The sequence below is a fragment of the Theropithecus gelada genome, chromosome 4, assembly GCF_003255815.1.
Source record: "Theropithecus gelada isolate Dixy chromosome 4, Tgel_1.0, whole genome shotgun sequence".
Taxonomy (NCBI): Eukaryota; Metazoa; Chordata; class Mammalia; order Primates; family Cercopithecidae; genus Theropithecus; species Theropithecus gelada.
In genome coordinates, this window is record NC_037671.1 from 52,202,021 (window position 1) to 52,326,047 (window position 124,027).

Genomic DNA, 124,027 nt, shown 5'->3' on the forward strand with positions numbered 1-124,027 from the left:
CCCGCCTCGGCCTCCCAAAGTGCTGGGATTACAGGTGTGAGCCACTACGCCCTGCCCATTTTGTGCTCCTTGATGAGAAGCAATGTGTGATCTTGTGATACATCATTGCTAGGGGAAATTGTTATAAAATATATTATTGAAGCAATTGGTAAAATCTGAATATGAGTTTCATATTAGATAACTATTGCATCATTTTTAAATTTCTTGAATTTTATACGTGTACTACGACTATGTAACATGTCTGTTCTACGGAGATATATGCTGAAATATTTACAGGCGAAGGGTCAGAAGGTCTGCAAGGCACTTTTCAAATGGTTCAGTCAAAAACTAAATATATACCTACATAACATATGTGTGTATTTTGTATGTATACATTGTACCTATATTAAAAGAAAGTGAAAGAAAAAGCATATATAGCAGAGTTAACAATTAGTGAACACAAGAGGGGTATTTAGAAATTCTTGTTTTTTTTTTCAAAATAAAAAGGAAATATGTGATGTCACATCAGAAAGCACTACAGATAATTATTCATTCTGAATGCCATCTTTGTTATTCGTTTCCATTTTTAAAACATTCAAAACTCAAATACACTTTTATTATTATTATTATTATTATCATCATTATTATTTGAGATGTAGTCTCACTCTGTTGCCCAGGCTGGGGTGCAGTGGCACGATCTCGACTCATTGCAACCTCTGCCTCCCGAGCTCAAGAGATTCTTATGCCTCAGCCTCCTGAGTAGCTGGAGTCACAGGCGTGTGCCACCACACCTAGCTAATTTTTTTTTTTTTTCTTGGTAGAGACGAGGTTTCACCGTGTTGGCAAGGCTGGTCTCGAACTCCTGACCTCAGGAGATTCCTCTGCCTCTGCCTACTAAAGCACTGGGATTACAGGTGTGAACCACCGTACCTGGCCTCAGATAGGCTTCATTTTTAATAATGAACAATCATATCCTAAACAATTATCTAACTCAGTATTTTTGTATACTAAAACTCTTAGCCCATTTGGCTTATATAAATATCACAGACCATTTAAAATTTGCAAAGACATTGGAAAAGATGAAAAAAAAACTGGAGGAAGATATTTTGTAAACTATGACATAACATTTTTTTGAGAGGATAACAAAAGATAAAAGTTATGGATGGTGAAATGATGTTTAGAGTGCTAACTCCTCAAGTTAATAACATTAAAGTTTAAATTATAAAGTAGCAGTTTAAATATATTATTGAGAAATATATAATTAAATCATGGAATAAATAGCAAAGACTAAGTAATGGAATTGGGAAGTGAAGAATGGTGAAATAAGGGTCGCTATATTTCATTAAAAATCTAAAGTACTCTTTGATATTTTAGAGCCAGTATATCTATCACTTGGACAATAATCAAGGTAAAACTAAGTCCAATAATTACAAAAATTTAAACACAAAGAAATATTAAAAACAACTGAGGAATTACTATGTACAGAGCCTAGTATAAGTAGATGTACATATATTGTGTCATTAAAAACTCAAAACAATCTGAGTATTTATTTTCTTCTTGTATTCTTCACATAGTACTTATGAGAAAAGAGAACCACAAGGATTCAAAAACTTACCAAGATCACACAATAGGACTGAAATAAGAATACAAAATCATGTTTGTTAAATTTCCAAACCAGTTCTTTTAACAAGTACAAAATGCTACTTAACCCACCTCATTTGTTTGACGTATATTTACTTCACATACATTTATATATTTACTTGACATATATTTATTCATTTATTTGACATATATTTACTCGACTACTATGTTCTAGACATGGAGTTAAGCACAGGACACACACACACACACATATGTCATATATATATATAAGAGTACTTTGATATACATATGTATCAAAGAGTACTTTAGAAATATATACATACGTACATATATACATATGTGTGTGTGTAGAGAGAGGTGTGTGTGTGTGTGTGTATGTGCTCAAGCTCAATTAATGGGAGAGCCAAATGAATTATTGCATTGTTCTTATGACTATGATATGTACTAAATAAAAATGAAAGAATCACATCTCCAAACCTCGATCTCTTTTCTAGTTGAACCCTTTGCCCACTAGCACAGACAATTCCCCAAAAAGAGGCATGATATACCACAGGACTCTCTCTTCTTGAAGCCCATGAATGTTTTATCAGAGATGTGGGAACATGATTGCATTGTGGCAGAACATGCGAGATGGGAGCTAATGAATCAATTCATTCCTCTTTTATTTGAAGCATAATCTTGAGTCACAGTTCGGATGACTGCTTATGATTGGTCCTATGAGATGCAGAGCTATATTTCTCAAGGATCTACCGCAAGGAGTTTAGAAATAATATATTTTTAGTAACGTGGAGAGGAAGAAAAGTCAGTAAAGGGGTCAACAAAGTCACATTCAGTGTCAGGAAGAGATCCAGGAGATAGTAGCATCAAAAAGGAAGTAAATGAAAGTTAAAGAATTGGATAATTCATCTGGCTAAAAATTTAAAAATGCTCTATTATTTTCAGAAAGACAGATATGATGAGGATTAGATGAAGACACACAATAAAGGGATAGTTTTTAGAAAACTGTAATAACTTAAATGGTTTCATAGGATGAGGGCAATAAATCAAAGGAGAGAGAAGAGAAGTAATTGTTGAAGCGTCAGAAGAGAATATTGGCTTTGCTATAGTTGGTAGGTTAGCCTTTGGGAGAAGTCTCACTGTTTGAGACAGCCAAGAAAGGCAGTATAAAGAGGGCAAAGATAGAACGCAGTAGCCCTGAAGCATAGTTAGAATAGCTCATGGTTGGTAGACTTTTATATTTTCTCGCAAAGTGGTGAAAGAACAGTGGTGGGAGTAGGAGGGCTTTGAGATTCTGAGAAGTGTAGTGAAGGTATGGGGGTCCCATTTTGGGTAGTGAGAAGGGAAGTTGAACAGAGAACATTTGAATAATGGCTGTGAGGTGATCAGGGTCCAAGCGTCTTCTGCAGCAACGTGCAGCAACAAGGAGTAGAAGACAGGAAGTTGAATCAACTCAAGGTTACAGATTTTCAGAGTTCGTTGGACAAGGGTATTGAAAATACTGGTAAGAAAGTGGTTGAAATTTATCGCCAGTGGTTATAGGGCTGCACTGAAAATGAATTGTGTATTTGTGCTATATCTTCTCCTTGACAGAAGAGGCAATCTATGTGTATTATAAATGCAGATATAATCAACCTTGTTTGACATGATGCCTAAAAGTTAGATGTAATCATGGAATACAGATGATACTATGATAGTCAAAACTAAACCAAGTAAGTATTGGCCATGGCCCCTTTCCTAAAATATGAACTACTTTTGAAACAAGATATAATATGAATCATACAAAATTGTCTTTACTATTTAAAAATAGGTTTTTGTATAATTTTACATATGTAAATGTGTAAAATTTTTTGCATTTTTTGATTATAGTGAGAGAAAATGTATGCACGTGTGCATATGCTTGTGTGCATACACATCCATGTTCAGACACCATAATTATGATCTGAAGATCTGTTATAACTTATGCATGGGTCACAGGTTCTAGCCTGCTGGATTGGGGAATGATGAGTGTTGCTGCTGCGAGCCTTTCCTGTGACACAAGACGGAGCTCTGGTTACATCTCTGCCAGACCTACTGTAACAGAAGCAAAAGCAGTTTCTCATTCACAATGGTTCACAGCTGGAATCTTGTTTCTAGTGTCAGCCTGCTCCTCTAGACTCTAATTTCTTGAGATTGGACTAGAAAGCTGTCTGTTCTGTTTTATAGTCTGTTTAATCAGTTGCTGTTTTGAACATAAGAACAATCTTCTGTTATTGGAAAGAATGATTTGTCCTTTGGTAATTTGTTTTGAATTCAGTTTTCCTTCAATTTAAAAATAAAAATAAAAAAGAAGTATTATAAATAATTTGTATTATTTGTATGATAGAAAAAAATAGTTCATTTTAATCTTTTTTAAATAACAAAAACAATTTCATTAGAATGTCTTTATCTAAAACTCACTTTATTAAGAAACAGGAGAAAATTATAGGGTTGAAATGTATCAGTTTTTTAAAATATGAAGATTATAAAAACCTGTTGTTGCCTGTTTTTCTAACCGATATCTTCCTTTTAGTAAAAAAACTTAGACGTTAAGAGATTTTATTTTAAGAACAATAGTAAAAATAACATTCACCACTTAGTCACAAAATAAATCCAAATAACTTTTTATAATTTATTCCTATATATTTCATGTATCAAATAATTTCTGCTTTGCATTTAATACATCAAGGGTGTTAAAAAAGTGATTTGTTATACACACACACACATACACACATGTATACATATGAAATTTCTATCATAGTCTTAGATATCAGAAAAATTTTTTAAAGCACTGTATGATTTGACTTTTTTTTCAGAAACATAAAATCATACCAAAGCGAGAATTGCTAACTTCGTTTCAGCTCTGGTTTCTAGTCTCAAGTCTTGTACCAGCTACATGACTTGAAGATACTACTTGAAATGTTCAGTTACTTCATCTGAAGAATTGATGTGCCATTTTAACCTAAAATACAGGAGCTCAATATTTTTCTACAAAAAGGACAATTGCTATCTATAAATTCAACATTCTTTTCTCAGTTATCATATTAACGGTACTTTAAAAATATGATACATGGCCGGACATGGTGGCTCACGCCTGTAATCCCAGCACTTTGGGAAGTTGAGGTGCGAGGCAGGCGAATCACAAGGTCAAGAAATCGAGGCCATCCTGGCCAACATGGTGAAACCCCATCTGTACTAAAAATACAAAAATTAGCTGGGTGTGGTGGCATGCACCTGTAGTCCTAGCTACTTGGGAAGTTGAGGCAGGAGAATCACTTGAACTTGGGAGGTGGAGGTTGCAGTAAGCCGAGATCATGCATTGCGCCACTGTACTCCAGCCTGTTGACAGAGCGAGACTCTCAAAAAAAAAAAAAAAAAAGTGATATGTTTAATCTTTCTTGAAATTCCCTTCCATAGCTGCTGACTGTATAAACAGTTCCTCTTTGCAAATGAACTTCATTAGAACCCATAACTGTGATCCTCTGGTCCACTTTCCCTTTACTAACTCCTCTTCTTTCCCTTGCGCTGCTTCTGAGTGTCTCCGTGACATTACCCTTGGCACAATTGGATTCACCATGTCATCCTCTTCTATATCTTCATTACCTCTTAATGGATGGCTTTCAAATTTTATTTCCATCTATGGCCTCTTGCCTGATATACATTTCCTGTTACAATACTATTCGAAGACTTTCTAATATGAAAGTATATAAAATTGAATAATTTATCCAAAGATGATATCATCTTATTCCCTCCAAAGGAGGCTCTTCTTTAGATCCTCAACAGTTCTGTACTTAGTCTCATCACTTATTCAAGCTCTTTCCAGTGCTGGAAAACCTGGAGTTAACTTTAATTTTTCCTTTTTTTTCCACGTCTTTTTTTAGCTGTACTCTAAATCATGATGTTTTCGTTTCAGGAACAGGGTTTCATTGTATCACCCAGACTGGAGTGCAGTGATTTGATCATAGCTCACTGTAACCTCAAACTCCTGGGTTTGAGCAATCCTCCTGCCTCAGTCTCCCAAGTTCCTAGGACTCCTGGCACATGTCACCACACCCAGCTAATTTTTTTTTTCTTTTTTTTGTAGAGACATGACATCACTATGTTGCCCAGGTTAGTCTTAAACGCCTGGTCTCAAAGGATTCTCCTGCGTTGGCCTCCCAAAGTGTTGGGATTACAGGCATGAGCCACCACGCCTGACAGTAGTTTTCTTTACAACACCCCAGAAAGTTGGAAAAGTAGATTTGGACTTGAGAAAAATGACTAATGGTCCACGACAGGGGAAGAGAGCAAAGAGAAAGAACTGAGTGCTGAACACATGGCACTCTAAAGCTCACAAACACCCTTGGAAGAGGTCAAGTGGCCATGGGACATAATAAAGAAGAATAAAAAGGAAACATAAATATTTGGGGTCATGCAATGTCATGGTAGTTCAGAAAAAAGAAACAGAGCAATATTGGGAATTTTCAGATCAATCTACCAAGATTATATAGGAAGACTGCAGAAGAGCGTAGCTGCAGTGATCAAGTGTGTAGTTAGGAAGAGAATGAAGGGGATGATTATACTTTGTTTTCTTGATGTAAGTTACAATAATAAGTTTTCTAATGTTATATCATCTTTATATTTCTAGTTTTACTGGATAAGTGTTGCTTTTTCAACTACCTAGTGTCTGAAACTCTTTACAATATTTGACTCTCTTACTCTTTTCTGCAAGTTTGTATAAAATGGTATTTGCTTGACATTTTCACAGAACTTAACGGTATTTTACGTTGCCTGAGGTGGAGGTAGGCTGAATAATTTACTGAGATTTGTTGAGGCTTCTTTAAACAAAATAGACAAATATCTTTGCTCAAGGAACTTACATACTAGGGGAAGGAGCCAGCCAATAAATAATAAATAGAATAAACAATAAATTATACAGTATGCTTGAAGACTGAGGGACATTGGTGGTACTGTGGGTAGCAGATTACCACATTAAATAAGCTGGCCAGTATAGGCCTAACTGAGAAGCAGAAATTTGAGCAATGATCTGAGGAAATGAGGGTGTTAGCCAAACATCTGTCTGAGAGAGGAGCTATCCAGCCAGAATGAACAGTTAGGAAAAAATATACTAATACAAATTGTGTTGGAGTGGTTCAAGGATTAGCAAGAAGTCTGCATAGTTGGAAAAGGTAGCAAAGAGGAGAGCAGTGGGAGATTGTGTGGTGGGAGGCTGTATTGTGGAAGGCCTTGGAGGCCATTATAAGAAGTAGGCTTTTATTTGTAATGTGATCTAGAACTTCAAAGAAGGTTTTAGACAAAGAACTGATAAGGAAATCTTGTTTAGAAAAAAGTTTTTCCAAGTATAACATGTACACAGAAATATGCACAAATCAAGGGTTGACCTCAATGAACTATCATGAGTTGAACATACCCATATTGGGTCATGTCCCATGACACCAAGGTAAGGAACTGGATGTTAACAACCAATCTAGGAGACTCCTTATACCCCTTTCCAGTTATTACTTGCCTTATATTTTCTGTCAGACAACTGAATCTTGCTATAACTGAAGTTGTTAAGTAGGATGCATGAGTTCTGTATTTCATGGAATTCCTTAGTTACTTTATAACTACATCTAGTTCAAGCCATGAGGAGCAGCAAAACCACTTGTTTTTCTATCCACAGATTTCCTACACAGTCTTACCCAGTAATGTTGATTTATGGCAAACTCTAAGACCTACAACTTACACTATTCATACAATACTATTCTATTCTTTGGGCAATATTAACTTATTTTCTACACGCAGAATTGACTTTCTAAATTATATTTAGGGCAATTCGCTCTAGTTCAATTATTCCCAAATGCTAGGCTACTTTTTCATTCTTATAACATACTTGCAAAATTTCATGCTATATCCCTAATAAGCTTGGAAAATTGAGTTACATCCTCTCCTTAGTTTCTAGATATTAGAGTTGAGACATATAACTCCACAATAATAATACTGCAGAAAATGTGAGTGTTATAGCAGACATGACTTGCTGCCATTCTTCTAGGTCCTTTGGATATTTTTTTGAAAATGTAACTTTTTGCTATAATCAGTTTCTCAATATTTAAAAATCAATAATTCTCCTTTGTGAACTTCTCAGGGGAAAACACTGTTTGTGTTATTTTATTTTTATTTTACCTTAGTACTTTGAAATTGGTAGATAGCTCATTATTGGTTCACTAGTCTTGAAGGAATTAATGTCTAAAGGAGAAAATTCAGATACGTGTATACATTTGATCTCAGTTGCAGTATCAGATGTAGAAAATGACTTTTTTCTACTTTGGCTTTTAGTAAAGAGGTCTTGGATTTTAGAATGATAAATCTTTGTAAGATTAAATATAGCAGCCTTTTAGACGTGCCTACTATAGGGAAGGTGCTTGGCACATAATAAGGTGAATAACAATAAGGTGAATAATAGAGTCCACGGCCTCAAGTAATTTAGAGACTACCTCACTGGGGCAAAACAATTTTAACTTTAAAAATGTGTGAATAAAATCCCTTAGTGATTATTTTGAAAGTCTTTGATTATTTGGAAGACTGAGTAGTTCAATTACCAAAAAATAAAACCTACTTATTTTTACATGCATAGACAATACCCCATTTGCAATAATACATGTAAATCCCCAGACATTCATAAAAACACACATCTCAAAATCTTCAGATTAAAACGCATATGTCAGGGTTGTTCTGGAATTGTGTTTTGGACTGGCATTCTTAGAATTATTTATTTTAGAATTGAAAGAACTATTCACGTCACTTGACTTAACTCTTTGTTTCCCACATGGTAAAACAGAGCCAAATGGTTAAATGGCTTGCCACTTGCATATGGTTACCCATATGGTTTGAGAGAGAATTCCTTAAAGCTCTCGTTCTGATTTGATCAAGATTCTCCCTACTCTTTCTATTCTGCTTCATTTCCCTCTGTAGCAATGTGGAAAACACACAAAAATCACCTTGGAAGAAGTTTAAAGCTTTTGCCATTCTTTCTTTTGCAAATACACGAGATTATACAATTAGCTTTTGAACTTTTCTACTTTCCTTGTTTTTCCTTCTGTGACGCCTTGCACTAGTTGAGTTTTATTTATTTTTCCTGAGATTATACTTCAATATGATTCAGTTTTAGTATAACCTTGAAGCTAAGACTAGTTTGCTTCTTCAGAGAGCTAAGCAAATATGATTCTGGTAGGCATGAGAATAATACACAAGGAAAAGGACAAAGATAACTTCTCTAGAGATTGAGTCTTAAATTATCCTGATATAGAAATTCAAAAATATGTTAAGACTACTTTAAAGTCACTGAAAAATCTATGGTCTTATGTGTACTGGAGTACAATGTAGTGTATAAACACAGTTTAACTCTATTCAAAGACAGTTAAGACTTTGATATAGATTGGGGACGACTCCCCAAAACACACTCATTCCAGTTATTTACCAAGTTCAGCCAATGCAAGTTAAGTTTCCCTGCAGCTTTCCCTGAAGTAAGTGAGTTACACATACAAAGCCCATCTGATACACAGCAGCCATCACTTCCTTCTGTATTGAGCAATATTGATAGCTATCAAAAATTCCAGCAAGCCAGAAAGGAAGAGATAGAGTAGAAAGTGATAAAGGAAAAAAGCTAAAATTGGATAGAAGAAAGATACTTGAGTAATATGACCTGGGTTAACAAATCATTAGCATTAAATAAATCACATCAGTGGAGAGGAAAAACACTTTGAACCTCTTAGAGTGATTTAATTTCCAGGTAGTCGCAGGTGGCAAGAACCTGAGTTAAGCTTTACGCAATATCCAGAATAATAGGATAGTATGAAACATGCAAAGTTCCCAAATATGCCAAACTGTGACACTGCAATACTACATATATATATACACACATATATATATGCATATATTTGATTTCAAGAAAATCAGTCACAGAATATGGATGAGCAGAATTTATGTCTGAAACAGATGTTTTAAGAAAAGATACTATTAGTTTGCTTTAGCTCTGTGCTTTGTAGTGTATAGAAGAAAAATGAGAAAATGTTAGTTTTGCTACTCTGGTGAAATTAAGGTAGGTAGTTGTCCCTAGAAACAGATACGCTTTTGATTGTTATAATTAGGTTAGATTGCATGGGTGAAGAAAAAAAATTCCAAACAAGAGGGATGTTTTGTTACTAGTCAAACACCACTTGGAATCTCGCATTTGGCTCTAGGAAAGAAAATGAAACACTGATAATCCTGGAGATATTTCTTTTTTTTTTTTTTTTTTTTTGAGACGGAGTCTCGCTCTGTCGCCCAGGCTGGAGTGCAGGGGCCGGATTTCAGCTCACTGCAAGCTCCGCCTCCCGGGTTCCCGCCATTCTCCTGCCTCAGCCTCCCGAGTAGCTGGGACTACAGGCGCCCGCCACCGCGCCCGGCTAGTTTTTTGTATTTTTAGTAGAGACGGGGTTTCACCGTGTTAGCCAGGATGGTCTCGATCTTCTGACCTCGTGATCCGCCCCTCTCGGCCTCCCAAAGTGCTGGGATTACAGGCGTGAGCCACCGCGCCCGGCCAATCCTGGAGATATTTCTATATGGCAGTGCCAGAATGGAATGAGAATGTAAAACCATATCATGTGGGAAAGAAAATGGGAATGTTTAGCAAAAGAAACATAAAATATAACGAGAGAATAGAAAGATGTCTTCAGAAAGTTGAAGGTTGGATGTGGGAAATGGAATTAAACTAGTTAAATATAACCTCAAAGTGTAGAACCAGGATATGAAAGTAACAGGGAGAGTGATTGCTGCTGAACATGAAGAAGATGATCCACAAATAAGCTATGTAAAACTGGAATTAGTTGCTCTGGGAAGCTGTAAATTTACTTTTACTGTGGTTATTCAAGAGCAAGTTGGATAACTACTTGGTGGGAATATGTTAGAAAGAATTCAAGCATCAAATGGGGATAAGGACTAAAAAAGAAGTACAATATCTTTTAATCTTAAATGCTATCTCGAAAATGCATGAGCATGAGAGCTGGACCATTAACTCCCTACAAAGAATTGTTTGTTCCTGATTAGTCTATTTATATGCCACAGTCCAAATAACATAAAAGATGCATTTTGTACAGCCATTGAACTATGCGTAGAGGAACACCTGAATCTCTGAAATAAATTATGTGGTTACTTTTAGAGTCATTAATTATGAACAAACTTAAATATTGTTTGGCTATTCTTTTTAAACTTTGTATGTGTGTGTGTGTGTGTGTGTGTGTGTGTGTGTTTGAAACAGCTGATCTACAATGATTTCTTGAGTGTTTAATCAACGGCACATTTTACTGTGTATTATGTGTTTTCAAAGGTTTATAGGCATGTTTTCTTAACCCAGTGGGTTTATGGTACCCTTTAGCCCTTTTTTTTCTTGTCATTTCTCTTTCCTCTCTCTATTGCTTTACTCCAAACATCTAGGCACAGATTTCAGTACAAGTTTTACCACTTACTAGTTGGAGGATCTTGGTCAAATTACTAATCTCATCAAGATTTAGCTTCCATATTTGAAAGTTAACAGTAGAACCAACTGCATAGTGAGGACTAAGTGAGATTATGGACATAGCTATTGGCATATAGTAAGTGTTCATCCAATATTAGTTATTTTGTTAGTTCTCAAACTCACTCTCATTTCTACACTTAGAGTCTCTGATTAAATCCTTTCTATTGTAGGTTTATTGAAACCCCTGACAGATCACTACTCTCTACCACATTGCCATTATCCATCTTGTTCTGCAGTTGTCCTACTTTTATTGAGAAAAGATGGGCTTTCCACTTCAGTTTGAACCTCTACATCCTTGCCCTCACTGTCACTTCTTACTCTTACACAGGGAGATGGAAGAAGCTGTTCTATAATCTTATAGAGTTTTAGGTGTGGTAAACACTTGGGTCTGGTAAAGGCTTTATCCAGGCAACCTACTTATTTTGGAGATGAGGAGCCTGGATAAAGGCTCTTATTTTGGCATACAGACAGGGTTTGACCTCTTTACTATGATGATATAACAATTACTTAATAGGAGCAAGATAATAGCATAATAGAGTGCTCTTTCTGCTGTACAGTATCACATGCCTCTAGCTCAAACAGTTACCAGTGAGATAGAGTATGTACAGTTACAGTATGTACAGAAAAATGGAAAAAGCCAGAATTTGACCTATAGTCCTCAGTGGAGTATAGGACAATGGCTTGGGTTAAAAAAAAAATCAAGGAAGAAGCTAATATATTTTGGGTGCCTATTATGTTCCAAACACTGAAATAATTTCTTTATATACATGTACCAGGCTATTTAGTCTTCAGTAACAAAATAAAAATGTATAAAAACTATTATCTTTATTTCCCAATTGAGGAAATTGAGACTCAGAGAGATTTTATTATTTGGTAAAAATTATGCAGCTAATAAATAGTAGTGCTACAATTTTAATTCATGTTTCTATGACTGTGAATCTCTACTGTTTTACTGTTTTTATGTAGATACTCACCCTTTCCAATCTTGGCCTCTGTATAATTCTCGTTGCCTCAAGCATCTAAGACCACTTCTCCTAGGAAAGTTCAAAATGTTTAGGGTCACATTGCTATTGGGAGAAGAGCTGGTTATAGAAATTGCCTATATGGACTACTGCCTGTAGTCATTCCTGAATGTTGGGATGTCTGATTTCAACAACTCATCACCAATATGCTTATTCCTGAGATTATTCCACAAGAAATTGGATCTTACTTGGAGAGATGGTGGTAAAATCTCAAAATCCCAAGAATATAGAGAAGCAATCAAAATCGGAGTGTGAGAGAGTAAGGGAACTCTTTCTATAAATATCAATAATTGTTTGGATATCAGACTTTTCATTAGAAAGTTTGAATAATAAAAAACACTGGTGCAATATATTCATATTCAAGCTATATGTTACTTATGCTTAGTGCAACATTGTTTTGTAATAGAAAAATTTATAAATCATTAACCTGCTCTCAGAGAAAAAAAATTCTGGTTTGTAGCAGTCTTTAATTTCCGTGGTGTAAATACTCCTAACACAGCTAATTTCAAGCTATCAACATGAATTTGCTGATCACAAAGTTGAAAGAGATATGAACATATGTTTTTCTGTGAGTCAAGTACAAGTTATCTATGCATACACATATAGGTATACATACAAAAAGAACACCTGGAAGAATACTCTTAAAAATATTTATAGTGGTTTGCTCTAGAGTCGAGTGGGTTTAAGATATGCCTAATGAAAAATAACTTTTCCGTTTTATTTTTTATATTTTTGTGTCTTAAAAAACTTTTTTGCAGTATGACATATACATGAAAAAGTACACATATAATAAAAGAGTAGTTCTGTTTTTACAAACTGTACACACCTAAATAACTACCCACATCTAGAAATACAACATTATCATACCCACTCTTATCTCTGTCAGTCATTATTCCTCAACCCCCCAGGAACAACTATTATTCTGATTTCCAAAAGCACACATCAGCTTTGCTTGATTTTTGTAATTTACAAAAATGGTACAGCATATATATTATGGTAACCACCTCACCCAAATATTCAATGATAATATTAATTTTAATTAATAATAATGATTAAATTATTCATTATTGATAATGATATAATGAACCTTTTTATATATCATTCATTCCATTGTGTCAGACTTGTTTCATGCAATATTTTTGTGAGATTTGTTAATAAATATATCAATAAATACTATATAAATATATTGTATAGACAATATAAACAGTAAACAATGTTGTTGGGTAGTTGAAAATCATTTATTCTCATAGCTATATAGAATTTCATTGTATGCCTATAATTCAATTTATTATTATTCCACTGTTGGTGCTCAAAATATTCCATTAATGCAGACTAACTAGTAGTACTTATTGCAATTAATCTTCTCCCTTTTTCCCCACCACTGCACTAACCTGCCTACCTCCACATAGCTCCTGGGCTCCTCAGAGTCTCTGGAATAAAGAATATTTATCTCACATCCTCTGGCAAGAACCAGGTGTTAGCTCTTCAGAGACATTATATAAGAGATTTTTAAATCCTGGGTGCAGAGAATTGATAGAATTCAAGGAATGCCAGTACTTGAATGGAAGGAAAATGCAATCTTAGAAAATATAGATGCCACCTATTTTCTAAGAAGTATTAAATAGGGACATTCTATAATAACTAGATGAAGATGCAATTTTGACTTTGGGCAATTGAAGGACTAGTATACTATAATCCTTGTGGTTATACATTTGTATGTAAGTTATATATATAGGAGCTTTATATTCAGGCTTAAGTAAGAATTCAGCCGCGCCACCGGAGAGGAATGGCTTGGCGATTTCAATTGGCCAATCAGCCTCATGGACTGGTTGTTTTTAATACTTTAGTGAAAAGAGAGTTCAAGTAGCTGTGGAAACGTATTGATTATAGACTAATATTCACCTATGTTACCTGGGGCCTAAATTAACACTTCTTAAAGCCAACACACAAGAAAGGGTTTAGGTGAGAGTGAGAGTGAGAGCAAGAGAACAAAATATTTAAATTAATTCCCTCCAGGACAGATGATAACTTTAGTTCCTTGAGGGCTCAAGAAAGCCTGTAGCAGGAGATGGCTATACTTGGTGTTCAGCATTCTTAGAGAGCATAAACAGCAAAGATATAAATAGAAACAGTGACAGTCTGCCTTGTGAGAAGGATAAGAGAATATTGGTTGCATGTGTAAATCTGACACTCCCAAAATCTCCACATATCTCCATGGAGTCTTGGATGTGGCCATTGAGGTTCTACTCTAAAGCAAATTCGGGACCTGAGCCAGTGGCATTTAGCAATGGTAATATTAATGTTAATATGCTCACAAATATACCCATAATCTGGTAAAGTTCTAATTATTTTTATTGGATCTTCACCTCACCTTTAATGAAAAGTAAATGGATGAAAGAGGAAATTCTAAAGAGGAAGGGTTGCAATTCCTGGAATACCAATAAGAATGCATGGGATGGGACGGGTGTGGTGGCTCACACCTATAATCCCAGCACTTTGAGAGGCTGAAGCCGGAGAATCATCTGAAGTCAGGAGTTTGAGACCAGCCTGGTCAACATGAGGAAACCCTGTCTCTAATAAAAATACAAAAATTAGCCGGACATTGTGGCACACACCTGTAATCCTAGCTACTCGGGAGACTGAGGCAGGAGAATCACTTGAATCTGGGAGGCAGAGATTGCAGTAAGCCAAGATCGTGTCACTGTACTCCAGCCTGTGCAACAGAGGAAGATTCTTTTTTTTTTTTTTTTTTTTTAAAGAATGCACATGACACTTGAGTCATCAGCATTTTTCTCGACTTTTGTCAGGAGAGGAAATTCCAATGGCTCTCTGTGGACTTAGCCACAATCTAGGAGTGATAGTGAGTATAAGAAGACTGGCAAATATAGTTTATTTCTATTTGACCCATACTGGTAAGATTAAGAACCTACAGCAGCGTCATATAATTTCCTTATAAAGATATTCTGAAGTGATAGTCTACAAATGATATATTTTCTGTCAAAAGAGATGAAATTTGTTGGCTGAGAAAGGAATATGTTCTAGAGATGTTATTTTTTCCTCTACAACTCTCCTACTCAATCTAAATATAGGAAGGGTGATATCTCTCAACTATATCCATAGTAGACTTTGCAGAGGTAATTTTTCAAAATTTGATCTAAATATATAGCTTGATATACTTATTAGGAGTATTCCAACTAAATAATCATTATAAAGTGAATATATATGTGTATATAATGTATCTTTTATTTGGATTATGGCCTTATAATGCATATTGTAGTGGCTCTATTAATTTATTCAATAACTACTTACTAGTCAAATATGGAAGAACAGTGAAATCACTCAAACACAATTTCTATATTTCTATTTTAAATTTTAATCTTGTTCCAGAGAAAAACTCATAAGGAGACAATTCAGAAAAAGTGCATGCATGTATGTGTGTGAAAATGTCTGTCCATGTGGCTAGGGTAGCACGTAGAAAGTAGTATATTTCAAAGTAAATATACAAGTATAAATGTTCACTGAGGTTTTGTATAATAAAATTCCAGTTAATCAAGATTCCTTTAAGATCCCCATAAATATCAACTTTTTAACCACTAAGTGTTTTGTTTTAATATTTCTCTTGTCAGTGTACTATTTTGGATGTCTAAATTAGAAATTTTAATTTCAGCATGTAAAACAGAATGAGGAATAAGTTTCCATAACTAGAAAGAGTGTAACACAACCATTGCTGCATCATGAAAATATTTTTAAGTGGTTTATAGGTATCATGATATATTATGGATATTATTTAACCCAAAGATAAAAAAGTAGGAAAGGCTTTATAGAGGACAACAGTCATGCGTTTTGAAGAATGAGCAATTTTATAGTCCAAAAATAAAGAAAGTTACTGAAATATAACTCAGTAAGCAAAGTCTTGGAGTTATGAGTGTCACTGGATGTGGAAAGTTGACAAGAGGATTAGGAAGAATAGAACATGGTGAGAATGGCTGACTCAATATTCTATAAGCATGAGGAATCAGCATGTTTAAAAATTAGGGTGATTTTACAAATCTTCTTTTCTAAATGTTATTCTGGTGAAGGTGTGAAATTACAATACACAGTAATTTACTGGAGTAAGAAGTGAATAACAGGCTATGACAAGAGACTATTAAAACTAATCCCTGACAGCCAAGCAGGGAGAACAAATGACTTGTATTCAGAAGCACTAGCCATGTGGCACTAGAGGGAATAAGGAGTCCAGACAATTCACCTCCCCATTAAGAGCATGTGGATCTCCGTGGTCCAAATATCATGACAATTTCATCTGGATTTAAAAATCAGTGACTAAGTTTGGCATGAGGGAGAGAAATATTTGTTGGAAAATTCCAGGTCATGAAACAACAACTCAGCAGTAATTTTAGGAAATAAGTGAGGACTGGTAGTTAATAGTCAAGATAATTTAAAAATAGCAAAAAGGAAGCTTAAGGCTGAAATACAGCCATGGCAGAAATTATGGGACAAAAATAGAATGAGGCTATGATAAGGGAGGCTCCCATTTTGACTTCCTTTTTTTTCCCCTTCAGTATACATTTCCCATATACTTAGCATGATCCTTCATTACCTTGGCTCACCTAAACTTCCATCTTTAGCTTCTTCCTGTACCACCTTTATTTTCCTTTCCAACCATACTAAACTTTCTCTATTATACATAATATGCCTTTGCTCTTTTCTTCCTTAGGGCTTTTACATATTTACTTGCTCCATTTACTGGTAACATCTCAAAATTACCCCCCACCCCCGAACCTTCCCTACTCCCCTACTACATACACATATTCTACGTATCTTTTCCTTATTCCTCACATCCTAATTTAAATGTCATTTTCACAATACAGTTTTCCATGAACACTTCACCTCAAGGAAAGGTTAAAACCTGAATTTATGTGATTTTAACACTGATCATAATAAATACACGTTTAATGGTTGCAGACTTCTTGAAACCTGTAGCCTCTTCCATTCAGCATTGGATTGCCACTTAGTGCCTAGCACAGACACTGACATGTGGTGATGGATTTGGTTCTTATTGACATTTTCTAAAACTTGAGTAGGGACTTGCCTGAAAGGCAGACATTATTCTACGCATTTTTCATGAATATGGGGCAGGCAGAGGGAACAGTGGGAGCTTGATCAATGCAGTGTCAGCAAGAATGGAAAGAGCATTTTTCAATAACTATTTCGGAACTGGAATAAATATACTTATAGAAGAGAATGAGAGAGCATTCCTGTCCTTTAGGTGGGATGTGATGCCCGCAATGCTCACAGGCAATATAGGAGAAATCAGTTTATGAGAGGTGAGAAGAGAGAAAAGAATTATTCTGGTAGTGTTCAGTTTAAAGAATCTACAGAATTTTCGTAAGAGATATCCAACAACCATAGTTGCATCTTGTGTTAAAAAAAGAAAATGAAGGTTAGAGCTACAGATTTTGGATTCATTTCATTTGATTTAATTAGTGGTACTAGATATAATTACTTAAGAAAATATTTGGAAAAAGTCAATTAACCATGTACTCCTGGGAACCGCAGATGTGTTTATGATTCTATTATGAAACACCAGACCTACACAGTTAATTGTGTTTGAAAATAAAATGGGTAGGAAATAAGTAGTAATTTGTTTTTGAAACTATATTTTTTATTTGGTGATTAATAATTGTACATATTCATAGGGTTCATAGTAATGTTTCAATACGTATAATGTAGTCATCAGATCAAAGTAATTAGCATATCCATCATCTAAAACATTTATTATTTCTTTGTGTCGAGAATGTACTTCTAGCTATTTGAAACTACATAATACATTATTGTTAACTATAGTCATCCTACAGTGGTGTAGAACACTAAAGCTTTTTTCTCCTATCTGTAATGATTTTTATCATTATCACTGCATTTGCCAAAAGATTTAACCCTGTAGAAGCATTATAAATTTAAATATTTATTTATATAAACACAGTTACTGTAGTAATTTATTATTTTGACTTGCTGCTTTTTCTTCCTTCTCCAAGAAGCAGCAGATAGATTATGACTTGTGAACCACCTTGTACCTTATGGCTAAAGTTGTGTGGCCTTGACCTTTGCAACTAAGTTATCCTGGCCTTCTTATACAATCCATAAACCTTTTTTACTATGTTAAATTTTCTAATGCTTCTAGGTCATCTGAGCAAATTGTACTAGTACTAGCTTACCTCCTTACTCAGAGCATAGACAAGAAACAAAGTAGAAACTAAAAGGTTGAATTATCCCAAGATGATTTTTTTTTTTTTTTTTTTGCCTTAGGAAATCTTCCTTGAGATTTTTCAGTCGTATCCATATTTGAAGATTTTACTCATTTTCATATTTCTAGGGGTGAATTGGTTTATTATTATTACCAGGTGACCTCTGCACACATATACACTATGCATATTTGAAACATTAAACACTTATAGTATTATTGATATAATTATGATAATGATTATTATTTTAACATTATTAACACACTAGACACTGCATATAAATTGTACTTGGATCATTTCATTTGACCTTCATATTAAACATGGCAAATATGCAGTAAGTGCTATTTCTGTTTTATAGATGAGGACACTGAGGTTTGGAGAGCTTGCGATTTTGTTCAAATTCCATAGCTAAGAATATAGTGAAACGAGGATTAAAACCCAGGCAATCAAATTTTAAAGCATAAAGAATTAATATGAATCTTTTCTCGCCTTATCTACTCCAACAGAAATCTCTTACCCCAGAGAAACTTTTAGCTTCTTAGTCACTACTTTCTACTACTTTTAGAAACACAATGAAAGTACTGATTCCTCAATCAATGCCTAAGTCATCAACGCATATGCACAGGGGCAGTGCACGTTCACTAGTGGTGTTATTTTGTTCATTGTAATACTGAGTATGTACATGAGCCAGGATCAGAAAAATGCTAAACTTTTTCTTCTGCCTTTCACAGTAAGCTTGTTCACTTCCAGATGTGGTTGTAGTATGTAGGTAGAAAAAGACATGCCAGGAGACAGGACAGTAATATTCGTGTCTTGATTATGATGAAGGTGAACCCCAAAACTGGGGCTTATCCCGGAGGGGTTCTTGACTTTGCTCAGTAAAGCATTTAAGAACAAGCAGACAGTGAAAGAAAACAAGTTTATTAGAACAACAGTGTACAGCAAAATGGTTGCTCCACAGACAGAGCAGGGCTTTCCCATAGGCAAAGTGGCCCAGAGTAGCACTTGTGGTTTGCTAGGTAGCTATATATATACCCATTCTTAATTACTTGCTAAGTAAGTGGTGAGTTATTCATGAACTTCTTGGAAAAGATGTAAGGCACTCCTGGAACCACGTAAGGTAACTGCCAGATTGTTGCCATGGCAACATATGTAAACTGTCATGGCGCTGATGGTAGTATCTTACAGCGTGCAAATGAAAATAAACTGTGAGAGTAATTAGAGGACATTTTTGTTGCCATTTTGGTTCTAGCTGGTTTTGGCCAGTTACTTCGTTGCATCCTATTTTGATCAGCGGGGTTAGACCTGGTTGTAACTGGTCTAAAAAACAAGTCCTGTGGATCGCCTATCTCAGTTAGACACCAAAGTCTGTTTATATCCTTGCTAAGGAAGCAACTGTATTCCTTGCAGATAGAAACGGGCTGCACAAGACAGTTGAATCATTGTTAGTGACTTTGGACCTGGGTATTGATCTGGCTTTTGGGTTTGGTGTAAATGTTAAATTTATATTTTCTTCCATTCTTCTTCCCTCTCACAGTATGTCCATTCTCTCTTTTATTCATTTATTTATTCCATACATTTTTACTGAAAAATTATTTTAGAAGAGACACTGGCTATCGAGAATACCGTAATAAATAAGAAGCTGAGTTTTCACATTTATGAAGCTTATAGCCTAATGTGTCACACAAATATAAAATTCTTAAATAGGCAACTACAGTTTTGAGCTATAGTGATGTTATAGAATAATTAGGTGGATTACTTGGAGTGGGGAGAAAGATATATAAAGTTTTCTCATAGGTGATGGTTTCTAAGATATGACTTGAAAGACTAGTTAGCCAGTTAAGGAAAGATGAAGGATGCTCTAGGAAAAGAGAATTGCATGTGTAAAAGGTTGGAGAGAAGTGAAAAGTTGTAGCTATAAAACAAATTGGGTATAATTGAACTATCACGTGTAAGGTGAAGAGTAGATTTTTCAGACTGGTTAAAAGGCCTGCATTACATCCTGAGGACAATAGAAAACTTGTGAAAGATTTCAAGGAAGATTTTAGAGCTTCTTTTATATCCTGTTAATTCTAAAATTGGCCAAGCCTTCATAAAAATCAAATACTCGGTGATTTCACCTTCATCCTTGGAAACTTGAAAGTACTGATAAGGTTAACTAGAAGAATAAGCTCTTTTCTCTCCCATTCTATAAAGAGGGGCATCTACTTATTTATACTGAATAAGTTAAAACTGAAAAGTGGAAACATAATGTAATGTGAACTTCTCTTGGAGTTGTACTAGTGTTTGTGTTACTCAAAATCTAAAGTATGATTTGAGAATAAAACATTTGCTAAAATATCTCAAATCTGGCCTTCTGATCTTCTTAAATCAGGTACTTATCCCTGTACCTGGATCATTGCAATAGCCTTCCAGCAACTTCTCCCTGTGTCCACATCAGCTAAGCATTCTCCATCCCATGTTGTGGCCCCTGATTGATTTATTTGCCTATATGCTGGTTTTCTTCATTACCCTGTGGACAATAGGAAGTGAATTAAATCTCCTTTTCCACCTTTTGCATTAGATAAGAGGCTTATATATTCACTATTTAATATAAATTATTTTCAGACTTAAGAACAACTAACATTGAGCTGCTGGAGTTAATTTAATCCCCAAAATTACCAAGAAGGATGACCCAGTTGTATTTTTTCTTCATGTCCCAGCTCTGAGAGCTGGAGTCCACGAAAGTCTTTAATGCTTGCCAGGATTTCCCTCCTACTTCTTTTCTGCCTCTCCTGTACAAAAGATCTAAGAAGAAAACATCCACAATAAGATTCTTTATGACTCAAGGTGTTGTCAGATAGAAAATACCCCCCTGGTCAGGGGGACACCAAAATACCTAGGTGGAAATGAAAGTCAAACCTCCTTCTTTGTTCTCAGAGCCTATGAATTGAGGCTCTGGTCATATATATTTCTGAACCTTGAGAAAGTCTTTGATTCATCACTGCCTCAGTTCTCAAGTGGAGAATTTTGCAACATGCTCTTAATTTCTCTGGTAGTTGCCAGCATTTCAATTTCTCATTTTTATAAAATTGCCTGTAACTTTAGCATGAGAAAAATTTAAAGCTTATTTTTAAATTTAGAAAGTAGAAGCTATCCAGTTATTTTATTTTTTTTCTTTTTAACTTGGCTAGCAGAAAGTTTAATATTACATTGTGAAGTTCCATTGCAGTTTTACATCTTTAAATGAAAGTTGAAATGTAATTAAATGGAAACTGGGAGACATGAAAAGTGAAGGTAATTTGAGTTTATATGCTTACTAACTAGTTAAAAATAAGAAATTATTTAATTGGTATTTATGTTAAAGAAGGACTTAGTTAACTTCTGGCTCCTCCTGTCTCTAAATGTGGCAAATATTTTGCGTTTATTTTGGTCTTCTCATCTGCTAAAAATAGTAGTTTTTGATCTATAAGGTTTCTGTTTTCTCAAATTGTGGCTTGTCAGCCTGGTCATTTGGTAATTTAATAAATTGACAAATTGACAAGGCCAATGTATCTTACCCTATTTCATTTATTTATCTTATGACCTTACTGGTGGCCTATTTAATGAGTTTTTTTCTGGGTGATAAAAGGGCAATTTTATTATTTTTTCTCTTTTATTTTTTCTTTAGAATAATTGACATTGAATGCTGATCAACACGGTACAGCCAAAGACAGCAAAAGGATCTTTGTGACTTTCTGAGAGAGAAGCGACTAAATTCTAATACCTTCTAATTTGAGACTAAAATTTATTGAAACCTGTCAAAGTTTCTGCTAGCAATAGACAAAACAAGATACCCAGAAAATAAAATGTCGATTGAGATAGAGAGAAATGGGACCATTTGACTTAAGTGGAAGGTCACCACCACTTATATAACTTTTGTCACAACTGGCATTGATAATATTCTTTAGTAGCTGTCATTGGGTTCTGTAGATAATCTATTAATCAGATATCAGTAATAAACATTTCACAGTAAAGTGGCCAGTTTCTCAGTTAAGTGATGGGTTTTTTCAGCCTCATGGTAATGTGCTTGAGTTCTGACTTCAGAACTAGAATAGAGTCAGCTTGGCTGACTACTTCAATAAGACTGATAGTGTTGATAAACTTTAGTGAAAATGACTTATTTTATAATACAGATTAAGAAAACAACATTTTAGATTCTCATGTGCCCGAATGACTCTTATTGAGAGAGAACTAGTTTATGGACATTTTCTAAAACTATCTATGCCAATGGCACCCAATTTGTTTGCTAAGATCCAGCAGGGAGCTGACTGGAAGTGATTGGTGAGTGCAAATGCACAAAAACATTACCCATAGAGTAAATGAATAAAAACTTGTGTATATCTATCTACCTACTTACATACCTGGCATATCTATATGCACACACATGTGTATTTATGTTCACATGTAGATTATTTTTCTGGTCATTCTCTAGTTCCTTAAACTTTTTAGATCCTACAATTGCAATTACTCTTCTATGGAAGAACCATGACATTTTGTGTAAAAGTGGTCTTTTTTTTTTTTTTTCTTGTCTTCAACTTGTATTTTAAGTTCCAGAGTACATGTGCAGGAGGTGCAGTTTTATTACATAGGTAAATATGTGCTATGGTGGTTTGCTGCACAAATCAACCCATCATCCAGGTATTAAGCCTAGCATCCATTAGCTATTCTTCCTGATACTATCGCTCCCTCCAGCTTCCAAGAGGCCTCGGTGTGTGTTGTTCCCCGACATGTGTCCATGTGTTCTCATCATTCAGTTCCCACTTATAAGGGAGAATATGCAGTTGGGTTTTCTGTTTCTGTATTAGTTTGCTGAGGATAAGTCTTCCACATCCATTCATGTCACTGCAAAGAACATGATCTCATTCTTTTTATAGCTGCATAGTATTCCATGGTGTGTATGTACCACATTTTCTTTATCCAGTCTATCATCAATGGTCATTTGGGTTGATTCCATGTGTTTGCCATTGTAAATAGTGCTGCAATGAACATATGTGTGCATGTATCTTTATAATAGAATGATTTATATTCCTTTGGGTATATACCCAGTAATGAGACTGCTGGGTCAAATGGTGTTTCTTTTTCTAGATCTTTGAGGAATCAGCACACTGTCTTCCACAAGGGTTGAACTCACACTCCCACCAACAGTGTAAAAGTGTTCCTTTTTCTCTGCAATCTCACCAGCATCCGTTGTTTCTTGACTGTAAAAGTGGTCTTTATTCTAAAAGATTTAGAAATTAATGCTGTAGGCTACAGAGTGAGTTTTTGCTTCTATGGATTATAAACTCAGTTAAAAAATTGATTTGAAAGCTAATTATACAAGCTTGAGGAGTTACATCCTTTCTATTTTCTTATAAAATTCTCAGTTGCTATAATTAATCTGGAAAGTTTTGTGTGTAATAAAAAGTGATAAAAGAGAAAAGGAATGAAACTGTAAGCATCTATTACTTGACCGTCAGATCAATCTAATTAGAAGATTATCTCAGCAGTTTATTAACCTGTGCTAGTCGTCAAATGTGGACATTTAGGCAATCAAACCACCCCTGGTTGCCTATTTCCTGTTTCTTAAGTCTGTTCTTTAGTTTCACATGCGGCCTCTGTTTTCAACTCAGTATTTACTTCACCCTTTTCCTCAAGCTCCCTGTGATGATTTCGAAGTAAGGGAGTGTTCAGATTTGTGTTCATCGTAAGATAGAGCTTAAGTTATCAATGTGTATAATTTGTTGTTTAGACTTGTGTTCATTGTAAGATAGAGATTATCAATCAGTATGATTTATTAAATAGCTGTATGACCTCACAAACTTGCTAAACATGATTTAACAAATCAGGTTAATCTAATAAACATTTACACAGTGTTTGCTGTCAAAACTAGAACTCTGGAAATTTGGTCCCAGGATCTGTGTCCTGAAGTTATCTTACATGTCTCATGGACATTGCATTACCTCATAGACATTTTGTGATCATCAAAAACATTTCTGTATCTCAAAGTGTGTTTTGAAGCTTTACGTTAGTCTTAGTTATAAAGATGATATTACTATCAGTAAAGTTCCTAATGATTTTTGTGATTTAATTATTTTTGTACTAATCATACTGAATTCTGCATTTCCTATTCAGTAGACACTAGTTATGAGACATCTCCATTTTTCATCAAACCTCTACAGTTTCCTGTTTCAGTTGCAATACACGTATACCTTACTTTCATCTATGGCCTATGTTTTAAAATTTCTTGTTCAAGAGAACAAATACAAAAAAAAAAAAAAAACCATGAAGGACTGAACTGATGCTATGGCTTCCTGCTTGCAGTGAATCAGATCTCTTGATCCATGACCTAATGAAAGTACTATTTGTTCCTTCTCTTTGAACTCTCTAAACTCCTATTAGTTTGGATGCCTTTGATTTGAGGACTCTTGATAATAATTATGTGTGCCATTTAGCCTTCTTTGTGTCATTTAGCTTTTTTTCTGCTAATTAGTAGAAAATTGTTATTCAAAATGATGAAATGTTTCCACAGAGCTGCTTTATATACTGCATGTCTCCCACTACTCTCTGACCCCTAGGAGAAAACATAGCTCTTCAAATGATGCTATATAATGAAGAAAACATCACAGACTGGACAGTGGTTGGTAATTTAGTTTTATTTATTACTAATCCTTGCACTCACTGTGCTTTACTTTTCAGGGATGCTGATTTTTATTTCAAACTTCTACATATAACAGATGGCATTTAGTTTTGTGCAGAAATCAATTGGTTTTGCAAAATCACGGCACTCATGTCTACATTTGCCTCTAATGATAAAGCAACTATAGGTGTCTTTCATGGCACATTTCACTGTTAAAAGGGGGAAAAAAAGCACGTAAACCATTGAGTCATTATAAATGCCTTAAGGTCCTACCTTGGGATAAATCAGTTGTCGATGTGAAAAGAAGTCTATCACTTGCATTCTGGGGCAGGGATTTGGGAAGTCATTTGTTTTGCTATTTTTCTAGTGATGATTGTTTTGTGACACTTTTTGTTTCATTCTCAGTTTCCTCTCCAAATTCTGGCTTTATCCACTAGTTGTTAAAGCTTAGTTTTCCGTGAGAATTTCTAAATAAAAATTGTTAAGTTCCAAGTAGTTCTGCAATGAACACCACATAGTTCTATGGCTACTTACCTACTACCCACCTAACATGATTTTTTTAAATGACAATTTTATTGAGGTATAGTTGCTATAAAAAGAACTGCACATATTTAATGTGTACATATTGATGAATTTGGGCATATACAAATATCTATGATCCCATCACCTCCCAAAGGCTTTTTTCTCCAATTAAAAAAAAAATTAATCATTTAAACATTTTTAGTTTTAGGATTTAAAGTGGGAAGATTCGTTAATGTTCCTTAAATTGCTATCTTGCTTGAATATTTTGTATAAATCTCTTTTATTAGAAGAGTGAAAAAAACCTAGCAGATACTGGGATAAGAGAGGTTCTTTGAATAGTCACAAAGATTTGAGCCTAGGCAGGAAACTGGTTTGCTGGGAGGATGAGTGTTGTTATGAATGACAAGCCTTAAGTTCAAAGAGAAAGAAGTAACATCTCTTAGCATCTCCTTATGTTTCCTTGCTTCAGAGTCTTCTCCTTTATAAAGTCCTCAGTATTGCATCATCATAGCATATACCAACTGATGAACTAATCCACATCTGGCCATAAGACTTAATGTTTCATCTCTTCAAGAAACATTTAAATTTTTAGAAAGGTCACATAAGGAGGAAGATGCCCAAAGTAATAGCATTAAATGTAATGGTAAATTATCAAATATCAGTGATGAAGGTATGTCAACAGCGCTCTTTCCCTAGGTTCTCAACATATAGGATCCAACTGAGACGGAGTCAAAGGTACTGATAATCCAGTTCACGCCATCTGCTTTCAGTGAAGTTATGTTAGCATACAGTCTTACTATTATTTGAGTAACTAGACATTTTAGGAAAAAATTGAACATATGATTTTGAATTTTTTGCCAAATATTTTAGGTAATGAGATATGCTTTTTCACTATTTAAATTAATGATAGATATCTCCTTATTTGTATTATCTAGAGAGATGCTATTTATTGCCTTTGATGCCAGAGGGAAAAAGCATTATCTTGCCAACTTAAAAATGCATCCTCAGATTACACTGTCCTACATGAGGGGTGTGATGCGTGTATGTTGACTTAATTGGAATTTACAAATAATAGAAGATGACAGCTGTCAAGCACTAGTATTAAAAAAAGAATAGCATTATTTAAGTGGGAATTGTAAATTAGCATTTTTCCACTAGTGACAAAACAACAAATAGCTTCTCTCTAGATAATAGCTATGTATAACATAAAAATATATATTTATGCACAAGAAGGAATCACAAATTTTTCAATTTTTAGATGAATCTATGCACATACATTCACATTGTCTCTTGGGTTTATAATGAAACTGAAAATGTCATGAAAATTTTCACCTTTTCTCCCAAAGCAAGTGACATGAGGCACACATGTAAATCATGATAACATAACTGGAGCTAATTTTATTATCCAATTGTGGTTGCACTAAATAACAGTCTTCTTTATTTTAAGATCACCCCTGTATGGCTTTAGTAAAACCAACCCTGATTGTAATTCCATTAGTCTTGATTTTAGAATGATGTAATAAAATAACAACCCTCATAATTGTCATCTGACATATTTTATTTGAATTATGAAGCAATTCAAATGATTTGTGTCTTTTATCCAAAATACTTAGACGTTTGAGTTTACTCACAGCCAGACTTATTGTTAGAGCTAGACTTCTTTGGTCTCATCTGTGCTGCTAAGGAATGAAGTTGGACTTCAAAGAGGAAACTATTGAAGTTCTAGACCACTCATAAATCAGAACGCCCTAGAGTTATGATTTTTTTGTTTTATTTTCTTAAGGTGAGTGGAATTATTTTCTTGGGTATGTGTAAAATGATTGTTTACAGGGTCTTTACACACATAAGAAAAATACTTTTCCTATCTCAAGTACCTTGAAATGTGTTAAAACAGCTCTTTCAATGATCTCCATCAAGATACTTTCCTTGGCTATTGATTCAATCTAATAGTAGAGTAGTGTGTACAATGAAAGTTTATAAATGAGGGTACACAATTTAAGTATGTGAAATCCAACATGGTAAATATTATCTCCCCTGTTTACTGCAATAGTTCTCAAAAAAGAGTTTCTCGATGAGATTTCTAGAAGTTACTTGCTTTTTAAGGTGTTTCAATACAATGTAAAAGTAATTATAATACTATTTAAGAAGAATCTGATAGGTATTATACTTTATGTTAGGCACTTTGTGTATTTAAATGTCATTAATCTTCATAATGCTACAAGGTAGACTTAATTACTATATTTACTTCACAATGAGGAAATTGATTACTAAATTTACTTCACAAATGAAGAATGAGTTTAAATAATCTGATAGATTTATATAGCCAATCCAATACACAGCAAAAGCCAAATCTGAACCCAGGTATCAATAATTCCAAAGTTTATATTCATTTAATTATCTGGTTAGTATTAATTGTTATGTAATTGGACCTGAGGTAATACAACCACTAAAGTTCTCAATTCTTAATCAGTTGAAAACACCATTTTGTGTTTTTCTCAAAGTAAACCATGTGACATAATATAACCAAACCCATCAGTAGGTTACTGAAAACCAACTATTACTCTACTGCACAGTGCCCATCATGTCTCAAGGATCTAGATGGTTGTACTTTAATATTCTATCTAAGTAGTCAGTCTGGACAACCAGCCTGTAGTCATTTAATCAAGGCTTTTAAATTGTCTCCTACAATAATATGACTCGCCAGGAGCTTTATTTAGTAAGATCACAGTCCTTTATTTGTGATTTACCCTTGGGACGACAACCAACCACTTTCTTAACAATCTGGTCACTCTTTTGTCTCCAGTTGACATTGACCAAGATGCAACTCTCCAGAAAGATGTTTTACCCTCTCAATTAGTATTTACATTTTACCGTGTGGCAATGGGGCCAGAAAGAAAAATAAAACAAAGACAAAGACAGGAATCTTCATGATTGAAGACAGCTGAATCAGCAGCTCTGCAATGTTTGCATAAGAGAAAGGTGGAGAGTGTATCTTTTTATACTTCTCTCCATGCAGTTGTATGAATTTAGTCACTGGGGTTTATCAAAAATTAACACTCCTGTTTAGCAGTGTCTGGGGCATAAGTGCTGGACATTCCTTTTCTTTTATCTTGGGATAAAAAGGGATATGATATCCATAGCATATAATTATCTTTTCAATAACTAGTTGTCTAGGAAGTGCATGCCACTGAGAATCTCCTATTGGAGGTCTGAAGAGTAGAAGCATGAGAATTTAATCTTTGCTTTTGCTTCAGTTTTTCTCTATTTAATATAGTTATGCATAATGCATAAACTAGTGAATTTAAAAAGCAATATACTCATGCCCATAATCCCAGCACTCTGGGAGGCTGAGATGGGCAGATCACAAGGTCAGGAGATCGATACCATCCTAGCTAACACGGTGAAACCCCGTCTCTACTAAAAAATACAAAAAAATTAGCCGGGCAGGGTGACGGGCGCCTGTAGTCCCAGCTACTTGGGAGACTGAGGCAGGAGAATGGCAAGAACCCGGGAGGCGGAGCTTGCAGTGAGCTGAGACTGCACCACTACACTCCAGTCTGGGTGTCAGGGCGAGACTCTGACTCAAAAAAAAAAAAGAAGTAGTAATATAAATTCTTGTCTCCTAATTTGTGACTTTAGTTACTAGAACATATTTCTCCCCCGATCTGTTGTTATTGCGAAAACCTCCCTCATCATTACTGAAATAAATAATTCTTTGTTGTCTCTTACATGCAATGTAGATATTAGGGACACTGAGGTATAAGATAATTTCACAATAAGCACACAAACACACATTCACACACATATACAGGCAGATAAAAATTCTATGTTTCCAAAATGCTAAATGATGACACACGCAATAAGTAGTAAGTCATTTTAATAAAAAAATTGATTATTTGGATGTTCTTTAAGAAGATATTTTAGCTATAGTTATTTAAAAAAGAGTATGTTTAGCAAGAGATCCAAGTCATATTTTGTTACTTCCAGGTCTTAAAAAAGAATACCCAAGCAAAGCAAAGCAAAATATGAATGGAAGTACTTAGGAGTAGTGGTTGCCATGGCCCACTAAAGAGAAGTCAAAATAAAATGCCCTATTCACAGACATTAAATGTCTCTGATTTTGATGGTTTTTAAATTAAAGATAAATTTAATAAAGCTCATTAAATTTAGTTGACAAATCAAGCAACTTGGAACATTGCAAATTATTCAATGGCTGTTTATGTAAGACACTGTTGAATTCCAAGCACCAGTCTCTGGAACAGGTTTGCAAAGGTGGAATTTGGTCCTCAGAACTATTTATATACCTAAACGTGAAAATTATCTAATGCAGAAAAATATATGCATACACATATATACACATATTTATATAAAATATATTGAAAAATATATAGAGAAACATTTTATGATCTTCTCACAGAAAAGTCCTTTTTAAGCAAGAAAAATGCTTTAGAAGCCATATAACAGATAACAATTTAACTATGTACAAATATATAATTTTTTATGATCCCCAAACAAGCAGTTTGAATAAAACATTTGCAACATATAACAGCCAAGAGTAGACATAAAAATATACATAAAGACTGTGTAAAATTATTTACAGATATAAATAATCCTAAAGAAAGTTAAATGATGGTTATAAAAATTAAATCACAGGAGAGAAAATACAAAAATACAATAAACTTATCAAAAATATTTAACATTCTGGGAATGACAAAGATATAAATAAATTTCCCTATGATTTTTTTTTTTATAATTACATGTTGCCTTTTTTCAATTATAGAGCAATGATGAGTTGTAGACCCATTGTGGGAAACAGGTAGTATAGCCTAGCAGTGTATAAACATTAAAAATCCACATATACTTTGACCCAGCAGTTTTACATATTCTCATTTTTTCTGCAGATAGTTTGCATAAAACTGCATACAAAGATGTATGTACAGGGATTAGGTATCCTGGATCCTGCTCCACACCGTGTTTCCTGACTACCTCTGTATTTTGGAGTGCTTTTGTAGAATTTTTTCAAAGTTCTCATCTGCTGCCTTGTACTTGTCTGGGCTGGGAGGGCTATGGAGTGAAGAATCCCAGTTTCTGACTGGACCTGAGTAGGTGCTGATGTGGTTTCTTTCTTTTAGGCAATCTTCTGACCCTCTAGCCTTCCACACAATGCCTACTGTTAACCAGATGTCTCGGGAAGTTCTGGGATTCATGCTTAAAGGGACCCTAGACCAAGGCCCCCGGTTGGGCAAAAGGTAAGATGGGTAGATCATGCTTCCTGGTTGCCACAGAATTTCTTGTGCAAGATAATGAAAGATAAGGCTGCCAAAATGGTACTGACAATCTGATATTGGGCAATTTTCACCTAAATCTGACAGAGAGAGAGTTCAGAGCTTAGAGCTACTTATGGTTCACTGACTTGAGCTGCATGTTTGGTACCATGGAATGGGGACTTCTAGCACATCTGTATTTCCATAGCATTGTCAACTCCAGCCTACAACACTCGAGAGAACCACATTCCTTCTCCACCTGCTGGTACTTAGGCTCTATGAAGAACTGTCACATGCAGTGACTGGACTGTAAACAAGTATGTAATATACCCTTTCTCCACTCATTCTATTCCACTCCCTACCTTCCTCCATTTGTCAAGGGGTCCTAAGGATGAGTGAACTTATCTTCTGGGAATTTTCCAGATTCTTGCTCCTCATTTTGAAATGCTAATGGAGCCTTTAGATTAGTCATTGTCTTCTCTTGCCTTTAATGGATGTAGTGATTTTATACTATCTTTGGTTGGATGACAGTCTTTGAATGAGACTACTCTTCTTGCTCAAACTGTAGGCTCCTCTTCTGCCCTTGCATCTTGTAGTAGCGCATAGATGGGAGAATAGTTCAACTAAAATAGATCACATTCTAGGAAGGTGGTGATTAATACCTGAGAGTTCAATAAGTGATTGGATGTGTTGTTCCACCTTTATGCTGTAAAATTCCTAGCCATAAATTTGACATGAGCAGAAACAAATTATTATTCACATTTTCCTTCATATTCTGGATAAGACTTATATTTGTGGTCATCACCAACAACTCACAGTAACAATCGAGAAAATTATTAAAACCTTCCTTCACAGGCAGCACGATGGTGCAGCATCAGTAGTAATGACAAAATCAGCAATAAAGAAAATGGCTAAAACTGCAGAGGCAAAATATATATTATTTCAATAAAACCAGGTTCTGAAGAACCATGATCTTATGAGTAATAAAAGCATTCCCGACTTTTTAAAATAGTGACAAGACCTGAAATTTTTGAGGATCAGGCATTTGGCAATAAAAGACATAAAGAAATGTTTCCAGGCTCTATGAAAAATCTTAACATGCACTGACTGAACAACAAACTAATATGTAATATACCCCTTCCATACTCATTCTAAATCTTTGCTGACACATAATGATTCCTCACATGGACCCCAAAATTTTGTGTTGCATTTTAAATTAAATTATGTGTGTAAACAGGCATTCTGTAAAAAAAAAAAAAAAAAATTGTGATGGTGTACACCCAAAAATAAATTCTGCTAGAATGCTATTTCTGCACTTAAGATGTTTTTTCTTAAAATTAGATACCAAGATTTACCATACAGGAAACAAGTATTTCCAAAAACAAAAATCAAATTATGCATTATTACCTATAAAATTTTTCCTCTTCTATTCTACTGCTAACAGGCATATATTTTTGGCTAAATGAATCTCAGATAAACACCAATTCAAAACCTTTTCCAACCCTTTTAATCCATAAACCAAATTCCAAACCAATTCCAACCAAATCCAAAACCAATGCCAACCCTTTTGATCCATAAAAGTCATTTTCTAGTTTCTCATATTCATGACCTCAAAATGAAATACGCTGGTATGCTAGAAACGAAATTTCTAGCTTGCTTTTTCACCCAATTAATAATCTAAGAAAAGCAATGAAGATTTTTTATTTTTACTGTTTTGAAGCTAGGAGAAACGACTATTTAGTAATGTTCTCTCTAATTTTCCTGACTTCTCTTTCAAAATATTCATCTATACATAATAATTATATATGTATGCATATATCACAGACACCCATACACACACACAAACACATATATATGCATATATATAAAATTTGCAGCTAGCTCTGTTTCCCTTTGGTGGATTCCTTCTTTTTAGTATACCTTTTTTATTTCTCTGGAATGATGGAGATACAATGAAGGACTAGCAGAGGAGAATGGCCCAAGGGTGCATTTTCTTTTCCAGACTCTACCACAGCTGTTTTATTGTTTTGTCGCTCTTTGTTTCTCAGTTACCTTAATGTAAAGTAACGGCTTTGTAACTCAGTCATGTTTTGCTAGGTGTGTTGTAAATAATTTAACCTTGCTTAAAGAGAGATCTTGTCTTTACTGTCTACTTCTGAGAGATAATTTCTAAACTCTTAAGATGTCATGCCTGATAAAGCGTCTCTGTGTGCCTGAGCATCTAGGGTCATACCGGATACTCAAACAATGTGATCTAGGGTGGGGACTTCAGGTCATGAAGTACCAATTCAAATTCCTGGACACTGAAGTGGGCTGACTAGGGTGATATCTCATATGTATTGCCACACATTGCTGGGAAAAGTAGCATTGTCCCTGACTGCCCTGGGAAAGGACAACTGGAAGCTCTACTCTTGAAACTTCCTGGAGCTCTGCCTTATGTGTCTCTTCTATTTACCGATTTTAAGTATATTTTTTACTATAATAAACCATAATCATGTGTATAATAACTTTCATTTAATTCATTTCACCCTTCTAGTGAATTATCAAAACTGAGGGTGGTCTTAGAGAGCCCTGGACTTGCAATTTGGGATCAGATGTGAAGTTGGTTTTAGAGACTGCCCCCTAAATTTGCACCAGGAGTGAGAAATGCACCTTCTTCTACTCATCCTTCAGAGCACAGCTTAAACTTCACTTTATCAGAAAATTATTTTCTGACTCCAAGGGCACTTTTTTTTTCCATTTAATAGTGTATCAGTTCTTAGTATGCACTGACTGAACAGTAGACAAACGTCATTCTTATGTTGAAGTCCTGCTTCTCAATGTGATTGCACTTGGAGACAGGATGTTTAAAAAGGTAATCAAAGTTAAGTGAGCTTGTAAGTGTGGGGCTCTAATCCAATAGGATCGTGTCCATATAAGAAGAGAAAGAGACACTGGGGATGCACATCTCAGATGTCCATGTGAGGGCAAAGCAAGAAGAAAAGCCTTGCAAGTCAAGGAGAAAGGTTTCAGGAGAAGTTAAGCCTGCCAACATCTTGATCTCAAACTTTCAGATGCCAGAACTGAGACAAATAAACTTCTGTTTTTTAAGCTATCTAATCTGTGGTATTTTGTTATGGCAGCTCTTACGGGCTAATACTGTTTCTTCACATCATATTTTCTCATCATGCCAGCAAATTCACCTAAATGTTATTTAGTACAATTAAAATTCAATAATTAATTGCATGATTCTATCACTTCCTGGCCTTTTGGCTGAGATCAAGTGTAATTCATTGCATGATTCTTAATTTGATGTATTTTCATTCCCTCCTCATTCACACTCACTTGAGCATCTTCCTGATGATATCAGTGATCTTGCTTGCTACTCAATCGCCAACATTTTGTATAGTGAAACAGAGTAGATACTTAATAATGTTTGAATGAGTGAATGAGTAAAAAATGAATCAATAAAAGATTGAATAGCTAATAAAATTACTGTAGGTGAATATTTACAGCATAACTACCATTTGAGAGACCTCTCCAGTTACCTATCCCCTAATATCAATATAACTTTATTTATGCTCTGAGCCTAAAGATTCATCGATCAGTGACTTGACTTCTAGATCTGACAATGAACAAATCTCATCTCAGCCTAAATCATGACTGCAACCACAAATGAACTTGGTTGGAGCAAACCACAAAAACATACTGTTCTCGCATAAATTCCCCGTCACTAATTTCATGGGAGCAGGAGCCTGATTCTTAGTGCTGCCTGGCAATCCTATCACATTTCCTGGTTCCATCACTCTTTCACTCTGTTAGTGAATTATTTCATGCCCTCTCCTCAATTCTGACATCAACACAACCTTTTCCCATTTTTTAAAATCTTAAGTGATGACCTTTATACTTCACTAAAAAAATTGGGGCAATAAGTAGGGACCTTTATCAATTTTCACGACAGTTGCTATTCCTCTATTTCACAGGCAGGAATTACCTCAGTTCTCTCCAATACTACTCTGAGTGAATTCTCTATGCTGTTGTGATCCTAGCTAATGACGACATCTCCACTTTTGCTTTAGATGCATCCTTCTTATCTACTCAATGATGTCACTCTAGCAACTCTCCTTTTCTCTTTCATCATCAATTTTCTTTGCCAATAATTTTTTTCATTGCTTAAAAGTGTTTTAAAATTTTCAAGGATAAATATTGAAATAACAATATCTTGACCTCATCTGACCTTTAATTACTGAACCATTTGCTTTGTTCCATTTACTGACAAACTCTTTAAAATAATGTTCTACATTTTCTCACCAATTTCCATCTTCTAATTCTCTCTTGAACCAGGTTTTTTGCTTCTTCTCCACTTTTGAAATTGCTTTAATCATGATCTTCAAAGATTTTCACATGCTAAATTCATTGACCATTTATTTGTCTTTATATTCCTTGGCTTATGGCAATAGTTGACACATGCTCTTAAGTCGGTTTATATCACACTTACCTGGTTGTCTCCTAATATATTGGCCATTTCTCATTAGTCTCTCATACTAATTCTTCAACTCAGTTGTCTTTAGATTTTGAAATACCCCAAGGCTTAATCCTAGAAACTTTACCAATACTCATTCCTGAGAAAATCTCATTATCTCATTCTATCTGATGATTTCAAATGTCATTTAAAAGTTGATGATTCCATTTTTAAAAAGCTCTAGCCTGACCTTTCTCTCGAATTTTATACAAATATCCAACTTACTGTTTGACCTTTCCAATTAAATATTTGACTTCATGTGGCCAAATTGAGCTCTTGACAGAGAGGCATATCCTTGCCAAACTTGTACCTCTCACAGTTTTCAATCCCATTTCTTGGCAACTCTGTTTTATAACTACTCAAACAAAAATTTTAGCGTCATTCATAGTCTGCAAGGATGTAAGTCACATCCTCATTGTTTGTCGCCAGCAATTCTTTTGGCTCTACCTTCAAAATGTATCAAGAATGTGATTACTTCTCACATACCCACTCTTGCCATTATGAAGAGGAAAGTCTTCTAGGAGTGTCAGAATAATAGAAATTAAGAGGAGGAAAGATATTTTAATGAGTATTATTACATATTACACATAAGAACCACTTTAAATAGTTTAGAAATATATGAATTAAGATTGAAATTGCCATTTGTAGGACTGAATAACGTAGACTACAGCTTTATTTGTATTTCCATATTGTATTCATTGTTATTTATGAATGGGCAAACTGAAAGCTAGTTTAATAATTTGTCTAAGATTACATGAGTGAACAATAGGTACTCTAGAATTAAAATTAGAAATGGCTTCTTCCAGGATTTTCAGAGTTTTCCAGATCAGCTTTCAAATTAAATTAAAAACCATAACAACTTGAATGAAATCATGCCTGCTTAATAGGAAGTAAGTAGGAATGTCTAGGATGTTTTACTATTTTTCAACATTTATTGATTAACACCTACTATATTATAAGTCTGACCTAGGTTTGAGATGAGACAACTATGTTGTTGCCACAATCTTCTTAGAATTCCATTCCTCAAAGTTTTATTGTAAATTTTTAATTATTTCTTTACTTATCATTATATTCAATTTCTTAAACTCAATTCTCATCCCTGGAGTGCTTTACACATTTGTGTCTTCTCTTCTCAAATCTTGGAATCTGATTCTTATATCTGGCTCCTGAGAGACACTGACACAGACATTAGCTATCTTCTTGTCTCTAACTTGTGCATTCTACTAACTTAAACTTGTTTTTTGAAAAACAGCAGTGTCACCTTTTCAGCAAAAGACCTCTAGTGAATGCCTTAAACCTCAAATAGTACCAAACCCTATATATAGTGTTTTTTGCTATATATTTATACTTACGATAAACTAAAAATAAAATAGAAAAATTATAACAATATACTGTAATAAAAGTTGGTGAATGGAGTCTCTGGCTCTTACTCTCAAAATATCTTATTGTACTCTACTCACCTTTCTTTTTGTGATGATGAGAGAAGACACGATGCCTACATGATGAGATGAAGTCACCTGAATGACACAGTCATTGGGACATAGCCTTCCACTACTATTGGACTGTATATTCTGGAATCGGTGTAACCGTCCCTTACTTGCAGTAAATGGCTTGGCACAATTAGTTTGAGGGGATCCTTTGCTGAAGTCTTCTTTAAGGTCAGTGCTTTGTGGCACAAGACACTGCCATCCATTGAAACACATTTTCTGTTCATGTCTTCTACCCACAAATGTAATGCCTTTTCTGTTTTAACTAAGTACTTATTATGCACTATGGCCATAACTTTTGCAGTTTGAGGTATGACAGTCAAATTAGCATAAATTTATTTTTCTTTCTCACAATTACACGGATAGATTTGTTCTTACCATGGGTTTTAGCAAGCTCAGCATATGTTTTTTTCCTTTATTAAGTCAGGAATTTTTACATTTTCACTTAAAGCACTTTACAGCTTCTCTTTGACATATCTGAATTGCCATCTTGAGTTTTGCAGCCTTATTGAATAAAATAAATGTTATTTCAATACAAGCACTGCTATACTGTGATAGCTGTTCTGATAACTGAGATGGGTACAAAGTGACTAACAGGTGGGTAGCACAGACAGCATGGATACACTGGACAAAAGGATAATTCATGTCTCAGGAAGGATGAAGCAAGAAGGTGCAAGATTTTATCACGCTACTCAGAACAGCAAAATATTGAAAACTTAAGAGTGGTTTATTTCTAGAATTTTCCAATTAATATTTTCAGACTGTGGTTGACTGCAGGTAATTAAAACTGTGGAAACTGAAATCACACATAAAAGGGGGCCACTGTACAAATCACTCACATCCCCAGTGGGTATTTGATCTTTGTCCTAGTGAAACCAACCCAGTAGTCTCATAGACTGTTCTTTTGGATAAACATAAAAATTGACCTTTCTGATCTTAAAACTTGAAGCTTACATTTGTTTTATCTGAGTTCCTTCCTCAGGAAAGGACCTTCTCAAAAAAAGTATCAAAGAACTGAAACTCACCAGATCACCATAGCCTGACAATGAGATGCCTGACCCCTCATTCATCATGACTTCTTGGGTACCTCTCCCTGGTTACTGTTTTTTTACACATTGTTACATTTCTTCCTTGCTGTATAAACCCCTAGTTTTAGTCCACCAGGGAGATGGATTTGAGACTAAGCTCCCAACTCCTCTGCTGCAGTCCCTGATTAAAGCCTTCTTCCTTGGCTGTATTTATTGTCTCAGTGATTGGCTTTCTGTGCAGTGAGCAATAGGATATAGACCCTACCAATGGTGTTTCACTATCACTAGTATAGGATTCCTGTTTTGATCATTAATTTTAGTTAATATGGTAGACATTCCCACTAGGTTCACAAAATTTCTGATTAAAAATAGTAAAAAAAACAACAAAAGCAAAACAATAATCCTGAACCACTAGTTAGTTTTTAAAAACAAATATTTGGTTACCTGGTAAAATTTGACACATGGTGAATTTAACCTTTGTTTTTAGATAGAAAACTAATTCTAATCTTCATATTTTTCATCGTGTTTTAATATTAGACAAACTACTGGTACTGTCTAATACTTTTATTAAGGTTTAAATACAGACCTTAATGCATTTTCCTATTCCATCCAGAGCTAAGAAAGAAAATGCTAATAAGCTCAGGCAATGTTTTGTGAGTCTAAATTCTTTATTCAAAGTTCACATTGTATTTAAACCCACTTCTTAATGAATCAGTGCTTAATGGATCAATGTTTAGATTGTATTTAAACTCAATTCTTAATGAATCAAAACCGGATTTATTATCCCTTTCTGAATGAGATTCTTGCGAGGTGATAGAGGAAGGGCTAGTGAGTTTATCCGTATTTTCCTGAACTTATACTTTTAGCTGTTGCTTAGGCTTTTTGTGTCTTGACTCCAATAACCTGATGGTGATATTTAGACAACTGATAAGTCCATTGATTTTCATGAATCAAGTTTCTAATGAGATCTTGGCTAAATTGGGAAGCATTCAATGGTATATGTTTTTGTGGCCCAAGACAGATTAAAACTGAACCTAAATTAGAGAAAACATAGTTCCAGATATGCTTATGTTAAAACTGTTAATTCAGAAAAATAAGAGAATTTCTATCTCATTCCATTGTATATGAAATTAACACCCACAAAGGAGGATAGCACTATTGGCTTATATATTTAATTATTTATTTCAGAAGTCCTAATTATATTCCCATACCTCTCTGCCCTGATGCCCATGTAACTTCTTTGTTCAGAGGTATGTCTTCCTTTTCAAAACATACCATCTTCTTCATACAACCTCTCAATGCAGCAAATTTTTCTTGCTGAGGAACATATGTCTATTTGCTTTTCACTCTCAAGACAGTCTCTTTTACAACGACCGTAACATTTGGTGCAACGATCAGCATCCACCAAGGTACATGTTGCTACGGTAAAAGAAGAGTAACAGAAATTACTAATCTTTTATTTAAGCATATATTACTTCTGATTTCATAGAGTATGATATGTACATTGTACCAAGTTTAGAAGATACCAAAAAAAATACACAAAAACTATCTTATACCCCCATGTATATGCAAAATTAAAACTTGTTTTAAAATTAATATATGATTTAAAACTTCGTGACATATATTATTCTTCTCAAAAAGATTCAAGATACTTTTAGAGCTACATGACAATGTATATAATCTTTCAGCTGTTTTTGGACAATCATATAATATCTAAATTTTTGTTGTTGTTGCTTGTTTGTTTGTTTTGAGACGGAGTCTCGCTGTCTCCCAGGCTGGAGTGCAGTAGCGCGATCTCGGCTCACTGCAAGCTCCACCTCCCAGGTTCACGCCATTCTCCTGCCTCACCGAGTAGCTGGGACTACAGGCCCCCGCCAGCACGCCCGGATAATTTTTTGTATTTTTGGTAGAAACTGGGTTTCACTGTGTTAGCCAGGATGGTCTCGATCTCCTGACCTCGTGATCCACTTGCCTTGGCCTCCCAAAGTGCTGGGATTACCGGCGTGAGCCACCGCGCCTGGCCAATATCTAAAGTTTTTAATATTTTAGGATTATGATAAACAATGTGGGTTACATATTTTAATACTTACATGACATATCCTTATGATAGTTGTAAAAAAGTTTAATTTTAGGGTTTTAGTACTGCCACAAAAATATATGCAATTTTTGCCCCATTGCAATTTTGATTTTTATGTCCTTATTTATGTTGAATACTTTTCCTTCTTTTTATAAAATTTTTTACATACTTTGTTGATCATATAATTGGAATTTTTAAAAATACATTCACAAAAATTTAAAAAATATATTGTGGATAGTAACTTTTATCTGTCATATTTGTCACCAGTTGGTCTTCCTTAGTTGTTATTTTCTGTATTGTTAGTTATGGATTTTAAACAATAACACTTTCATTACAAGATACATAAATATTCAATTTAAAAATGTAAACAATTTTGCATTTTTATATGCAGTAATGTACAAAAATCATCTATTTTAATGTGTTATTTTACTTTCAAAATAAGAAATTCTTGCATAGAATTTTTCATCATAGTATATTATTTATTATAGTATTTTTTTTCTTCATATCAACTGTACTTGTCAGATATGTAGCTAACTTCCTTTCTTTTAAACGATTAAATAATTGTTCCACACTATTTATTAAAATATTTTCTCCATCTCTTTAAATGATTTTCACTATATGCTTAATGTTGTTATATGCTAAATTCTCACAAACTAAATCTCTTTCAGCTATCAATGGCATTTTATGAATATAGCTACGGATTTTTGAAACAGGAACAGCTTAGATTACAAAAATGTATAATAGAAAAAGCATGTGCTTTATTATATTTTATTTCTTTATGTATAAACTTTAAAAATAAAATAAAACAAACTTGCAGAAGAGTACCTAAACATAAATGCTCAGCTAGGAGTGTTATTAAACACTAGGGACCTATGTAAACATTACCCAAGTTAAGAAATAGAATGTTTCTGGTACACTTGTGCCCCCTTACAATTACTATTCCTTTCACTCTTTCATTTCAAAAAAAAAAAAAAAGTCTTGATTTATATTTTGTTTAAGTCTGCTCATGTTAAAGCTTTATGTGAACGCAACAGCACAGCACATATATTTTTACATCTCATTCATTCACAATTTTGTTTTTGGAGATTTGTTCTTATTTTGCATAACTGTAATTCTTCCATTTTCATTATCATATAGTGGACTGTTATATGCATATACTAAAATTTAGCCTTATCTGCTTATGAATATTCAGGTTGTTTCCAGTTTTTGAATACTTTTGTACTTGACTCTTGGGGCATATGCTCAGGCATTTTTGTTGGGCATATCCCTAAGGGTGAAATGCAATGGCAATGTGTCTGCATAGCTTCAACATTAATAGATAACGCCAACCCTATTTTCAAATCATTGGTGCTAACTTAAACTTCCAGCAGCATTGCATAATACTTTCAGACATCTAAAACCCAAGAAATGATTGATATTTTTAATTTAGTAATTATGATGTGAATGTAATGACACCTCATATATCTTAACCCATTTTATATTTCATAATAAAATACCCATTTTTCTGATTACCAAAAAAGGGCAACATATTTTCTTATGTTTACTGACCTAATAAATATCTGTTGTTTAGAAAGTGATCCATCTTTGGTTTTCTATTGGGCTGTCTTTTTTATATTGTTTTATGTATGTTATTTATATATTCTAGTTGTGTTCCTTTTGTATGCTAAATGTATTGCACAATATTTTTCTCTATATAGAGCTTGCTTTTTTTTTACTTGATGTTTTTTGATTTACAAAAGTTTCCGAATTTTAATGTAGTCAATATTATTTTTTCTACTGATTAAGAAATACTACTACTTGTATGTCAAAATTGTTAATAAATTCTTTTACGTTAACTTGTATGGTTTATTGTTTTGCCTTTTTCCATGCTTGCATCTCAGGTTATTTGGAATGAGATTTTGCATGTGGTAAGAGGCAATAGTCAAATTTCATTTTTTCTTCGTATGACTATGCAATGAAACCAGTCCTATTTATTGAAAAGCTTATTTATTACATTGTTCTGTAGTGCCATCTTTATCTGTTTCTGGGTTCTCTATTCTACATTGATGTATTCAAAAATTTATATGTATTAGGTAATTTTTGAAAAAATTACATCATAATGAATCTGAACAGCAACAAAAAGAAATAGAAAACCTAAATGTTTCTAAACTCAATAAGGGAATAGAATCTATAATAATTAAGCTTCTATAGAGAAAATACCCAGGCCAGATAGGTTCACTGTTGAATTTTAAACATTTAAAGAAGAAATAACACCAATTATACACAAACTTTTCCAGATAATAGAAAATAAAATGATGTTTCTAACTTATTTTATGAGATCAAAAATACCTGGTATTAAAACTGATCAGGACATTACAAGAACGAAAATTAAAGGTGAACCTTACTCATTAACACAGATGCAAAAATTTCTGGTGCATAATATCCTCACATGATCATTTTGATATCAGTAGCATATATACTAATATATCTAATAAAGTTTAGTTCTGCCTTCACTTTTTCATTACAGTTTTATCAAAGCTTTATTAATTTTGTTAGTCTTTTCAAAAACCAAAATGTAGCCTTTTTTATTTTCTCTAGTTTCTGTCTTCTACTTATTATATTTAATTATGTCTCATTACATGCTTATAACTGTCATTTTAATTTGATTTTCTTTTTTTAACTTCATCAGTTAAAATTTTACATTTTAGTTTTCTTTTTATATATATAGATATAATTATATTAATTTCCTTGTAAACCCTACTATGAACTTTATCTCATTTTTATTACCATTCAGTTCAAAATATTTTCTAGTATCCATTTGATCATCTTATAGATTCTGTTATTGATATTCCAAGAAATATACACTGCTGTTCTCAGTTCATTCAGTTTCTCTAGGGTCTAATTGATTTTAAGCCTTCACTTCTGGGACTTATAAATAAATTTAATGTATTATAGTTTTCTTAAGAATTTAAATACCTAGAAGAAAACGCAGCCCAAAAAAGTTGAAAGAGCTTATCTTCATTATCTCATTTTTTCTGCGTATCAATTTGGAAAATGAGGTAGGTAAAATACACCAGTGTAATGACATTATCAATGAGAAAACCAAGATTTGATATAATCAAGACACTTCTTTAATTGATAAGATTGCATTAAAAATCTGCATTCTGAAATTAATAATTTATTATTTCTATTTCTAATGAGAAGTTTTACACAAATATAACAGAGACATCTATCTTACCTGGTAGAATGAAGGTCACATAACACAGAAAATAGAGATAGTAAAAGATCCTCATTCTGTAGAAAGAAGCTGTTGAAAGATTTGGTAACAGAATGCAGAGACTAGAGAACTTTCCAAAAACCCAAAAGACATTTACTATTTATAGTTTTCTAGTGGAAGAGAAACTCTCATTATCCAGAAATTATTTTAATTTTGTGTGCCTGTCTCTGCTCCAATGACTATGGCTGTGGGCAGAATTACCCAAATTGAAAACACTTGAAAATAATGGAGCTTTTGGGAGGCATCCCTCTGTGAATGATAGCTGTAAACACGGCATCTTCATATCATTGCTAATTAATTAATGATCAACACAAAGGGGCATCCATGGAATAAACTTAAGGTAAATATTTATTTACTACTTCAGAAATAAAACAACAGAACATTGTCCATTAATCTACTGATTACTTTTCAAAATTTACTGTAGTCACTAATCTGGTGTGTCAATTTATCAATATGCCTGCATATCAAAAATTTTTAATTATATCATGTTATCCCATTAATTTTGCCCAAATTCTTCATTTACAAGACCCAAATATTAAGCCTCACGTTTGTCACTAATTTCTGTTACATTTTTTTCAGACATAACTTACATATTCACGAAACTCTTGTTTTCTTTGTAAAGCTCAGTAATTCTCCACCTTTTTTAACATTTAAATATTTTATTACATGCACATAATGAATAATGAGAAGAGACTTTGTAATGAATAGCAATAACTTCCTGCCCACTAGGCCTTCTAGTGATTACTAACATAAGAACAAGGATGTAGTTTATATCTTATCTTGGCTTACCAACCAAAGTACATCTCTTGGTTTCTGCTAAGAAAACTACAAATTTAGATTGTTTGCACTCTTTTCTAGGCTATCTTTATCAAATATTTTGAAGTTATGTTAATTTTTTAAAAATGTTATAGGTTATCTTCAACAAAACACTTACATTTTTCCTATCAACTGTAGTTACAATATTAAGCCTTACTCATTTAAAATGAAAATATTTGCCTTCTTGCCCGTTACTCCAGCAATTCTCTCCATTTTTCACATCCCATTCATTTGTTGCACATTTCCTTTTATGTTGTGTAAGATAATATGTGTACTCTGTGTATAATTAGAATAAAAACATATGCTTTATTTTTAGACTGTAATACAATAAGCATTACCAAGTATTTTGCCTTTTTCTATGTGCCAATTATCACAACACATAGGTTAATCAAAGAGAAATGCTCTTGGTTTCAAAGTCAAATTGACATCATTATTAACATTATTACTATCAATAATTTATATTTTTCTTATCTTCTTTCTGCTATCTTTCTCTTAAGTGTTTTTGTGTTTTTCTTTTAATTGTTTCATATTTATTTAAGTCATTATTGAAAAGAATTTCTTCCTGCAATGTTCTTGGTGCATATGGACAAAATATAAATAATAGGCACTCCCTATCTTCAAGTTTATCTCAGTAGCATAGGTGATTCCTGAGACTGCTGCATTCTAAGATTTTCTAAACCTGCGCTCCTGAGTTTAATTTACTGTGATCTGGATCTCGTGTATTTTTGTTGTTGTTGTTCTTGTTTTTCTCCCTCCAGAATTGTTTTCAGAAAAGATTTTTTTAAAATTAGAATTTCATTTCCTTTCTAAAAAATATTTTTATTCTGCCCTCACATTTAGTTATTTGGATGTTAAATCTAGGTTCAAAATCATGTTCCTTCAGAACTTGGAAGCTGTTACTCCACTAACATCCGGCATCCAGTCTTCCTGATAAAAACCCTAATGCTGGGATAGCTCCTTTTAAATGTTTTTATTTTTTTCTCTTTTGACGTCATTAGGACATTGGTTTTCTGATTCAATCTCCCAAACTTTATGATTCACACATTTCTTGGTGTAAATTTCCTATGAATAAGTTATCTTTCTGGTATTGATGAGCTTATATCTTTCCCTGGATCTGGGAAATTTTCTTCTCTTTCTCTATTTTTTTTTTTTACTGATAAGTTCTTCCCTCCTTATTTGTTTGTTTATTTTCTCTCTTTTGGGGATTGTTTTTAAGTCAAACATTTAGCTATTCCTCTATAATTTTCTCTCTGACTTTTATGTCTATTTGTTATTTTTTGATTTTAAATAAATCTTTTACTTTTATATTTAGCTTTTGCAATTTTTAGGCAAACTTTTTTTTCATTTGCTAAAAAAGGAATATAAGTGCCCTTTTCTGTTCTCTGATCATTATTATGTCATAGAATAATAGTCCTGTATTATAGATGTAAAGGTTTCTTGAATACCTCTGTAAATACATTTTAGAGAGGTTTAGTTTGTTTGTTTTGTTTTACATTATATTCTTTTCCTTGATCTGTTTTCTCAGAGTCTAGCATTCTGTTTGCCATTGTGATCTTAGACATTCATGCTGCTGATTTTACTTATATGTTGGATGAATAACTGAATACATTGTAGGATTTCCTTGATTGTCATGCATATCTTTTCCTCTCTGCAATGGAATTCTCATGGTAAAGTCTATGAATGTGGGCTGAATGGGCTTCCTTACTACAAGTAGAATGCCTTAGGACTCCCTATATCTTGAAGAAGAAACCTTGCTATTTTTCCAGAGGCAGAAGTTTCTATACCAGAAATCTTAGCTCTCTCCACAAGATTTTAATTATTCAATTAGATTGTGATTTTATTTAAACAAAACTAAAAACCTCATGAGGGAAGAATTGTGGAGATTCTGTAATTTTTCTCGAATAAAGAAAGGCTCCTTGGATTTTTTGCAAGTCTAGTTAATTTGCAGAGCTCTTTATAAAGTGGATTTCGGCAATTTTGTGACAATCTTTTTCTTACTTTTATGGAGAAGCAGATTTTCTAAATTTTTTGCTCCATTTTTCCAGAAGTCCTACCCATAATTTATTGCTTATTGCTACTTAACAAAAATTTCTGTAGTTTGAAAGTTAAGCTGTGTTCTGGTTTATATTCCTGTGCAATAAACCACTCTAAAACTTGTTGGCTTAAAGTAGAAGAAAAACACAACATTTTATTATGCTCATGAATTGTGTGTGACAAAAAATAACATAGGATATAATGGGGTATGGGGCTACTTATTTTCTTTATGTCTGAAAACTCACCTGAGAAAACACAGCCTAGGAGTGATTTCATATTGGCTAACTCCTTCTTATCCTCCTTTGTGGGTTCCAGTTCTTCACATAGAATTATTTAAATCCTATTCGTTGGGATTTCAGACTTTACCACCTCAGTCTGTTGTCTTTCATTGGGTGATTTTATCTCATTGCTTTAGTTAATGGCTCGACAAATCTATATTGGAAGCACATTTTTGTTTCTTGAGCTTTACACACGAATATAGCAGAAAAGTATAAACTTAATATGTCATAAATGTTCCTTTCCAAGATTGCTCCTCTGACTATATTTTCTAATGAGTAATCACATTGTTAGGCCAATATTTCAAATAAGAAAACTGCAAGTTATCAGTTTCTCTTAAACCTAAAATTCACTGAAACTCTTTGATTTCTTCTAAGTCAGATCTCTGTCCTAAATTTTTATACCATCCAAACTGTTGTTACAGGTTTAAGTAAGAAATACATTCGGTGGATACTTTAATTTCTGAATGTCAAGTTTTACTGATGCTTTATAATTCATAAGAAAGTTTATGTTAAAGTCATTTTAATATTATAAAAGAAATTAATATGGAATGTGGAAACTTGGAAACCCATTGAATTCATTGAAGACAAGGACAAAAACAGAAGCATTAAGTACTGAAGTAGAAGATGAAAGAAGTTAAATAAAATTCTTAAGGACCAAGAGAGAAGACCCTTGGATTGGTAGCCTATGTTTAAGATTGATTATAATAGTCAGCTCTGGATGTTAGAATTAGAAGTGACTTTTCTGTTATCTTTGAACATTTCTGTATTGTTCTAAATTTTCAAATTATTTAAAAATTTTAAAAACTCTTAAGATGTTTTTAATTTGCTTTTATCCTGATCATGAAATTATAAGTATATATGTAAAACAATATAATATTATAAAGAGTAAATAAATCAGTCATGAACCCATCTCTCCAACATAACTACTCTTACGGTTTAGTGTTTTTCCTCCCGCTGTTTTTCCTTTTTGATGTATTTTTACATGGGTAAGGTGTTAACATATTTCATTTTACTCCCTTTTCAGTTTGGTTAGCTCATTATTAAAATTATTTTTATCAATTTTCTGTTATTATGTGATTAGCATCTATATAACTCTGTGTCCAAGAAACAAACACATTTATATGGAAACTATGAGAAGGTACATAAACCATAATTTATGTTTAGTATCTCAAACATCATATGGAAATAAATGTTTCTGTACCAGGCAAATAAATAGGTCAGAGATGAAGAGAAAAAGGATCAAAAGTCCTCTGTCACGTGGGTGGAGATAAACTTCTGCCAATTTAGTGAAGAAGATGCTACCACTCTTTTTTTCTTTATTTCTCTTGTACTAAGTCAACACTGAACTCTCCAGACATGATATAATTGCGTAATCTAGAATGCCAGAGATCAATCACTTAAATATAGATTGATAGCAAAAATTAATTTGTATTAATAATATTATTATGATGTAGTGTTATACAGTATTTTATAATTGTAATTTATTTTCGGTAGAGTTTAGTAGTGATTTTGTTAATGATTGGCTTTTGGTAGTCCCGTACCACACAGCAGGGCTTAACATCACAGTAATAATGTACATATTCCCAGGTGTTACATTCCGACTTGCAGGCACCACGAACAAGTTGACATTCTCTTTTTCTCTCTGCAACTTCTCTTGTTTTTTTCTGTGGAACTAAGAAAAAGTAGCTATGAACATAAGTCCAGATTTAATATCCTTAGATTTAATATCCTTAGATAATATCCTTAGAATAAAGTAAACTCTTTAAAATGTAGAGTTAAACCATTTTGTTCCTGAAATCATGCCCAAGCAACTCTATTAAATTTTTCCCTCTATCAGCTGGTATAATATACTTATTTATGCAACAGTATTGCTTTTGTCACCACCTTTTAAATTATCATTTTGTAACTAGAACATTTTTATTTTTATTTATTTATTTATTTTTATTTTTATTGTTTTTTGAGACGGAGTCTTTGCTCTGTCGCCCAGACTGGAGTGCAGTGGCACGAACTCGGCTCACTACAAGCTCCGCCTCCTGGGTTTACGCCATTCTCCTGCCTCAGCCTCCCGAGTAGCTGGGACTACAGGCGCCCGCCACCTCGCCCGGCTAGTTTTTGTACTTTTAGTAGAGACGGGGTTTCACCGTGTTAGCCAGAATGGTCTCGATCTGCTGACCTCGTGATCCGCCCGTCTCGGCCTCCCAAAGTGCTGGGATTACAGGCGTGAGCCACTGCGCCTGGCTAGAACATTTTTAAATATCTAATTTTTGTATGCTTCCTCAAGAGTAAAGAGAAAAAGACATGGAAGAAATAGTCTACATGTTTTGTTTTCTAAATAATCATCCACCTCTAACCCCTTTTCTCTCTACCCCTACCAATCATTAGGTTGGCTGTAAAAAGCTTAATTTTGACAGTAGCTACAATATCACTTGGTAAAATTGATTTTGAAACAGAAGGCAGTAGGAAGTATCTAAAAAATTATAGTGTCGTCACACAAAATAACAAAATAAATAAATTTAATTCTACATCTCAGGGAAATTTTTTTTTATTATTTTCTCAACTACCAGTTCTATTCATTTCTTCCTCCATGAAAAAATAAATTGCCTTATAAGGAGGTCATATGAAATCTCCTAAGAATAATGTATTTGTTTCTATTATTTTCAGAGTAAAGTATTTATAAGAACATTTTGCCCTTTGTATCTTTTCTATAGTAACAAATATTACCTGATGGACCAGAAGACACAGTGAAGACAAAGGTCAGAAAAATACAAAGCATCTTCATTGTTGATGCAGTTACACTTGAGAGAAGTTGGGACAGAGCTCAAAATGTCTCTGAGTTGAGCTAGTCTTTGGTAAAAGAAAGGTGGGCTCTTGTTTTTATAGCCTTCTTGGCATGATTACAATTCTGATTAATGCTGCCTTTCCTGATTGAGTGCATATTCATGTAAGTATTGTGAAATAGCAAACAAGTGTAGTAGAGAGTTTAGTGCTGTTACAACCTGGGTGAGCCAAACATGAATTCATTTCATTTTTGTAACAAGGGGGTTAAAGTATTCTTGGTCAGTAAATAATTAAAAGCACATAATCAATATCATTTACATTTTCAACTACATGCTTTTTTTGAGTATTTATTATGTACCAGGGGCTGTTAGTACTTTATATGGATTAATTCTCATGACAAATTCTATAACATTGGAACATCTTAATTTCCAATTGAGAAAACTGTGACGCAGATTATCTAATGGCTCACAAATTATATATGTAGTCATTGGTGGAACAGAGATTGATTATCAGGTTATATGATGACAGAGCTCTTTCTCTCAGCCTCCACCCTCCTCATTCTCTCAACTGTGTGACGGGTTTCCATCATGTGTATTCTCTGTACACATGGCCTGAACCATATACTGTTTCTGGGACTCAATTTTTCGACAAATAGAAAATAAATATTTCTGTATCACTGTTTTAATACTGTTATATTAGCAATTATCATAGTTGCACTATAAAAGTAATCAGTATCATTATTTACATGCCATGTAATGATGACTCAGTCATGAGATTACCTTATTAATAGTAGACAGCAGTGTGTTAAGAATCTAAAGAACACTAGATTTAGATAGGGAAAACCAATCTGGGGGTCTGGTTCTCAGTTTACCATCTGTATATTTGGAATAAATATTCATCTATCTAAGCCTTAAGATTCTCTTCTTCATGGCCAGATTGGTAGGACCAATCATATTCCGAGTTTTCATAGCAAGGATAAGTAGAAAACATGTAAAAAAATAATTAATAAGTAACTGATAGATGAATTTAAACAATTTGGTCCACTTTCATAAATCTAGAGCTGGGTTTTTAAATTCAAAAAGATGTATCCTTACAACTTAATGACATTATATTATCATTAGATGAGATCATAATTTATATTTATATTTATACTTAATTTATATTCTAACTCCCTCTGTCATTGAGGGAAACAAACTAGAAATATATTCTGTAATCTGAGTTTAAAAAGCAGCAGTCCGGTCCTCTTGTCTTTTGTGTACTTCATTCCTCACTCAAAAGGTACCTATGTATTTATAGGCAGACCACGAAAAATCTATTTTCTCAATATTTTCTCCCTATAAAATGCTAAAAAGAACATTTTGAACTGTTGGAGATTTAATAAGACTAATTGAATATAAGCAGAGAAAGATAGCAATGGCAAATTTTAAAAAGCAGGCAGTATCATAGTGACAGCGTGCATAAGAAAATGACCTTGGACAATAGGGCCCATTTTTGCTTGAGTGCTACCATATCCAATTTATCTGTATAAAATAAGCCACTTCCATCGAGCTGGCCCATCAGCTAAACTCATACATTGCATATTTTCCCCTATCTGTTTAAATGTGAAGGTGTGTCAAATTATGTCTGAATCACACTGAACAAAGGTAAGGGTCTCACTTCTCCCAGGAAGATACATAAGGAGAATCAAACAAGATGCACAGAAAGCAAGTTAATTGAGTTGTTTATTGATTATAATGGGCATCTTATGGTATAATTGGGAAGAAATCCAGATTCTAGATTTCTATTTACAAAATCATTTTTATTTGTTTCTTTTTGTTTTTTAGGGAGAAAGAGACAAAAACAGAGAAAATTGGGTGAGAATGAGATTGAGGTTATGGGCAAAAATAAAGAAAGTTGGGTGAGAATGAGATCAGTGTTGTGATTAAGGGAGAAAAGAGGAGGTACAGAGAAAATTTTTAAGAATAGAGAATCGACCTGAAGTGTGTGAACTAAATAGTAAGGTGGATGGCCCCCATATTTCTACTTAATTGAATCAGAATTTAGGAGTTTGAGATTTTTTTAAAGTTTTATATTTCTTCTTACGATGTTAATCATAGGCAGTAATTGTATAGTTTAGAACTACAGATAAGGATTTTTGGAGAGGTAAGTTCTTTGTAAAAGAGAGGGTGGTTAGGTTTTACGGATGTTCGGCTGAAAAACGCCTATGAGGGGAACTTTTCCAGGCCAAGAGGTGGATGTTGGGAATACAAGCAAAGGGTACGATGCTGAGAAGAGAGATTGATCAGAAGAATGTACCAAATGCAATGCTATTCTCTTACAAGAGTTGCCAATCAAAATTTTGATACTTTCTTTAAGTCTTCTGCATAAAGTATTGGTTTGTCAGTCAGTCACTGGGTCTCAGCTTTCACATTTTAGGAATAACAGCCTAAAACAACATGTGGTCTCTTTGCAGAGTAAAACCATAATGCCGTTCCCATTCTTTGCTCTTCACTACCAGTCACTGCATTATTCCAACTCCTCCCCACCCCCAAACACAAAACACAGTATATTTCAATGAACAGAGGGCCACAAAACTTTAAAACTAAAGTAAAATAATGTGTTACGTGACTAACTCTATATAACAGTGATATTGATTGGCAATTTGATAAGTTTTCAAATCTGAAAGAATCATACAACATTTATTATACAGATGAAGCTAATAAGAATTACTAAGAAAACACAAGATGGCATAGGCAGATGCCAGAGGCTGGATCGTCTGCCACAACTTTTACTTCCTTCCACTCCAAAAGCTCTTATGTAAGCTCCAGTGCAGAGGGTTCATATATTCAGAATCCCTGAGTCTGAAAGACTAAGCTTCTGTCATGCCTGATTCTGCTGCTAACAACTATTAAATGCTTGTTGCCTGCAGGTACTAGTTTATATAATTTACGTATGCTAATATGTTTAAACTCATGGGAGTCCTAAGACATAAGTATAATGTTTAGCCCCATTTTCACATACAAAGAAACTGACACAAAGAGATTAAGTTATTTATCCAAAGTCAATCAGCTTACTGGTAAGTGGTGAAACTGGAATTAAACACATTACATTTTCAGAGCCCACATGCTTAACCATTATTACTACATACCTGAATCACTTGGGATAGTTGTCATAGAGTTCCAAGGAAACTTATATAATAATGGAAATATGTGGATTCCAAGACAAAAGGAATATTGTAATTTATTTGTCCTCTCCATTCATTTTTAATTTTCAATTATTATGAATACATAACATTTGTACATATTTATGGTGTACATGTGCTGCCTTTATACAAACATACCATGTGTGATGATCAAATCAGGGTAACTGGGGTATCCATCACCTCAACCATTGATCTTTTTTTGTGTGTCAGTAACATTCCAATTCTACTCTTTTCATTGTTTTTAAATATATGATAAATTTTGTTAACTATAGTAAGTCTATTGTGCTACCAAACACTAGTTGTTATTCCTTCTGTGTAACTGCATTTTTGTACTTATTAGTCATTCCCTTTATTCCCTACCTCTTTACTGTCCTTTCCAGCATCCGGTCTAACTTTTCCTAAGTTCTCACATATGAGTGAGGATGTGCAATGTTTTTATTTCCGTGGCTTATTCCACTTAACATAATGTCCTCTAGTTCCATCCTTGTTGATGCAAATAACAAAATTTTATTCTTTTTTCATGGCCGAGTGGTATTCTATTGCCTCACCTTTTATTTTTACAGCTGAGGGACACTACTGAAAGCAGAAAGTTTGAAGAGAAACCACTGGTGGGAGTTACTGTTTTTACGACAATTTAGAACAACCTTGGAGAACAGTAGCCCCTCACCTTCCCTTTTATCCCAATAAGTGTTTTCTAATCTGGATTGAGTCTTCCCTGACACTCCAAGTAATGGAAAGAACTATTGCATGTTCTGTATTCTCACTTAGGACAAGTAAAAACAATTTCTCATGTGGAACTCTAGCCTGACTGGTTGTTCTTTCTCTATATTAAGCCATAAATGGTCATTGAAGGCAATAACATAAACCTTGAATTTCACCAGCTTTAACAATAACCACTGTAATGTATGATCTGGTGAAAAAAAAATCGTTCAGTGAGCTTATGTGTTTCATCCTGATTTTGATGAATAAATTTTACAGCTTATCAAATGCATTTTTTGTATTATGTTATTAAACCTGAATCATTTTTTAAAAGAAGTCACACATGACAGCTTTGATCATGAGTGATTTTCCCACAGTCATACAACACAGTTATTGCAGAATCAAATTTGGCTGCCTTATCAATAATAATAACAATAAAAGCTTAGTACAGTGGATATGTTTCAGTTATGTCATTTCAGTAATTATCTATTCCAATGTGAAAGAAGATGTCTGTCTCCCATGATTCCAAAAATATCCTGAAGCTCAGGGCTTTAAATTTGCAGTGTTAGTGAAGGGTGGGTGGTAAGAAAGAGGAAGGAAGGGTAAAGACATGAAGTTTTAAGTGTACAGATTAATATAAGGTGAGAAAGATAATATAAAAGAAAACTATAGCAAAGTAGGCAAAGCCTGTTGTAGTTTTAGTTATTTATACAGTGATTTCAAAAATACTTATTTGAAATTGTCTTCAGTAACCACTGCTTAGTAGAAATTTAAACAATGCTGTCTAATAAAAATGTACTTCATATGTTATTACTTATTACCTCTTCTTAATGTCTGCATTTGTTAGGCTATCACTGAAGTTGGTAATTTAGGAAAGATGGCATTCTGTAACTGTTACAACATGATTATATTTTGGTATCATGTACTCAGTAAATAATATCAAACTAAGGAAATTAATGTCATTGTAGATTTAAATTTAAATTTTAAAAATAGAATGTTGATTATTCTGGTGCACATTATTATAATAACAATTGCTATTTGCCTCCTCTTCCTACTTCTTAGCTTTATAGATCATAGATTCACAATAGTAATTAGATATTTATTTAACATGTTTTACATATGATCTACTTTTGTGTGTCAATTCAAATTTTACCCAGATGAAGACTAATTTGCTCATAGAATCCGTGTTATTTAAATCTCACTCAACTGCAATCTTTCCTTTCCTTCAGAGGGGATAAACCTGCACCTGTACCTCTGAACTTAAAACAAAAGTTTTTTTAACAAAGAAAGTGACATTTTAGAGAAAATGGATTTCATAAAATTTAATTCAGTTTCTAATCCTAACGAATCAGAGACTAATTCATAAGGAGCTGTTATCTATTCTTTTCTCTTTTTGGGGGTGTATAGAAGTTAATGAGGGGGAACTTATGCTCAGCTGTCCAAAATATTAAAAAGTAATTGTAACTTACTACTTTAAATATGTTTTGTATAAGGGAGAATGATAAGATAAATATCCTAAAAGAGCATATAAACTGTAGCCACAGGACATAACCACCTTTTCTCTTTTTGTATTTTTTATTTAGCATAAGGCTTGGTTCTTGCTAGATTCCCAATAGGGAATAATGAATATTTAATTAGCATTAACTAAATATTGGTTATTGCTTTAACATTCTACAACTATTATCTTAGACATAATAGCAACCTTATGATTCAGGTACTAGTTTTACTGTCATCATTTTGCAGTGGTGTGATTGAAACTTAGAGGCGGCCGGGCACATTGGCTCAAGACTGTAATCCCAACATTTTTGGAGGCTGAGAGAGGTTGCGGTGTGCCCAGATCATGCCACTGTACTCCATCCTGGGTGACAGAGGGAGACTCCGTCTCAAAAAAGAAAGAAAGAAACCTAGAGGCATTCATTTAATTACTTGGTCAAAGTCACTGTACTAGTAATGACCATTGCTGACATTAGACTCCAAAGCAGTCTGATTCTTGAATCCATGTTCTTATCAAACACACTATAATCAGTGAATTTGTGCATGAATACATTTCTGGAGGGCAATAATGAAGCTTCTCTAATGTCTTTATAGACCTGTTTATAGCAAAGCTTACAGCTATTTAAACTTTGGTAAATGGTAGATGACTGATGGAAACTAAAAATAAAAGATGAATTCATGCTGGAAATAGCAGAGAGATTAATTAAATCAGTGGTTCTCTGAACTTGACAATTTTTAAAATCACTTGGAATGATTAAAAAAATACACACCCTGAGCAACACCCCTGAATGGTATCATTATATTATTTGGGAGGGGTGGTCTAGAAAACTACATTTTAAAATATATGCCACCACGTCCATCATTCTGATATTTACCCAAGTCTAACAGCACAGATTTAGTCACACTCTATTTTTGTTGGGCATAAATTCATCTACATCATTTCTTCCACTTAAGTCTCTTCACTTCCCTTCTAATTAAGTGATGCCTGGAATGCAGACTGTGGCATTTTCTTCATCCCACCAAGCTCCAGAGAACGTGAATATGCATGTGATTGTGGACAGACCACCTGAGTACGTAAAAAAAGTAAAAGTGTCCTTTTTACTCCTCTCTGGCTGTGTGCATTGGGCAAGGTACATACCCTTTCTAAGCATTAGCTTTCTTGGGGGTACTGGGAATAAAATTAGTCAGCTAGAAGAGATGAAGAGTAAATTTTGTAAGGTAAGTAGTTGGTACCTAAACTAATGCTTCTTCCCTTTAAATTCTTACCCTCTACATTTGACTGTACTAATAGCTCCAGGAGCCTTAAGCCAGAGTTCTATCAGAAACTTTCTTCCTTTGATATTTTCTTATGCTTTGTGAGTCAGAAAACTACTTATGAAAGAAATTACGCATGTGTGTGTATACAATAGTGTATACTATATTTACAGTTGGAAAAAAAGCAAAAAAAAAAAAAGAGTAGGAATAAAACAACTAAAATAGTTAAAAATATCTGAAAATGTTTGTCTATATTGTCTACAGTCCTTACAGAAATATGTCCCTTGCTGATGCCACATGTGAAGCATAATTTTTCTTCACTTCTCCATAATATGAGGACCTTACATTGTTAAAAATGACCACAAGCCATATGACATCTGAGAAAACAGCATCTAATATGAGCTCCTATAAGTAAGAATTTACTTTTAAGAGCTAAAACTAAAGAACAAAGCCTTCGATTGCATGCATGCTTGCATCACTTTGAAAGTGGTCCACAGACTCTCATAAATGAAGGAACAAGATTTATAAAGTATTTCCAGGGACCCTTTAATACAATTCTCTACTTATGAGCATCTACACCCTTGATAAGTCACCTTCATCTGGTACCTTTTGATTAAATGAACTGTTTAGACTATAGAATGAGCCTTTTCTTTGACATTAGAAAGGTTCAGGTTTGAATTTCAGGCATGTTTTTATCACCCAAGTGATCTTTTTAAAGTCCCATTTCTCGTCTATAAAATGGTGATTGTAACATCAAACTTACTGAATTGTATTGCATATTAAATAAGATTATGCATGAACCTGATAAAAAAGCAGTCATTGATAATTAAAAAAAAATACTAAGTTCTTACTCTATGTAGGCACAACTTGACACTCTAGAATACAGCAGTAAGCGAGAAAGACACGGTCATAGCCGTTGTAGGGTTTACCACAAGTGACATGAGTCACACAATAATCAAGTAAATTAGTTATTTCAGATATTAATTACTCTGCACAAAATTCAACAGTGTGTTAGGAACGAGAGTGATTATCAAGAAAGGCATTACCATAAGTGATCAAAGATAATTTCTACCATCCTAAGAAGAAGGTGTCCAGCAAAGAGTGTCTCCATGCAGAGAGATCAAGCTAAATGTTTCTGAAAGCATAATGTGTGTGAAGAAGAAAAATCAGGCCAGTGAGATAATGTTTAGTGAGCAAAGGGGCAAGGGGTAGGGGTGAGGTCAGGGAATGAATCCCACAGGGCATTTCACTCCATGACGAAGTGATGGATTTTATAAGTTTGGTGGATGCCATTTGAGTGTTACAAATTCTGGAACCATCAGGAGGGGAGTAGAAGTAGAGTCAGGCAGGGAGGTGATTTTGAAGACTCCTGCAGGGTTCTATGAGGGAAAAGATGGTAGCTCGGATAGGTTGTTTATCTGAGCTGATTATCCATTTCTCCCTTTGCTCTTAACTGTCCCCATGGGTTTGCTAAGTTCTCCTCACTGTGAAGCTGTCCAAACTTTTGTCTCTCACATCTGACCACAATTGAGAAGTGCCTGTTTCAATGTTCTGACCTATTATCTGATCATTAATCATTGATACGTATCTGGTGTTTCCTCCCATTTTCCAGTCGGCCTTGAGTTGAACTCTCTGTGCCTTCTAATGGAACAATTCTATAATAGGATATGCTGAGCTATGTGGGAGTTTAAAGCTACGGGTTTTTCTTTTATCTCACAATAAATGTGCACTTTAAGGTACATTTGCATCCCCCAACTATGTTACCGTCTTATACAGAGGAAGAAACAGAAACTCTGGTGGCGAATATTTCTGGTTAGCTGAGAGATGAGTAAATACTAAACAGAAAAATGATGAGAATAAACACTTGAGGAAAAAGACAGAGAGGAGAGAGAAGAAAAGAGAGGAAAAGATAAGGAGGAAAGAAGAGAGAAAGATTGATTAGTGAAAGGATGCAATTTTGATGTCACTAAAATAGTGTTTCCTGAACTGTGGTGTGCACATAAATCACCTGGGTTCTTGTTAAAATGCAGATTCCAGTTCAATAAGCCTTGGGCAGGGCAAGGATAACCTTTTTTTATTTTTTTATTTTTTATTTTTTTTTAACAAGCAACCTTGTAGTAGAAATGCTCCTGGTCTGTGAAGCACACTTTATGTAGTGAGTATGTAGTGAGGCCCTAGAGCACATCATTTAAGCAGGTACTTACACTATCACAGTTGTGCTATTGGTCTTCTCACCAGTACGTATACAGAGAAGAAACCCCCAGAATGTGGTGACTAGAACATGTTAGAAGTGCATTGTTGCACTTTCATTCATCTTCAATGTATGTTTTTGTTATGGTGGAAGTTGGGATGAAAGCAGAAATATAAGCATGCATTTTGGTTATGCAGTTTTTTAAAAAGTGAAATTCTGCAGTTAGTTTCACTTTCAATCAGTGAAGTGAGTAGCAGTTCAGAGAAAAAAAAAATCAATTAGGGAAGGATGCAGCTCTCTTAGGCTATTCCCTCCCATAAGATACAAATTAAAATGTTTAACAAGAATATGTGTTAGAAAAGAGTTACAGCCAGTATAAATAAAACTGAATGATTTAAATTTAGGTTCAGATTTCAGTTTAGAGTTAAAAATATAAAAAATAAAGAATTACTATTTTACCCATAAACTTAAGGCTACCAGTCACCCCTTACGACCCCTTTCAACCTTGATGTTCTCAGTCACAAGTTTGGTAATGTTCTGCTGAATTAATCATTAACTTTTTGTCAGTACTATTTTACCAGCCCTATGTTTACTTGGATCATACATAATAATCTGGAAATTACTTCAAGAATATCCTTCTATAGTTTTCAAGAAAAATTCTGATAAATATGTTACACTTATTTGAAGAAATGTGTACCAAAAAGATGGAAAACATTAGAAATACCAATTTCCTGGTAGGTTGGTGGACTTTCTTAAAACAGGAAACTGTGAGATTGTATATATAAAACTCTTTAGAGTTTGAATGAGTTATTTCTTTATAATTATAGTTGATTCACTAAATCTTAGAAGCTAATTGAATCTATCACTTATCGAGGAGGAGTATAGCTGAAAAAATTTCACTAGCATGGCTTAAACAAATTAGAGAACCTGTATGCCATCATTCAAGTCTTGGTATTTTTCAAGACTGTTAAGTTTCATAGTGATTTCATGGCAGTTCACCCTGAAACTCTAGTTTTTATGCAGACAACTTTATTAACTGTTTTTAAAGTATCTCCCCAGCTTTCATAGTTATTTGTAGAAATATAATAAAACAATGTGGGTGAAATTTATTGAACAATTTGTCTTTCACCCATGGACATTCTACTTTTGGACACCCAGCCCACAGGTCTCCCACGTCCCCTGCAGAGTCTGCTGTGGCTTTTGTGTTCTGCTTGATGGCCATTTTATTCTCTTTTGAAGTGGCTAGTAGGTCATCGCCACCTTGTGACTTCACTCACAACTTTGTGGTTTGCTCATGGCTCTGAGGTTCACTGCTATTTTAATGATTTTGCACTTGTTACCTCATAATAGGGATCACTTCTGCTCCATGCTTCTGTTGCTGTCATTGCTTCTCCAGCTGAAGTCTATGCCCCTCTCTCCTGAACAATTTGATGACTCATTTTTCATGGTCTCCAGATGGCATATCCAACATATACTCTTCTTTTTATACACATCCTTAGTGTGACAGCTATAATCTTTCATGTCACTATCCCAAGCAATGTTTCCTTCCAATCGTCAGTCTTGCATGGAACTACATGACTGTGGCTCTATGGCTCTTGCAGGGGTTGATTGTACGTTCTCTCCTTCCCTTCTTACTCGTATCACTCTACCTTCATTTTCTTCTTTTGTCTAATATGTAGAGCTGTCTCATTCTAGAGAGAATTCTATATAATTTTAACTATTTTAAAAATTAATTCTATTTAAAACTTGTGTGTATTCGTAGCAGTAAGAGCTCTAACTTAGCTCTCTCTGCCATATTATTAGATTTGAAAATCTCTGAAGTTTTTTTTTTTTTTTTTGAGCTATAATTTTGCCCAGTGAAATAAAGTCTCAAGCATGGTGTTGGAAGGAAACTTAAAATCTATCTATCTATCTATCTATCTATCTATCTATCTATCTATCTATCTATCTATCTATCTATCTATCTATCTCATATATCTAAAACAATACTAAAAGAGAAAAGAAAGAAGATCTCAATTTTCCTACTGCCTACTACATCAACAGGAAGCCCAAGCAATAAAATCAATATTCTTTCCTGAGTCTGTTTTTTTCTTGATAACTGAGTCATCCTTTCCATAATTTGCAAATAAAATTTGAAAGTTTATATGCTTTGCCCTTTGAACTAGTGTATTTCACCTCTTGAGCATATGATGCATTCTGTTGATTGAGCATATTGTAGGTGGCAATTGAATATAGCATCTGATATGTGTAGCCTATCTGCCAACACACACACACACACACACACACACACACACACACACACACACAGAAAGAGAAATAAATCATCAAAAATATTTCTCTGTTCTGTTTAAAATTATCATTTGCAAGTAAGAGAAAACCACTCAATATAGCTCAGAAAAAAAAAAAAGATTTTATTTCAGGGTTAAAAACAAGTCCGATGCAAATTCAGCAAGCAGATTTTGCAAATTCAGCAAGCAGACCTGGGGAAGTGGGAGCTGGAATGGTGTGCATGTGAATCATCTCAGTTGCTTTCTTTTCCTGTCTGCTCTTTCTTCCGCTGGCTCATCTGTTCCATTATCATCAGTCTCACAACTAATTCCCTTACATCCTTAGTGCACATGTAGCACCATCACTTCATCCCATCATCACATCATTGAACATGATTGACATCAACTTTCAACTCATGTTCAACACTGATTGCCGTATCCCCTTTTCCTTTGAAATACAAAGTAGACAGATCACACATCTTTAATCAAATAAAATATACAGAAGTGCATTAAGTAAATAAAAATTATTTCTGGTCACAAATAGGTGAATACAATCAGAATGAACATAAATATTGCCATTCACATATACTAAGTAATTGTGCCAGGCATGTTTTATAAATTTGGAAATTAGCTGTTGCTACTTCCATTTTACTTACAGGGAACCAAAACATAGACAAGTTAAGTGACTTGCTCAAGATTACATGATTCATAAGAATAGGTCCCAACTAGCCCACAGGCCGTCAGACTTCACGCAGTGTGACATCAATGCCCATATTCCAAACACTGCCTCTCTCTCTGTAGCAATACAGCTAAAGCAAGACAATGTTAATCAAAAAGTGAACACTTACAGGTGAAATTGTAGAGAAAAAAAGCCATATGAGACAAAGACTAACATGCCTGGCAGATAATTTATGGGTGAAAACGATTTCCTAAGGAAAAATATATGCATGTTTATGTAAATGCTAGACCTACCTGGTAGCAGTAAATTTATTTTGGAAATGAAATCATTAGGACATCATTTTCATTTTATTTAGCATTTAATCCCCTTCTAACTTCAGCTCTTCTTACTCTACTCTCACTGAGAAAACGTTTGTAACTTGGCTTCCCATGCAATTCACCTACAAGGAAAATGTATATATTGTAAGCAACACAAATGATTAATATGTCCAAGAATATAACTTACTATAGATATGAAATTGGCACCCTGAATTAAATAATTTAGGCTCAAATTGTCAATGAGTTTCCTAAATCTGATACATGTTATGATACTGAGAAGATAGACTTTTTGGCAAAGCAGAAATTGAGTTGGAATTACATAAGATAACAATTGCTTTTTAAGAATGCTATGGGATAAATGTGCAGACTTTCATGACAATAGCTCTAGCTTAGCAACCAAAGGAAAAGCATTACTAAAGTATTTAGTGTGGGCCTGCATATTACCTTTGTGGCAATGAAGCACTTTTATTACTGTGCAGCCTCTCAGAGCAAAGAAAGAGGAAAAGTGAAGATAAAAATACAGAGAGGTTCAAAAATTCACACTTGCCAAATTATGACCTGAATCTAGGCAGTCTTGTATATTTATAGCGGGGTGTGTGTGTGTGTGTGTGTGTGTGTGTGTGTGTGTGTGTATCTTATGAGGGAAAGGATAGAAACGTCTGCTTTCTATCATCTTAAACCCTTATTAAGACAATGGGAATGTTATTATTTTGTCTGCAATAATTTGTGTGGGGGGATTGTGGTGATGCTGGTATTACAACATTTAGAGCACCTAATTTACTCTCTTCTTTACCTTGTTGCTCTTCTTATGGTGGGCATGTGAAATTAGTTTAATTTGGCCTAAGGCAGCTCCATATGTTGAGTCCCTACATAGTGAACTGCAATATAACTTTGTACGTAAGCCAAACAAAAGCAACCTTGAGTATAACAAATAGCTGATTTTTCAGCCAATCACAACCAGGCAAGTTTCAGCCAAGTCATCACACTATGCCCAAATAAGGCAGATGCCTTATCACACTATGCCCAAATAGGTAATTTCTCCACTTCGATTTTTTTTGTCTGGCCTCTAAAACTCAATACTCACATTGTTTGGTTGGAGCTCTCTACAACTCCAGTGGTTCAGGGTGCTGCCCAATTCATGAACTATTATGTCCTTAAATAAATTCTACTATATTTAATTTGACTAAAGTTTTTATTTTTAATGGTTTAGTATCAAAAGAGGGATTCAAAGAAGACCTCTGGTGACCCCAGGAGCACTGAGTGACCAACAAAGGTGATTGCCAGCATCGATTGTGCCTATTGTTCTCTTGGAGCAACTAGAGGTTGTCAATGAGTTCCCTGTAAGATTTGAACTCTACAAATTTGTGTTTTGAATTACTGAAGTTTATTTGAGCAATTATTTTAATGGACTGGGTCCAAGATTGGATTGGACCTGATAACTAGCTGAAATGGATCCAGTTGGAGGCCTCAGATAGGTAACTGAAAATAAGTTTCTTTAAATCTAAGTTTAGGATACCAGGAATCTGGGACTTTATTTTCTAGGGTAACAGCTAAGACAAAAATTTATGGACCCAGAACCTGTGTGGTGTCATAAAAATGGATTAACACCTTACTAAGGACAACTTGGGATAACAGTGTCCACAGTGTGTAACTTTTAGAAAAAATTATTCATTTGTAAGGCACATTAGAAAAAAATCTAAAATGTCAAAAAAGCAATGAGATACATTCTCTAATTGATATTCAAAGGTATCAAACATATTTAAAAAATCAAAGTTTGACTCTTTAAGAATATAGGTTTTTTTTTGTTTGTTTCTCGTTTGTTTGTTTGTTTTTGTTTTTGTTTTTGAGATGGAGTCTTAGTCCGTCACCCAGGCTGGAGTGCAGTGGCACGATCTACAAGCTCTGCCTCCCAGGTTCAAGCGATTCTCCAGCCTCAGCCCCCACCAGAGTAGCAGGGACTGCAAGCGCCCACTACAATGCCCGGCTAATTTTTGTATTTTTAGTGCAGACACGGTTTCACCATTTTGGCCAAGCTGGTCCCAAACTCCTCACCTTGTGATCCGCCCACCTTGGCCTCCAAAAGTGCTGGGATTACAGGCGTGAGCCACTGCACCCGCCCAAGAATATACATTTTTAAAATCTTAAAAATATTTTCCACAAATAGTAGTCAAAAGCTTTAACCATCAGGGTAAGTAATCTTGCTTCATTGGCATGGCCAGAAAAAAAATTCAATTCTAGATATTCTTTAATGCATTAGTGAGCTTTGTCTTATTATGCTTGTCACATGGCTAAAACATTTAAATAAAATCTATAGGATCTGTTTTGAGTTTATATGTTTACATATGTCTGTATTATGTGTATGTGGTATTTCCCTATATTCCTCATGGTACTGCAAAAATTAAATTCTAAAAATGTTTATTTAATTGGCTTAAAAAAAGAAACACTTATGTAAAATATTTTTTACACACTTAGAAAGATAGAAAGTAACCTATAATGTTTTTCAGGTTCATGTGATCTAGCATACATTTCGGTAAATAAAAGCTAGTAAAAGTGTGCCAGCTAGATTAAAACAGGAATGTCTTCAGAGTTGTTGGTGTTAAATAAAATACACATGTACAGTTTTCTAGGTTTATTAGTAAAATCATTTTATATTACCTCTACATTTTAAATTTGTCTGTAAGAAAAAATAACTCCAACTGATGGCAAGCTAGCTGTTTAATATTTCACCATCCCGAGGATTCTAAGTATAATTGCTAAAAACAAGTGAACTAAATAGATGCATGTAAGATAAAATTCTTATCTGAAAGATGTCCTTCTTATACCAGAAGGTTTTAATATTCTTATTATGAAGAATGGAAAGTCAAGGCTGAGGGAAGTCTGCGTAAATAAAAATTTAATTCTCACTTCTTGCCGAAAAACCTAAGAGGATACAGATAAAATTTTTCCTCCTATACAGTTTCTTATTACAGATAAATTCAAGATAGGTGGGACTATTAGTAAACATAGTTTGTGCCACACTGAAAAATTATATTACAAATAAGCACATGCTCCTAGAAGTTACAGTTCATAGATTTGAAAGTCTACTCTGTAGATGCTAGTGTGACATATAGTTTACAATTGCTTGCTTCCTAGTGTTTGCTAGAAATTAAGGTCATTAAAGACTAAGAATTCTAATGAATATGTGTAAATAATGTTGTTAGAAATGAAAAGGGAAACAACTTTATATGCAAGTATATGAAAAAGACAAGATGTGCTTTTGGCAAGCAAAGCTATAAGGTATGGAAAAGTGTTTGGTTGTGTTAAGGAAAAAAAAAAGTAGTGTTTATCATGAAGTACAACTGGTTGTTCCAGTGAAAAAGAGAAAGTGTGAGACTAAACTGTATAGACATAAGCAAGTTGCAGAAAATTTGTAGCACAGGAATTTTGGAAAATAAATTTTATATGTGAACAAGCTAAGATTAGAACTATTAGTAAGCCTTTTCTAAAATTGAGCATTAATATCAAAAGCACACTAATATAAAAATAGAATTTGATTCTCTCCATGAAAAAAACACAGTTTTATTGAAATATTGGTCTGCTTTTAATATAAAATTGTAGCAGGTTGTATTTTTTACCTTTTTAGGTAATTGGCCCAGAAAAAAAATTCAATATTTATCAAGATGATCTGCTATACTTCATGTTATCTTTTTTTCTTTTTCTTTTACTTTAAGTTCCAGGATACATATGCAGAATGTGTAGGTTTGTTACATAGGTATACATGTGCCATAGTGGTTTGCTGCACCTATCAACCCGTCATCTAGGTTTTAAGCCCCGCATGCATTAGGTATTTGTCCTAATGCTATCCCTCCCCTTGCCCCCTGTCCCCCAACAGACCCTGGTGTGTGATGTTCCCCTCCCTGTGTCCATGTGTTCTCATTGTTCAACTCCCACTTATAAGTGAGAACATGCAATGTTTGTTTTTCTGTTCCTGTGTCAGTTTGCTGAGAATGATGGTTTCCAGCTTTATCCATGTCCCTACAAAGGCCATTAACTCATTCTTTCTTATGGCTGCAACTTCATGTTGTCTTTTTCAGGCTTTTGATTAATTAAGAAGACTGAGTCTTGTCTATTAAAAGATCTATTATTTTTCTACAACTGTGTAAATTTTCATATTTGCCTTTGAAGTCTTTAACTCTTACTCTCGTTAACTGAATGATTATTTTTCAGAGTAAACTGTGATTCTATTTTAACCAAGTCCTTTAAATCTTTTGACATTTTTGACTTTCCAAAATCAAATACTTAGTTAACATCTTTGACCTTGAAATAACTTTGGGAGGTTCCAGTAGGCCACTGGAATACCACAAAAGTTTCTTCTGTCTTTCAGAGAGTTGATAAACTAATTAGGCTTATTTAGCACGTTAAATTGAATGGAAAGCATTGTGAAATAATAATTGATACTGAACCTATATTGAGTTAAATTGTATAGATATGTTATTAATATGTATTTCATAAACTGTATGAAATTCTTAGAAATCTGAAAGTTCTGGTATAATGCTATCAGTGACAATTGTAATTATTATCTTAGATCATTGTATGTTACAGAAACAACAGAATTTCCTTGTCAATTGTGTTTTAGCAAACTCTCATCAGATTTTTAACCATGGAAATTTTAAATATTGTCATTCACAGAGAGCTAATTATTTTACTCTGGTACTTTCTCGAAAGTTTTTGCAAGTAACTATAAACCTAAAAGTGTTTCATCTCTGAGAAGATTCTATAAAAGTCTCTAACAAGTATATATTTCTGATAACCTTACTTTCTGATAATTGGACTAGGTAAGAATTTCCAGAACTTTAATGAAAAAATGAATTCATTTATAAAACTGTCAACTCAACTTCAAGCAAAACAAGAATTCATTAAATACCAAGAACATGCTTTGCCACGGTTTTATGCCAAGCAAGCTGGTACTGAAATTGTTAAGATATGCAAGTTAAATAAACTCTGTAAGATTAACCTAAGTTAATTTACTTATGATAAGCTATTCAATAAACAGTATTTTGCACTTGAATTGGAGAACAAACCTGTCATTTCAAAGAAAGTAAATTCAGTGTTAAGCATGGACTCATGGAGAATCTGGATGGCTGCCTGGTCCTTCTCAAGTTCTTTAACATCATTAAAATTTTTGCAGACTCTGACTCATTATGGAAGAGATAAAATTATTCAAATTATTAAAACAATTGGTAAAGTTACTGTTTAAAATGACTAAAATGATTTACAACCAATGTTTGGTTTGTCAAACTCGTAATTCTGGTAAGACAATAAAAACATCAAGTGGTATGTTTCTGGCACATGATGGATTATTTGGACACTTACAGATGTATTTCATTCTATCTCCACTTTCAGTGCTGGTTTTCTGGTTATGTAGAAGCTTTCCCATACAGAAAGACTGATGCTATAACAGTAGATAAAGGTCATTAGAAAATATGTTGATAGTTAACATTTCTTGCTGTAGTTGGATAAATATGTTTGATATGATAGAAACTCAACTGTAAGAAAGGAACAAACAAGATACTTGCTTAAAACAAATAGACTCCTCTTCTGACTCATATTTTTTGACATATTTTAATTGATTTGGTTCATGAGAGCTCCTATGAAGAAGTGCACTTTAACCTCTTGATATTTTCTTCCTGATAGCCATCGTAACAGTCTCCCTGACAAGTCATATTCTCTCACAAGTCATAAGTGCTAACATGCAGCCATCTGTTGTGTGTCAAATGGTCTCACTGCAGTTAAAATAAGAAAAACATAAGGAGAACATAAAGAATCATTCAACTACCCCAATGTCATTAATTGTGAATTTCATACTGAGAACAAACAAGTCCATTCTGATGGTGACAGAGAGTGGTGCCAATGCCCAAACTTTTGGTTATTCTCCCCAAAGTGAGAGGCTGATAAAAGGGGAGAATTGTCATTGAAATTTAGCCTGAGGCTGCCTCTGTACCTTAAGTCCCTACATAGTGAACTGAAACCTACCTCAGTATATAAACAAACCAAAAGTAAGATTAAGATTATTAAAAAAAAGTCAGATTATAGCCAATCACAACCAGCCAGGCTGCAGTCAATCACAGGCATCTGACTCATCACACCATGCCCAAATAAGGCAGATGCCTAGTTGTAGCCAGTCAGGTGATTTCTCTACTTTGCTTGGGTTTCAGTCTATACAAGCTTGCTGCTCACACTGCTGGCCAGAGCTTTCTGTGCCTCTACTTGTTCAGGGTGCTACCTGATTCATGAATTCTTTTTTGCTCAAATGAACTCTGCTAAATTTAATTTCTCTATTATTTTTCTTTTAACAGGTTCAAATCTCTGAGCTAGATAACATAGAAGTAAGCTCGTAGAGTTTTTCCTTAGAAGGGATTTAAAAAATGGAATTGAAATTCTGGAAAGGTGAAACTGGAGATACAGTGAAATGATCAGAGATTGCTAAAGGTTTGTGGGGGACAGGGACAAAGGCTAAGCACAAGAGACTTTAGGGCTGTGAAAGTATTCTGCATGATACTTTAATGGTAGATACGTGTCATTAAACATTTGTCCAAATCCAAAGAATGCACAGCACCAAAACTGCACTCTAATATAAACTATAAACTTTGGTTGATAATGATGTGCCAATATAGGTTCATCAATTTCAACAAATATACCTTTCTGTCAGGAGATTTTGATGGTAAGGAGCTTATGCCTACATGGGGGAAAGGTGTATATGGGAACACTCTGTATTTTCCAATCAAGTTTGCTGTGAATATAAAACTGCTCTGAAAATAACATATATATTTAAAAAATGAAATAGGAAATAAATATTCCTTGAAATAATTTATAGTCGCAGATAAAAAGTGTTTTATTTCAGCTTTTTTATTTTAAAAAATGAGAAAACTAAAGCCCAGAGAAGTTAAAAAAATTCCAATTTACCATTATTAAATTATTAACAATAGAGAGATGAAGCAAGATGGCAGAATAAAAGGCTCCATCTATTGCTCCCCCAGCAAATATACCAATTTAACAACTATCTAACCATTAAAAAATAACACCATTAAAACCAAAAATCGACTGAGCACTTATAGTACCTAGTTTAAACTTTATATTGCTTGAAGAGGCACCAAAGAAATTAAAAAACAGTCTTGAATTGCCATCACCACACCTCCCCACACCTAGCAGTGGCATCATGGTGTGGAGAGCAACTCTGGGCACTGCAGGAGGGAGAACACAGCAATTGTGAGGCATTGAGCTCAGTGCTATCTTGTTAGAGCAGGTAGGAAAACCAGCCCAAACTCAGCTGATGACCACCCATGGAGGGAGCATTTCAACCAGCCCTAGCCAGGGAGGAATTGCTGATCCCAGCAGTCAGAACTTGAGTTCCCAGAAACCTTAAGACCAAGGGCTACAGTGCTACGTGCCTCCAAATGAAATGCAAAGGCACTGTAGGCTATATAGACTGCAAATCTTGGGTGAGTCCTAGTGCTGAACTAGAACCTGAAACAGTGGACTAGGCGGTGAAGGTGGGGTGTGTAACGTACTGAGACACCAGCTAGGGCAGCTAAGGAAGGGTTGGCATTACCCCTTTCTTAACCTCAGGCTACACAGCGCATGGCTCCAAAAGAGACCCTTTCCTTCTGCTTGAGGATAGGAGAGTAAAGAATGGGGAGGACTTTCTCTTGCATCTTGGATACCAGCCTAGACAGAGCAAGACAGGGCACCAATCAGAGTCATAAAGTCCCAATTCTAGGCTCTTGTTCCCAGAAGACATTTCTAAACATACCCTGGGCCAGAAGAGAATTTGCTGCCTTGAAGGAAAAGACCCAGTCATGACAGCATTAATCAACTGCTAACTGAAGAGCCCTTGGGCCCTGAGTAATCAGCAGTGATACCCAGGTTCTACATCAAGGGCCTTGCATGAGCCTCTGAGACTTGCTGGCTTCAGGTGAGACTCAGCTTATTACTATCTGTGGTGGCTATGGGGCAAAACTCCTGCTTGAGAAAAGCAGAGGGAAAAGTAAAGGAGACTTTGTCTTGCACCTTAGGTACTAGCATGCCCACAGTGGGGTAGAACAATAAGCAGGCTCTTAGAGTCCCTGATTCCCAGACTTGACTCTTGAATAGGATTTCTAATCCTGGCCTGGGCTAGAGGGGAACCCATTGCCCTGAAGTCCCAGACCAGGTAGCATTCCCAATGAGCTGACTTAAGAGCCCTTGGGCCTTAAGGGCACATCAGCGATAGTCTGGCAGTACTCCTTATGGCCTGGGTTGGCAGTGGCTATGAAGTGAGGCTCCTTTGCCTTTGAAAGGGGAAGGAAGAGTGAGAAGAACAGTATAGTGTGGTTTGAGTGTTGGCTAAGCTGCAGTACAGTAGAACATCATATCAAATTCTAAGGTTTTAAACTCTAGTCCTTTACTCCTGGATGACGCCTTTGGACACGTTAGGGCCTGGGGAAACTTGCCACCCTGAAGCGAAGGACATAGGCCTGGGTGGCTTCATCACTGGCTGATTTTAGAGCCACAGGGCCTTGAGCAAACATAAGCAGTAGCCAGGGAGTGGTTATGGCAGGCCTTGGGCTACACCTAGTGCTGTACCTACTTTAGGTCTGACCCAGCACAGTCACAGTGGTGGGTGGTGGGCACAGAGGTCCTTGTGTCACTCCATTCACAGCTTTAGGTAGCTTAGAACAGATGCAGAGACTCTGTTTTTTGTTTGTTTGTTTTTGTTTGTTTGTTTGTTTTTGAGATGGAGTCTCACTCTGTCGCCCAAGCTGGAGTGCAATGGCACGATCTCAGCTCACTGCAACCTCTGGCCCTCAGGATCAAGTGATTCTCCTGCTTCAGCCTCCCAAGTAGATGGGATTACAGCCACTATGCCCGGCTGATTTTTGTATTTTTAGTAGAGATGGGCCTTCACCATGTTGGTCAGGCTGGTCTAGAACTCCTGACCTCAGGTGATCCATTTACCTCGGCCTCCCAAAGTGCTTGTATTACAGGCGTGAGCCACCATGCCTGACCGAGGCTGGTGTTTTTTTTGGGAGAAAGTAAAACAAGAGTGTAAGAGTCTCTGCTTGATAATCCAGAGAATTCTCAATGATCTTGTCCAAGACCATCAAGGCGGTATCTCTATGAGTCTACAAAAACCACAGCATTACTGGGCTTGGAGTGACCCCTAAAAAAAAAAATCTTAAATCACAACACCCAAGTCCTTTCAAATATCTGGACAGCCTTTCCAGGAAGGATGGGTACAAATAAGACCAGACAGTGAAGGCTACAATAAATACCTAAGTCTTCCATACTCAGATAATGAAGAATAAGTGCTACCATCAACACCATCCAGGAAAACATGACCTCACCAATTGAACTAAATAAGGCACCAGGGACCATTTTTAGAGAAACAGAGATATGTGACCTTTCAGATAGAGCATTCAAAATAGCTGTGTTGACGAAACAAATAAATTCAAGATAACACAGAGAAGGAATTCAGAATTCTATTAGATAAATTTAACAAAGAGACTGAAATAATTGAAAAGTATCAGGCAGAAATTCTGGAGGTGAAAAAATGCAATTGGCATACTGAAGAATACAACAGAGTCCTTTAATAGAAGAATTAATCAAGCAGAAGAAAAAAAAATCAGTGAGCTTGAAGACAGGCTATTTGAAAATACAGTGTCAGAGGAGACAAAAAAAAAAAAAAAAAAAAGATAAAAAATTTAGGCCAGGCGCAGCGGCTCACGCCTGTAATCCCAGCACTTTGGGAGGCGGAGGCGGGCTGATCACCTGAGGTCAGGAATTTAAGACCAGCCTGACCAACATGGACAAACTCTCTCTTTAGTAAAAATACAAAATTGGCCAAGCGTGGTGGCACATGCCTATCATCCCAGCTACTAGGGAGGCTGAAGCAGGAGAATCACTTGAACCTGGGAGGCAGAGGTTGCGGTGAGCGGAGATCGTGCCATTGCACTCCAGCCTGGGCAACAAGAGTGAAACTCCGTCTCAAAAAAAAAAAGAAAAAAAGAAAAAAAAGAAACAGAAAAGAAAGATAAAAAACAATGAAGCACATGCCTACAGTATTTAGAAGATAGAGTAAAAAGTTAAATCTAAGAGTTATTTGCCTTACAAAGGAAGCAGCAAAATAGATAGGGGTAGAAAGTTTATCCAAAGGGATAACAGAGAACTTCCCAAACCTAGAGAAAGGTGTCAATATCCAAGCAGAAGAATGTAACAGAACAATAAGCAGATTTAACCAAAAGAAGACTGCCCCAAACTACTTAAAAATCAAACTCCCAAAGATCAAGGATAAAGGATTTTAAAAGCAGCAAGAGAAAACAAACAAAAAACATACAACAGAGTGTCAATACATCTTGTAGCAAACTTTGCAGTTGAAACCTTACAGGTCAAGAGAGAGTGGCATGGTATATTTAAAGTGCTTAAGGAAAAAAATGTTTATTCTATAATAGTATATCTGGCAACAATATCTTTCAAACATGAAGGAGAATTAAAGTCTTTCCCAGATAAACAAAACTGTGAGATTTCATAAACACCAGACTTGTCATACAAGAAACGCTAAAGAGAACACTTCATCAGAAAGAAAAAGATATTAATGAGCAATAAGTAATCGCCTGAAGGTATAAAACTCACAGGTAACAGTAAATACACAGAAAAACACAGAATATTATAACACTGTAACTGTTGTGTTTAAGCTCTTCAACCTAAGTAGAAAGACTAAATGATGAACCAATCAAAAAGAATAACTCCAATTGTACTTTTTAAGACACAGACAGTAAAATAAGACATAAATAGAAACAGCAAACAGTTAAAAAGCAGGGGACAGAGTTTTTATTAGTTTTTGTTTTTTGGCTTGTCTGTTTATGCAAACACTATTGTTATCAGGTTAAAATAATGGGTTATAAGATAATATTTGCAAGCCTCATGCTAATCTCAAGTCGAAAAACATACAATGGAAGCACAAAAAAATTAAAATCAGGAACTTAATCATGTCACTAGAGAAAATCACCTTCTCTGAAGGAAGATAGGAAGGAAAGAAAAGGACAAGAAGACCACAAAACTATCAGAAAACAATATTACAGGAGTAAATCCTTACTTGTCAATGACATTGAATATAAGTGAAATAAACTCTCCAATCCGAAGACATAGACTGGATAGAATGGAAGAAAACACGCGATCCATTAATCTCCTGCTTACAAGAAACACTCATCAGCTATAAATACACATTTAGACTAAAAATAAAGGAATGGAAAAATATATTCCATGACAATGGAAGCCAAACAAGAATGGGAGTAGCTATACTTATACGAGACAGAGTAGATTTCAAGAAAAAAACTGTAAGAAGAGACAATCAAGGTCACTATACAATAATAATAGTGTCAATTCTGCAAGGGAGCATAACAATTTTAAATACCTGTGCACCCCAAACTGGAGCACCTAGATATATAAAGAAAATGTTATTAGAGCTAAAGAGAGAGACAGGTCTCGATACAATAATAGCTGGAGACTTCAACACTTCACTTCCAGCATTGGACAGATCATCCCAGATAGAAAATCAACAAAGAAACATCAGACTCAATCTGCGCTATAGACCAAGTGGTTATAATAGATATTAACAGAACATTTTATCCAGTGGAGGCAGAATACACTTTCTTTTCATAAGCACATGAATCATTCTCAAGGATAGACTACATATTAGGTCACAAAACAAGTCTTAAAAATCAAAATACTATCAAGCATTTTCTCTGACCACAGTAGAATAAAACAAGAAATTAAGAACGGGAATTTTAGAAACCATAAAAATACATGGAAATTAAATGATATACTCCTGAATTACCAGTGGGTCAATGAAAAAATTAAGGAGAAAATCGAAAAATGTCTTGAGACAAATGAACCCCCATTTCCTGGGTTCAAGTGATTCTCCTATCTCAGTCTCCTGTGTAGTTGGGATTATAGGCGCACGCCATGTCACCCTGCTAATTTTGTATTTTTAGTGGAGACGGGGTTTCACCATGTTGGCCAGGCTGGTCTCGAACTCCTGACCTCAGGTGATCTGGCCACCTCGGCCTCCCAAAGTACTGGGATTACAGGCATGAGCCACTGCGCCTGGCCAAGGGTTCAACTTTTAACATTTTTGTTGTCAGAGAGCAAGAATTCTAAGACAATGTTGTCCCCTAATTAAATCCTGAAGCTAGAATAAGAAGATAAATTTCCCAAAGGAAGAAGTATACCATGGACATGGCACTAGATAACTTTTTATACGTATAGTGGGCAATTAAATTTGTGTCTAACTCTAGTAAAAAGGAATCTTTCTCTTCATTTTTCATGTAAGGGAACAGAAGCAAAAATGATACTCATTCACCTTCCCATATGTGAGAAACTTTCCTTTTGCAGGAAAAGGGAAAGTTTAACTTTTATGTAAAATATGCAGCTTGCCCATTGCATTACGTTACATAATTTCCTATCCATTCCTTTATTTTCATATTATTTGTTTGTAGGCAGAGAGAACCAGAATGTAGATTAAGTCAAAGGAGAAGTCCTTAATTGTTAGAGGTGCAATGGAAATATAAAGAATATATTTATATTCTTAAATATAAAGAATAATTCTAGCTTCAGAGTTCCATCTCTGTACTGTATTTTCATTTTGTATCTTTCTGTTCTCTCAGTTAAATGGATACTTGCATAATAAATACATCTGAGAAATGAAAGTACCATGGGAAATGACTGAGGTCAGTGGCTTCAGGCAAATTTTACAATGGAAGGAATGCATAAAATTAGGGACTGTTTTTAATTTATTTTTATATCTTGCAAAGGATTCAACACTTAGTTTGGGGTATCTTAAATGACAGGCATGAAGGAAGCTTTAATACAGGAATCATGACTTCAAAATCTAAGGTTAAATAAAATGCCAAAATGCCTGTGATTCCCTTGCTGCAAACTTCACTGAGCTCCTTTACTCAGTGTTGCAGAATTTTTCATCAAAAAAGAAATATTCTAAATTGAAAATCTCTAAATGAGTAAATTGTTTTTTTTTTCCATAGGATGTAGTAAATTTAGCAATTGAGATGAAAAATGATAGAAATGTCATTCAATCTCATTTCATGATTTTATGAACTAAACTTCTTAAACTACTTAGAAGTTGTCCAAGCACTTCTATGAGGGGACGTATGTTTCTTATTGCTTTTTTAAATTACTAACTGTAGGCCCAAGGCCTTCACATTACTTGTGAGCTCTCAGGCTGCATGAGGCAACACGATGTAAGGAAAGTATATTTGAGTTTCAGCAGTCGTTCCCATATATCAGCATATATCAGAAACACTTGAAGGATTTATTAAAACACAGAGTGCTGTGTCCTACCTGTACAGTTTCTTATTCCATATATCTGGGGTGAAGTCTGAGACTGTACATTTTTAAGTTCTCAGGGGATGCTGATGTTGCTGGTCAATGGATAATAATTTGGGAACCACTAAGTGAATGTGTTCCTGTCCTAACCAAGGCTCAGAAATTTTTTAACATTAGAAAATTTCATTACATTTTCTGAGCCTAAGGTTCCTCATTTGTAAAAGAAGTTTACACAATGCTACTAAGGTTTGTTTTTAACATTCTCTAAATCTATTGTTTAAGGTATTTGAGCTAGTGTATTTATTTTCATTACAAATAAGATAATGCCTAGGTGATACATTTGGTTAAAGTGCAAAACGTAGATAAATTCAATTTGTGTATTTAAAATTTAGTGTTATTTTATGTGGTGAGGTTCTTTAAAAGACAAAAAGGATTGTGTAATTTTCCTCAATATGCCAAAACTTTGTTTTAGATAACTCAGATTCAAAAAAGAAAAATATCGATGATATATTACTTTACAAAAGTGGAAATGGAAATGGAAAATGAATGAATGTATTTTATGTTTAATTTGTAATTAATTATTTAAGTTATTTTTTGAAAGAGTGAACAAGTTTTCCATTACAAAGCAAGCCATTGTACAAAGGGCATGTACTCTAGGTCAACAGATATGTGTTGCAAAATAAGTCATGCCATTTCTTAACTATGAATGAGTAATATTAGGAGTCAAAAACTGTATGGAACAATGAAATTAAAAGATAAAAATACAAAATATTAACTTTATTTATCAACAAAAGCTCCATCAAGTGCAAGCCACTTTTGTAAGCACTGATACTAGCCATTTAGTCCATCCCTAAAGAACTAAGAATTCTGGGAAATTAACCATATCAAAGCAGTCTTTTTCATATTGTTGACTGAAGAAAAATGAGTGCCTTTAAGGATTTTCTACGATTTGGAAACAAACAAACCCCCCAAAAGGGGAAGGATGAAAATCAGTACAATAGGTGGATCCCTACTCATTCCTCATTAAAACTCTCTAAATTGCTCTTGCTTAATGAGAGGAATGAGCAGGAGCATTGTCATGGTGCAGAAGAACTCTCTGGTGAAGTTTTCCCAGGCATTTTTCTTTGGCTAAGTTTCTCAAAACACTCATATAATAAGCATGTTATTGTCATTGATTCTCCAGAAAGGCAATAACCAAAATGCCTTGAGCACCCCAAGGAACTGTTGCCATGACCTTTGCTTCTGACCAGTTCACTTTTGCATTGACTAGGCCATTTCCACCTCTGGGCAGTCATTTCTTTGCTTGTACTGGTAAAACAGGTAAAAATAACCTCATGCTATAACTTGTCAAAAAATTTACTGGAATCTTGATCCTACTTTCTTAAAATTTCTATTGAAAATTCTGCTCTTGACTGCAGCTGCTCTGATGAAACATCTTTTTTGTTGTTTTTTTTTTGTTTTTGTTTGGAGACAGAGTCTCACTCTGTCACCCAGGCTGGAGTGCAGAGGTGCAATGTCGACTCACTGCAACCTCTGTCTCCCAGGTTCAAGTAATTCTTGTGCCTCGGCCTTCCAAGTAGCTGAGATTATATGTGCGAGCCATCACACCCAGCTAATTTTTGTATTTTCAGTAGAGACAGGATATTGCCATGTTGGCCTGACTGGTCTCAAATTTCTAGCCTCAAGTGATCCATCTGCCTCAGCCTCCCAAAGTGCTGGGATGACAGGCATGAGCCACCCCGCCTGGCTGGATGCAACAGCTTTGACACAAATTGAGAGGAAAGTTCACTCAACAGTAATCTTTTAGTCAGAATTGTGTATATTAAAACAATTGAGATGTTTATGGTGTTGACTACTATTTGTGCTATTAATCATTGGTCCTCTTCAATAAGGGCACAGACATAATACATTTTTTTCCTTGTAAATTAATGTGGATAGTCTCTTACTGAAGATTTCATCCTTAACTTTGTCTCATCCCTTCTTATAACCACTGATTTATCCATTTGTAAACTGCTGATTTCTTTGGGATATTGTCCCCATAAACTTTCATAAAGCATTAATGATTTCACCTAAAAGTGTACAAATAATTAAAACATAGTAAAACAGATCAATAGAAACAAATAACAGGAGGCGTAAATAGAAAACCAGTTGCTAGAATAATAGATATTTTAAAAATGTCAAAAATCACTTTAAATGTTCATGGTCTAAACTCCCAACTACATGCTACCTGTAAGAAATAAATACTAGATACCAAAATAAAAATAGAATATAAGCAAAATGATGGAAAAAGTCATACTATACTAACAGTAATCAAAAGAAAGTTAGAAAAACCTGGACATAATGGCATGCTCCTGTAGTCCCAGCTACTTTGGAGGCTGAAGCAAGACAATCATTTGAGACCAGGAGTTTGAGGCCAACCTGGGCAATATAGCGAGACCCTGTCTCTAAAAAAAGAAAATAAATAGAGAAAAACAGCTTTAAAGTTAGAATCTCTATGTTAATGTGAGACAAAGTATATTTTCAAGCAAAGAATATCACTGGGAATAAAAAAAGTCATTTCATAATGACAAAGAAGTCAATTCATTAACAAGAAATAAAAGTCCAAGACACTTATGTATCTTATCACAGAGACTCAAAATACATGAAGCAAATAATAATAGAACTAAAGAGAGAAATAAAAAATTTCAGTTATAATTAGTGATTTCAATATAGCATTATCAATAATTAATGAAACGCATAGCAGTTTTACCTTAAAAACCCTCAACAAGTTAACCTACGTTGAATTTTGAAATAGTCCCAACCAATAGAGGCAGAATACATTCACAAGAGAACAGAAAATATTTACCTAGATAAACCATATTTTTGACAATAAAATATGTCTTAATAAATTTAAAAAACTGTCAGTATGTTCTCTGATAATAATGGAATTCAATAAATATCAAGAAAAGAAATATTTAAAATGTGCATACCTGGGTGGAAAAATTCAAATACTTGAAAGCTAAATGGTGCATTGATAAATAACTCATGAGTCAATAAAGATGAAAAGGAAATTAGAAAACATTTGAAAATGAATAAAAATGAAATACAGCATATAAAAATGTGTAATGCAGCTAAACAGTACTTGGAGAAAATTATACACCATTAAATGCCTTAATTAGAAAAAAAAGTCATAAATGAATGTCAGCTTCCATTTCAAGAAATTAGTGAAAGAAAAGCAAATAAAAACCAAATTTAGCAGAAGAAAGGAAATTATACATAACATGGGTGAAATCAATAAAACAAAATCAAAATAGAGAAAAATAAATAAAACAGAGTCATTAAGAAGATTAACAAATCCAATAAACCTCTATCCAGAATAGTCAGGCACAAAAGAGAAAACTATTCCAAATTCTCGATATTAAGAATATAAGAGGCTTCATCATTACAGATTCTACAAATAGTGAAAAAATAATGAGAAATATTATGAATATCTTTATAATAAATTTAAATATTTAAAAGAAACGGACTTATTTTTTGAAAAAAATATAAACTACCGAAGCTCATTCAAAACAAAAAAACAAAAAACAACAACAAAAAAAACAGGTAAACTCCAACAACCCAAAGTCTATTAAATAAATTAAATTTGAAGTTAAAACCTTCTCATAAATAGAACTCCAGGTGGTGTCAATAAGAAGTTCTACCAAATGTTTAATATGAAAATATTAGTATATCATAACCAAGTGGAGTTTGTCAGGAATACAGATTTGTCTACTATTTGAAAATCATTCAATATATTTTACCACATTAACTGAATAAAATATATATATATAAAGTAATCTTGATAGATGCATGAAAAAAAGTTTTGAAAAAATCTAAAGCTGTTCCTGACAAAGTCGCTCAGGAAATATAAAATAGAAAACATTTCCTTAACCTGATAATCAGCATTTATAATAAAACAACAGTTAAACATCCTACTCAATGGCTAAAAAATGGAATGCATTCTTCCTAAGATGAGGAACCAGGTAAGGATGTCCTCTTTCATCACTCCTATTCAACATAGTACTGAAGATTTTTACTCAGGGTAATAAACACAAAAAAATGCATAAAATATATCCAGATTGAAACAGAAAAAGTAATATTGTTTTCATTTGCACATTACATGATCAAATATGTAGCAAATCCCATGATGTTTATGAGAAAGTTACTAAAACAAATAATTGAATTTAGCAAGGTTGTAGGAAACAAGATTAGTGTTCAAAAAATGCATCTCTACTTGTTAGAAATAATCAGAAATATCTTGAAAAGAACAGCATTACAGTAGCACTAAAATATAAAATAGGGACAAATATAATAAATGATGACTTGTACACTGAAAAGTATAGAACATTGCTGAGAGAAATTTTAAAAGACCTAAATAAATGGGAAATTACACCAGCTTCATGGATTGAAAGTCTCATCTTCCTTAAGATATTAATTCTCTACAAATTGATTTATAGAATCAATACAAATCCCAATAAAAATCCCTACAAAATATTTGGAGAAATTGACCAGATGATTATTACATTTATAGGAAAATATAGAGGACCAAGATAGTTACAGCAACTTTGAAAAAGAAAAAAGTTGAAAGATTTACATTATCTGCTTAGGATTTATTGTAAGCCTTTCATAATCAAGATAGTGTGTCATTGACACAAATATAGAAAAATAGACGAATAAGTCTCTATATACATGCTCAATTTACTTTTGGCAAAAGTGCTAGGGCAATTCAAGGGAGAATGAAGGTCTTCAACAAATGGTAGTGAAACTATTGGATATATACTTTAGATCTCACATGATGCACAAAACTGATTCAAAAATTGCAATAGTTCTAAATGTAAAACCTACAATTATATAAAATGTCTAGAAGAAAACATAGAAAAAGAATTCATAACCTTGGCTTAGGCAGACATTTAAATACTAAAAGCTGAACTCATGAAAGAAAAATAAAAGAATATTTGTACTTCTTCAAAATGAAGTACTTTTGTTCTCTATTGATTGTTATGAGAATGAAAAGTAGATTACAGATGAGGAGAAAATATTTAAAATTATATTCTTTATAAAAGGTTTATTTAGAATACATAAAATTTTACACACCCAATAATAAAAATAACAATCCAATATAATAATGTGCAAGAAATTTAAACAGGCACTTGACAAAAGATATGTGGTAGCAAATAAACACATAAAAATGCTCAATATAATTATTCATTTGGTGCTACCAAATTAAAACAACAATCATATACCACTACATACCTATATACTATTAAATTATCTAAGCAAAATAATGTTTTCTGGGTTCAAATATCACATCAAAAGACTCTGAGATTATTGCTATAGTTGTTCCATTTTAATAATGTTTAAATATTTACATAAAAGAGGATGGATATGGAAGAATTAAAGATTTTCAGGCTGCTGACAAAAAACCAGACCTACATTTTTTTACACCCATGATGATAAAGTAGTGAATGTTTCCTTTATTTTCTCTCCTTACCTAAATTTGTATTTTCCAATTTATCCTCACGTAACTCAGTCCTTTCCCTTTTAACACTTTGTCAATATTTCCAACAGAGAACAGTATAGTCTGTTAATGAATACATAAGGATGCAGATAGCTGTTGGGGGGAATGTAAATTAGCACAGGCATTATGGAAAACAGCATGGAAGTTTCATAAAAAACAAAACTAGATCCACCATATATTTCAGCACTTTCATTACTTGGCATATATCCAAAGGAAATAAAATCAATATAGTCAAGATATAGAATCAACCTAGTGTCCATCACGGATCAATGAATAAAGAAAATGTGGCATATATACAAAAATGGAACAATATTCATCCTTAAAACAGAATAAAATTCTTTCATTTGCTGCAACATGAATGCACTAGGGGGACATTATGTTAAATGAAATAAGGCAGACACAGAAAGGCAAGCACCACATGACTTCACTCATATGCGAAATCTAGAAAAGTTAATTTCATAGAAGTCGAGAGTAGAATAGTTGTTTACCAGAGACTGGGAAGGAGAGTAGGAAGAGGAGAATCAGAAGAGGTTGGTCAATGACTACAAAGTTATACAGAAGGAATAAATTTTGGTCTTATGTAACTCAGTAGGGCAAATATAGCAAATAGCAATGTAGTGTTATATATCAAGATAGCTAGAAAATAATATTGTGACTGTTGTCACCACAAATAAATGATAAATGTTTAAAGTGATGGATATAGTAATTACCCCAATTTGAACATTATTCTATGCACACATGCACTGAAAAATCACATTGTACACCATAAAAAAGTACAATTTTATGTGTTGTGAATAAATAAAGATAAATAAATAAAACTCCAGTCTATCACTTGGCACAGATAACAGATGAACACACTTCTTTTGCATATACTGGGTTTCGTCTAATGATAACTGAAGAGATGGAGTATATGAAAATAGAACAAAATAGTAAATTGTAGCACAGCTTAAACTTTAAATATTAAATCTCTTTATTCATACTACAACTCAGTTCCAGAAGGCAGTGTAATCAATCCCACATGGAACGTTCTCCCAGAGAAAAATTGAATAATGCACAATTTATTCAAATCACTGTCTATTTCAAGATACTCTATTTTAACATAATATATGACCATTCCTCCTAAAAATGCCTTTCTTAATTCTAACCTTATTTCAAATACAGCTCTTTGAAAACCTACTTTTCTTTTTTTCTATGTTATATGCTTAAATATGAATAGTCTTCAAACTGAGGTCTTTGATACATTATTATTTATGTATGCATCCATCTATCCATTCACTCATTAAATAAAAATATATCAAGTATTTACTCTCGGTTAAACGTTGTGCCAGGCTCTAGAGATATCTAATAAGCCAAACATACATTGTAGTCCCTACCCTGAAAGACCATCTCTTCTCTGAAATCTTTCCTGACCATTCTAAGAAAAGTGATAATAATCTTCATTGTCTCCTCACAGCATTTATATGTATAACTCATCTGTATTTACAACATTCTACCATAAAGTGTATTTCTCCAAAGGTACTGTTAGTTCTGATTGATGTCAGAACCACACTGGGGATCATATTTCCTATATAAACCTTTCAAGCCGACAATCCCAATTTTTGTTCTTTTATTCATCCAAGTGAAAATTTCACTGGACAAAAGCAAACAGTCAAGCAAGACTTTATGACTGTTGCAATAGAGGAGACAGACTGAACTTTACTGAAATAAAAGGCAGGCAGGTTTTTCAGGGCTAGGGTCAGCTAGTGGAAAAGTAGCAGAAGACATTGAGAAGAGATTAATCAATGGGCTACATTGAACACATTGAGTTATTTCTGAATTCTCAAATGCTTTTCTCTGTGATTAGGCCATCTAATTGGTAATTAAAGTTAGTGCCCTTTGAAGTTAGACTCAGCCTCCCACAGAGACTGGGAGATAGTAGTGTTATAGCCTTCAATGTGTACATGTCAAAATAATGGCACCCAGGTCTTTGAGAAAGAAATTTCTGTGCTTGTAAAACTGGCAAGAGGCTGGGAGAAGTTCTACATGTATTTCAAAGGTAGGGAAAAAATTTACAATAGATAGTTTTCTAAAGTAAAAGCAATTAAGAAAAGTGAGGTCAGAGAATCTACAGTCAGGAAGAAACCTGTTTAAAATTTAGTGAAAGCTGAAGGAGCATTAGGTTGTCTTGGTCATATCCTTCAGTGGAGCATTATATCAATCTTGGAGGCTGCTAAAAATTAGGACTGTGTTGTCAATACAACACGACAATATCCTGTCCAAAGAATGTGTTAGGCTTTAAGAAAAGTGGTTATTAGAACACGTCCTTTCGAACAGTTAAAATTCCAGAGAAAGGGAGGGAGAACAGAAACGCTGTTACTATTTTTGTGGAAATTTCCATACACAAATTATAAACATGTAAGATAAAAATAAACTTTTATTTCTGAATTTCGAACTTGAATTTTTGTATTTCAGAATATTAGAAGCTGAGAAAGAACCACTGAGGAAGTAGACAAAAAGACACATATGGTTGAGTTAATTTTTATTAATTTAGACCAAAGAACACCAATTGATGAAATATAATATGCAGGAAGAGTTCTAATTGCTTTATCTAAAAGTATCTTTTAACATTTTTTTCTTTTGTACGTATCCTTTCCAAAGAAAGGGTCATGTGACTTGGCATCTTTCTTCTACTGTTTGAGTATATTTTGTCAGTAATGTCAAGGAGGTGCTAACAGTTTGGCCCAAGTTCGGTAAAAAATTAAAGAACCATAAACATCAAAAATTTCAAAGGTTAAAAGCATTTCTAGGCAATGGTTAGCAAACTCTTCAGTGCATTTTAGTAAATTGAAGAATAGGCTAAACATAGATTATTGGGACTCATCCCCAGAGTTTTTGACTCGATGAATCTGAGCCCTACCACGTGCATTTCTACCAAGTTCTCAGGTAATGCTAAGACTGCTGCTTCATGAATTACACTTTGCTCTTTGACTGACTCTATCTACATAGGGGTTAGCAAACATTTTCTCTAAAGGGCAATTGTTTCAGGTTTGCTGCCCAAGATGAAAAACTGAAAATAGACACATAGACCAATGGAACAGAATAGAGAATCAGAAATAAACTCAAATATTTACAGACAACTGATCTTCGACAAAGTAAACAAAAACATAAAGTGGGGAAAGCACACTCTTTTCAACAAATGGTGCTGGGATAATTGGCTAGCCTCATGTAGGAGAATGAAACTGGACTCTCATCTCTTACCTTATACAAAAATCAACTAAAGATGGATGAAAGACTTAAACCTAGGACCTGAAATTATAAAAATTCTAGAAGATGGCCAGGCGCAGTGGCTCACGCCTGTAATCCCAGCACTTTGGGAGGGTAGACCATCTGAGGTCAGGAGTTCGAGACCAACTGGCCAACATGGTGAAACCCCATCTCTACTAAAAATACAAAAATTAGTCAGGCATGGTGGCATGCACCTGTAATCCCAGCTACTCAAGAGGTTTAGGCAGGAGAATTTCTTGAACCCAGGAGGCGGAGGTTGCAGTATGCTGAGATCACAATACTGCACTCCAGCCTGAAAGACAGGGCAAGACTCTGTCTCAAAAAAAAAAAAAAAAAAAAAAAATCTAGAAGATAACATTGGAAAAATCCTTCTAGATATTTGCTTAGGCAAGGATTTCATTACCAAGAACCCAAAAGCAAATGCAACAAAAACAAAGGTAATTAGCTGGGACCTAATTATACCAAAGAGCTTTTGCACAGCAAAAGGAACCTTCAGCAGAGTAAAGAGAAAATCTTCACAATCTATACATCTGACAAAGAACTAATATCCAGAATCTACAACTAACTCAAACACATTGTTAAGAAAAAAGCAATCACATCAAAAACTGGGCTAAGGACATGAACAGACAATTCTCAAAAGAAGATAAACAAATGGCCAACAAACATTTGGAAAAATGCTCAACATCACTAATTATCAGGGGAATGCAAATCAAAGCCACAATGTGATACCACCTTACTCTTGCAAAAATGGCCATAATCAAAAAATCAAAAAACAGTAGATGTAGGTGTGGATGTAGTGAACAGGGAACACTTCTACACTGCTGGTGGGAATGTAAACTAATATAACCACTGTGGAAAACAGTGTAGAGATTTCCTTAAAGAACTAAAAGTAGAACTACCATTTGATTCAGCAATCCCACTACTGGGTATCTACCCCAAGGAAAAGAGGTCATTATTCGAAAAAGATACTTGCACATGCATGTTTATAGCAGCAAAATTCACAATTGCAAAATTGTGGAACCAACCCAGATGCCCATCAATCAACGAGTGGATAAAGAAACTATGGTGTGTGTGTATATATATATATGTCTGTGTGTGTGTATATATATATATACACATATACATATATATAACCATAGTTTCATATATGTGCATATATATTTATATATACACACATACATATATATCTATATATATATACATATACATATGATGGAATACTATGCAGCCATAAAAAGGAATTAATTAACAGCATTTGCAGTGACCTGGATGAGACTGGAGAATATTACTCTAAGTGAAGTAACTCAGGAATGGAAAACCAAACTCCTGTGTTCTCACTGATATGTGGGAGCTAAGTTATGAAGAAGTAAAGGCATAAGAATGGTACAATGGACTTTGGTGATTTGGGGGAAGAATGGGAAGGGAGCAAGGGATAAAATACAACAAATATGGTGCAGTGTATACTGCTCGGGTGAAGGGTGCACCAAAATCTCACAAATCACCACTAAAGAACTTACTCATATAACCAAATACCACCTGTACCCCAATAACTTACGGAAAAATAAAAAAAGTTTAAAAAAATTAAAAAAAGAAAAACTGAGGATATTATTTAGAGACTTAAATAAATGAGAGAAAACAAATTTCCATAAATTTTCAATTGACAAAAAACAATATATTTTAATAATGATGGTGCACATTATCTTTTTGAATACAGATCAACTAATGAGAATTCTTATTCAACATTTTGATTGAGGTTCATCAAGCAAAGATTGATGATAAGATGATGTTTGTCTTATCCAATCAGTTATAAATGTTAATCTGTAAATACAATTCTTAATTCACAGGAGCTATGAAAGAAGGGCCAAATTCTGTCCATGAGCTATAGTTTTTTTTGATGCCTGCTACATAGAGTCAAGATAAATATAAGAAGATGCATAGAAAATCTAATCCAATTCTTTCATGTTACAGGTTAAAAAATGAGATCCCAAGTGATGAAATAACTTGCCTATTTTTTTAACCACAAATCTTTAACTTGATATAAAAGAATAAAAATGAAAAAAATGACATTTTAAGAGATAATACAAATGAAAATAAAATAAAATGAAAGATAATAAAATGAAAAAAGGAAAGATTTAGGCAAAGGTCAGGAAATTGAATCAATTTTAAATCACATTTTTGCTGATAAAAAAAAAGAGAATTCAGGAACAGCTGGAAAAGGAAAATCAATACAACTTTGGGCAACATTTATTTAACAGTTATCTGTTGAGTGTATGCCATGTGCCAGGGATTTTTCAAGGAGCTGGTGGTATATCAGGGAACACATGAGAAAGTATGAGTCATCAATTCCAGCAAAAATTGAAATAAAAAATACTTCAACACTTCTATTTATTTTCAGATAATCAGTACTTGGGCATTAATTCAGGATATCTGGCAACATAATTGATTTGATGACATATTTCTTAGGTAAAGAAATCTCAGCCAGGAGCCGGGAACACTCTTGCAATCCCAGCACTTTGGGAGGCCAAGGCGGGCAGATCACGAGGTCAAGAGATCGAGACCATCTTGGCCGATATGGTGAAACCCCATCTCTACTAAAAACACAAAAATTAGCTAGGCATGGTGGCAGGTACCTGTAGTCCCAAATACCTGGGAGGCTGAGGCAAGAGAATTGCTTGAGCCCAGGAGGTAGAGGTTGCAGTGAACCGAGATTGCACCATTGTACTCCAGCCTGGGTGACAGAGCAAGACTCCATCTCAAAAATAAAAAAATAAAAGTAAAAATAAAAATAAAAAAAAGAAAGAAGAAAAAAAGAAATCTCACTAAAAGATAGCTCTTATGTAAGCTTGTAAGCTATTAGCTATTACATTCTATATTCAGGTTCCCTTATAGTTGGAAGGGTAGTACAAGTTGTACTCAAAGAAAGGTCAATGGATGTGATACTCTGGTAGTACCCAGAAGAGAATAATAAGGTAGTATTTTTCTTAATGGGAATTAGTTCACTGACAATAGGCTAAAGATAAGGAAAACGTAAACAGTCCTTACTCTAGCTACACACTATTACCATAGATAAGTTTTTGGTGCTGAAAACTATATTCAAATATTTTCTCCAACACTTTACAGTGTCAACAAGATTAGAATCTAAATAACTGTAACTAAATAATAGTGATGTAATTAATGCAATGATCTTTTAATACCTAGAGCATTATCATTATTTTGTCAAGAAATAAACCAGTGATTCCTTCTCTAATTCAGCAATACAAATATCCCTGCATAAAAGTTTCTACTACCTGGTGAAATTCTGATCTTAAAAGAGAACATTTTATATATATATATATATGTTTTTTTGTTGTTGCCTTTTTTTTTTTTTTTTTGAGACGGAGTCTCCCTCTGCCAGGGAGGCTGGGGTGCAGTGGAGCGATCTTGGCTCACTGAAACTCCGCCTCTCGGGTTCATGCCATTCTCCTGCCTCAGTCCCCTGAGTAGCTGGGACTACAGGCACCTGCCACCACTCCCGGATATATTTTGTTTTTATTTTTAGTAGAGACGGGGTTTCACCGTTTAGCCAGGATGGTCTCGATCTCCTGACCTCGTGATCCACTGCCTCGGCCTCCCAAAGTGCTGGGATTACAGGCGTGAGCCATCGCGCCTGGCCAGAACATAATTTTTTGAAAAAAGAAAATAAAAAGAAGAATCTTCATGATAGAAAATTTATTAGTAGAAAGGCATTAAAAGACATTTCTTCACATGTAAGGTGTTGAAATGAGGGAACTGAAAAGTTTTGCCTCTTTGGGGCTTATTAAGATTAAAAAGAGTTCTATGCTTGGTTAAATAGTGTTATCATCAAAGGGCAAGTAGTAAGAAAGATTATTGTACTTTCACAAAAACAGTAAGATTGTTCTGTAGAGCTGTCTATCCAGACATTTATTGCTTGCCTTGATTAGATGGAACCTTATATCTCTAAATCTATGTAAAAAAATAACGTAAATATTTCAGTTACAGTGACCTAGTCAATTATAAGCACATGGTGCACGTCATATCTGTTAAACTAAATAACATCACCCCATCTCTGACCTCCGCAGCACTACTGCTGGAAACAAAAAAGCCATCCTTCCTTAGTGAAGATTTTTGGGGTAAATAATATTGTCCCTATGGTGTCCAAGAAAGTCCTCATTTTTGCTACTACACAATCTCTGCTTTTCCTGTATCTTCATCGTTCCTAGGATTACTGTAACATTTCCCAAGTTTTCCATATGAACATCAGCTGCACAGCCCTCCTACAAATATGTCTACCATTATCCTCTTAGGCAAAACTAACTCAGCTAGATTTCATGATGGATCTTAGAAACAGGAGTTATTCTGAGTTATGAGTCAGCTTTACTCATCAGCTAACTGAGCTTTGTTACACAAAACTGTCCGTAGTTATGGGATTCTAACTCTTGCCTCAACCAAATTGAAATTTCCTTCATTAGACACATTCTCTGAGGGTATAAAATTGAGTTGGCCAGACACTAGCCCTACCCTGCTGAAACAAAGGTACCTATTACTGAGATTCTTTATGAGATTTTCTTTGAAAAAAGAATCACACGGCTAAAAGGGGCTCTGTATCTCAAATCTTGTTATTTATCCTTTTGCCGTGCTATGAATAGTGCTTAATTACCCTCCACTGTGCTATGAATAGTGCTTAATTACCCTACAGAGAGAGCAGTGTTAAATTGTATCATTTCAAAAGCATACTATTGTTAAATGTATGCAAAAACACATCAGACAGGTCAAAATTGGTAGCTGTCATATTTGTAAGGGAAGAAACACATTTTCTGTTAAAGAAGAGTAGATGGCTTAGAGGGATTTTGGTGTGGAAACCAGGATATATGAAGATAACCATAATCCTCATAGCAAACCTGGCAATAAGGTCACATACACATATTTAGAGAGGGAGCAGAGTAACTCAGATAAGTAATATGAATGTCTGAGAGTCAAAGCGGAAATAATGAGATTATAAGCATAATTAGAGTCTGTTTCCTTGTTTTGCTAATGTGTTCATCAGTTTGAAATACAAAAATCCCCAATGAATAAGCAGAGACTAAATTCTTTGTATGTAAATAGATATATTTAGAATTTAAAAGTGTGTATTTTCATTAAATGTTGCAAACATTTTTTTTTACCTACTCTTGAGTGAAAAACATGCATCTCTGTTCCAGACTTGATCCTCAATAGTACTTCTTTTCCGAGTTTATACGCAGCACTGACTTCTCCATTTAATGCAGTATCCATAATCATATTCAACATCATCACAAAACGTTTTACATATTCCTCTCACTTTTTCGCATCTCTCAAATCTATACTTTGGTTCAAAATAGTTTCTGGCTGCAATCAAGAAAAATATCTGAAGTTATTAGTCTATTATTGATTTGGGGTTTTCTTGCTAAAGAAAGACAAAAACTGTTACAGTTATGAGATCACCTGTGTGCAAGTTGGAGAGAATGGAATATCAAGTTGTTTTGTAGCAGAATTTATGAATCACTTTAGAAAATGACTGAGCTACTAACATTACACTGGCACAAAATGTTTATGCCCTTATCTTGCAACTCACATCCATACTAAACTTCAGTTGGCTCAGTCTACAGTAATAATGAGCAAGTGACACACAATTTGGTACTTAATTGTATGTATTTTTGTCAAACATTTGTTGCGATACTTTGTTATTGCAGCCAAAATATAAGCCCTTCTATAATTGTTATAATTTATTTTGATTCTTTATCTCTTTTCTATTTGAACATAGTGGTCACACAAATAGTAATCATAGAGAAACTAGAGAAGACTTCTAATGTACTGACTTCACTGATAGGGCAATTGATCGAGAAAACTAAAAACTAAAGTATTTTAGATATACATAGAGAAACATAATTTTGTTGCACACTGCCTATCTAGTAAAAAGAGGAGCCTCACATTAGTATTCTCTTATAGTTTCTTGTGAACCATCTAAGACAATGAAAAGAAAGATGTTCTGAGATTCCAAAATCACAGTTTTCTATTCATACATTAAACTGTAGTAAATAGAGGCAAATTATTTTGCTACTTTAAAGTTTTATTGTTCTTAATGATTCAACTGTTCTCTGAAAATGCCTTTGGAGTAGAAAAGAGACTTTGGAGTCAGGCATATTTTTATTCTTCAATTTTATCAATGTACTTACCTATCTGTGGTCAGTCATTCTACCTATCTGGATGATATAATATAATAAACATAATTATCAGAAATATATCTTGAGTATTAAATTTTGTTATGTGTGCATATATGTGTCAGGAAAAATGAGGCAAAATAATTTTGTTAAAATTTGGAGAATGAATTGAATTGAATTCAGATTTAAATTATGTAATATTATTAATAGAACTTAATTGTCTATATAGAATCTAATTGAAATTTGGAAAAATGTTTCATTTCAACTCAAAATGGTAGGCATTTATTTTAGTACCTAGTATTCACCAAGCATTAGGTTCCGAAATAGAGAAAAACTAGAGAAGATCTCTAAAGCACTTACTTATTGCCCTTAATGAAGCTGGTAGAAAATAGTTAAATGTAAGGTGGAAGAGACTGTCAGGTGGATTTTGACATGTAAAAATATATATATATACACACACACACACACATACATATAGACATATATATGACATGTAAATCTATATATGACATGTAAATTATATATTTTTGATATATATATATATATATATATATATATATATGTTTTAGTGAATGGTAAACTAATTTATAATGACAGAATCCCTACCACTGGTGAATTTTGGTGAAATCTGAAGTTATTTCAGAGACATATTTGATATCACTTGAAGTCAGAAAGACAATGATGCCTAATTGCTTTTACTTTTTGTAACTGTTGCTAGGATAGAAACTTCTTAAGCCAATCAACATTCCTGAGTCATTATATTTGGTCAACTCTAAAATCACCAAAATCTATGGTGGTTTTTAAGATACATTCAAATTAGAAAAATGCATAGACTTACAGAAATAATAGTAATATTTAAAATGTACTAATTTTGTTCTTTTTTATTTTTTAAAGAACAAGAAAGTTTTGAGTTATGAGGAAATCTATAGAACCATATAAAAACAAAAAGCATGCATTGTAAGATTGGTTCTATTGCTTAGTATTTATTTGCAAATTATGGCTCACTGTAGAATCAAAGGTTTGCCATGTGTAAATTATGAATGAGAATAACATCTCTTTGTATTGTTATGAAAATTGATTATGAAGTATATATAAAAACAATTTTAAGGTGTTGAATGCTATACAAATGTCATCCATAAGTGCATGAGTATCTATGCGAGATGAAACTGGGTGATACACACCATGTAAAAACAAATTGGAGGAAAGATGGGTAGTATCTCCTTCATTCACTTATACTTCTGCACATTTTGTACATCACTAGAGAAATTGAGCCCATGATAACTATTTTTCATAAAAAAGAGAGAAATTCAAATGCTAGTTTGGGGCCTCAGTCAGGAGAAAATATTCCAAAAGGTTTCTGGGAGTCTTATCAAGAGTGAGGTACCACAAATAGAGTGGAGATGTGCTGTGGACATCAACACAATCCTGCATGCACGCAGATGGGAACAAATCTGTTAGAAAACTAGAGGTTGAAAGCTCAGTGGTCTCCATGACTCAATGTTAGTTTTTCCAAGCGGTATGTAGAGTTTTTCACTCTCCCAAGTGAAGTGTCTGGCATATATCTCTCCATCTCCTCGCAAATAACGTCTCTGAGGGTGACTGCTTCACCTACCTCATGATGCTCCTGGAAATGTCATCCATAAGTGCAAAGTTGAAAGTAGAGGGAGGCAGTGTTGAAAGTAAAAAGAGTTATGTTTTGGAGGATGTTTGCTCTTGCTGGATAGAAGCTGAAGTCAAGGCAGAAGCAAGGCTATGGGATCAGTAGAAAGTTTGAAAGGTATGATCTTTCAAAATCAGATAGAATTAAGTTTCATGCTTGGATATTTTATTTGTCATTTTGCTATATAGGACAAATGATTTAGATCACTGGATTTCAGTTTCCTCATTACATTGAGGTTTTATTGAAATTTCAAAAGATATAATGAGATAAAACATGCAGGCTGCTCTTAAGGTGTTAAAAAATTAATAAGCCTTCAAAATCAGGTCATTCTCATTCCCTTTGTCTTTATTTGTCTTTTGGATTTCATGCTAAAACCTTATAAAGCCTTACCCTAAGTGGAGCACTGTTACTCACTGTTTATGCCCTGCTATCACATTGTTACTAGTGTTTAATTCCTGCTATGACTTTTTGCTATAGTTTAACCACAAACTTCTGGCCTGAAAGTTACAGTAGGCCAGGCCCACTGTATACCTTATTCACTGATTTATTTCAGCACATAGCAAAATGCTTGAAACAAAATACTCAATAAATACAATAAATAACTGGAAAAAAAGAGTGAGTGAATACATACATTATTATAGATAGGGACCTAATTCATATTATATAATAAAAAACTTTCTATGCTTTATTACAAATTATTCATCAGATATTTCCTGTCAGCTTAGCAAATGACTTAAGCCCTATATTTGCAGTTTCCTTAACTGAAAAAATGCATTTAATAATACTTCAGAGGGTTGTGTGGCAATCAAATGAGATAATAGATAAGGAAATATTGTTTGGCCCATAATTTTATGAAGCAAGTTTTCATTGTCATTGTAAATGAGTAATTTATAGATTTATAGCAGATTAAAATAAACTTTTCTTAATTTACATATTTTTTTCTACTTTTACTGCTAAATGAAGAGAATGCTTTCTTTGTGATTCATACACACATTTAGTCAGCAAATATGTTGTGTTGGTCCTGTGCTAGGTGGGGACAAAAATAAATAAAACATTTAAGCTCTTCATCCTCAAAAGACAACTACTATTTGTTGGGAGATGATGACATAGATGAGAAAAAAAATGCATCACTTTTAAAGGCAATTCTGAGATATAAGCAAAATGTCCTTGCATCATAAAAGAAAGAGTTGCAAACTCTTCCTGGAGTAGTCTATTTTGACTATTACTACTTTAACTGCTACTACCACAGCCACTACTAATAGCTAGGTTTTTATTAAGTGTTCCCTAGCTTTCAGATTCTTTTCTAAGCCAGTTATATTTATTTTTTGATTTACTCCGCCAATAACATTTCCCATTTCATATATAAGGATAGTTCAATTCAGCTCTGCGTAAGGATTCAGAGGGAGTAGGAGAGCAAGTAGCAAACAAAGCTAGGTTTGTTGGACTCAAAAGCAATATATGTTTCATTGCTTCACTAAGGAGCTGACAGGTGGCTGAATCTTCAAAAGATAAAAGCATATTTTCCTGAAATTGTGGAGAAGGTCTTACAAGCAAAAAGATGTATCCTCAACATAGATACTGTGTTTTAAAGAATGTGTGATCTATGCAGAATGGTATGACCTTTTAGCACAATAGAAATCATATGGATGTGAACTTTAGAAAGTCAAGCAGGGCAAAGTGGCAAAAGGCCCTACCAAGCTAAGGAGTTGAATATTACCATGAATGGAGTGGTAAAACTGATGAGATTTTAAGCATCTTTTCAACTTTTTTTTCTCTTAAGGGAGGAAGTAGAGAAATTTTTGTAGTAGGAAATCTATGTTGAAGTTTATTAAAACAGTCTAAATGAGAAACGATGAATAAGATAATTAAGTTAATGAAAATAAAGAGGAGAAAGTTAAACTAGAAGATATTTCTGAATGAGAAGTAGCCCAATAGATAAGTTTTGGATTTGCGGGGAAAGGAAACTGGAACATAGAGAAGCAATAACCAGAAGTCTTTTAGCTTGTAAGACTGCGTGACTGATTATGAAATGACAATGTTTTGGCCTTTAGGATGCATGTTTGATACTGAAACAGAATAAAAGACATGGAACAGATTTTAGCCCTTGTGAGTAACATGAGTTCATTTTGAACGCATTATGATAAAGAATTTGGAGGCTATCCAGTAGGTTCACGAAGTAGTAATAAATACAGTTTTGTGGTTTAAGACGGAGGTTGAGAAAAAGATTTGATAGGAGAAGTCACTGGCGTTAACAAGACAATACAGAGAAAGCACATAAATATAAGAGGAAAGGGGATTCAGGGACAAGACATTGAAGGCCATTGACATTTTGAAGGCTATCAAAAATAGATAATTCAATTGATAATTGTCAAAATAGCAGTCAATTCTAGCATGTGTTCAGAAGTCCAGCAAGATAAATGATTAAAGTAAACCTTTGAGTTTGCTTTATGAAACATTTATAACATGAGCAAGAGGAGTTTCAGTTAATTGATGTGAGTGAATTTATGGTGGGAAGAGTGTAAATGAGTTACTTAAGTGAAGACTATGGGTCTAAGATTCTTTTCAAGAAATTTGATGAAGAAGAGAATAAGGCAGATTAGAAAGTGGCTTGAAGAAAAATTAAGAAAAAAATATGGGAGGATTTTTGTAAGATGAAAGAGACTTGAGAATATCTGTGTTTACTAATTAGAACCATATAACATTGGAAAAATTTTTAAGAATATTTGATTCACAGAATGGCAAAGTCATATGTGTTCAAATATATAAGAAGAAATGAAATCTTCAACAAATAACGGAGAAAAGATGCCAGAAACAGGACAGTTGTGAAGAATACCTACAGCCTACTCAACTTACACACTCCTTGAAAACGCCTTTACAAATTCTCAGCTCTCCTTGCAATTTCAAAACATACTTCCTGTCTTCACTCTCAGCTAATGATCTTGCTCCCTTCAATTCAATGATCCAATTGAAGATTCCTGAGACTCTCCACAGACTTTCAGCACCAAATTAATCTACCAATCAGCATCTAACTCTGTGTATTCTGCCCTTCCTGTTTATGAATGAATAAAGCATCCCCATGCTCTAATGAAGAGCTAATCCCTTAATCTCTGCATTAGATGTCATCCTGTCTTGTCAACTCAAAAGATTACTGTCTCCACTCTCATTTTCTGTCTCTTCTCTTAACCACTTGCTAAATCTATTTGATATGACAAACTTTACACGTCCAAAATTGGATCAATTGTCCAACCAAAATTTGTTACACCTAGTATCCTTCTCATTTTAGTCAATGGCACAGCTCAATCTTTCCAATTGCTCAGACAAGAAATCTTGGAGTCATTCTTTACCCCTCTGTCTGCCACAGGCAAAATTTAATCCCTCATGAAATCTAGCTAACTCTACCTTTAACAGATCCAGAATTCTACATCCATTCCTCATTGTTTGTATTATTATGGACTTAGTTAATATAATTTACCACCTATATTATTTACTACTTATATTATTTTAATAACTTCAGAAAGACCTTTAAAAAATTCAAATTATGTCTCTCCCCTTTGAATTGCTCTCAGAATAAAAGTCAAGATCTTTTCTAACTCCTTAAAATCCCTGGGTAATCAATTTGTCAAGATATTTTCTCTCCAAATTCCTCTCCCAGGACTCACCTCCTGAATTACTCTTCTCAGCAATTCTTTTCTCCCAGGTGTTCCCCCAAACATTCCAGATGTGCTTTTATGAACACTTCTTTCAGCCTTTACAATAGGGCTCCATGACAAATCATATTTAAAATTACTATAGGCCAGGATTGTGGGTCACTACATTCTACTTTGTTTCCTTTTCTCTAACACTTATCGCCTTGTAATATAATAGATAATCTGCTTATTTCTTGTATTTACTGTTTATATTTGTATCCACTCACTATACTATGAGCTCCATGAAAACAAAGAACATTGTTAGTTGTTTTTTTTTTTTTATGTGTCCCAGTCATATTGTACTCTGACACATAGTAGGTGTTCAATAGATGTTTATTGAATTGGTAAATAAATGAGGGAGAATATATTGAATGTAGTCTAACCTATGTATTATCCGTATTACAAATTGACATTGATCTTTTGGAAGAATATTCCATGCCTTATTCATTTGTGAACTCTATCAAGTTGGATATTACTTAAAAATCAGTTTGTAGTCAATCAATATCAGTTCCTTAAGCCAGGAGCTATAATTTTTCAATCTCTAAATCCAAAACCCATGACATTAAACCTGGGAAGAAGTAATCCACTTATGAAAAGCTGCCTGAATAAGTACATTGCTAATTGGAATTAGATTTTGTTCTTGCCCAAGGACATTGAGGTAAAGTAAATACTGAAATAGGTTGGGTTTGAATACATTATATCAGGTAGGAGTCTAATTTCTCTCTTTCTAGTTCGTGTGAGAATTTGATGGTGATAAATCTAATTTCAATATACTGCTTTTAATTGATTCATATGGGTATTGAACTACCAAATAACAGCAAAAATTCCAACACTTGGTGGCAACTATTTTATCAGAGTCACTGCTCAAGACTCACAAAAAACTAAATGTGAAGGAAAATACAGAGTGTCATGAAAATTTATATTGTGGGCCATAGGAGGGAAAAATACAAAACTCTCAGGTTTTAGAACGAATTAGTTTAACATTATCTAGTTCTTTTGTAAGTTCACACAATAAAAATTACAATGTATCAGCAAGAAAATCACCAGAAATCTTCCCATTTTTAAGCATTTTTTTGCCTTCCTTTTGTTAATAACTTACAAACTTAGACACATGTAAATTCTGGGGGCAGAATAATTAGTAACACCTTTATCTTTTTAAGGAAGCAGGCTGAAGAACTTCATCAAAGGGGTTTCTAGAGTTTTCAGACTTTTTTTTTTGACACGGAAAACACTTAAAAGATTTCCTTAGGGAAAAAAAAAATTTTGAGGTTGATGCACGTAGGTTCACATTCTCCTTTAAGTTTCTTTCATTTGTTCCTTGAGCTGAAGGCAGAGGCTGATGGCTTAAATGTATTGAACACAAGTAAAGGCTATCTTAGAAATTTAGATGGTTTTCATGCACTCTGTCAAGCACTGAAAGAGAGTACACCAGTAGTTTTAGCACAGCCTAATTTATGTGCAGATATGCCTCACGCGTTTTTTAGAAAATCTCTCATCTTCTTGCTGGCTCCTAACAAATTCAACTCTTATTTTCCCCATATTAATAGTATATTAGGCCTCTCAGTTCTGCTTTAGAGGTCTTGGTGCAGTGATGGCTCAGTCTCTACTTAGGTAAAATAAATAAAAATCAAACTTCCATAACTTTCATTTTAAGCATTTATTTTTACTAATCTCTTTCTTGACATAGCTAATACATTCATTATCCAAAAGTTAGGCCAATTTTTCTTTCTGGAGCCACCAATATATCACCTCTAGTCCATACATAATATATAAAAAACTTAAATAGATAACTATTTCTCATAAAACACAGAAAATGTAATTGGCCACCTGAAAATCTCACTTTTTTTTTTTATTGTTTCCATTGTCATTTTTAAATTTTTGTGACAGTGGGTGCTTGACTTCATAAATCAGTAGTTCTCAGCCAAGCGTAAATTTGTCCCCTCCCCCAAAGAGGATGTTTGGCAATACAGGTAGACAGTTTTGATTATCACAATTGGGAGAAAGTGTGCTATTCTCATCTAGAGGGTAGGAGGTAAGAATGCTGAAAAACATATAATGAGCAGAATAGCTCCCACAACAAAGATTACCTGGACCAAAATATCAACATTGCCAAGGTTGAGAAACCCTGTTATAAATAAATATTGTAAAGATACTTTTGAAGATATTTACACAAGAAAACACAAAACAATCAAAGACTATGTAAATTTTATCTGAATAGAGAAAAAAAATTTCCCCGTTCATGGCTTGTTGTAGATAACGCTTAGAATGAGCATACTTAGATCTCATATCTGCGTTTGAAGAATAGACTGGATCCACAGAGAGACCATAACAAAAATATCAAGAGAGCAGCAAGTCCCTGGAATTTCTTGATTTACCATCTCCTTTTGAGTCTAAGTTTGACCTATATGTATGATTTAATACCTTTCATTTTTCTTTAATTTGCCAAAAGATTATTTAATTTTATTTTGAGGGGTAGGAAGAGAGGATTCTGTTTTATTATTATGTTGTGGTATTGACGATGTTTCTTAAGAGTTTTGAATTAATGTGTTTAAATTGTATTCCAGAATTAGCTCTTCTGAACGGAAAACAAATGGTACAGATGCATCACTGAGCTGTTTTAGGGAGGAATACTGTGGATCCTCAGAGGCAGTAGTAGAGGAACTGAGGCAGAGTGAAATTGAAAAGTGAAGGTTATTGCTGCTTCCTTTTGTCATGTATCTCCTCAGACACAGTCATTTCTCAGGACTGAATAGCTGCGTTAAACTATTAGTCATAGTTTTTGACTTTTTTGGTCTAAATTTTCAGTTATTTTCTCCTCTTCTTTCTGAAATTCTTCTCCTTTCTTTTTACTACCTCTCTTATTTCTTGATACACATTTGTCTTTACTAAATAATAAATAAGAGTAGAAATTGAAGCTGGTTGTAATTTTTCCCTTGTCTTCCATTCTTATACTCGTGATTCTTTCACTTCAGCTCTGTCTCTCTCACAATAAAGATCTGCCCTCTCAATGTCCAGTCTCCCAAGCCCGGTGGATTTATGTATTTACATGGGGGTAATCTGTGGAATAGTATCTAATAAAATAACAGTGCATTTCTACTGGAAGCTTGTATCTTAGACATAAGCTTACCCAATTCTTTGAGTTAGGGTTTCCCATAACCTTACTTATGGCAACTAACACAAGGCACATAAAACTTGTGGAACTTGTGGAACATGAAGCACAGAAAACTTGAGGAACTTGCATAAAATAAGTCCCACTACTTCTGGTACCAACAAATCAGGAGAAAAGTGTAATGTAAAGGCACCAGATATGAGCGTGACATATGATCACTTCTGAATGGTTCAACATTAAGTTTTATTTAGTTCTTGTGTATTATAGAGACACACAGGCCTTGAAGGATGTGCTGGGAAAACTTAATAACACTGGTCTTCTCTTCTTCGAGCTTGTGACTCTTTTCTTCTGTCATCGTTACTGCTGCAAGCAGCAATGAGTTCCAGGTCTTATGCAGTAAGCAATCCTAATTTCATTTTCATGACACTGATTTTTACATCGACCATTACCCATTCTGCACTCTCTCCTCAAGTCCAAGCTACCATACTCAGGATATTTCTTTTTGGCTGTAAGAAGGGAAGAATGACTGAAATTAGCCATCTAGCTATGACACATCCATGCTTTAAAAGGAGAAGGTCCATGAAGCAAAAGATTATAGAGTGAAAACGTCCACCTACCTATGGAGGAAAGATTAAGTGAATTTACTGTCCCTTGGTGCAAGCTACATTCTAGAAATAAAAAGGGTCTTGGACCTAAGTTAGGTGTTTCCACTTTCTGTCTTACAAGAAACTGGGCAGTGACCCAGGATGGTTCCCAAAATCAATGGAAGAAAAGTGACCATAATTTATCTTTTGGTCAGACTCTGTCTCTACAACCATCTAATTACATTTGAGCAGCCTGTTCTCTGCTCTCACTAACATTATTTAGACTGAATGTTGTGCTTTATGAATTCTTCTTCAAGTGATTTTCACTGTAGCTTGATTTTGCTTCTCTAAAATGTCGAGAGCTAGGCAACGCTGGATAACTTGTCTAAATTCCTGCAACTCCCCTGAATATTTGGGGTTTATTTCCCCGAAGAAATTATGTAACTCAGACGTGTGTCTAATAACAACATTGATAAAGAAAAAAAAAAAAAGTGGAGCCATTGTTGACCATTACATGATTTCTGAAATTACCAATGTTACCTTTCTCTTCTTTCACCACAAAGTTTCTAAAATAATAACTTACCAAGAACTTATCACAATTACTGTTTGTGCTGTTAAATCTTTTGACTAGCAATCAATAAACTATTGTCAGGGGCCCAAATCCAGCCTGCCACCTGTTTTTGGAAATAATTTTAGTGGCACACAGATGCACCCACTTACACATTGTCTATAACTGTTTTTGCATTAAAATAATGCAGTTGAGATCTTAGGGTTCATAAAACCTTAAGTATTGGTTGTCTCACTTATTTCTAGAAAAAGTTTGTTAACTCCTACTCTGGCTTTATCTTTGCTCATCAATCATGAAAGAATGAGTGAGAGATTTGTAGCTGGAGTCACAAGAAGACATGTCCAGGAGAGCAAAACTGCAACTAAAATTTGCACATTATAAGAAACACAAAATTTGACACAATACAAAAATAACTTGTAATAGTCAAAGCTGTAAGAAAAGATATATGTTTTGTTTTGTTAACTTAAAGATGGAATCTCACTAGAAGTTTCTTATTTAGAATCGATTGTATTTAGGGGGTTTGGGGGACATTGGTTTGATCGGCTATATGATCTATTCCAAGTCAAATATTTTTTATTTTATATTTTAAATTGCATCAAGTAAAAAAATTTATTTTATATTTTAAATTGTACCCTGCCCGATGCATTTTCAGAAGTCATTTGTTTCTCAGTCTTTTTTTTTTTTTTTTTTTGGAGGCACATCAAATTCTTGACCAAAGGATAGATTTAATATTTTCACATACGAAAACAAATAAATTATGCCACTGTTCCCTGCTATTAATTATTGCTTGGTCTTCTCAGAGGCCAGGGCTCTTTGCCTAGGCAGTCTGTCTCCATTTCCAACAGCTGATAAGTGATGGTAAGTAGTAATATCTGTCAGCTAATACATAGACTCAGAGCTACGTTATCTATGTCTTTGGTATAGTGGCTATAAAACCAAGTCCTGCTATGAATATTGGCTTTCTTCTCAATGTAACTGAAGCAATTCAGAGTATGAAGCAACTTAAAGAAACAAAAACATAGAAGAACATCTAGTTAATCTGCATAATTTAAATATTCACTTCTAAAGATCATTACTTATTCTACATTTTCTGAGGAGTTATGATTATCAAACCCATAAGTGATGGCCAGTGACATACACCTGGATTATACTCACTTTTGACAAGAGTTCTGTCACATTTGGCACTGCTGTCCATGATTCCACCTTGGACTGACCCCACCCCTTCTCTTATTTATTCTTTGTCTTGTTTCACCTTTCTAAAACATTATTGTCTGTTTTCTCCTCATTCTGACCTCTACATGTGTTCTCCAGCTTGTGTCCTTGGGTTGCTAATCTCCTTTGCAAGCATTATAGTATCAATTAAATATACTCCCTGTCAACTGGATGCCAAGCTCGAGGGCAGGGCGTCTTATTCTAAGCAATATTGACCTTTTGGATAGGACAATTCTTTGCTCTAAGGGGCTGTTCTGTGCATTGTAGGCTATTTAGCAGCATCCTGGGCTCTATCTACAACTGGTACTATGCCAGTAGTACAAGTTGTGATGAGCTAAAAGGTCTCTAGACATTGCCTGATGTTCCCTTGAGCACAAACTCACTCCTCTCTGAGAATCACTGATCTAGTGATACTGTGATATTTCAAAAATTATTATTTCTGCCCTCAAATACATTGTTCAAGTCCAATCTTCTGTCTGAAATCTCTGAGCATCACTTTCAGCAAAGTAAAATCTCCCTCCATTTATCTTCCACACCACTTTTTGTTATAATATTATTTTAGATTTACAGAAGAGTTGCAAAGTTGGTAGAAGCCAGCTTCCCCTTATATTATATATTGCATAATCTTGGTAACGTTAATTAAGATTAAGAAATTAATATTGATGTAGTAGTATCTACTAAGTTATGCTCTATTCAAATTTTGCCAGTTTTCCTACGTGGTGCTCTTGTCTGTTTTTCACTATTCTCTTTATTATCCATTCTGGAGTCCAATCTAAAATACCACATTCCATTTTTGTGAAATGATGTTTTAATCTCTATGTTATTATCATACTTTTATCAAAAAACAACTTACGTCTTCTCAAACTTGTTAGTATAAATCCCCATAAATATTTGCATATTACCTTGTGAAACTGTGACCCAAAAGAGCAGAATAAAGAAAAACAGTTGAATCTTCATGGTAGAGAGCTTCTTAAAAAAAACTGTCAACAGACCTTTTTCAAGTCAGCTGTTTTGAAATAAGGAAACAGAGATCCCTTTTATTTATAGATTCTCCGGGGAAGTACTTTTAACTACTGAGGCTTATCAAGAGCAAGAACATTTATATGCTTGGCTGAATAGTGCCACACTCAAAGAACATGAACTCAAAAAGTATTATTAAATTGTTCTCATAAAAGTAAAACCTGCTGTGTAACCTTAACTAGACTCTCATGAAAACACAGTTTTTAAGAGACTTTTATTTATAGGGGATATGTGTTTGGATTGCTAAATGTTATAGTAATCAGCTTCTCTATTCTGTGTTATATGTAATATTAAACATTCTACTGCCTTCGTATAAAACTGTTGAATGCTTGAATCATAAGATTTTACAGAAAAAGTCTTCACTGAGATCAGTTTTGTTTTACTGATAAAACAAGAGAACCAGGGAGATTAAATGACTTTATTTCAATTAATATAAGACACAACTATTTAAATAATAAGTAAATTCAGGATTCACTAAAAATGTGGGAAATATTCTATATAAGTCTATTTATTTATTTATTTATATTTACTTTTTGAGATGGAGTCTGGCTCTGTCACCCAGGCTGGAGTGCAGTGACACCATCTCAGTTCACTGCAACCTCTGCCTCCCGGGTTCAAGCGATTCTCCTGCCTCAGCCTCCTGAGTAGCTGGGATTACAGGTGCCTGCTACCACGCCTGACTAATTTTTGCATTTTTAGTAGAGACGGAGTTTCACCATGTTGGTCAGGCTGGCCTCGAACCCTTGACTTCATGATCCACCCGCCTCAGATTCCCGAAGCGCTGGGATTACAGGCATGAGCCACTATGCCCGGCCAAGTCTTTGTATGATTTGTAAATTTTCTGTAGTCATCTGATTTCAAAATTTCAGGTTCAACATTTTAATTCTGTTTATGGAACTGAAAGTTTCATATCTGATCTAAATTGCATGCTTACAAAAACTATTATTTCGGATATGTGAGAAAGAGCTGGAAGGTTTGCCCAGTACTTAGAAGCTGATGCTATAAAGAAAAACAATTGGCCAGGTGTGGTGGCTCATGCCTGTAATCCCAGCACTTTGGGAGGCCAAGGTGGGTGGATCACCTGAGGTCAGGAGTTCTGGGCCAGCCTGGCCAACATGGTGAAAACCCGTCTCTACTAAAAATACAAAAATTAGCCGGCCATTGTGGCAGGCACCTGTAATCCCAGCTACTCAGGGGTCCAAGGCAGGAGACTCGCTTGAATCCGGGAGGCAGAGGTTGCAGTGAGCCGAGATCATGCCATTGCATTCCAGCCTGGGGTACAAGATCGAGACTTCCTATCAAAAAAAAAAAAAAAAAAAAAAAAAAAAAGAAATCAATGAATCACTTATTTCCTACCACATAGTTAAGATAATTTTTAGGACAGTGGTTCCTAAACTTTAGCTGCATCAGAATCCCCTAGAAAGCTTACTAAAATCAGATTGCAAGGTCCCACCCCCAGTATTTCTGATTTAGTAGATCTGGAATGGGGACTAAAATTGCTGAAAGGGGCCATATATTAGTCTTGGAAACCTAACTCATTAATTCTATAATATCTAAGAAAAATGTTTCACAGAGTCATAGAATCTTCAGCATACATTAATAAAGAATTTAAAGCTGCTTAGAGTTTCTAATCAAATATACTCCTGTTACTGGTGAGAAAAGTAAAAGCAAGATAGATTAACTTATTTACCTAGTAATTGTTATCCTTTGCAACAGATGCTTCATATTATGAAATAAAAATAACAACTTTTGAATTAAATCAAATATGGGGAACTTGACTCATCTGTTTCCTTTCTGGGAAAGTAAAGAAAAATTGAGAATGCAGCATTAGCTGATAGGAGGAAGACCACTTCAGTATATCACTATGCAACACTTACTCAACAAATACTATTGAGCACTAATTCAGAGTTCAGTTATTGATTTCAAATCTATTTTGAATTGGTTTCATCTTGTTGTAGTCAGAAAACATACAGAAGACTAAGAAAGGATTCCTATGAATAGAAAGTACTCTATTGACATAGGTTAAAAAGAAAAAAAAAAAGGTAACTGTATCTCTAATACAGAGCATTTATCCCTTTCCAATTGGTGGAAAAAGATATCCTATGCAAAAGAGAACTGCAGAGACTAAACTGACCTAAGAGAAAATAGACTTTAAGAAAAAAATTGTTGCTAGAGACAAAGAATAACATTGTATAATAGTAAAATGGTCAATCCATCAAGAATGTAGAGAAATTACAAACATTTACGTACCTAACATAAAAGCTCTGAAATGCAAGAAGTAGTAACATGACAGAATTAAAAGGAAAAATAGATAGAAAATAAAAATAATACTTGAGGTCAATAATATCCCACGTTCAATAATGGATACAAAAACTAGACAGACCAGTAAGGAAACAAAAAATGTTTAGCAACCTTGTACACTAACTAAACCAATAGATACCTGTAGGACATTCCATCCATCAAAAGCAAAATGCAGATTCTTTTCAAATGAATATGGAACGTTCTCTAAGATAGTCATATATTAGGTGACAAAACAAGTGTCAATATATTTAAAACATTGAAATTATACAAGATACCTTCTCAGACTACAATGTAATAAATTTAAAATCTGTAACTGAAGAAAAATAAAAAATTTACAGATAACTGAAAATTAAATAATACACTCTAAAATAATCACTGGTTCAAAAGTAAATCCAAAGATGAATTAGAATAAGTTTAGTATGAATAATAACAAAAACATAATGTGCCAAAACGTATGAGATACAGTGAATGCATATGAAAATGCAAGAAACCTAAATAGCAGAAATCATCTTGAAAAAGAACAAAGTGGAAGGACTCACACTTCCTAATTTCAAAACTTACTATCAAGAAACTGACGAAGGTTGGAGCAAGATGGTGGAAGAGAAGACTTCACTTAGAGTCCCCTTACCACCCCCAACTGCAAGGGCATCAATTTAACAACTATCTAAACAACAAAAAAAACACCTTCATAAATAAATCAGGTGAGCACTCACAGCACCTGGTTTTAATTTCACGCTGAAAGATGCACTGGAAGAGGGTAGGAGAAACAGTCTTAAATCACAGATACCACCCCCCTTTTTCATCCCTTGACAGTAGCTGAGTGGTGCAGAGAAAGAATCATGTGCTTGAGAGAGGGAGAGAACAGCAACTGTGAGACACTGCATTGAACTCAGTGCTGCTCTGGCATAGCAGAAAGCAAAACCGGGTTGAACCCAGCTGATGTCCACTCATGGAAGGAGTATTGAAACCAGCCCTAGCCAGAAGGTAGGATTTGATTCTTGGCAAGCCTTGCTGCTGCAGTCTAAAGTGTCCTGGGCCCTAAATAAACTTGAAAGGCAGTCTAGGCCACAAGGACTGCAACTCCTACGTGAGTCCTAGTGCTCAACTGGGCTCAGAGCCAGTGAATGTAGGGAACATGAAACCTACTGAGACACCAGTTGAGGTGGCTAAGAGAATGCTGGCATCACCTCTCCCCTAACCCCAGGCTACATAGCACATGGATCCAATAGGTACTTCCTTCCATGCGAGGGTAGGAGAGAGACGAGTAAGGAGAACATTGTCTTGCACAGTAAATACCAGCTCAACCACAGTAGGTTAGGGAACCAGAGTCATGAGGCCCCCTTTCCAGGCCCTAGCTCCTGAGTGACATTTCCAGACACACCTTGAGCCAGAAGTGAACCCATTGCCTTGAAGGGAAGTTACCTGAGGGCCTTGGGAGAGACTCTGAGATATGCTGGCTGCAGGTAAGATTTAGCACATTCCCAGCAGTGGTGGCTACGGAGAGAGACTCCTTCTGCTTAAGAAAAGCAGAGAGAAAGGTAAAGGGTGCTTTGTCTTGCACCTTAGGTACCAGTTCAGCTGCAGAGGGCTAGAAAACCAAGTAGGCTCTTGGGGTCCCAGATTCTAGACCTTGGCTCCTGGGTGGCATTTCTGGACAAGCCGCTGGCAAGAGGGAAGAGCACTGTCCTGAAAGGTGAGTCTCAGGCACGGCAGCATTTACCACAACCTGACTAAACAGCCCCTGGATGAACTTTAAAGGAACATCCATGGTAGCCTGTTAGTACTCCCTGTGGGCCTGTGGTAGTAGTGCCCATGGGATGAGGCTCTTCTCCCTGTTGAAAGGGGAGGGAAGAATGGGAAGAGCTGTGTACTGGGGTTTGAGTGCCAGCTAAGCTGCAGTATAACAGAATATCAGGTAGACTTAAAGGTTTTTGACTCCAGACCCTGGCACCCAGATGGTGCCGCTGGATACCTCCAGGCCACATCAGGGCTTTAGGGAACTTGCCACCCTGAAGGGAAGGACACAAGCCTAACTGGCTTCACCACCTGCTGATTGTGGAGACCCAGGACCTCGAGTGAGCATAGGTCATAGCCAGCTAGTGGTTACAGAGGGCCTTGGGTAAGATCCAGTGCTATGCTAGCTTCAGGTCTGATCCAGTGAAGTTCCAGTGGTGGTGGTGGCAGGGGTGTTTGTGTCACCTCATCCCCAGCTACAGTTAGCTCAGAAAAGAGAGAGATTCCATTTGTTTGGGAGAAGGTAAGAGAATAGAAGAGCCTCTACTAGGTAATCCAGAGAATTATTCCAAATCTTTTTTAAGACCATCAAGACATAGTACAATAAAATAAAAATAGAAACAACAAAAAATTTAAAAGCAGGAGGATGAAGTTGGGGTGTAGAGTTTTAATTCATTTTATTTTTGCTTGTTTGGTTTTTTTATGCAAACGGTGTTGTTACCAGCTTAAAATAATGGGTTATAAGATTGTATTTGCAATCCTCACGGTAACCTCAAATCAAAAACCATATAACAGATGTGCAAAAATAAAAATCAATAAATTAAATCACACCACCAGAAAAAATCACCTCCACTAAAAGGAAGACAGGAAGAAAGGAAAGACCACAAAACAACCAGAAAACAAGTAGCAAAATAGCAGGAGTAAGTACTTACTTGTATCCAATCAAAACATATAGAATGGCTGAATGGATTAAAAAACAAACAACAGCAACAACAAAAAAACAGGCCAGGCATGGTGACTCATGGGTTCATGCATATAATCCCCGCACTTCGGGAGACCGAGGCGAGTGGATCACCTGAGGTCAGGAGTTTGAGAACAGCCTGGCCAACATGATGAAACCCCATCTCTACTAAAAATAGAAAAAAATTAGCCAGGTGTGGTGGCGGGTGCCTGTATTCCCAGCTACTCAGGAGGCTGAGGCAGGAGAATCGCTTGAACCCAGGAGGCAGAGGTTGCAGTGAGCTGCACTTCACTACAGCTGGGGCAACAAGAGTGAAATTCCATCTAAAAAAATAAAAATAAAAACAAGATCCAGGCCGGGCGCGGTGGCTCAAGCCTGTAATCCCAGCACTTTGGGAGGCCGAGACGGGCGGATCACGAGGTCAGGAGATCGAGACCATCCTGGCTAACACGGTGAAACCCCGTCTCTACTAAAAAATAAAAAAAAAATTAGCCGGGCGAGGTGGCGGGCGCCTGTAGTCCCAGCTACTCGGGAGGCTGAGGCAGGAGAATGGCGGGAACCCGGGAGGCGGAGCTTGCAGTGAGCTGAGATCCGGCCACTGCACTCCAGCCCGGGCGACAGAGCAAGACTCCGTCTCAAAAAAAACAAAAAAAAAAAACAAAAAAAAAAACAAGATCCAATAATCTGTTTTCTACAAGAAGCACACTTCATCTATAATGACATACATAGACTAAAAATAAAGGGATGAGAAAATATGTACCATGCCAATAAAAACCAAAAAAAACTGGGAATTGCTATACTTATATAAGAAAAAATAGATCTCAAGACGAAAACTGTAGAAAGAGACAAAGAAGGTAATTATATAAGGATAAAGGGGTCAATTCAGCAAGAGGACATAATAATTGTAAATATGAACCCAAAACTGGAGACCCCACATATGAAGAAAATATTATTAGAGCTAAAGGGAGAGATAGGCCCCAATAAAATAATACCTGGGGACTTTAACACCACACATTCAGCATTGGCTAGATCTCCTGGACAGAAAATCAACAAATAAACATCAGATATAATCTGCACCATAGACAAAATGTATCTAATAGACATTTACAAAACATTTTCTCCAACTGAGGCAGAATACACATTCTTTTCGTAAGCACATGGATCATTCTCAAGAATAGACCATATGTTGGGTCAGAAAAGAAGTCTTAAAACATTTAAAAAATTAAAATTATATCAAGCATCTTCTCTGACTACTATGGAATAAAACTAGAAATCAACAACAGGAGGAATTTTGGAAACTATACAAACACATGAAAATTAAACAATATGCTCCTGAATGACCAGTGGGTGAATAAAGAAATTAAGAAGAAAACTGAAATTTTTCTTGAGACAAATGATAATGAAAGCACAACATATCAAAACCTATGAGATACAGCAAAAGCAATACTAAGAGAGAAGTTTATCGCTATAAGTGCCTACATCAAAAAGGTAGAGAAACTTCAAATAAACAACCTAACAATGCATCTTAAAGAAATAGAAAAGCAAGAGTAAACCAAACCCCCTATTAGTAGAAGATACAATAAAGATCAGATGAAAAATAATGAAATAAAGAAGATACAAAAGATCAATGAAACAAAAAGTTGGTTTCTTCAAAGTTTACAAAAATTTGACAACTCTCTAGCCAAACTAAGAAAAAAAGAGAGAACACCCAAACAAATAAAATCAAAGATGAAAATACAGACATTTCAGTTGGTACTGCAGAAATTCAAAGGATCTTTAGTGGTTACTATAAGCAGCTATATGCCATTATATTGGAAAACCTAGAAGAAATGAATAAATTTCTAGACACATATAACCTATCAAGATTGACCCAGGAAGAAATTCAAAACCTGAAGAGACCACAGACAAGTAATGAGATCGAAGCTGTAATAAAAAGTCTCACAGCAAAGAAAAGCCCAGGACCCAATGGCTTCATTGCTGAATATTACAAAACATTTAAAGAAGAATTAATACCAATCCTACTCAAACTATTACAAAAAATAGAGGAGGAGGGAATACTTCCGAATCATTTTGTGAGCCCTGATACCAAAATCAAACAAAGACACATCAAATAAAGAAAACTATAGGCCAATATCATTGATGACTATTGATGCAAAAATCCTCAACAAAATACCAGCAAACTGAGTTCAACAATGCATTAAAAAGATCTTTCATCATGACCAAGTGGGATTTATCCCTGGGATGCAAGAATGGTTTAACATACTTGAATCAATGAGTATGATACTTCATGTCAACAGAATAAAGGACAAAAATCATATGATCATTTCAATTTATGCGGAAAAAGCATTTGATAAAATTCAACGTCTTTCATGATAACGGCCTTCAAAAAACTGGGTACACAAGGAAGATACCTCAACATAATAAAAGCTATATTCAGTAGACCTACAGCTGTCATACTGAATGGGGAAAAAGGAAAAGTTCTTTCTCTAAGATAGGGAACACAACCAGGAGACTCATTTTCCTCACTGTTTTTCAACATAGTACTGAAGTCATACAAATAGTAATGAGGCAAGTAAAAGAAATAAAAACCATCTAAATTGGAAGGGAAGAAGTCAAATTATCCTCTCCTTGCTTGCAGATGATATGATCTCATATTTGGAAAGTCCTAAAGACTCCACCAAAAAAACTTAGAATTGACATACAAATTCAGTAAAATTGCAAGATACAAAGTCAGCATACGGAAATCAGTAGCATTTCTATACGCCAACCATGAACAATCTAAAAAAAAAAAATCAAGAAAGTAATTCAATTTACACAAACTACAAGTAAAATAAAATACCTAAGAATTAATGTAACCAAAGCAGTAAAAGATCTCTACAAAGAAAACTATAAAACATCGAGGGAAGCAATTGAAAAAGACATAAAAACATGGAAAAATATTCCATGTTCATTGTTTGGAAGAATCAATATTTTTAACATGACCATGTTACCCAACAAAATCTACAGATTCAATATAATCCCTACCAAAATATAAATGACATTCTTCACAGAAATAGAAAAAAAAAATCCTAAAATCCATATAGAACCACAACAGACCCAGAATAGCCAAAGCTATCCTAAGCAAAAGGAACAAAACTGGAGGAATCATATTACCTGACTTCAAATTATACTAGAGTGATGGTAGCCAAAACAGCATTGTAATGGCATAACTGCACGTAGATCAGTGGTACAGAATAGAAAACTCAAAGATGTATCCATACATTTACAGTGAACTCATTTTTGAAGAAGGTGCCAAGAACATACATTGAGGAGAGGACAGTCCCTTTAATAAAATATTCTGGGGCCAGGCACTGTGGCTTGCGCCTGTAATCCTAGCACTTTGGGAGGCTGAGGTAGGTGAATCACTTGAGGTCAGGAGTTCAAGATCTGTTTGGCCAACATGGTGAAACGCCATCTCTACTAAAAATACAAAAAATTAGCCGGGTGTGGTGGTGCATGCCTGTAATTCCAGTTACTCAGGAGGCTGAGGCAGGAGAGTAGCTTGCACCCAGGAGGCGGAGGTTGAAGTGAGCCGAGATTGCGCCACTGCACTCCAGGCTGAGCCACGGAGCTAGATACCCTGCATGGACGTTTGAGCTGGCAGGGGCATCTTCCCAGGGATTAGACAGAGATGGGGCTTCAGCAGACACCAAGACGGGGGACCTTTGTGTGCGGAAGTGCTCCGGTTGAGCTCTGCTATGGATGCCCATTCCAGGGCTCTCTGTCACTCTGAGAGGCTCTGTCCTCAGCTAACCACAAGAATAGGAGACAGCAGAGCCAGCTTTCCCGCGGGAATGCGGCACGTAGGTCCTGCGAGGCCCGCCTGCCTGCCAGTCCCTCCCAGGGCTCCTGCCTGTCCACCCCACAGAAATATAGACACGGCGCATGCTCTGCTGCCCGGCCTGGGTGCTTTGTTCCAACTGAGTGCATTCTGGCAGCCTGGAATCCTTTCGGAACCCCCAAAACACCCAGAACCCAGCTCTGAGGGTCCAGAGAAGGGAGGAGCCACAAGCAAGTCCTGGTATTTCAGGGCTGCGGCCTGCAGCTAAGGAGTGCTGGGGATGTCTGCCAAGCACTGGAGCCAGGGAGAAGCTCACATGCACAGAAAACTAAGAGGGGTGAGTTACGCAAGTTCGCGGGCTGGTGTGATGCTTGGGCATGGTTCCCTCCACTGGGCTGCTCTGGTAAGCGAGTGGCCTATTTCCCTGCTGGACCTCTTCTGGGGACAGCCCCTCAGCCTGAAAACCCTAACAACAACATCAAGGACAACAAAAATGCAGGCATAGTGCCAGTGATCAGAGGTGGCTTCCTCAAGGCCGAGGAGTGGACCTGGTGAGCGTGTCATCTCTTTCCACCTGGCACCGCAAAGTGCAGCTGCAAATGCAGGAATACACAAGGGAGCCGCGCAGCTGAGTGGGAGCCGTGCAGCTGAGTGGGAGCCGTCTACTGCCGATTGTTGTCGAGCACCGTCTACAGGACGCAGCGCAAACTACAATAACAAAAACCGAATTCTTCCTTGGCAAACCCAAGGGCAAGAAATCAACAACAGGGATCCTAGACAGACCCTTAATCCTCTGAAAACTTACAGAAATAAAGCCAACTCAATGTATATTCAATTTATACAACAGTTGAAGGAAGACCAACCTTCCCAGATAAGAAAGAATCAGCACAAGAACTGTGGCAATTCAAATAGTCAGTGTCCCCTTAACTCCAAAAGAACCTGTTAGCTCCTCAGCAATGGTTCTTAACTAGGCTGAAACGACTGAAATAACAGACATACAGTTAAGAATATAGATGGAAAGGAAGCTCATGGAGATTCAGAAGAAAAGTTGAAACCCAATTCAAATAAGCCAAGCAATGGAGAAAAATGATTCAAGAGCTGAAAGATGAAGTAGCCATTTTGAGACCCAAACTGAACTTCTTGAGCTGAAAAATTTACGAGAATTTCATAACACAATTGGCAATATTAACAGTAAAACAGACCACGCTGAGGAAGAAATCTCAAGCTCAAAAGCCAGTTCTTCAAATCAGTTGTCTGACAAAAATAAGGAAAAAAAGAATTTTTTAAAATGAACAAAACCTTCAAGAAATACGGGATTATGTAGAGACAGATCTATGACTTATTGGCATCCCTGAGAGACGAGGAGAGAGAATAAGCAACTTGGAAAGTATATTTGATGATATAATCCATGAAAATTTCCCTAATCTTGCTAGGGAGGTTGACATGCAAATTCAAGGAATACAAGAATCTCATCCAGATAGCATACAAGATGACCATCCCCAAGGAACATTTCGTCAAATTCACCAGGTCAACGCAAAAGAAAAAATCTTAAAGGCAGCTACAGAAAGAGGTGAAGTGGCATACAGAGAAGACACCATCAGACTGGCAGCAGACCTCTCAGCAAAATCCTTACAAGCCAGAAGAGTTGTGGGCCTTTTTCAGAAACCTTAAAGAAAAGAAATTTCAACTAAAAATTTCATGCTCCACTAAACTAAGCTTCATAAGTAATGGAGAAATAAAACTCTTCTCAGATAAGCAAATGTTGAGGGAATTCATATCAACTAGAACAGCTTTCCAAGATGTCCTTAAGGGAATGAAATCGAAAGAATGGTACCTGCTCACACAAATACTTAAACACATAATTTACAGACATTTTAAAGCAACTATACAACCAAGTCTGCCTAAAAAATAACCAACAACAGGATGACAGGATTAAAATCTCACATATCAATACTAACCCTGAATGTAAATGGGCTAAACACCCCTCTTAAAGGAAATAGAGTGGTAAGCAGGATAAAAAGACAAGACCCAACCATCTACCATCTTCAAGAGAGTAATCTCACATGTAATGATACCCAGAGGTTCAAAGTAAAGGATTGAAGAAAGATTTATCATGCAAATGGAAAAAGAAAAAGGGGAGGAGTTGCTATTCTTGTATCAGATAAAATGGACTTTAAATGTTTTACAATTAAGGAAAATAAGATATTTACATAATAATAAATGGTACAATACAAAAAGAAGACTGAATGATCCTGAATATGTATGCACACAACACTGAAGCACCCACACTCATAAAACAAGTTATTCTTGACCTATGAAAAGGTCAAGAATATATTGCCGCACAATAATAGTGGGAGGTGTTAACACCCCACTGGCTGCGTTAGATACATCATGGAGGCAGAAAACTAACAAAGACACTCTGAATTCGAATGCAACACTTGCCTAATTGGACCCACAGACATCTGCAGAACACCCTACTTAGCAACCACAGAATATGCATTCTTTTCATCTGCACACAGAACATATTCTGAGATTGACTACATGCTAAGTCATAAAGCAATTCTCAATAAATTAAAAAAAATCAAATCATATCAAACACAGTCTTGGAGCACAGTGCAATGAAGATAGAAACCAATTTCCAGAAGATCTCCCAAAACTACACAAATATTTAAAAATTAAAAGTCTTCCTCCTGAATAACTCTTGGGTGAACATCAAAATAAGGACAGTAAGAGGAAAGTTTATAGCACTAAATGCCTTCATCAGGAAATTATAAATATCTCAAATTAACAATTAAATTTGCACCTAAAGGAACTAGAAAAAAAGAAGAAACCAACTTATAAGCTAGCAGAATAAAAGAAACAACTAAAATTAGAGAAAAACTGAATGAAATTGAGACAGAAATCCATGCAAAAGACCAAGAGTTGGCTTTTCAAAAGAATAAACAAAATTGCTAGACCCCTTAGCTAGAATTAGCAAAGAAAAATGAAGACACGATCCAAATAAGACAATCAGAAATGACAAAGGCAATATTACGACTGATCCCACTGGCAAACAGAAGATCCCGAGAGACTATTATGAACTCAATGTATACAAATTAGAAAATCTAGAGGAAATAGATAAAATCCTGGATGGACACTATCTCCCAAGATTGAATCAGGAAGAGGTTGAAACCATTAATGTAACAATATCAACTTCTGAAACTGAATGAGTAACAAAGAAACTACCAACCAATAAAAGCCTTGGGTCAGATGGATTCACAGCTGAATTCTACCAGACATACAAAAAGGAATTGGTGCCAATCATATTGAAACTATTTAAAAAAACCGAGGAGTAGGGGATCCTCCCTACCTCATTCTGTGAAGCCAGCATCAACCTGATACCTGATCTGGCAGAGATAGAGTGAAAAAAGAAAACTTTAGGCCAATATCCCTGATGAACACAGAAAACTCCTCAACAAAATATTAATAAACCAAATCCAGCAGCACATCAAAAAGTTAATACACCACAATCAAGTAAGTATTATTCCTACGATGCAAGACTGGTTCAACCTACATAAATTAAAAAATGTGATTCACCATATAAACAGAGTTAAAAGCAAAAGCCATATGATCATCTCAATAGTCATGAAAAAAGCTTTCAGTAAAATCTAACACACCTTCATGATAAAAACATAAAGAGATTAGACATTGAAGGAACATATCTGAAAATAGTAAGAGTTATATATGACAAACACACAACCAACATCATACTGAATGGGTAAAAGCTCGAATCATTCCTCTGGAGAATAGGAACAAGACAAGGATGTCTACTTTCACCACTCCTATTCAGCATAGTACTGGAAGTCCTAACAAGAACAATCAGGCAAGGCAAGAAAAAGAAATAAAAGGCATCCAAATAGGACCATAAAAACTGAAACTATTTCTCTTCACTGACGATATGATTCTATTCCTTGAAAATCCTAAAGACTATGCCAAAAGGCTTCTAGAACATAGAATTAATCAATGACTTTAGTAAAGTTTCAGTATAAAAAAATCAAAGAAATCAGTAGCATTTCTACACATGAACACCATACATGCTGAAAGTGAAATCAATAACACAATCCCACTTATAATAGCCACATAGCAAATGAAATACCTAAGAATATGTCTAACCAAGGAGGTGAAAGATCCCTACAAAAGGAAGTACAAAAAACTGCTGAAAGAAATCAGAGATAACACAAATAAATAGAAAAGCATTCCATGCTCATGGATTGGAAGAATCATTATCATAAAAATGGCCACACTATAGATATACAGATTCAATGCAATTCTTATAAAACTAACAACATCATTATTCACAGAATTAGGAAAAACTATAGTAAAATTCTTATGGAATCAAAAAGGAGCCTTAATAGCCAAAGGAATTTTAAGCAAAAGGAACAAAGCAGGAAGTATCACACTATCCAATTTTAAACTATACCATAAGGCTACAGTAGCAAAAATAGTATGGTACAGGTACAAAAACAGACACATAGAACAATGGAACAGTAAAAAACTCAGAAATAAAGCTACACACCTATAAACATCCGATCTTTGACAAGGCCAACAAAAATAAGCAATGGGGAAAGTAATCCTTTATTCAATAAATGGTGCTAGGATAACTGACTAGCCATGCGCAGATCAAAGCCACACCCTTACCTTTAACCATATACAAAAATTAACTCAAAGTGGATTAAATATTTAAATGTAAGACCTCAAAATATAACAAAATCCTAGAAGACAATCTAGGAAACACTCTTCTAAACATGGGCCTTGGCAAATAATTTTTGGCTAAGGCTTCAAAAGCAATTGCAACAAAACCAAAAATTGACAAGTGGAATCTAATTAAACTAAAGAGCTTCTGCACAGCAAAGGAAACCATCAACAGAGACAACGTACAGAATGGGAAAAGATGCTTGCAAACTATTCATCTGACAAAGGCCTAATATCCAGAATCTATAAGGAACTTAAAGAATTCAACAAGCAGAAAACAAACAACTCCATTAAATATCAGGCGAAGGACGTGAACAGACATTTCTCAAAAGAAGACATACAAGTGGCCCACAAACATATAAAAAAATGCTGAGCATCACTAATCATGAGAAATGCAAATGAAAATCGCAATGAGATACATCTCACCCACTCAGAATAACTATTATTAAAATGTCAAAAAATGACAAACAGTGGCAAGGCTGCAGAGAAAAAGGAATGCTTATACAGTGTTGGTGGAAATGAAAATTAGTTCAGTCACTGTGGAAAGTGGTCTGGAGATTTCTAAAATAACTTAAGACAGAGCTACCATCCCAATACTGGGCATATAACTTAATGAAAATAAGTAAGTAAACCAAAAAGACACATACACTTGTATGTTCACCACAGCACTATTCACAGTAGAAAAACTTAGAATAAATCAAGGTGCCAATCAAAAGACTGGGTAAAAAAAAATGGTACATATACACCATGAATATTATGCAGCCATAAGGAAGAATGACCTCATGTCCTTGGCATCAACATGGATGCAATTGGAGGCTATAATCTTAAGCAAAATAAGGCAGAAACAGAAAACCAAATAATGCATGTTATCTCTTATAAGTGGAAGGTAAACACTGCACACAAATGGATATAAATGTGTGAACTAAAGACACTATGGACTACTAGAGTGGAAAGGGAGGGAGGGAGCTGAAAAACTATCTATTGGGTACTATGCTTACTACTTAGGTGATGGGATCCATTTCTCAAACTTTAGCATTGCACAATATTTCCATATAACAAAACGGCGCATATAATCCCTGTATCTAAAATAAAAGTTGAAATTTTTTTGAAAGTTAGGCATAAAGATATGAAGGCTTTTATAGGAGATACTAAACAGATATATTAACTAACAATAGTAAACTAATACATATCGAATAAATTAATGTTGGACACTGTATCAGGAAACACCAAATATAGCCATTTAAAGAGGCAATGATGTCTTTTGAATCACTCTTTTAAGCTGGGCTTGCAGAATTATATCTATTCCATTTAAAATTTCTTTTTAATGGCCATTGAATTTGAAGCATCCAGAATAATTTCTCTCTTTCCTTCTCACATATCCACATCCTAATCCTGGAACCAGTGAATGTGTTAATTTACATGGAAAAAATATATTGCTAATATAAATAAATTAAGGATATTGAGATAGATAGATTATTGTGAATTAACCAGTTAGGCACAAGGTAATCACAAAAGTCTTTATAAAAACAAGGTAGGAGTGTGAGGCTTTGAAGATGGAAGAAACCATGAGCCAAGAAAATCAGGTGACTTCTAGAAACTGGAAAAGTCAATAAATAGATTCTTCCCTAGAGCCTCCAGAAGGAGCATAGCCCTGCTAACACCTTGATTACAGTCCCTTGAGACATATTTTGGATTTCTGACCTCCAGAACTATAAGATAACATTTTTGGTAATTTGTTAGAACAGCAATAGGAAACCAATAGAGGGCTGCCTCGGCTACATCTGTAGTTATTATTATTTTTATTCATAACATTATTCATCTATGCATTCATTTTGTTTGATTAGTCTTAACAGAGTCATACATTTTGTTATTGTCATCAAATAACAAATATTTAACCTTGCAGTTTTTATATATTATTATTATACTTTAATTTCTGGGATACATGTGCAGAATGTGCAGGTCTGTCAATAGGCATACATTTGCCATGGTGGGTTGCTGCACCCATCGACCTGTCGTCTGCATTAGGTATTTCTCCTAATGTTATCCCTCCCCTAGGCCCCCACACACCGATAGGCCACAATGTGTGATGTTCCCCTCCCTGTGTCCATGTGTTCTTGTTGTTCAACTCCCACTTATGAGTGAGAACATGCGGTGTTTGCTTTTCTATTCCTGTGTTAGTTTGCTGAGAATGATGGTTCCAGCTTCATCCAAGTCCCTGCAAAGGACATGAACTCATCGTTTTTGTATGGCTGCATAGTATTCCATGATGTATATGTGCCACATTTTCTTTATCCAGTCTATCATTGATGGGCATTTGGGTTGGTTCCAAGTCTTTGCTATTGTGAACAGTGCTGCAATAAACATATGTTTGCATGTGTCTTTAAGGTAGAATAATTTATAATCCTTTGGGTATATACCCAGTAATGGGATTGCTAGGTCGAATGGTATTTCTGGTTCTAGATCCTTGAGGAATCGCCACACTGTCTTCCACAATTGTTGAACTAATTTACACTCCCATCAACAGTGTAAAAGCATTCCTATTTCTCCACATCCTCTCCAGCATCTGTTGTTTTCTGACTTTTTAATGATTGCCATTCTAACTGGCATAAGATGGCATCTCACTGTAGCTTTGATTTGCATTTCTCTAATGACCAGTGATAATGAGCTTTTTTTCATATGTTTGTTGGCTGCATAAATGTCTTCTTTTGAGAAGTGTCTGTTCATATCCGTTGCCCACTTTTTGATGAGGTTGGTTGTTTTTTTCTTGTAAATTTGATTAAGTTCCTCGTAGATTCTGGATATTAGCCCTTTGTCAGATGGATAGATTGCAAAAATTTTCTCCCATTCTGTAGGTTGCCTGTTCACTCTGATGATAGTTTCTTTTGCTATGCATAAGCTCTTTAGTTTAATTAGATCCCATTTGTCAATTTTGGCTTTTGTTGTCATTGGTTTTGCTATTTTAGCCATGAGGTCTTTGCCCTTGCCTATGTCCTGAATGGTATTGCCTAGGTTTTCTTCTAGGGTTTTTAAGGTTTTAGGTCTCACGTTTAAGTCTTTAATCCATCTTGAGTTAATTTTTGTATAAGGTGTAAGGAACGGATCCAGTTTCAGTTTTCTGCATATGGCTAGCCAGTTTTCCCAAAACCATCTATTAAATAGGGAATCCTTTCCCCATTGCTTGTTTTTGTTAGGTTTGTCAAACATCAGATGGTTGCAGCTGTGTGGCATTATTTCTGAGGCCTCTGTTCTGTTCCATTGTTCTATATATCAGTTTTGGTGCCAGTGCAATGCTGTTTTGTTTACTGTAGCCTTGTAGTGTAGTTTAAAGTCATGTGGCATGATGCCTCCAGCTTTGTTCTTTTTACTTAGTATTGTCTTGGTTTGCTTCTTTGTTTCTGTTCCATTAATATTTTTTTCCTCTTATTTTTACTATTTCATTCCTCCTCATTCCTTCGACTGTGTTCTGGTCCTTTTCCAGGGTCTTAACTAAAACATTTAGCTCATTATCTTTTACCTTTTCTTTCTTCCTTGCATACTCATTTAAAGCCATACATTTTTCCCTAAACAATTTTTTGCTACAATATTGATATATAGCAAATAAATATTTAAGCAATTTTAAGTTTTATTATAATTTCATTTTTCAAATATATGGAGATTTTTGAATTTATTTTCTTACTCAATGTTTAACATTTTATTTTTAAAATTATAACTCACAGAAAAGTCACCAAATATTATGATTACCTCTTATATTGCTTTCACCTAAACTCACCAATTGCTCAGATTTTGCACTTTTTAAATTAACTAACTCCCATCAATATGCATCTCTCTATATATGTATTTATATATACATACATGTATATGTTTATGCACTTATAAAATACATTTATATTTTTATTTGCTAAATAATTGAAGAGTTAGTCACAGATATCATAACACTTATCACATCTATTGTAAATAATTCAGCATGTATCTCCTAAGAACATAGATACTCACATATAACTCCAATAAAATTATCCCACTCAGGTAATTTAATTTTTATAAGATACATATATTTAACATGCAGTCTGTGTAAAATTTTCACAGTGGTATTTATAATGTCTTAGTTTATTTGAATGAGCACTCAGTAAGGATTATATGTTATATAGTTGTCATGTCTCCTTAGTTTCCATTAATCTAGAATAGTTCCTCTTCCCAGACTTTCACTGTCATTCATTGTGTTGACAATTTTGAAGAGTCCAGGCCAGTATTTCAGAACATCTTTCATTTTGTATTTGTCTGATATTTTTCCCTAATGGATGGGTTCAGAAAAATGTTTAAGGAATTATTACATAGGTGATAAGTCCTACCTACATGATATGACTTGGCTGTGTCCCCATCCAAATCTCCCCTTGAACTGTAGCTCCCATAATTCCTATGTGTTGTGAGAGGGACCTGGTGGGAAATAATTGAATCATTTAGGAGGTTTCCTTCATACTGTTTATGTGACAGTGATCTGGCACTTGTTAATTGGCCAAAATGTAAAGTCCAGCAAAGATTACTTACAATTTTAGTGAATGTTAAAAAATTTCCAGGTGACAATTTAGGTTTTTGTACATTATTTCAATTAGCCCTCAGAGTTCATTAAAAATGTTTTTTAATTTATAAAAATAAAAATAAGTGTTTTATAAAAATAAGTAACTTCTGTAGATTTGAAGGAAACGTGACAGTGTTGGAATTTTAATTCCTGTCCATTTAAGTCCAAAGCCAGATCGCTTAACTGGAATGTTTTTCATTTTATTATTTTATTTTATTTTACTTCATTTTGTTTTATTTTATTTTATTCTATTATACTTTAAGTTCTGGGGTACATGTGCAGAACATGCATATTTGTTATATAGGTGTACATATGCCATGGTGGTTTGCTGCACCCATCAAACCATCATCTACGTTAAGTATTTCTCCTAATGCTATCTTCTTGATCAAGTCTAATGGTTTCTTGGAAAAGCATATCATAAGAAAAAGCAATGCAAAGTAATATCACTTGAATTTAAGCAGAATATAGTTATTAAATTTAAAACTACTGGAGGTTTAGAAATTATTTTATCATGTAAAATTTTAGGTTGAAAAGTTCTTTTTTCTCTTACTCTTAAACTTCTTATTCTATTTTTTGCTTCTCTATGTTTGATACTAAACAAACTGGATTCTCTTCACTAGTTATAGGATAAAGAAATGATCTAGTCAATTAACAATATGTAATCTAATTATTTTGAACCTATCAAAACCTCACTATCCTGTATAATAAAAATGGCAAAAATAATGTGTATATTATCTTTGCTGGTCAAGTAGAGAACAGAGTTCCCTTCAGACCAATGAAGGAATTCTATTTATTTGTTATACAAATTATTTTTTTACTTTATCCATTAAAAATCTCTATTCTTTATTTCAGTAAAAGTGCATGGCAGACTTTTTAGAAAAGAATAGCAAGATAAATCTAGCAATTCCATAACAGAAAGATCACTGGGAAAAAAAGTGTAGATAAATATATTTTTATAAAGATGAAGAACTTCCGCAATAACTTTTATTTTTGCTTACAAGATTCAGCTGGCTTGTGAGATGGAAAAAGCTGGCTTAAAGCGGAAAGAGCTAATTTATCATCTGTTACCTTTACCTTAAATCAAGCAGAGTCACATGACATCAAATCTCCTTTCTGCCCACATAGGTCTCAGTTCATGGATGAGATAACAAACTCTCACCAAAGTTCTCTATCACTTTATTTTTCTTGGAGCTGTGTGCTGTCTCTCTCTAATTCCAAAGTTCTAGTACTCACTGCTGATCTTAAATTCACATTTCAGAAGTTCAGGCAACTGATACTCAAGAGTTTGGAAAAAATGTTTACAGGAAACATAGAAAGTAGCCAACTATTCTATTTCCCTTTGCTTCCCCGCCCCCCGTACTTTCTGTAGAGTAAAAGCCTCACAACTATAAAAGACATTAGTGAAAAACTAGGACAATTTGAATATGGGCTGTTTTAGATAATATCTCTTTAATTATTTATGTCTGTAATTTATATCCACAATATCTGGTAGCTTGAGATGCCATTTTGTTGGATTTTTTTTAAATCTAATAATCTAAAATGTGTCATGTTTTAAAATTTTGTTTTCAATTTGATTCTAGTACCTAGAAATATAATTTACTTTTTGTATTGACTTTATTTAGTGAGTTTGCTGAATTGTTGTATTACTTCTATTAGTTTCTAGATATTAAAAAAATTTAGGTATCTAATTGTGTTACATATGAATAATGACAGCTTTGTTTCCTCCTTTCCACTGATTATACTATTTGTCCTATTCTTAACTTAAAGCACTGGTGCAGTCCTCCAGTATAATGTTGTACAGAAGTACTGATAAATTAACAACATTCTTGGTTTATTTCTGAACTTTGGCGAAAGTGTTCAATAATCCATTGTAAAATATGGCGTTTGATGTGGCTTTTGGTATAGGTAAACATTATCAGTTTAAAGTGATTCCTCGGTCCTTATTTTACTGATTTTTTTTAAAATCATGAGTTAATGTTTTATAACTCCTACAAATCAATAAGAAAGAGATACAATCACTAAAAAACAGACCAAAAAAAAAAAGTCTCCAAGACTCAAATACAAATTCACAAAAGAGCATATCTAATGGCCAGTGTCAACATCAATTATGGAGAGGTTATCAACATCATTAATGGAGAGGAAAAAGGAAATTAAGACCAAAAGACCAAGATGATATGCATTTACACACACTGCAGAAGGGTTAAAATTGGAAAAAGGGTGGACCAGCTGGAACTGTGGACACTGCTTATGGGAACTTAAATTGGCATAATCATTTTTTTGCTGTCAATATCTCTAAAAGATAATAATATAAATAGTTTATGTTGAAACTTCTCTACTTCTAGGTATATAACCATTAATAATGAATGCACACATTAATAAAATTTAGCAACTTTATTCATAATTTTCATCTATCCTACCACAGATACATTAAATTGTAGTATGGTGTACTGTGAGACTCCTGAAGTGGGGTTCAAAGTTTGAATCATAAACCAAAATCTCCAAATTGACACTGGTCAGACAGCATACTATTATACATATTAGGAACATCACGTATAATTTGGATACCCAGATGCATTTTCCTATGCGCCCAGGTACTGTGTACAGGATATGCTTTGGCTATAAGATTAACCCAAAGCTGACATGTGTATGTGTCGCAGCAGCATAAGAAATCTACCAGGTACAAGTAGCCTCAACTTAAATACCTTGTTACCACATAAATTTGAGTAGCTCCCTTTCCTTCATGAGGCCGTAGTCCACAGATTGTAAGTCACATAATAACCAAGCCTGCCAGCCAAGGACACAGACTAGAGAACATTCTTTAACTAATACTTAGCACATACCAAGCCCTGCAAAACCATCACCTATTTTTAGAGTTGATGTTTTAACATGTTTGAATAAGGGGAAAATTTTTAATCTAGGTGAGGTAATAAGACCAACTGTGTGTGCATGCATACACACATATATAATTCTGTTACATTATTTTTAAATAACTTAAAATTTACTAAGACACCAATAAGCAGCATGATAAGAATCATCTAATAACGTGTGGAAACATTAAAAACGTGAAACAAAGCAAAACAAAGCAAAAAAGTTAATCATAATTTCACATTATTATTATTGCTACAAGCTATAGGGATTTACCATACTTCTTTTTCCTCCTCAACCTAGTCTCCCTTTATTCTACCTTTTGAGCTTATTCTTGAAAAAAAAAATCATTTATTTTTATTTTCATAATTCTTTCAAAAAAGAGAGAAAAGGTATAACCTGGAAGTATAAGCAATATGAGAAAGTTATGAGGATTTCATAATCCTTCAAATTTCTTGCAACAATTCTTACTAGTTCAGGGATCACAGCTCTTATCAACTCTGTCCCCACTCCTGAGTCTCCTCAAAGAATTCTTGATAGTACTTCACTAATGACTCATAATATGCTTTTCACACTAAATAAGGATTTGGCCCCAGAATCTCACTAAACGTAGTGGTCCCATCATGGATTTTCTTCTCCATGCTGCTTCTATTCCTGAGTTCAAATCCCTGCTTTGTATTCTGATTCTTTCTCCCAAGCAAGCACAATGTTTATAAATATTTCAGGCTGAAATATATTTTATTTAATTGTATATTCATTATAGGTATGCATGCACAGAAATTATAGATCATTAATGAAGTGATGAAATAATGAGAAGACTTCGTTAAGATGTATCATCTTCTTGTGGATAGATTTCTTCAATGACTTGAGTCTTTAGGGTACCATTCTTGAGTCCCTACTGAGTCCTTTGGGATCCAATTATTTGGGTCCATAGGGTCACATTCTCTCACGCAGCAATGAGTTGTAGGTCTTTCACAGTATGAAATCCTAAATTCACTATCGTCACATTGATTTTTACATCGACTGCCAATCGCTATACATGCCTTCCACCTATTAAAGATGATATAGTGCCCTTCACTTCTGGCTGAAAGAAGGCAAGAACAGCTGGAATTAGTAATCTAGATGGGAACTCCCAAGATTTAAAAGAAGACACGGAAGTAATCACAGACAACAGAGGAAAAATAAAGGAAAGAGATATTTGCTTTAATTTTTTTTTGGTCCATATCAGAGCAGATCAAGGAAATCAACAAGTATACAGTTCCTAAACTAGAGGTTCCATTCCTATGCATCTTAAATAATTTTGTAGTGACTCAATAAGGGATTTCTGAAGGGCTTGCAATTTATTAATCTTCCTCTGTCTGTCTTGCTCATTGACTAGAACCATTGGATACGAGTGGGACGATCTCCATCCTCTCATTTATCATTCATTCTTAGTACTGTTCTGTAAATGTTCTCTTCCTTTTTAAGATTCCATCGTTCTTTCTTTCTTTCTTTCTCTTTCTTTCTTTCTTTCTTTCTTTCTTTCTTTCTTTCTTTCTTTCTTTCTTTCTTTCTTTCTTTCTTATTATTATACTTTAAGTTCTAGGGTACATGTGCATAATGGGCAGGTTTGTTACATATGTATACTTGTGCCATGTTGCTGTGCTGCACCCATCAACTCATCAGCACCCATCAACTCGTCATTTACATCAGGTATAACTCCCAATGCAATCCCTCCCC

General features: G+C 34.7%; 6 protein-coding genes across 6 annotated transcripts in view; all 6 read right to left on the bottom strand.

The window, feature by feature from the left end:
* Positions 1–25,113: 25,113 nt before the first annotated feature.
* On the bottom strand, positions 25,114–28,480 carry DEFB133 (defensin beta 133). Its single transcript, XM_025384517.1, has 2 exons — positions 28,423–28,480; positions 25,114–25,238 (listed from the first exon to the last, which is right to left on the bottom strand). Exons 1-2 carry the CDS (start codon positions 28,478–28,480, stop codon positions 25,114–25,116), a joined length of 183 nt encoding a protein of 60 aa, XP_025240302.1.
* A 10,615-nt stretch (positions 28,481–39,095) lies between these two features.
* On the bottom strand, positions 39,096–43,180 carry DEFB114 (defensin beta 114). Its single transcript, XM_025384511.1, has 2 exons — positions 43,126–43,180; positions 39,096–39,250 (listed from the first exon to the last, which is right to left on the bottom strand). The coding sequence occupies exons 1-2, from the start codon at positions 43,178–43,180 to the stop codon at positions 39,096–39,098; spliced, it is 210 nt and encodes a 69-aa protein (XP_025240296.1).
* A 4,593-nt stretch (positions 43,181–47,773) lies between these two features.
* DEFB113 (defensin beta 113) lies at positions 47,774–49,071 on the bottom strand. The gene is made up of 2 exons (XM_025381314.1): positions 49,014–49,071; positions 47,774–47,964 (listed from the first exon to the last, which is right to left on the bottom strand). Exons 1-2 carry the CDS (start codon positions 49,069–49,071, stop codon positions 47,774–47,776), a joined length of 249 nt encoding a protein of 82 aa, XP_025237099.1.
* A 39,467-nt stretch (positions 49,072–88,538) lies between these two features.
* On the bottom strand, positions 88,539–88,904 carry LOC112622581 (beta-defensin 110-like). Its single transcript, XM_025382338.1, has 2 exons — positions 88,899–88,904; positions 88,539–88,691 (listed from the first exon to the last, which is right to left on the bottom strand). Exons 1-2 carry the CDS (start codon positions 88,902–88,904, stop codon positions 88,539–88,541), a joined length of 159 nt encoding a protein of 52 aa, XP_025238123.1.
* A 9,257-nt stretch (positions 88,905–98,161) lies between these two features.
* LOC112623845 (beta-defensin 110) lies at positions 98,162–101,297 on the bottom strand. The gene is made up of 2 exons (XM_025384536.1): positions 101,206–101,297; positions 98,162–98,445 (listed from the first exon to the last, which is right to left on the bottom strand). The coding sequence occupies exons 1-2, from the start codon at positions 101,258–101,260 to the stop codon at positions 98,297–98,299; spliced, it is 204 nt and encodes a 67-aa protein (XP_025240321.1). The 5' UTR covers positions 101,261–101,297; the 3' UTR covers positions 98,162–98,296.
* A 21,868-nt stretch (positions 101,298–123,165) lies between these two features.
* DEFB112 (defensin beta 112) overlaps positions 123,166–124,027 on the bottom strand; it is an 11,010-nt gene continuing 10,148 nt past the window's right edge. Inside the window, 1 exon segment of the mRNA XM_025381545.1 lies at positions 123,166–123,392. Coding sequence (XP_025237330.1) covers positions 123,166–123,392 — 227 coding nt within the window.

Coding starts and splice junctions, on each gene's coding strand:
- DEFB133 (XM_025384517.1), bottom strand. CDS start 28,480: ATGAAGATTCCTGTCTTTGTCTTTGTTTTATTTTTCTTTCTGGCCCCA. Junction 25,239..28,422: donor TCTGGCCCCATTGCCACACG/GTAAAATGTAAA, acceptor CCCTTTTAACAG/TGAAATGTGCCATGAAAGAC.
- DEFB114 (XM_025384511.1), bottom strand. CDS start 43,180: ATGAGGATCTTTTACTATCTCTATTTTCTGTGTTATGTGACCTTCATT. Junction 39,251..43,125: donor TGTGACCTTCATTCTACCAG/GTAAGATAGATG, acceptor CTTTTACCGTAG/CAACATGTACCTTGGTGGAT.
- DEFB113 (XM_025381314.1), bottom strand. CDS start 49,071: ATGAAGATGCTTTGTATTTTTCTGACCTTTGTCTTCACTGTGTCTTCT. Junction 47,965..49,013: donor TGTGTCTTCTGGTCCATCAG/GTAATATTTGTT, acceptor ACTTTTTCTTAG/TTCCACAGAAAAAAACAAGA.
- LOC112623845 (XM_025384536.1), bottom strand. CDS start 101,260: ATGAAGATTCAACTGTTTTTCTTTATTCTGCTCTTTTGGGTCACAGTT. Junction 98,446..101,205: donor TTGGGTCACAGTTTCACAAG/GTAATATGCAAA, acceptor CCCTTCTTACAG/CCAAAAAGAAATATCCTGAG.